At 42.6% G+C, this 144,179-nt stretch overlaps 2 protein-coding genes across 8 annotated transcripts in view; both read left to right on the top strand.

The window, feature by feature from the left end:
- gabra1 (gamma-aminobutyric acid type A receptor subunit alpha1) overlaps window positions 1-3,523 on the top strand; it is a 30,819-nt gene extending 27,296 nt beyond the window's left edge. For all 4 annotated transcript variants that reach the window (XM_041893606.2, XM_041893605.1, XM_041893604.2 and 1 more), the window contains one exon: window positions 36-3,523. In XM_041893606.2, the coding sequence (XP_041749540.1) occupies window positions 36-362 (327 nt within the window). In that variant the 3' untranslated portion in view covers window positions 363-3,523. The remainder of the gene's footprint in view (window positions 1-35) is intronic.
- Window positions 3,524-57,438: 53,915 nt separating this feature from the next.
- Window positions 57,439-118,592, top strand: gabrg2 (gamma-aminobutyric acid type A receptor subunit gamma2). 4 transcript variants are annotated; one of them, XM_041893600.2, is made up of 10 exons: window positions 57,439-57,867; window positions 64,366-64,505; window positions 66,881-66,948; window positions 77,157-77,377; window positions 77,939-78,021; window positions 86,643-86,780; window positions 102,146-102,298; window positions 112,205-112,410; window positions 113,785-113,808; window positions 117,406-118,592. In XM_041893600.2, exons 1-10 carry the CDS (start codon window positions 57,752-57,754, stop codon window positions 117,682-117,684), a joined length of 1,428 nt encoding a protein of 475 aa, XP_041749534.1. In that variant the 5' UTR covers window positions 57,439-57,751; the 3' UTR covers window positions 117,685-118,592. The 4 variants fall into 4 exon arrangements, with proteins under 4 accessions (XP_041749534.1, XP_041749533.1, XP_041749536.1 ...); XM_041893599.2 differs by having other exon boundaries at window positions 117,403-118,592; XM_041893602.2 differs by lacking the exon at window positions 113,785-113,808.
- The last annotated feature ends 25,587 nt before the right edge of the window (window positions 118,593-144,179 follow it).

Below are 144,179 nucleotides of genomic sequence, written 5' to 3'. Positions count from 1 at the left end.
CTAACCCAAGGCACGGTCTGTTTACCTCCTTGCAGCAAAAGAAGAAGAAAGAGTCCCTCCTGAAGAAGAACAACACCACAGCTTACACCGCCGCCACTGCTACAGCCTTCGCTCCAAACATTGCCAGAGATCCTGGTTTGGCCACCATTGCCAAAAGCGCCCCCCCTCCCCCCACCGAGCCCAAGGAAGAACCCAAGCCCAAGCCACCAGAGGCTAAGAAGACCTTCAACAGCGTCAGCAAGATCGACAGGATCGCCAGAATAGCCTTCCCGTTACTCTTCGGAACCTTTAACCTGGTCTACTGGGCAACCTACTTGAATAAAAAGCCCAAGTTACAGGGGATGACCCCGGGATCCCACTAATCTCAATACCCCCTTCTTTTCCCCCCCGAATGTTTATTTTCAGAAAACATGGTGTCCATGCTGGTTGAGTTCCCAGTCGCCACATTGCTTTAATGTCAAATACCTTCCAAGATAAAAAATCAATAAAACAAAAAAAGAGAAAAGGTGTTAGGATCTGAGCAATGTGGTGACCATTTAATGGGAATTGTTTTGGGGAGGGAGGGATTATGCTACTAAAGAAAATATGCTACGAATAATATATGATATACACAAGAGAATGCTATTCTACAAATGCACATAGCCCAACAATTGTTAAGGATCTATTATTTGTTTTAGTTTTCTGATATGTGTTCAGTTGTTGTTCTGCATTACATGTTTAACGCTGTAAAAGAGAATCGTGTTTTTGCATGGACTGGCCGTTTTTCTTTTCAAAGACCAATCAACATTTATTTGACCGATGGACCAGTTTGTTTGATATCAGTGACAAAATGCTACCTTCAATCTTCGTCAAATATTCTTCCATTCTCTGTAGTTGATGTTTTGGGGTTGTTCATTTCCTTTTGTTGAAATAATCAAGATAGGGTTTCAGCAATAGCAATAAAACATGTCTCAATGGAAACAATGTCATCCATTCATCGATTTTAGAAGAAGATAGATACAATTCAATCATTTATGTGCAACATTAGGAATACTATTAATTTAGTTGTTTTGTAAATATGATCAAGTGTTAGAGATGTCAACATTATGTTTAAGCTTTGCAAAGTGTAACTAAGGGTATACATATACAACTCCTGGCAAAAAAAGGTTTTCTTACTTTAACCGTTTATGAAACATTGAAAATAGTTTGTATGAAGAGAGTATTTACTGTTTCAATCCTAAGTGACTGTTTCTTACCAAGTCAGTGTTCCACTGATCGCTGGTCAACGTTGCCAGCGGTTATCACTGAAGTATAAGTTAATATCTATTCAACTAAATCCATAGCTGTGTGTATGTGCACACTAACAACAACAATGTGTCAAGGTCTGGGATAGTAATGAGTAAGAATGTAAACTGTCAAATCTAAATGTCGGAATGCATTTTATATTTAGAATTAAAAAACACTATTATTCTTTACTTTGGTTTCTGGTTTCTATGGCAGAGATGAGCCCCTAAAGGGACATTTGTACAGGGCCCAGAGGACTGTCAGCAAACATTATTTAGTTTCTAAGATGGCTGCTAGCAGTGAGCGTTGCAGCGGGCGGGCAGTGGCAAACTCATTGAGAGTGAAGAGCAGTGCCACTAAGGAAACGCTACTCCCATGACTGATGACACTAAGTTCTCCATCCTGCTGTATTCCATGACCCTGTGATTCCCATCTTCTGTTGACAATGTTTTAGACAACACTCAGAACGTACCAGCTACACTGCCTTCAGTCTCACATGCCGTTAGAGGAATGGTTATTTTTGGACTGCATCTGCTGCTGCTTGATGATGATGAGAGCGAAAGCGGAGGCACTCAACTTTATTGGCTAGTGCTGTGTCCTGCGCATAGGACATGTCTTGTAGTTCTTTGATAGTATTGAATATCTATATTTTTGTAGCATGATGCCAATCCCTCCTCAGAGAGAACCAACAGATTCTAAAATATGTTTGCTTTCTTTTTCTATTCACATTCAAACATACACAAGGAGGTGTTTTCTCAGATGTGGCAAGTTCAAGTTAATTGTCCTTCTCAAATTCTGTTAATGTAGCAATATTGATTAGCAAGGGCTTTTTGAAAATATGAATTTAAAGCATGCATTGTCCGGGGTGATATCCAAGGTAGCTTTATGGTGACCTCAGTAGTCATAGTTACAAAATCTCTTTTGATTATCGATCACGAGCGTTGGCTTTTAGTTTTTATTCTCCGTGGTTTTCAAGCCGTCAGCACCTGACCTGCTTTCAGAAATCTATGATCCAACTTGAGAGTGGGGGTATTCTATAGCATGGGTTGGGGTGTTCTTACAGTAAATGGGTTTTATAGTACTGGACATTGTGCAGTGGTGACGACATCTCTGGACCTTGTAGAAAGACTAGTGTGTATTGTATATCAGTGCACAGGGGTAAAGGGACAGTGTTTCCCAGAGGGAGAGAGTCGGTTGCATTATGACCAATAGAGAGGATCCGTTCCTGGAGACAGAGGGCTTTCAGTGTGCAGGTTCACTCTGCCGTGCACAGAGTAGTCTGTTTCAAACCGTGTGAAATGTACAAATATACATACATAGATCATTAAATTCAAACGTATTGTATGGATGTTTATTATCATGACGAAAACAGCATAAATATATATATAATATACATAACGCATATATGACTATTTCATAAAACATACTAGCTAAGATAATGATAAATATCGTTTGTACCAAGCTATTGTTATACATTAGATATATACTTGACATGTATGTAGTCAGCTTTGTGCTATGCAAGGACAGCTTTGTGCCATGCAAGGACAGCTTTGTGCCATGCAAGGACAGCTTTGTGCCATGCAAGGACAGCTTTGTGCCACGTTCATTCACTTATTTCTTTGACCGTTGTGTTTCCAATTAACAAGGTATTGTATAAAGCTTAACTCTTTAATCAACCATGCAACCTACTTAGCCTTTTAACCATTTTTTCTGCTGGGTAATCACGAAGTAGATTGTGATTGTGAATTACTCTACCATTTTTTATTGATGTACAGGTCTGAATCTAATGATGGGTGATTGGGAGATGATGGCTTTGAATGTCGATTGCATTTATTAATTTTTTGATAAGGCAATAAAGTGAATCAATTGAAAACCTCAAGCTAAAGTATATCAAGTTCACATTAATTGTTTTATTTGAGGATAAAATTAATAAGATTTGATCATATAATCAGAGACTGATGGATTGCAGAATGGATAAATTGTTTTCTTTTCCATATAGTTAGCACTTTAGTTTTAGAGATATTAAATCCCTGAAGGGCTCCTCTATAATTTAGCAAATTAAAACCTCAATACATTTTACAATGGAAAGTGGACCACCACCAGTTGTTGTTATTCTGGCATACTCATTTAGGAAGGCACTGTATTTGCTCCAGTGCACTGGCTGTGGAATCTGTGGCACATTTGCAAACATGAGCTTCCAACCCTGTACCCTTTTACATCAATCAGCTGTAACATGTAAATAAAAGCATTGCAAATCGTCGTTGCTTTTCAAAGTTGGGTCTTTGATCAATATTAGGTCCCGTGGGAGTTTTTTGTTTTCTTGTGCATTTAATTTATCAGGCATAAAAAACAAATATAAAATTGGAAATAAAACCACATATTTTGAAAGCACAAATGTTGAAGATATATAATGGACGAGGGTGAAAGGCATCCACACACGCTGATGTGTAACGTATGATGAGAAGGGGAGGGATTCTGCTGGATCGTTTGGAAAGGTGTACCTTCTGTAAATGTCTGGTTTCGTTATGAAATGGCCCTCAGTACAATCTGATTCTCAACATACGTCTTTAAATAAACCTAGTTGTGTTGAAATTTTTATCAATGTGTAATAAATTATTAAAATGCCAACACATTGTTCTTTTATGACTTTGCGTATTATGCTTTAGGTTCCTTTTTTACAACCAAAGATAATACTTGAGAAGTGACAGTTCATACATTTATGTGTCTCTTGGGCAGTGGAAAACTAAAATGCATAAGAGTGAGACCTTACTACAGCTTATTACAGATATGTAAAATACATTTGTCAGGGACTCAAAGGGACATTAAGTGAAATCGTGCAAAGGCAATGGAAGGAATAAGCACTTCATGTTTCTATGGCTGCTATGTCCCGGGGACAGAGAGAGGGAGGTAGCTCGTCTCTCAGGTGGTGGTGGGCCAACCTCTTTCTTCCCCCCATCCCTACCACCGTCACTTTCAGGTGCAGAGGAATGTGTGCTGGTTTCCTCAAAAGCATGAGAGCCCTGAGACAGTTAAGTAACGTGGGGCTTCTGCTGCTGGCTGACACGCTGTCCCTGGAAGTCCCTGCCTGCCTGTCTGTCTGCCTGCATGGTCTCCCTGCACTGCACTGGGCTCCAGAGAAGCCAGGAAGGATGAGCCATCTCTCTGTCAGCTCCAAGCCGCCTCATGCCACATTACATTCTTTGCCTCTTAATTCACTCGGCTGTAGGGGAATGTGCTGAGATTCCGATAAGTGCTCTCTCTCTCTCTCTCTCTCTCTCTCTCTCTCTCTCTCTCTCTCTCTCTCTCTCTCTCTCTCAATTCAATTTCAATTTCAATTCAATTCAATTCAATTCAATTTAAAAGGCATTATTGGCATGGGAAACATATGTTTACCTTGCCAAAGCAAGTGAAATAGATGATAAACAAAAGTGAATTAAACAATAATAAAAAATAAATAAAAACATCTCTCTCTCTCTCGTCTCTCTCTCTCTCTGACATTACCCTTTCACTCACATCACATATTACATTGGCAGGTATTTGGACCTGTGATGTGTTTTCCCCCCTCAATTTAAATGAATAAATGAATAGGTAAACATTACTGTACCTTAATGCCAACTGTTTTATAGGACAGAAATACAGACTCCCAATGCGGTAGTCCAATAGATCCTATTTCATTTATTGTATTAGGACAGTCATTTATTTATGTTCAATAGAGCTCATGGATTCTCATCTGCCATTTTGGATAGCACACAAGGAAACCAATGAATGGACTTGGAAATGTATGAAAAAGCATTAACAGGTGCTATATCCATGTAGATTTCTATCCATGTAGATTTAGGGGCATTGGACTCCCTATGGCGGGAGTTGATTATAAAGTTGAACCAAAATAGAACTCCAGGGGGGTTCTGTTTTATTTTATTTCTCATTCTCTAACAATCGAGCAGACACTATGGCAAAATCCCCCAGAGGGATAATACCGTAGTTTACACCAATGTTACCCAAGAGGAGTTGATGGTCATCATTAATAACACACATACACACAGAGACACACACACACACACACAATGACAACAATGAAAGCCTTTCAAGTCCAGTATAAATGTGTTAGCGGCCCAAATAGTAAGAAGTAGAAATGACATGCTGGACGCGGATGTGCCGGGCAGTGGAGAACAGCAACATTAACCTAAGAGCTGCTCTACAGGGGTTGTTGCATTAGAGATACTGTTAGTCATTCAATACCCCTCCCTCTAAATGGGCATCCCATTACTTGGTTGAACTTTGCAGCGCATCCCGATCAGCTAACGAGGCGAAACATTGCCAACAGCAAGACTCGTCAGCCTCGTGGAGAGGGGCGGAGAGGAGAGGAGCGGGGATTAAGCCGCCAGGCAGCAGGCCATAATGATATCATCAGCAGATTGTATGTCCTTGGTGCCTCTCATTAGAATGCACTGGTCCTCTCTCTTTCTGGGCCAGCGCTTTGTTTTTGAAGTTGTCACTCGGGTCAGCCTGACCGCGGGCAGATCGTATTGATCCTCTGCTCAAACATCGCATCTGTTTCGACTTCCGTAATTGACTTTTGTTTCTCTGGATATAGAGGGAGGTTGGAGAGGGGAGATGAAGGCCAAGAAAGCATTTTATAGAGAAGCAGGCCATAAGTAGAGAACAGGAAGGAATCTCCTGGTTTGGAACCTACTGATGACTTCACATCCTGTTCAAAGTGGACTTACTGGTGACTTTTGGTAATCCTTTTCTGTAGAAAAAAGGTTAAGAGAATGGGTGCGTTTTGTGTGTGTGTTGTTTGCGTGTGTGCATGCCTGTGTGTCTATCTAATAATACTAATTTGTTATTTTCCTATCATCATGTGTAGGAAACTCTTTTTTAGACTTATTCTAGTCTTAGCAATTTTGACTTAAATATCCTTCAGTCTTGGTCACATTTTTGTCATTTGAAAAATGATTTAGTCTAGTTATTGTCAAAATGACAAAAACTGTGGGCCATTTTAGTAAACTAAATGCCCTTTCATTTGAGTCACATCACATTTGTACCTATGGTAAACATAAATTACAGACTTACTTGTGCACAAACAAACATATCCTTGTCCTGCCAACCAGTGGCGTTCAGTGTCGTTTAAGATCAGGGAGGATTATCATTATGGTGACGGACAGTGACACATTCAATACCGCCTTGCACACTCTTGCCTGCAACTAGCTGATCTAGGGTGTATTCATTAGTCTAAACAGTTGCAAATTAGAGTTTCTATTGGACAAATTCAGGTATGTTTATCCCCGTTTTGTTCCGTTTGCTTTTGTTTAAGAAACGTTTTTCAACAGAATCAGCAGAATGAATGCGCACCTCTGATCACAATCAAACACAGTTCACTTTCATAGCAGCCACATAAAAACAACATGATCACTTTGCTCTTTGCATATATAATTTATTTTCGCAACTATCACCTCCTCTCACCTTTTTACTTCGCTTGTGGACTTCAGTGCACAACACATCAGCTGTCTGTGCACCAAATATAGCTAGCTCTCCCGCTCCATCTCTCTCTCTCTCTCTCTCTCTCTCTCTCTCTCTCTCTCTCTCTCTCTCTCTCTCTCTCTCTCTCTCTCTCTCTCTCTCTCTCTCTCTCTCTCTCTCTCTCTCTCTCTCTCTCTCTCTCTCTCTCTCTGTCATAAGTACCGAAGCTAGCTGTCCTCCAGCTACACCATGGTGCTACCGTACAGAGTGCTGTTGAGGCTACTGTATACCTTCATTGCAAAACAGTGTGTTTTAATCAATTATTTGGTGACGTGAACATATGTAGTAGGACAACTTAAAGGATAACTTTCTTTCATGTTTTACTATTTTTTTTTTTTTTTTTTTTACTGAGGAGGATGATCCTCCCCTTCCTCCTCTGAGGAGCCTCCACTGCTACCAACATATTTTGTCTGCATAACATCCTATTCTCTTCCCAACAGCAATTATCTGGTCTTGTCAATTCCTATTTCAGCCTACATAGATATTACACAAAACAGAGAGAGAGAGAGAGAGAGAGAGAGAGAGAGTTTTGAGTTTTACAAAACTTTTATTTCATACTTACAGTGGGGGAAAAAAGTATTTAGTCAGCCACCAGTTGTGCAAGTTCTCCCACTTAAAAAGATGAGAGAGGCCTGTAATTTTCATCATAGGTACACGTCAACTATGACAGACAAAATGAGGAAAAAAAATCCAGAAAATCACATTGTAGGATTTTTAATGAATGTATTTGCAAATTATGGTGGAAAATAAGTATTTGGTCAATAACAAAAGTTTCTCAATACTTTGTTATATACCATTTGTTGGCAATGACACAGGTCAAACGTTTTCTGTAAGTCTTCACAAGGTTTTCACACACTTTTGCTGGTATTTTGGCCCATTCCTCCATGCAGATCTCCTCTAGAGCAGTGATGTTTTGGGGCTGTCGCTGGGCAACACGGACTTTCAACTCCCTCCAAAGATTTTCTATGGGGTTGAGATCTGGAGACTGGCTAGGCCACTCCAGGACTTTGAAGTGCTTCTTACGAAGCAACTCCTTCGTTGCCCGGGCGGTGTGTTTGGGATCATTGTCATGCTGAAAGACCCAGCCACGTTTCATCTTCAATGCCCTTGCTGATGGAAGGAGGTTTTCACTCAAAATCTCACGATACATGGCCCCATTCATTCTTTCCTTTACACGGATCAGTCGTCCTGGTCCCTTTGCAGAAAAAACAGCCCCAAAGCATGATGTTTCCACCCCCATGCTTCACAGTAGGTATGGTGTTCTTTGGATGCAACTCAGCATTCTTTGTCCTCCAAACACGACGAGTTGAGTTTTTACCAAAAAGTTATATTTTGGTTTCATCTGACCATATGGCATTCTCCCAATCCTCTTCTGGATCATCCAAATGCACTCTAGCAAACTTCAGACGGGCCTGGACATGTACTGGCTTAAGCAGGGGGACATGTCTTGCACTGCAGGATTTGAGTCCCTGGCGGCGTAGTGTGTTACTGATGGTAGGCTTTGTTACTTTGGTCCCAGCTCTCTGCAGGTCATTCACTAGGTCCCCCCGTGTGGTTCTGGGATTTTTGCTCACCGTTCTTGTGATCATTTTGACCCCACGGGGTGAGATCTTGCGTGGAGCCCCAGATCGAGGGAGATTATCAGTGGTCTTGTATGTCTTCCATTTCCTAATAATTGCTCCCACAGTTGATTTCTTCAAACCAAGCTGCTTACCTATTGCAGATTCAGTCTTCCCAGCCTGGTGCAGGTCTACAATTTTGTTTCTGGTGTCCTTTGACAGCTCTTTGGTCTTGGCCATAGTGGAGTTTGGAGTGTGACTGTTTGAGGTTGTGGACAGGTGTCTTTTATACTGATAACAAGTTCAAACAGGTGCCATTAATACAGGTAACGAGTGGAGGACAGAGGAGCCTCTTAAAGAAGAAGTTACAGGTCTGTGAGAGCCAGAAATCTTGCTTGTTTGTAGGTGACCAAATACTTATTTTCCACCATCATTTGCAAATAAATTCATAAAAAATCCTACAATGTGATTTTCTGGATTTTTTTTCTCAATTTGTCTGTCATAGTTGACATGTACCTATGATGAAAATTACAGGCCTCTCTCATCTTTTTAAGTGGGAGAACTTGCACAATTTGTGGCTGACTAAATACTTTTTTTCCCCACTGTAATTCTTAACACAAATAATGGCACTCTATGCCTTTTCAGAAATTAAACAACAAATTAGTCATTCCTCAGTAAAAAAAATAAAGATTAGATAATATAAAAAAATCATATTTATACATTCATCTCATTTCATCAACAAAAGATGTATTTATCCTCCTCTACAAAACACAACACTCCTTCATAAGCCCACTTTTCCTCAAACAATGGGAGATCTGTTACAGCCCAAAAATCTGCTTTTATTCTTGCTTTGACTAATCCTTTAAAAACACTTCTTACTTCCCGCCCATATCCCAAATCTATTTTATGTTTCCTACTCAGAAAAAATGACATTTTAGCTTGTCCTAAAATAAAATGTAACAGTTGACATTTTCTCTTCTTTTGCTTACTATATTGAAACCCCAAAATAAAAACTGTGTTATTGAAAATCTCCCCTCCAGCTGTAAACAAAGACTCTAGTAATTCAAGGAGAGGCTTAATCCTCTCACACTCCATAAAACAATGAAAAATGGTTTCTCTTACATGTATATTACATAAAGGACATCCATCTCTAACTCTGAGTTAATAACAGAAACAAAAGCATTAACTGCAATGATGCCATGCAAAACCCTCCATTGCATGTCACCGGTGCCCTTTTGTAACGGTGGCTTGTACAGTGCTCTCCATGCTGGCTTCACCTTGTCACCAATGCCCAGTTTTACCCTCCAAGGAGTTTATTTTCTATTCTTCAATTTATCTTTCTTCAAAACGTTGACACATCCCCTATATAAATATTTCCCATTCACCTCATCCAAACCCGCCTCTTCCAACCCTCTCAAATCCAGTAATAACTCATTTATTTCTGACTCTGTGATATTGGGTGTAATCCTCATTCTTGGAAATGGGACATTTTCATCTTGTACTTTCTTCTTGTGACTATTAAGCATAATCCACTCTTCTGCTGACAAAGCCTTCTTGCAGCTTTCTGATGTCACCCCCAAATGTTCAGCCACCCTTCCTCCATCCGTTAAGGTGAGCCCAGCCATGGCCATTAACTGTCTTAGGGTGATGATTTTGCCCTTCACCAGAATCTTGGAGAAATGTGGAACATCTTCAGTTGTGCAATCCAGTCTTGCCCCATGCACCAGAGGTTCTTCTAGCAGTCAATACACTGACTCCACTGGAGTGCGTCTGGATACCTTCATTATGCTCCAAACCCTAAGAAGGCCTCTTTAAAATGGAGGTACTCTCTCTCTAGAAATCTGGCTACTGTCAACCAAAAACAAAGCCCTCTTTAAACCTAATCCCACAACCTTCTGTAATATAGGCAAAGGGTGTCATCAAGGCAAAGGGTGGCTATTTGAAGAATCTCAAATCTCAAATATATTTTGATTTGTTTAACACTTTTTTGGTTACTACATGATTCAATATGTGTTATTTCATAGTTTTGATGTTTTCACTATTATTCTACAATGTAAAAAAATTGTAAAAAATAAAGGAAAACCCTTTAAAGAATTAGAACCTTCACCACCCCTTAAATGTTTCCTCTTACTTCTTGGTACTTTGAAAACAGCTGCTTCATTTTCTATTGTTTCAGTCTGTTCTTGCACTTCCATTTCCTTTTCTAGTACCGACTCAGTGACCCCAATAGCAGTCTCACCAACTGTTTCCCCTCCGTCTTTGTTCTGATCTACCCTAATTGCCTCCAACCACATCTGCCACCTTCTCCCTTCCCTTGAACCCTTAGTATGTTCATCCCTTCGCGGTGGTGCATTAGCTGCACCAGCACTAGAACTACTACCAGGCTCTGCACTCTCGCGACAAAACCGTACCAAATGTCCCTCTCTTCCACAGCCAAAACATTTAATTGATTCTGTAGAAGCATAGAACACATAATCAAATCCATCAACCTTAAAACTGAATGCTTCATTCAGTTAGTCAATATCCTTCTTTAAAATCAGACGCACTTGTCTCCTATGTAACACGACATGTTTCAGCAAAGGAGACTTGCATGTAAAAGGAATCTTTTTTATTGTGGATACAATTTTACCATGACGAGCTAACTCTCGCTCCAACACTTCATCTCTAACAAATGGTGGCACGTTGGTAAGTATAACTTTCTTCGCCAGATTCATTAAAGAAAATACCGACACCTGCGTCTCTTTCAATACAATACCACTCTCAACTATCGTATTCACCTTTTCAATGGAATCTAAGAATATCAATACAGCGCTATTCATCCTTGAGGCTGATTTTATGCTATAATACCCAATGATAGCACCAACTGCTAAACTACATTCTTCCACCGAACACTCTGCCTCAGCAGGAATCTTTACTCCATGCCGCCGACTAAGTTTTTCCAATCCCAAACCCTCTCGAGTGGCCATTGCAACCAGAGAGAGAGAGAGAGATGAAGAGAGAGAGAGAGAGAGAGAGAGAGAGAGAGAGAGAGAGAGAGAGAGAGAGAGAGAGAGAGAGAGAGAGAGAGAGAGAGAGAGAGAGAGAGAGAGAGAGAGAGAGAGAGAGAGAGAGAGAGAGAGAGAGAGGGGAGAGAGAGGAGAGAGAGAGATAGATAGATAGAGGAGAGGAGAGGGAGAGAGAGAGAGAGAGAGAGAGAGAGAGAGAGAGAGAGAGAGAGAGAGAGAGAGAGTGAGAGAGAGAGAGAGTGAGAGAGAGCGAGAGCGAGAGCGAGAGCGAGAGCGAGGAGAGGAGAGAAGAGAAAGAGAGAGACGAACAATCACCAGATGGTGCCGCAAAGCATTGGCAAAGTAGTATGGGTTGCATCTCCGTCATTCAGTCGCGTCATTGCTATTGTTATCAACGTTCCACCACAGATGCCTCAGCCACACTGTTGTCCAAAAGTAGAATGGGGACTGATGACTTTCAACAGGAGCTAATGACTGTTTTGCCCAGAGATGTTGTCAAGTCACTAAACCTTGAGTCCAAATCAAGTCCCAAGTCCCATGTGCTCAAGTCTGAGTCCAAGTCACCAATGGTCTAGTCACGAGTCGAGTCACGAGTCCCTATGGATGAAGTCAGAGTCCTGGTCCAAGTGCTCAAGTCTGAGTCATTGTGTTCACATTAACTTAAAATAAAGTAATTTACCCATTCAAATAGTGTAGTGGCAAGAGGAATGTATTCAATAAATTGTTTGCTCTTCCTTTTACATTCTATCTGTGCCACCAAATGTTTTCATATAGGCTACTGTTAATGTTACCAGGGCCACGTTCAGTTGCAAACCGTTCTCCGACATTGCAGATATAACCAAATAGCCGGACTATCTGCATTAACAACCTTTTGCGCTAACTCTTTAGACACATCACATATGTTGCTGCTGCTGTTCATTATCTATCCTGTTGCCACGTCACTTTACCCACTGCCTGTATGTACATATTTACTTCAATGACCACGTACCCCTGCACATCGACTCAGTACTGGTACCCTGTGTATATAGCCAAGTTATCGTTCCTCATTGTGTATTTATTCCTCTTGTTATTATATCTCTATTGTTTTTCTATTTTTCTCTCTGCATTGTTGGGAAGGGCCCGTTATTAAGCGTTTCACTGTTAGTTTACGCCTGTTGTTTACGAAGCATGTGACAAGTCAAAATTGATTTGATTTGAGAAAAAAAGGGGGGGATATAGAAATCCATGAATAGAGCCGACGTTATTGCTTATTCAACATGTCAGAGAGGCATGTTTGTTCTACATAGCATATTTCTATCTGAACGTTTCAAAACGTTACATCCTGCTGAACACGCCCCAGGTTGTTAGCTATAGCTAGCTAATCAGGTAGCATGACTGAACAAGATGTAGCCTAAACAAATGGTTAATGGTCCGGTCCGCAGGCACCCTAGTTTTGGAATGGCCCGCAACATGTTTTATGAATGTGAAATCCTTCCAGTCAATACACTATAGAAAGAAAAAAAACATAGTGCCGGTATTATGGGTCATATCTTTTGAACGGTAAGGGCTAGAATCAAGCGTTTTCCCTGAGGAAAAGACGGAGACTTGGCTACACTGGCTACAGAAAGCATCTTGTGCTTCTTAACCAGGCAAAGGTAGCTAACTAGAAGGCTGGTGGTGACTGGTTAACTGACAGGAAGCAAGAGAGTCGCCTGAGCAATGTCTATAATCGGAGGCAGAGCCGGAGCGGAGCCTGTCTGCCTGTCTGCCCACACTCATCGCTTGCTCCCCTGCAGCTCACCAGCTGATGTGGGCTGTGTGTGCTGGGTGTGGCGCGTCCATCCCACTGCTGAACACAACTGCTGCACATCTGTACTGCTAATATTAATTGTGCTTATCATTGAAAAGCTCTCAATCTCTCCAAAAACTATTGTCCAGTCAATTTAGTAGTCAGATTTTAGTTACAGAGAAAATGTTGTCTCATCTCGTTTTAGTCAACTGAAATTTTTCTGGGTCTATTTAGTCAGCTATAGTTTTGTCAATTGCAACCGAAAAATAGGTTTTTGACAAATATTTTAGTGACAATTTTTGTTGATGATATTAACACTGGTGGGAAATCCCTCTGGCTCTGATGGTCAATTGACATAACCATCTATGTGGATATGAAGGAATAGGCTGGGCGCACATGATGATGACCACTCATTTGGCCGTCATGTGTACAGAAACGCCTGGAGATGGAGATTGGCGTAGGACCTTGGCATCACACCGCTTCCTGCCGCCTTTGTGTCTGCATGCAGGCTGATGTCACAGGCATCTAAACTCAGGGAATGATATGACAAATCTCAGCGGAGGTGTAACACGACAGCAGCGCTTACATGATTAAAGACGAAGGAAAATCAGTTATTCTGGCTCACCAACTCCTCCTCTCTCTCCCTCCTTTCTCTTCCCCTCTGAGTTGCTCTCTCTATTCCCCTTGTTAAAAGCAATTCTGTCATCCAGGAGATATTGTTTTTATGGGCTTCTACAGCTACAGGTGAAGTAGGAAGTTTACATACACCTTAGCCAAATACATGTAAACTTTTCACAATTCCTGACAGTTAATCCTAGTAAATATTCCCTGTCTTAGGTCAGTTTGGATCACCACTTTATTTTAAGAATGTGAAATGTCAGAATAATAGTAGAGAGAATTATTTATTTCAGCTTTTATTTCTTTCATCACATTCCCAGTGGGTCAGAAGTTTACATACACTCAATTAGTATTTGGTAGCATTGCATTTAAATTGTTTAACTTGGGCCAAACGTTTCGGGTAGCTTTCCACAAGCTTCCCACAATAAGTTGGGTGAATTTTTGCCCATTCCTCCTGACAGAGCTGGTGTAACTGAGTCAGGTTTGTAGGCCTCCTTGCTCGCACACGCTTTTTCAGTTCTGCCCACACATTTTCTATAGGATTGAGGTCAGGGCTTTCTGATGGCCACTCCAATACCTTTACTTTGTTGTCCTTAAGCCATTTTGCCACAACTTTGGAAGAATGCTTGGGGTCATTGTCCATTTGGAAGACCCATTTGCGACCAAGCTTTAACTTCCTGACTGATGTCTTGAGATGTTGCTTCAATATATCCACATAATTTTCCTTCCTCATGATGCCATCTATTTTGTGAAGTGCACCAGTCCCTCCTGCAGCAAAGCACCCCCACAGCATGATGCTGCCACCCCCATGCTTCACGGTTGGGATGGTGTTCTTTGGCTTGCAAGCACCCCCTTTTTCCTCCAAACATAACGATGGTCATTATGGCCAAACAGTTCTATTTTTGTTTCATCAGACCAGACGACATTTCTCTAGAAAGTACGATCTTTGTCCCCATGTGCAGTTGCAAACCGTAGTCTGGCTTTTTTATGGCGGTTTTGGAGCAGTGGCTTCTTCCTTGCTGAGCGGCCTTTCAGGTTATGTCGATATAGGACTCGTTTTACTGTGGATATAGATACTTTTGTTCCTGTTTCCTCCAGCATCTTCACAAGGTCCTTTGCTGTTGTTCTGGGATTGATTTGCACTTTTCGCACAAAAGTACGTTCATCTCTAGGAGACAGAACGCGTCTCCTTCCTGAGTGGTATGACGGCTGCGTGGTCCCATGGTGTTTATACTTGCGTACTATTGTTTGTACAGATGAACGTAGTACCTTCAGGCGTTTGGAAATTGCTCCCAAGGATGAACCAGACATGTGGAGGTCTACCATTTTTCTTCTGAGGTCTTGGCTGATTTCTTTTGCTTTTCCCATGATGTCAAGCAAAGAGACACTGAGGTTGAAGGTAGGCCTTGAAATACATCCACAGCTACACCTCCAATTGACTCAAATGATGTCAATTAGCCTATCAGAAGCTTCTAAAGCCATGACATCATTTTCTGGAATTTTCCAAGCTGTTTAAAGGCACAGTCAACTTAGTGTATGTAAACTTCTGACCCACTGGAATTGTGATACAGTGAATTATAAGTGAAATAATCTGTCTGTAAACAATTGTTGGAAAAATTACTTTTGTCATGCACAAAGTACATGTCCTAACCGACTTGCCAAAACTATAGTTTGTTAACAAGACATTTGTGGAGTGGTTGAAAAACTAGTTTTAATGACTCCAACCTAAGTGTATGTCAACTTCTGACTTCAACTGTACATGTTGCTACAGCTACACCAGCCTTATGTAACAGAAGTTATGTAACATAATTAGAAGTTCCTATTTTTCAATCATTGCATTGCATTCATTTGGTTTCCTTGTGCCAGCCGTTTATCCCAATTCAGATGTCTTCAGCCTTTTTCGGTGCAGAAATACATTTGTTCAGATGGTAGAGAACATTTGTTTGGCTTACATCACAAAACACCCATTTCCATTAAATTGCAAGTGAGAACTTTCATGTGGAGAAAAAAAGGAGTTACAACCGCTTGCAAAACCACCTAATTTCCACTGTAATTGGGGCACTTTGGATACTACGTCAACTGTCAAATAGGACGCAAGATAAACCTGAGATGCGGCTTCATCCATCCGTTAAAACTCATCTTGACCTTCCAGAACACAACACACACGTTTTCCACTGCCAAGGAAGCTCAAGACTTCTTTGAGAAGAACATCAAACCCAAGGGGACAAGCCGACAGATGGTACCCCATGGCTGGCTCATTGTTCAGGTATGCTATCCATGCACAATCATGCAGCCTAGCCTATGGCTATGATGCTGCCCTTCAGCATAAGACAATGATGAGGACACCCCTCATGTTTGGGTACAAAGAACAATATAACTATTGATGCTGAGCATTGAACTTGTTATAATTATTTTTGCCTGTTCCAGGACATTTACACAGTGATGACACCATGCCAATTAATGAACAATGGACCATATATGGAGGTGTCATACGTACTGGGACTTCTTTCTTGTGTGGCTACAGTACATTGAATCCATTTTGGGCTAAATATGGCAATATACACTGAGTATACAAAACATTATGACATAGACTGACCAGGTGAATCCAGGTGAAAGCTGTGATCCCTTATTGATGTCACTTGTTAAATCCACTTTTTTTCAGCCTTGAGACAATTGAGACATCGATTGTGTGCCATTCAGAGGGTAAATGGGCAAGACAAAAGATGCCTTTGAACGGGATATGGTAGTAGGTGCAAGGCATAGGGCTCTGGCGGTCACGAAATTTCGTCAGCTGATGATTGTCAAGCAAAAAACTGTCCGTCTCACGGTAATTGACCGTTAATGAACATAAACACATTTAGCATTTCCTGGCTTCCACACATAGCCTACAAGCCACTGATGCAGACCTTTGGAACATCTACATTTTAAAGAGTCAAATAAATCCATGTAATATAGCCTACACCTTCACAATAAATCCATTAAAGAAACATGATATGAAGAAAATGTAGTCTATTTCAGAAGAACAGAATAGCATACTCTGAGTTGTCCTTATGTTAGGTCCTGATCTGACTATGCCATATGGCTTTGGGCTACACTCATTTAGCAGACAATATTTGCTTAGAATTCAGTGGCATTATTTTATAGAAAGAAGAATACAATTGAACAAAGCTGAAAAAAATTGAAAGGATATTTTCTCCAAACGATTTGAGGGAGCATTCACAAAGAAACAGGTACTCCTATATGCTTAATTTACAGTTATTTATGTAACTTTAGTTGTGATACAAACGTAGGGCTATATGTTTGGATTTTTAATACATTCTAAGGCTGTATGATGCGACTCATGATGATCTGAAAAAGGTTGCATGAAAGGCATGAGTTCTGCTTTGTTTTGTGTGCAGGTTGTACACACTTCATCAGTCTCTCATTCACTCAAATTTCCCGGCGACATCCCCTTTGTGTGTCCGTAATGCCCCCTAAAATAAAGCTATGCCTTTTGCGGCCAGTGGCCGTTGTGCCCTTGGGCTGAATATAATAATTGTAATTCCCTTCTCCTTGCGTGCTGCCTGCTCCGAAGCACATCTCACTCACATGGCTCTCCATCACGAGATCAGGTCTTTCTCACAGGCTACAAGTGAAGACAGACACTTCGGGGACGCAACTGCGCGCGTCCTTATCCAATTCCGAGGTGCATATTGAAGATATTGGAAGAACATATACTTTTCGTCAGCCAACAAGATGAGTAGGCCTAACGAACAGCAAAAGCACTAGCCTATGTCAATCTACTATCCTCCATAGTACAAAAGTTGACCTATTCTATTCTGTGCGAGAAATAAATATTCCAAACATAGTCTTGGACAGTTGTGGGATGCGATAGATCCCAAATTAAGACAACCACTAGCATCAAAAAACCAGGCTGATGCAACAGATCAGAATGTTTAGCTTAAAATGTTGATAAACTATTAGGCTATTTCTTCACATTATAAGCGCAGCAATGCGCAAACCACAGTAGGCTATAAGCGCAACATTTCCATTAGCAGGAAAACACCATTATCAAAAGTGACCGAGTATGCGATTAATGCTTATATTATAAAGGTGCATTTTTATGGTGGAAATTATCTTCCCAAAACTTGAAACTCACGAGCTGCGTATGTATGCCAGTTAGGCTGTCACGCCCTGGCCGTGAGAGGTCTGTTGTCTTTAGTTGGTTTGGTCAGGGCGTGAGTTTCTATGTTATATATTCTATGTTTACGTTCTAGTTAGTCTATTTCTATGTTTCAGTTCTAGGTTGTGTGTCTATGTTTGGCCGGGTGTGATTCCCAATCAGAGACAGCTGTCGCTCGTTGTCTCTGATTGGGGATCATACTTAAGTAGCCTGGTTGCCTACCTTAGTTGTGGGATCTTGTTCCTGTTAGGCTGGTATGTGTACAGCCGGAGGACTTCATGTTACGTTTTTTCTTGTTTTGTTTATGTTTATTGAGTTTAATAAACATGTTTGCATACCACGCTGCACCTTGGTCTGACCCGTCTCTCAACGATCGTGACATAGGCTTGTAAAGCGAATTAATGTGCTTAATTTTAAGAAATTATCTGGCCACTTTAGTTGTGATACAAACCTTATCAAAACATATAGGCCTATGGGCTAGGCTACATGAGGTGTGGGACTATGATTTGAAAAAGTCACAAAAAAAGGTTATGCATCGTTTCTTGCCTTACGCTGGGCATCATTTACAAGTGATAATATATCATTTACAAGTGATAGGCTAATATTGACACCCATCAGACTATTCTTGATTTAATCTTGTCTTTACATATACTATATTAATATGTGTGAAATTTGTTTTGATTTAGAATGGACCATTATCATGCACCTGTCTCGAAACATCTATGCACTTAAATAGCAAATGGAGGATGCTTTTCCAGTAGTTCATTTTCATGCCAGCTAGATAGGCAATACTCCTGTTCTAAAGACAAGCAACGTGCTTAATATTAGGAAAGTTGAGATATAAATATAGTAGGCCTAGCCTATGGAAAGCTGATGGGATCCTCCTCTTTTTAATAGAAGCCATCACTCTGTTTTCTCACGCAATTGCATAGCCTATAGAAATGTTGTGCAACATGAACTCATGGGCTCTCATGAAGCGTTTGATTAGATTTTCGATCACATTTGTATTGATGTCAGAGTGATTAGAGCGACAATAGAGTGCTGAGTACCAGGCAGTTAGCAAGTTTGGTAGGCTACTAATGACCATCAGCAGTATCAGCGCTTGGAGAAGCCTAATTACCGTGACTAAACAGTCACGTGGAATTTGACTCCCTTCATGACTTGTGACCTCCGGTGTGGCGGTAATACAGTCAAGTAACAGCCCTAGCCAGGCGCACCAGTTTGTGTCAAGAACTGCAACGCTGCTTGGTTTTTCATGCTCAACAGTTTCCTGTGTGTATCAAGAATGGTCCACCAGCCAAAGGACATCCATCCAACTTGACACAACTGTGGGAAGCACTGGAGTCAACATGGGCCAGCATCCCTGTGGAACGCTTTCGACACCTTTTGACGAATTGAGGCTGTTCTGAGGGCAAAAAGGGGGAGGGGGGGGTGCAACTCAATATTAGAAAGGTGTTCCTGATATTTGGTATACTCAGTGTAAGTCAGTAACAATTCCCCTACTATTTTTTGTTCAATTTTGTTTTTATTTTTTGCTACTGCCAATAAAAGATGGCCAGTCCCATGTGGGCTACTAATACACAATTGCTTACTTGTTTTTGCTTGTTTTTCTCCCTGTTGATTCCTGTCCCCTTCTGTTTAGGCTACTGAATGTATCTCCCAGGGAGGACTTGAGTGTCACGCCCTGGCCTATAGAACTCTAGCTAGTTTGGTCAGGGTGTGAATATTCTAGGTTTGTATTTCTATGTTTGGCCGGGTGTGGTTCCCAATCAGAGGCAGCTGTCGCTCCTTGTCTCTGATTGGGGATCATACTTAGGCAGCCAGTTAACTGCCTGTGTTGTGGGATCTTGTTGTGTTCCTGTTTAGGCTTGTGTGTTAGCCCTGTGGACCATCACGGTTAAGTTTGTTATTTTGGTTACTGTGTCGTGTGTTTATTAGTTAAATAAACATGTACGCCTTTCACGCTGCACCTTGGTCCGACCCGTCTCTTAACGTACCTGACAGAAGATCCCACCACCAATGGACCAAGCAGCGTGCACAGGAGGAGCAGAGAGTATGGACTTGGCAGGAGATAAGAGAGGATCTGGCAAGGCAGATGGAGGCCCTGAAAGGGATCAGGGTGGAGAAGGAGAGACAGCCCCAAGAAAAAAAAATTGGGGGGCTAAATGGGTGGTCGGGGAGCGACAGAGAGGAGCCCCGAACAATGCACCCGTGGGGGCTCAAGGAGGAGTCCTCACTGGAGGAGGACGGGGCGCGGAGTGTAAAGGACGGAGACAGTCATAGACCTCCAGCGCCGGTTCCCAGTCCGGTACGCCCCGTACCTGCTCCCCACACCAAGCCAGTGGTGTGTGTTCCCAGTCCGGTCTGGACTGTTCCTGCTCCTCGCACCAAGCCAGTGGTGCATGTTCCCATTCCGGCCCGGCCTGTTCCTGCTCCTCGCACCAAGCCAGTGGTGTGTGTTCCCAGTCTGGCCCGGCCTGTTCCTGCTCCTCGCACCAAGCCAGTGGTGCGTGTTCCCAGTCTGGTCCGGACTGTTCCTGCTCCTCGCACCAAGCCAGTGGTACGTGTTCCCAGTCCGGCCCGGCCTGTTCCTGCTCCTCGCACCAAGCCGGTGGTGCGCGTCGCCAGTCCGGCCCGGCCTGTTCCTGCTCCTCGCACCAAGCCAGTGGTGCGCGTCGCCAGTCCGGCCCGGCCTGTTCCTGCTCCTCGCACCAAGCCAGTGGTGCGAGTCGCCAGTCCGTCACGGCCCGTGCCCGTTCCACCGGTGCCTGGTCTGGCACCGGTCAGCGGCTCCACTCCGGAGCCAGAGCAGTCCGCTCCACCGGTGCCTGATCCAGCTCTGGTCATCGGCTCCACTCTGGAGCCAGAGCAGTCCGCTCCACCGGTGCCTGATCCAGCTCCGGTCAGCGGCTCCACTCTGGAGCCAGAGCAGTCCGCTCCACCGGTGCCTGATCCAGCTCTGGTCGGTTGCTCCACTCCGGAGCCAGAGCGGTCTGCTCCACCGGTGCCCAGTCCAGCTCCGGTCAGCAGCTCCACTCCGGAGCCAGAGCAGTCCGCCCCACCGGTGCCCAAGCCAGCTCCGGTCAGCGGCTCCACTCCGGATCCGGAGCCGCCACCGAGGCTGGAAGCCCACCCGGACCCTCCCCTATTCAGTCAGGTTTGTGCGGCCGGAGTCCGCACCTTTGGGGTGGGGTACTGTCACGCCCTGGCCTATAGAACTCTAGCTAGTTTGGTCAGGGTGTGAATATTCTAGGTTTGTATTTCTATGTTTGGCCAGGTGTGGTTCCCAATCAGAGGCAGCTGTCACTCGTTGTGTTCTTGCATACCCCGAGAGCATCTGGTCAGCGGGGTGGTGGCACAGGAATCCTCATCTTTCCCAAGTGGACATTCTCTCTTTTTCCCCTGACCCATCTGTCTATCTCCTCATTTGAATTCCATGCTGTCACAGTCACTAGCCCATTCAAGCTTAACATCCTTGTCATTTATCGCCCTCCAGGTTCCCTTGGAGAGTTCATCAATGAGATTGACGCCTTGATAAGTTCCTTTCCTGAGGATGGCTCACCCCTCACAGTTCTGGGGGACTTCAACCTCCCTACGTCTACCTTTGACTCATTTCTCTCTGCCTCCTTCTTTCCACTCCTCTCCTCTTTTGACCTCACCCTCTCACCGTCCCCCCCCTACTCACAAGGCAGGCAATACGCTTGACCTCATCTTTACTAAATGCTGTTCTTCTACTAATCTCACTGCAACTCCCGTCCATGTCTCCGACCACTACTTTGTATCCTTTTCTCTCTCGCTCTCCTCCAACACTACTCACTCTGCCCCTACTCAGATGGTAATGCGCCGTCGCAACCTTCGCTCTCTCTCTCCCGCTACTCTCTCCTCTTCCATCCTATCATCTCTTCCCTCTGCTCAATCCTTCTCCCTCCAATCTCCTGATTCTGCCTCCTCAACCCTCCTCTCCTCCCTTTCTGCATCATTTGACTCTCTATGTCCCCTATCCTCCCGGCCGGCTCTGTCCTCCCCTCCAGCTCTGTGGCTTGATGACTCATTGCGAGCTCACAGAACAGGGCTCCGGGCAGCCGAGCGGAAATGGAGGAAAACTAGACTCCCTGCGGACCTGGCATCTTTTCACTCCCTCCTCTCTACATTTTCTTCATCTGTTTCTGCTGCTAAAGCCACTTTCTACCACTCTAAATTCGAAGCATCTGCCTCTAACCCTAGGAAGCTCTTTGCCACCTTCTCCTCCCTGCTGAATACTCCCCTCCCTCCCCCCTCGCTCTCTGTGGATGACTTTGTCAACCATTTTGAAAAGAAGGTTGACGACATCCGATCCTCGTTTGTTAAGTCAAATGACACTGCTGGTCCTGCTCACACTGCCCTACCCGATGCTTTGACTTCTTTCTCCCCTCTCTCTCCAGATAAAATCTTGCGACTTGTGACGGCCGGCCGCCCAACAACCTGCCCGCTTGACCCTATCCCCTCCTCTCTTCTCCAGACCATCTCCGGTGACCTTCTACCTTACCTCACCTCGCTCATCAACTCATCCTTGACTGGCTATGTCCCTTCCGTCTTCAAGAGAGCGAGAGTTGCACCCCTTCTCAAAAAACCAACACTCGATCCCTCAACGAATACAGACCAGTAGCCCTTCTTTCTTTTCTCTCCAAAACTCTTGAGCGTGCCATCTTTAGCCAACTCTCTTGCTATCTCTCTCAGAATGACCTTCTTGATCCAAAACAGTCAGGTTTCAAGACTGGTCATTCAACTGAGACTGCTCTTCTCTGTGTCACGGAGGCTCTCCGCACTGCTAAAGCTAACTTTCTCTCCTCTGCTCTTGTCCTTCTAGACCTGTCTGCTGCCTTTGATACTGTGAACCATCAGATCCTCCTCTCCACCCTCTCCGAGCTGGGCATCTCCGGCGCGGCTCACTCTTGGATTGCGTCCTACCTGACCGGTCGCTCCTACCAAGTGGCGTGGCGAGAAGCTGTCTCCGCACCATGTGCTCTCACCACTGGTGTCCCCCAGGGCTCAGTTCTAGGCCCTCTCCTATTCTCGCTATACACCAAGTCACTTGGCTCTGTCATATCCTCACATGGCCTCTCCTATCATTGCTACGCAGACGACACACAACTAATCTTCTCCTTTCCCCCTTCTGATAACCAGGTGGCGAATCGCATCTCTGCATGTCTGGCAGACATATCAGTGTGGATGACGGATCACCACCTCAAGCTGAACCTTGGCAAGACGGAGCTGCTCTTCCTCCCGGGGAAGGACTGCCCGTTCCATGATCTCGCCATCACGGTTGACAACTCCGTTGTGTCCTCCTCCCAGAGTGCGAAGAGCCTTGGCGTGACCCTGGACAACACCCTGTCGTTCTCCGCTAACATCAAGGCAGTGACCCGATCCTGTAGGTTCATGCTCTACAACATTCGGAGAGTACGACTCTGCCTTACACAGGAAGCGGCACAGGTCCTAATCCAGGCACTTGTCATCTCCCGTCTGGATTACTGCAACTCGCGGTTGGCTGGGCTCCCTGCCTGTGCCATTAAACCCCTACAACTCATCCAGAATGCCGCAGCCCGTCTGGTGTTCAACCTTCCCAAGTTCTCTCACGTCACCCCGCTCCTCTGCACACTCCACTGGCTTCCAGTTGAAGCTCGCATCTGCTACAAGACCATGGTGCTTGCCTACGGAGCTGTGAGGGGAACGGCACCTCCATACCTTCAGGCTCTGATCAGTCTCGACACCCAAACGAGGGCATTGCGTTCATCCACCTCTGGCCTGCTGGCCCCCCTACCTCTGCGGAAGCACAGTTCCCGCTCAGCCCAGTCAAAACTGTTCGCTGCTCTGGCACCCCAATGGTGGAACAAGCTCCCTCACGACGCCAGGACAGCAGAGTCACTCACCACCTTCCGGAGACAGTTGAAACCCCACTTCTTTAAGGAATACCTGGGATAGGATAAAATAATCATTCTACCCCCCCCCTTACCCCCCCCCCAAAAAATAAATAAATAAATAAATAAACATTGTAAAGTGGTTATCCCCATGGCTATAAGGTGAATGCACCAATTTGTAAGTCACTCTGAATAAGAGCGTCTGCTAAATTACGTAAATGTAAAAATGTAAATGTTGTCTCTGATTGGGGATCATACTTAGGCAGCCAGTTTTCCTGCCTGTGTTGTGGGATCTTGTTGTGTTCCTGTTTAGGCTTGTGTGTTAGCCCTTTGGACCGTCACGGTTAAGTTTGTTATTTTGGTTACTGTGTCGTGTGTTTATTAGTTAAATAAATATGTACGCCTTTCACGCTGCACCTTGGTCCGACCCGTCTCTTAACGTACGTGACATTGAGCTACAGGCAATGATTAATTATTAAGATCTAGAGTATAGACTTTACTTTTTGCACAATACGCTCTTATTTACTATATAGAACTTCAAGGAGGGAGAATTTAGGTTTAAGGTAATTTAAAGCATATTGCTAATAATAAATGAAGATAATGGATTAAGTGCTATTGCTCCTACAGCTGTCCTATTTTTGACTGTTTAGGCATTAGGCTTGAATATATTTAATATCTTCTTCTTTTTATTTATTTTCTCTCTATTTTCTTCATTACCCACCCTTACTCATCAAGTCTGCTAACTTAACTGTAAAGGTCTGAATTGGTTACTTATTTAGTTTTACTTTAATATTATTATTTATTATGTATGAAAATGTATGCACTCACTAACTGTAAGTCGCTCTGGATATTATTATTTATTATGTATGAAAATGTATGCACTCACTAACTGTAAGTCGCTCTGGATAAGAGTGTCTGCTAAAGTACTAAAATGTAAATGTAAATTAGTGTTATTATTATTTTCATTATTATTATTATTACCATTATTATTATGATTTTGATTATTATCATTAGGGAGGAGGGAGGCTGGGGAAGGGGGGGCAAGGAAGGGGGGAACAGAGAAGGGGGGGGCAGTTTATAGAGAGGGTCTTCTGGGTGGGGAGCGACCAATGGGTGCGTTTCCCTGTGGGTCCTGTATTTACTTTACATCCATGGGCTTATCAACACTAAGGATAACGTTTACATTTTAGAAAAACAATGGCAACACTAGCTTTTCTCATGGAATTTGAAAGGGCTTTATAGTCCCATCAAAACGTTCCAGCTGTCTTGATATTCTAGCAATAAACCATGTTGATATAGCAATGCTCCAAGAAATCCATCTGCTCCAAAAGGACTCACATAGAATAGAGAAGCATTTGTACAAACTGGCTGCTTTTTCATCAGCCCCAAACAAAACTAAAAGGTGTAATCATAATGATACATCAGAAACTCAAAATCAGCATCCTTGGTAAATGTGAAGACCAGAAAGGCAGAATCACTTCCTTAAATGTATCCATAACAGAAGGAAAATTGCCTCTATTAATGTGTATGCTCCAAATTCATATGCTCATACGTTTTTTTTATTCTCTGAACAGCATATTGTTAGAATTAACTGAATTCCAACTGGTTGTTGGGACAGACATGAATGCCATTCTGGACATGCTGGACAAATCTAACAAGACCAACTACAATCCACAGGCAACCAAGGCTCTCCAACATATACTCTCTGATTACAATCTCATTGATGCCTGGCAAGCTCACAACCCTAAAGCAAAAGAGTACACTTTCTATTCATACAGGCACAAAACATTATCCCCAATCATTTTAGTACTATTATGTACTCCTCTATTTTCTTTAATCAAGAAAATAGAAATTCAACATATGAGCCTATCTGATCATCATACTTACTACTACCAGATACACATTTCAGAATCTCCTAAAAGAGCCACAAGTGGTGCTTTATTGTTTCCTTATGACAAAATCCTACTTTCTGGAGAGCAATTTGAAACTGAATTGAATTAATTCATAATGATTAACAAACATTTAGTCGATGATCCTCAAAGGTTTTATTAAAAAAGAATGCAACTGCATTTGCATTTGGGCAGAATAAATCACAATTAAAGAAGATATCAGAATTGGAAAAGTTGTTCACATTGTTAGAGTGTTCTCAAAAAACAGTCCGTCGAGTTAGACTCAACCATTACTTCCATGGTAATCGACCCAGTCGTCTACTGGCTAACAAGCTTGGCAGTAATGATCAATTAACGGATATTGCAACTATTGAATTTGAATCAGGTGAATTACTATCAGAACCCAAATTAATCAACCAAAGATTCTTCAGTTTCTATAAAGAATTGTACACCTCTGATTGTAAATCCACACCAAGCCAGATTGAGTCCTTTTTAAAATATGTAAGAACTCCTCTTCTCTCAACTGATTCCTATTCCCATGGGACGTCCCACACTCAGGGCGATACACCTGACTCTGCTGGTGGGCAGTCAACAGTGGTGTCTCCTGAGCCCAGAGCATTTGTCCAGCCTGGATCTCTAGCATGACGAACATGGCTTCACCTTGGACGGTTCAAAGTAGCAGCGCTAGCTACCCCCAGCCTGAGGGTGTGTATCTATCTCCGGCCCATAAATCACAGTGTAAGGCAACAGCCACAGCAGTCAGGCCCCTAACATCACCTGGTAGTGGAAAAGGAGTCCCCCTCTGTTCACACTGTTCCTACAAACAATACATTACGCTCTCCAGAGATTTACAGGGTCATTCATGCTAAGTCTTCTGAAGCTTTCCGGATGTTCTTTGTCAAAGCCAATTGTTGCAGTGTACATCTCTAACAAGCAGCTCGGTTCAAAAGGGTATAACGCTCACTTCATTCTGCTCAGTCACACATTTTCATTCAATAATATCCTATTATAAAGAGGTTCCCTTTGAAGTTCTCTATTTTGCGGGAAAGCTGCTCATAGTGTTCAAACTAGAAATTCAATCAGAGCATAAAAAGTTTTTCTATTCCGTATTGCAGATAATTGCACCAGTGACATTGTGTTTCAGGGAGCATTACCCTTTTTGTGTGTGTGAGGATAATCCAAAGGTAGCAAGCAACATTCCCACTTTATTCCCTCTGCTATTTTTGCACCAAAAAAGGCACATTCCCAGGAAGAACACAAATCTCAGGAATAAAAATCAAGAAAGTGTGTAAAGAATAGGACTGATCCAGGAAAACATGTCATGAACAAGGGGACCTGCCATGAAAGATTCACATGGTGTGTCAGGGAAGAAACTGTCAGTCACCACTAGATGTAGGTAAGGGATATGAGCCTCTGTCTAAATGTGATTATATGCTTTTCCCTAAGTATGTTTTCCAGGGAGATGTCAAATGGCTATACCCCAGCCACTCAATCTGGCATTTGTATGTCAGACAGACCTGATCCCCAGCCAATATACTCTGAACATATGGGAGCATGGGGTAAGAAGAGCCAAAGGGATGGTTGAGCCACCACTTTTTAGTCATTTAGCAGACGCTCTTATCCAGAGCAACTTACAGTTAGTGAGTGCTTACATTTTCATACTTGCCCCCCGTGGGAAACAAACCCACAACCCTGGCGTTGCAAGCGCCATGCTCTACCAACTGAGCTACAGGGAAGCTGTTTTTCTAGGAAACCATACACAAAATGTATAATGTGACCAAATATTTAGAAAGAGGTTGTCATTTTATGGAGTCTGTGATGAAAGAAACCCCATGGAAAAGTGTTAAGCAAGTTAGGTAAAAAAAACAACAGACTTTCACAAAGTCAAATGGATGTATTGTGTTAAAGGTTTCCTGATGCTTGTATCTAAAGAAAAGTTGTTTTAAGATTGTTTTATGCATCAGTTGGGGTCTCTGAAAGCTACAATATGAGGTCCTAAACCTAGTATGAAAGTGAATCCTTGTAGCTGTGTGGGCTAATAGTAAAATAATTTGCCTTGGGGTAAGTTGAGCCAATGGCCATGGGGTAAGTTGAGGTTATGGCCACCATACCCCATACAAATGATGATTACATTTTGTCCGTTTTATGCATAGTGTTTTTGCAATCTGTCATGCATATGAACTCTAGATAGTGCATTTGTATTGTTACAGAGCAGACATCATCATGCCTCGTGTATTAAACATAAAACAAGCAGGGGTCTAGCCCCCCTTGAGGTTCTTGAGAGAGCCGCCAAGGAAGTGAGAGAAGGGAAGAAGTCCATTGGAGCAGCAGCAAGGGATGAAAAAATAGACTGAATGACACTGAAGAGGTTCATGAACAAAACATGGAGTCTGAGCTTGCTAAATGTGACAGGTTAAAGGACATATTCATAGCCTGTTATATACTAAAAAGTATTAGTAAGTTCATGGTATGTAAGGATCTTAAAATATCTAAGGTTAAAAAGATCATGCATCCAGTACTAGTTCATAGAGATTGATAAAATTCATAAATGTGTTAAAATCCGTCAAGTGTAAAAGGGTAAATATTGTAAGAGGAATGTGTAAACGTTATATTGACTACTTTATTTTGTGGTGCCTAATTTAAGGGTAAAAGTGTTAATCTGTGATCTACTAAATGCTCTTAATCTATGAGCCTGAGATCGATTGCTCTGGTCTCCACCCAACTTTCTGGGGAAATCGCGGTCTTTTTCTCATTACACTAAAGTTTTCAGTGAGGAAATATAACTGCGTCACTTTCGTGATTATTTCTCCCCTTTTTCAGGTACGTTATTGATATAAAACGAGTTAATTTGAATGTTATTTTTTTATTTTTTTTATTTCACCTTTATTTAACCAGGTAAGCCAGTTGAGAACAGGTTCTCATTTACAACTGCGACCTGGCCAAGATAAAGCAAAGTAGTGCAATAAAAACAACACAGAGTTACATATGGGGTAAAAAAAACAAAGTCAGAAATACAACAGAAAATATATATACAGTGTGTGCAAATGTAGCAAGTTATGGAGGTAAGGCAATAAATAGGCTATAGTGCAGAATAATTACAATAGTATTAACACTGGAATGCTAGATGTGCAAGAGATGATGTGCAAATAGAGATACTGGGGTGCAAAAGAGCAAAATAAATAACAATATAGGGATGAGGTAGTTGGGTGGGCTAATTTCAGATGGGCTGTGTACAGGTGCAGTGATCGGTAAGGTGCTCTGACAACTGATGCTTAAAGTTATTGAGGGAGATAAGAGTCTCCAGCTTCAGAGATTTTTGCAATTCGTTCCAGTCATTGGCAGCAGAGAACTGGAAGGAATGGCGGCCAAAGGAGGTGTTGGCTTTGGGAATGACCAGTGAGATATACCTGCTGGAGCGCAGACTACGGGTGGGTGCTGCTATGGTGACCAATGAGCTAAGATAAGGCGGGGATTTGCCTAGCAGTGATTTATAGATGGCCTGGAGCCAGTGGGTTTGACGACGGACATGTAGTGAGGACCAGCCAACAAGAGCGTACAGGTCACAGTGGTGGGTAGTGTATGGGGCTTTGGAGACAAAACGGATGGCACTGTGATAGACTACATCCAATTTGCTGAGTAGAGTGTTGGAGGCTATTTTGTAAATGACATCGCCGAAGTCAAGGATCGGTAGGATAGTCAGTTTTACGAGGGCATGTTTGGCAGCATGAGTGAAGGAGGCTTTGTTGCGAAATAGGAAGCCGATTCTAGATTTAACTTTGGATTGGAGATTCTTTATGTGAGTCTGGAAGTTGAGTTTACAGTCTAACCAGACACCTAGATATTTGTAGTTGTCCACATACTCTAGGTCAGACCCGTCGAGAGTGGTGATTCTAGTCGGGTGGGCGGGTGCTAGCAGCGTTCGATTGAAAAGCATGCATTTAGTTTTACTAGTGTTTAAGAGCAGTTGAAGGCTACTGAAGGATTGTTGTATGGCATTGAAGCTCGTTTGGAGGTTTGTTAACACAGTGTCCAATGAAGGGCCAGATGTATACAAAATGGTGTCGTCTGCGTAGAGGTGGATCTGAGAGTCACCAGCAGCAAGAGCGACATCATTGATATACACGGAGAAAAGTGTCGGCCCAAGAATTGAACCCTGTGGCACCCCCATAGAGACTGCCATAGGTCCAGACAACAGGCCCTCCGATTTGACACACTGAACTCTATCTGAGAAGTAGTTGGTGAACCAGGCGAGGCAGTCATTTGAGAAACCAAGGCTATTTAGTCTGCCAATAAGAATGCGGTGGTTGACAGAGTCGAAAGCCTTGGCCAGGTCGATGAAGACGGCTGCACAGTACAGTCTATTATCAATCGTGGTTATAATATCGTTTAGGACCTTGAGCGTGGCTGAAGTGCACCCGTGACCAGCTCGGAAACCGGATTGCATAGCGGAGAAGGTACGGTGGTATTCGAAATGGTCGATGATCTGTTTGTTAACTTGGCTTTCGAATACTTTCGAAAGGCAGGGCAGGATGGATATAGGTCTGTAGCAGTTTGGATCTAGAGTGTCACCCCCTTTGAAGAGGGGGATGACCGCGGCAGCTTTCCAATCTCTGGGGATCTCAGACGTTATGAAAGAGAGGTTGAACAGACTAGTAATAGGGGTTGCGACAATTTCGGCGGCTAGTTTTAGAAAGAAAGGGTCCAGATTGTCTAGCCCAGCTGATTTGTAGGGGGTCTAGATTTTGCAGCGCTTTCAAAACATCAGCTGTCTGAATTTGTGTGAAGGAGAAGCGGGGGGGCATGGGCAAGTTGCAGCAGAGGGTGCAGAGTTGGTGGCCGGGTTAGTGGTAGCCAGATGGAAAGCATGGCCAGCTGTAGCAAAATGCTTGTTGAAATTCTCGATTATTGTAGATTTATCGGTGGTGATAGTGTTTCCTAGCCTCAGTGCAGTGGGCAGCTGGGAGGAAGTGCTCTTATTCTCCATGGACTTTACAGTGTCCCAAAACTTTTTGGAGTTAGTGCTACAGGATGCAAATTTCTGTTTGAAAAAGTTAGCCTTTGCTTTCCTGACTGCTTGTGTATATTGGTTCCTAACTTCCCTGAAAAGTTGCATATCGCGGGGGCTATTTGATGCTAATGCTGTACGCCACAGGATGTTTTTGTGCTGGTCAAGGGCAGTCAAGTCTGAGGAGAACCAGGGGCTATATCGGTTCTTAGTTCTGTATTTTTGAATGGGGCATGTTTATTTAAGATTGAGAGGAAATTACTTTTAAGGAACAACCAGGCATCCTCTACTGACGGAATGAGATCTATATCCATCCAGGATACCTGGGCCAGGTCAATTAGGAAGGCCTCCTCGCTAAAGTGTTTTAGGGAGCGTTTGACAGTGATGAGGGGTGGTCGTTTGACCGCGGACCCGTTACGGACGCAGGCAATAAGGCAGTGATCGCTGAGATCCTGGTTGAAGACAGCTGAGGTGTATTTAGAGGGTATGTTAGTCAGGATGATATCTATGAGGGTACCCATGTTTAAGGATTTAGGGTTGTACCTGGTAGGTTCGTTGATAATTTGCGTGAGGTTGAGGGCATCTAGCTTGGATTGTAGGATGGCTGGGGTATTAAGCATATCCCAATTTAGGTCACCAAGCAGTACAAACTCAGAGGATAAATGGGGGGCAATCAATTCACATATGGTGTCCAGGGCACAGCTGGGGGCTGAGGGGGGTCTGTAGCAAGCGGCAACAGTGAGAGACTTATTTCTGGAAAGGTGGATTTTTAGAAGTAGAAGCTCAAACTGTTTGGGCACAGACCTGGATAGTATGATAGAGCTCTGCAGGCTATCTCTACAGTAGATTGCAACTCCACCCCCCTTTGGCAGTTCTATCTAGACGGAAAATGTTATAGTTGGGAATGGAAATTTCAGAATTTTTGGTGGCCTTCCTGAGCCAGGATTCAGACACTGCTAGAACATCAGGGTTGGCAGAGTGTGCTAACGCAGTGAATAACTCAAACTTAGGAAGTAGACTTCTGATATTTATGTGCAAGAAACCAAGACTTTTGCGATTACAGAAGTCATCAAATGATAGCTCCTGGGGAGTAGGAGTGATACTGGGGGCTACAGGGCCTGGGTTAGCCTCTACATCACCAGAGGAACAGAGGAGGACTAGAATAAGGATACGGCTAAAGGCTTTAAGAACTGGTCTTCTAGTGCGTTGGGTACATAGAATAAAGGGGGCAGATTTCCGGGTGTTATAGAAAAGATTCAGGGCATTATGTACAGACAAGGATATGGAAGGATATGAGTAAAGTGGAGGTAAACCTAAGCGTTGGGTAACAATGAAAGAGATAGTATCTCTAGAGGCATCAATTGAGTCGGTCTCTGAGTGTATGGGGGAGGGACAAAGGAGCTAACTAAGGCAGGTTTAGCTAGGCTGGGGGTCTACAGTGATATAGTACAATTAGAAATAACCGAAACAACAATAAACTAACCATGTTTGGGCTGAGGCTAAACATAAACAGGATGTAGTACCGTAAAAGGAACAGTCCAGCAGATATCAGCTGTATAGCTGAGTTATCATAAGGTCCGGTGGTGAAGCGCTAGTGAGTAAGAGGCCACGGCTAGCGTGTGCTACGTCCGTTTTGTTGTAGCCAGCTGGTAGCGATGAATCCGGAGTTAAAGGTCCAGTGATTCAGTGATTCCTGCGGAAAAACTGATATGTTCTGGGTCGATAACGCGCTGTGCAGACTGGCCGAATATCCGGTGATCAATGTCCAGTGATTAAAAATTAATCCCGCGGGAAAAAAATCCAATATTCTGGGTGAAACACCGCTAGCTGTGGCTAATAGCAAGTAGCTAGTTCAGTAGCTAGTTCAGTTTAGTGAGTAAGAGGCCACGGATAACGTGTGCTAACGGGCCAGGGCTAGCAGATGGATGGAATCTTCGTGGTTAACGTCGTAACCACATCAGACGATTTCGTCGGCAGACCAGTCATGTAGGATCGGCGGGGCTCCGTGTCAACACTAGGTGGTCCCGTCCGGTTGATAGAGAGGTAGATAGCCGGGAGATGGGCCTAGCTCGGGATGATTAGCCAGACCACAGCGTCCGTTTTGTTGTAGCCAGCTGGTAGCGATGAATCCGGAGTTAAAGGTCCAGTGAATCAGTGATTCCGGCGGAAAAACTGATATGTTCTGGGTCGATAACGCGCTGTGCAGACTGGCCGAATATCCGGTGATCAATGTACAGTGATTAAAATTAATCCCGCGGAAAAAATCCAATGATCTGGGTGAAACACCGCTAGCTGTGGCTAATAGCAAGTAGCTAGTTAGCTGGCTAGCTAGTTTCAACTGGAGATTCTAGATTCTAGATAAAAGGTAAGTCAATAATAGAATCCGTTCCACATTGAGTGAGGCGGGTTGCAGGAAAGTATATTTTGTAGAAGGATGAAAAGTCTGATAGGGAAATATGTACGAAAAATACAAAAAAACAGGGTATTTACAGGCTATTTACAGACACACGACAGAAACAGGACTGCACTACTTCGCCATCTAATAACTTGCTAACTTCGCCATCTAATAACTTGCTAACATGTCAAGAGAGTTTAAGGTATGTGTTAGTAACATCTTGAGTAAGTTAGAGTTAAGTTGAAGGGAGTACTAGGTGCGTGTGTGAGTGAAACCTGCTTGGTTGCAGCGAAATAGCTTCGTACTGAGAGTAGCTGCCATTTTATGCTAATTGTGAATGAACATGTGCGTTGTTAATAATATATTTTGGGGTTATTTTGTATAATGTGTTTCGAATACTTTGTTGACATGGTTGATAAATGTAGTTATGGGTTACTGAGCTAAAGCTACTTTGTGTTTGACAGTTATATTGAAACATTTGTATATGTTTTAGTGAATTACAGTTTATGCTGTTGTGACTTGAATAAGCTTTGTACCCTACAAAACTCTGGTTCCTGTAGATCTGTTGTTCTGTAAAATGTGGTATTTTTGTAAAAAGATTACACTAAAGTTTTCAGTGAGGAAATATAACTGCGTCACTTTCGTGATTATTTCTCCCCTTTTTCAGGGGCGTAACATAAACATATCAAACATTTTGCGGACCAGTTTCATGGGCATAGTAGCCTCAAATGCAGAAAACTTGCCTACGAATTGGCACATCGAAACAACATCCCGGTCCCAGACAACTGGTCAAGAAATGGAAGGGTAAGTGATATTGGACAGATAAATCTATATCTGAATGTAGGCGTACATTTAAGATATACAATATACCCCACCCCCATTCCATAAATTAAACTTTGATCTACCAGCACCATCACCACTGTCACCGGACACCATCACCCACTGTCACTGGACACCATCACCCACTGTCACCGGACACCATCACCCACTTACCCCAAGGATGCTCAACTTACCCTGTCCCTATGCTCAGTTTACCCCAAAACCAGAGTAAGTTGTGCCAAGAGACCAGTTATATTTTCAAACTGTTATGTTTACTTGAATTCTGATTATTTCCAGGGATGCACAACATCCTGAAATATACAGTATGTAGATATCGTTGTTAGAAAGAATACTATATTTTCCTTGACGTAGTGACGCTGAATGTAACAAAAAATGGCTCAATTTACCCCAACGTATCCCCTACTGTGCACCTCACATCAGCTCCCTGTGGAGCAAGTGGCCTCTTTACCATCCAGACACACTGACAATGGATCCTTAATGCACCATAACATCATGCAACCGGCCGCATATAGCTTACATGCTTGTACATGGACGTGAAAACATCCAACCAACTCTTTTCTTTACCAACCTCGTTTTATCTCCTTGTTGTTCAGCGATCCAGAAGAACCGGAACCAGCAGATAAAAGGAGAAGAATGGAATACATAGAATACATTGAAGGACAAATGAATAGGAGCTCATGTGACTGCAGCAGACAAACATGGAACAACCACCGGGAGTGAAGGGAAAGCCTTCTCCCTGCATGAAGTCAACTGATTCGCTTATCTGCATTTTTATTAAATCACTTCTCTTCTCCTGTTTGGCGAGCTCCCTCCTGTCCACCGACCTGCACTGCCTGCTGTTGTCAATTCCATCGTGTCTGATTAATGAAACTGAGAATTACTAAGGTCCAAAATGAAGATAGAAGCCTTTTATCACGAAAAGGGTGTCTTCCAATCTCTGACAAGGTTGATGTGGTCCTCAACGGGGAGAGACCAAGAACGTTCCAGCCTTTGATTCCACCAAAGGACTATAGAGGTCATGCAGTGGAAGGTCATGCAGTGGACAATGTACAGGACCACTCAAGAAAAGAGGGTCTTAAACAGAAGCTGTATTATTATTCTGGTCTCAAACCTAGAAGGCTGTTGTGGTCAGCTGCTTTAACAGGGGCCTTAGACCATCTTAATATGGCATTCCGCCTGGGGACTCAGGGCATGAAAGCCTTGCTTATTTTCTCAAGCACTTAAGCTCCGGTTGATTCAGAAAACTCAGCTTTTGTCCCTCATCTTTTGAAGACACTAACGGTTTCTAAGGAAGGAACTTGGCTGGGTTTTTTCCCCCTTCTATACTCAAGGTCGCCTTGATATGGAGTAATGAAATGTCCTCCATCATGTCGTTGTCCTGTGTTCTCTGCCTCCCGGCTAACCTTTACACACTGCTTGTTTATGTTGATGTTACTGGGGGTTTTTCCCGGCAGACCCTTTTTTCCTCTAGTGGATTCACATTGTTTCATCTGGCTCACTGCTCCCGCACCGCTGGCATATTGACAGCCGCTTAAGTCTTTATCATGAGACAAAAAACGCATTTCGTTTGGTTGTTCTTTGACTTTTTGTGTGACACGTTGTGTGAATACTGATGGTTGACTTTGAGAGGGACGCCAGAAAAAAGGCAAGTGAATGTAAAAGCAAAATGAATAGAGAGAGAGAAGGAGAAAGAGAAAAACAAAGGAGGGCAGAGAAAGAGACAGAACGAAAGAGAGAGAGATTTAAAGAGTGTGAATGCAAGCGAGCGAGAAAAAGAGAGGAAAGAGAGAGAGAGACAGAAATAGAGGGAGAGTGGAATACAGAGCGAGAGAGAGAGAGAGAGAGAGAGGAGAGGAGAGCTCATCTCACTGCAGCATTTCCAGCAGGGGGAGTTGTTGCAGTATTTGGTGGTGTGTTCAGCGTGGCGTCAGGCAAGCAGCCACCTACATCCAGAGACAGCCTAACTCTATCACTCCAGTTAATCTCACCAAGTGCAGTGAGGGACAGCCAACTCAGAGGAGTCCTGTGACAATAAATGAACCAGGCCTCTGTCACCGACCGTCGTAGCTCACTGTAGGTTTGCAGCCCGACCGGCACAGATAGAGCCAGCCACACAGTCCCTGCACTTAGGAGGCACTGACATCTTTCCTGCTATAGTTCTCTGGTCTAACGGGGACCGGCTGAGACAGTCTGAGCTGAACTGTCTTTTATTCAGAGCTGTGGTATGCGATAGCATGGGTAGTATGGATATCTGTTTGTTCGGGTTGCAGGGATGAGTTTGCCTCTGAGCGGTTAGGATGTGTAATTTCTTTCTGTGTACTATACCTGAATTTGGAAAACACGAAAAGGAAGTCAACCATCGTTTTAGAGGAAATTGATGACATATTAATACTGCATAACGTAATGAATAACATATGTTTGTGTTGTTGAGTCATAAAAACAGATTATTCCCTGGGGTGGTGACTGTGCGGTGATATGAAGTCTTATTTTCGATTACATTATTAACACATGCCCAGTTGCAACGTATCCAGGGACTCTGCTGCTATTACTCAATGTTTCCACTAGATTCTATACCCACCAAGTCCGATTCCACAGCCACAAAGTCAGAATTGACTACAAAAATGAGTTTCTTGATCTTTTAATTTAAGGTTAGGATTAAGCATATTATTAGCAGTGTGGTTAGGGTTAATGTTAGGGTATAGAAGTTAGTGATGACCATTACTCACTGAGACTGCAGTGGGAGAAGTTGATTTTACAGCACTGAATAAATCATGCCACGTCCCAAAACCATGCTGAACTCTACCGTTGCTGCTTTCAGCTGGACTCATTTTCATATCTTATATAACTTGCTTTTCTTCATTGAGAACCATTCTTCTTGCTCAGCACATCCAGACTAATTACACTAATTAGAGCCATGTCATAGGGTTTATATTGGTAACATTTTAGCTATAAATGTTTCATTATCACTATCAAACCTGCGAACAGGAGACACAAATAGCAGCGTTGTGTGACGGTGAGATAACAATCTGTAAAATGCATGTGTCAGAGCGGAAGTGGAGCACCAGGCAAAGTCTTCCCAACACAGGCTAGGCAGCAGAGTGTATGCTCAGAATGTGGGTCCGCTGGGTCCGGGCTGTGGCGGGTTAGCTTCTGATTGACGGGGGATCAGATATCAGATACGCCGCTGATAGGGGCACCGCTATCTCATGGCCCCCCTCCGCTGACACGATGCCTGCACCCGTCCGGCCCGTGACGCTGTAGATGTTCCATGCTGCACTCACTGTGGGAGGAAGAGGTGGAGGTAGCGGAGGGGAGGCAGGAGGCGCAAAAAAATCCAATCCAGATTGAAACGCTCCACAGAAAATACATTAAAAGTTCTTACTTAAATCTATTATGCTCGAGTAAGAGAGTTAACCAACTTACCCTTCCACTTAACTGAATCACAGGGCCAAGTAATTGTTTTCATGTTAGAAAAACAGGGCCCCTGTCCTAGACAGTAGACGGCTGAGAGGTAGGCTAAGGTGTGGATCAATTCACAGAAGTGCATCTAATGCAGAGGGAACAGCTGCATTTCTCAGACAGAGCACTTCTCAGCCAGACAGAGATATTGTAAATTAGACTTAATGCATATTTGATCAACTCATAAATAACCCAATAAGGCACAAATCAGAAGTTAATACACATTGCAGCCAGGGTGCATTATTTTTCATTCGTTCTGGAAAAATGGGTGTGTATCTCCAGATGTATAACTCAAACCTTGTGAAGCTGAAATTGACCTTTACATGTGGGTGTAAAATGGGTGGTGTGTAAATGAAAATCTTTAAAATCTAAATGTAGGCCTTCTCAAAGTGTTATCTGTTAGAATTGTGCAAATTATCAGATCTGATTCTGACAAATGGAGTCTGCCATTTATTTCCGATAAAGGGGTAATTATTCTGTATCATGAATTGAGCATTATTAATAGAACAGTGTTCGGTCACATTGTAAAACATTAAACACATATGTAACACCAATGCCCTATGCCTCAAAATCCTTAACATGGGCTATGCAGTTACTCCGGTATGCTCCACCTGTTAGGTGGACGGAGTCTAAATCTGAACACATGCATCACACGCTGCCCAAGGCACTTCTCCCAAATTAGAGCCAAAATTCTCTCGGTTTGCCAGGTGATACATGATGGCCTGGGGTAAGGCGGCAGGCATGAAGACACTCCTAGTGACTAAAATATATCTATCTTCAACAAAGTCAAGTTTGAGATGTGTCACAGAATTAAAGGACAAACCAGTTTGTGACACCTGGCCTTGTTCTCAAGAGCAGAACACAAGGCCTAACCTTTCCCCACCTCCTGCTGCACCCCCAGGTTACACACAGCCTAGCCATGCTCTACCAACTGAGCTACACGGGACCACTGGATTTAGCACTAACCCTTTCCATAATTGTTCATCCTGTGTGTTCTGTAAAAATTGTTATCTGTGATATTCTGATGTTAGTGTTCAGTGTCATGGTGATGGGCAAGTAAAACAATATTTTTTCAAAAACTGATAATTACCTCAGCTCAAAACCCAAATCTCTCCAATGTGTTGTAAAATATGCTACTATAAATCCATCCTTGCAATACATTAATTGTCCTCAAGGCTGTCTATATTGCACTGATGAGAAATTCACATGAAAGAGACTTATTAGAAAATTCTGTAATATTAAATTGTGCAGTTTCTGACCATCAGATGCTAATCCATATACATCCATTTCATCTTTTGAGTTGACACACTTTTCAGTAAATGCTTTGTCAAGTGCTTTTTTTGCCATAACAGCTAAACTTAAGTTTACAGCTCTGTATGCAACAGTAAAGGTTATTTGTTGTCTCTTTCCACTGGTGATGCCAAGTGCACTTGCCTTCATCTTCTTAGTCAGGGAAAAAATGGTGAACACTCTCATAAATGCTGGATGAATTAACAATTGTTGGCTGGGTAACTATTGCTGTCTGTATTCACAGTGAGATAAATCTATGGTCTTGGGTTGAACAACAGTTATATAACAGCCTGATGAGAATGCAGAAAAGGCAGTGCTTTTCGATACAGCTCATGGGCAAAATTCTGCAGCGTTGAAAACTACTGAACACAGCACACAAGTGTGAGATATGTGACATTCTGTTTTTACAACAATAACATGAATGTGTCCTAAATGTAACATAGGGGTGACTGGAGCTAGCTGCCATACAGATCATATATATACACTACCAGTCAAAAGTTTGGACACACCTACTCATTCCAGGTTTTTCTTTATTTTACTGTTTTCTACATTGTAGAATAATAGTGAAGACATCAAAATTATGAAATGAAACATATGGAATCATGCAGTAACCAAAAAGTGTTCAACAAATCAAAACATTATATATTTGAGGTTCTTCAAAGTAGCCACCCTTTGCCTCGATGACAGCTTTGCACACTATTGGCATTCTCTCAACCAGCTTCATGAAGTAGTCACCTGGAATGCATTTCAATTAACAGGTGTACCTTCTTAAAAGTTACTTTGTGGAATTTCTTTCCTTCTTAATGCGTTTAAGCCAATCAGTTGTGTTGTCACAAGGTAGGGGTGGTATACAGAAGATAGGCCTATTTGGTAAAAGACCAAGTCCATATTATGGCAAGAACAGCTCTAATAATCAAAGCGAAACGACAGTCCATCATTACTTTAAGACATGAAGGTCAGTCAATCCGGAAAATTTCAAGAACTTTGAAAGTTTCTTCAAGTGCAGTATCAAAAACCATCAAGCGCTATGATGAAACTGGCTCTCATGAGGACCACCACAGGAAAGGAAGGCCCAGAGTTACCTCTGCTGCAGAGGATAAGTTCATTAGAGTTAACTGCACCTCAGATTGCAGACATAATAAATGCTTCACAGAGTTCAAGTAACAGACACATCTCAACATCAACTGTTCAGAGGAGACTGTGTGAATCAGGCCTTCATGGTCAAATTGCTGCAAAGAAACCACTACCAAAGGACACCAACAATAAGATGAGACTTGTTTGGGCCAAGAAACACGAGCAATGGACATTAGACCGGTGAAAATCTGTCCTTTGGTCTTATGAGTCCATATTGGAGATTGTTGGTTCCAACAATAAATAACGGAAAAGTGGTGCGTGCATATGTATTCACCCCCTTTGCTATGAAGCCCCTAAATAAGATCTGGTGCAACCAATTACCTTCATAAGTCACATAATTAGTTAAATAAAGTCCACCTGTGTGCAATCTAAGTGTCACATGATCTCAGGTATATATATACACCTGTTCTGAAAGGCCCCAGAGTCTGCAACACCACTAAGCAAGGGGCACCACCAAGCAAGTGGCACCATGAAGACCAAGGAGCTCTCCAAACAGGTCAGGGACAAAGTTGTGGAGAAGTACAGATCAGGGTTGGGTTATAAAAAAATATCAGAAACTTTGAACATCCCACGGAGCACCATTAAATCCATTATTAAAAAATTGAAAGAATATGGCACCACAATAAACCTGCCAAGAGAGGGCCACCCACCAAAACTCATGGACCAGGCAAGGAGGGCATTAATCAGAGAGGCAACAAAGAGACCAAAGATCACCCTGAAGGAGCTGCAAAGCTCCACATCGGAGATTGAAGTATCTGTCCATAGGACCACTTTAAGCCATACACTCCACAGAGCTAGGCTTTACGTAAGAGTGGCCAGAAAAAAAGCCATTGCTTAAAGAGAAAAATAAGCAAACACGTTTGGTGTTCGCCAAAAGGCATGTGGGAGACTCCCCAAACATATGGAAGAAGGTACTCTGGTCAGATGAGACTAAAATTGAGCTTTTTGGCCATCAAGGAAAACCCTATGTCTGGCGCAAACCCAACACCTTTCATCACCCCGAGAACACCATCCCCACAGTGAAGGATGGTGGTGGCAGCATCATGCTGTGGGGATGTTTTTCATCGGCAGGGACTGGGAAACTGGTCACAATTGAAGGAATGATGGATGGCGCTAAATGCAGGGACATTTTTGAGGGAAACCTGTTTCAGTCTTCCAGAGATTTGAGACTGGGATGGAGGTTCACCTTCCAGCAGGACAATGACCCCTAAGCATACTGCTAAAGCAACACTTGAGTGGTTTAAGGGGAAACATTTAAATGTCTTGGAATGGCCTAGTCAAAGCCCAGACCTCAATCCAATTGAGAATTTGTGGTATGACTTAAAGATTGCTGTACACCAGCGGAACCCATCCAACTTGAAGGAGCTGGAGCAGTTTTGCCTTGAAGAATGGACAAAAATCCCAGTGGCTAGATGTGCCAAGCTTATAGAGACTTGTAGCTGTAATTGCTGCAAAAGTTGGCTCTACAAAGTATTGCCTTTGGGGGGGGGGTGAATAGTTATGCATGCTCAAGTTTTCAGTTGATTTGTCTTATTTCTTGTTTGTTTCACGATAAAAAAAATGTGGATCTTCAAAGTGGTAGGCATGTTGTGTAAATCAAATGATTCAAACCCACAAAAAATCCATTTGAATTCCAGGTTTTAAGGCAACAAAATAGGAAAAATGCCAAGGGGGTTGAATACTTTTCCACTGTATGTCTTCACTATTACTCTACAATGTAAAAAAAATAAAGAAATAAAGAAAAACCCTTGAATGAGTAGGTGTGTCCAAACTTTTGACTGGTAGTGTATATATATATACTATATATATTATATTATGTATTATACTCTTATATATTACACTCTTATATATTAGGTTGGTTGTCACAGTGCTCATAACTGAAAGTAATTGTCCAGTGAAAATCTCACTTTAAAAAAAGTAAATATTCTGTTAACTCATACCCAGATCATGCTGTTGACTCATCCTATACTCGTATTCGTGGCCAAAGTATCAATTGGAAGACAAAAACACTTCAAAAACCCCACCTCATACTTGTATCTCAAACCATCCATTTAAAAATTGCTTGCTATTTCCTCATGGAACATTATGTGTTTTTGTTTTCCAATTTATACTTTGGCCACGAATACGAGTATAGGACGAGTCAACAACATGAGCTGGCCAATCAGTGGTCTACTCACATTAATATTTTTTATGACTTGTACAGTGGGGGAAAAAAGTATTTAGTCAGCCACCAATTGTGAAAGTTCTCCCACTTAAAAAGACGAGAGAGGCCTGTAATTTTCATCTTAGGTACACGTCAACTATGACAGACAAAATGAGGAAAAAAAATCCAGAAAATCACATTGTAGGATTTTTAATGAATTTATTTGCAAATTATGGTGGAAAATAAGTATTTGGTCAATAACAAAAGTTTCTCAATACTTTGTTATATACCCTTTGTTGGCAATGACACAGGTCAAACGTTTTCTGTAAGTCTTCACAAGGTTTTCACACACTGTTGCTGGTATTTTGGCCCATTCCTCCATGCAGATCTCCTCTAGAGCAGTGATGTTTTGGGGCTGTCGCTGGGCAACACGGACTTTCAACTCCATCCAAAGATTTTCTATGGGGTTGAGATCTGGAGACTGGCTAGGCCACTCCAGGACCTTGAAATGCTTCTTACGAAGCCACTCCTTCGTTGCCCGGGTGGTGTGTTTGGGATCATTGTCATGCTGAAAGACCCAGCCACGTTTCATCTTCAATGCCCTTGCTGATGGAAGGAGGTTTTCACTCAAAATCTCACGATACATGGCCCCATTCATTCTTTCCTTTACACGGATCAGTCGTCCTGGTCCCTTTCCAGAAAAAAAGCCCCAAAGCATTATGTTTCCACCCCCATGCTTCACAGTAGGTATGGTGTTCTTTGGATGCAACTCAGCATTCTTTGTCCTCCAAAGACGACGAGTTGAGTTTTTACCAAAAAGTTATATTTTGGTTTCATCTGACCATATGACATTCTCCCAATCCTCTTCTGGATCATCCAAATGCACTCTAGCAAACTTCAGACGGGCCTGGACATGTACTGGCTTAAGCAGGGGGACACGTCTGGCACTGCAGGATTTGAGTCCCTGGCGGCGTAGTGTGTTACTGATGGTAGGCTTTGTTACTTTGGTCCCAGCTCTCTGCAGGTCATTCACTAGGTCCCCCCGTGTGGTTCTGGGATTTTTGCTCACCGTTCTTGTGATCATTTTGACCCCACGGGGTGAGATCTTGCGTGGAGCCCCAGATCGAGGGAGATTATCAGTGGTCTTGTATGTCTTCCATTTCCTAATAATTTCTCCCACAGTTGATTTCTTCAAAACAAAACAACTTTTTCCACCATAATTTGCAAATAAATTCATAAAAAATCCTACAATGTGATTTTCTGGGGTTTTTTTCCTCTATTTGTCTGTCATAGTTGACGTGTACCTATGATGAAAATTACAGGCCTCTCTCATCTTTTTAAGTGGGAGAACTTGCACAATTGGTGGCAGACTAAATACTTTTTTCCCCCACTGTACATGCCCACACCATTCCAACACAGAAAAGCAGATTTTTAACATACTTAATAAAAACAAATTGGAAGGAAAATTATTTCACTCACATTGTAAGTAATAGGTAATATTTCATAGAAATCTTGAAACACTGGACAGTTACTTAAAAATGTGGAGGGGGCTGTGAATTGTGTGTCTACAGATCAGCCATGTTGTTCGTACATGTCAGTTTTGATGAATGTTGATATATGAACAACACCCTACCCTTCAGATAGTTGTGAGTACAGTGACCCCTGTCTTCTCTATGTTATTAATCCCACCTATCTTGATTTACGGTGTACAGCATGAACTCTGTTGTAAGGGTCAGCTTTATAGCCTACTCTTCCTTAAATACATGCTGTGCTGATGCCCTGTTGCATTAGCTCAATCCATGGACAGTAGTGATCTGCTGACCATTCTGCACTGTTCTGACTGATACAAAGGACATGTTTTATTGTTATTAAATGAGACGCAAACAATTTCAGGCTCTGCCATTTGAATTCCCCACTGTTATCTTAATGGCTTTGATTGCGCATTCTGTCTTTGTACTGAATGTGGTAACATTTCAGGGCTAAATGCCTTTATGATAGTCCCTCATGCATGCTTCTCCAGGCATTGTGTTTCATTTGTCATTAAAATCCAAAGCAGTTGATAGTAGATGTGGCTAAATGTCACCTGGCTATAAGAACACAGTTACTGGCATGGGAACTATTCATCCTCACTATGACATAAACATTAGGAAAGACCAGGGAGTCATTATTTCAAGTAGAAATGTCCTTCATTTTGGCGTCATCCTACAGAATGGGCCGAAGGGTTGGATCATGGATTCACAAACCAAGGGAAGTCTAACTTTTCAAGGATTTTGATGACAGAATGCGATGCGACTAAACCTCAGGCTTGCTTGAGCGAGGAAAACTGTAATACTTTCCAGGAGATAAGAAGGGTCATTGCTAAGAGCGTTCAATAACAATCATATCCCACTGTCAGAGGGAGCCAAGAGGTTAGTGGAGGCATGGGAGAAGAGTGGCAAAAACTAAATAATTCACCACAACTTGGCGGAGCAATACCATCTCTGAGTTTGCTGCTCCAAGAAACCTGGAATAAGTAATGTTGCTCCCGAGCACCACTCTGCTGTTTGTCCAGAATAACAACTTAACCATACATATATGGACAACTCATGTTCACCTCAAGTCACTCATGAAACAGAATGATTTGGCTTTAGTTTGATTTAGTTTGTTGATTGGAGACTTGGAGGGAGAAAGGACCCTAGACACCCCTAGAGCATGGCAAATGTTCTTCAATAGTACAGAAGCTGCATTTAGAATTGGGGTATATAAATTATTTTGGCCTCTAACATCTAAAATGAGACATTGCATTGTACTGCTAATCTAAATAGTCAATGTTTGGTTTTGGTCTGCCAGGGTAGAACTCCAATGAATTGGGATCTGTTGAGGGCAGGGTCTCTATTTACCTCTGTTTGTTTTCTCTATTAGGTCTAATTGGCCCAGTCTCAGTACTTGAATAATAGTAATTAAGTTATATCTTGTATTTGCTTAATTGCTAATGGAATGTTGATCTTAGCAATAATTACTTTTTATTGGCAGGGGAAGTCATTTGTCAAATATCTTATGGGTGAGTAGTAACTCTATTTTGTACTATTTGATTTGTTACTCTTCTCATTTATGCGAGTGGCGCAGTGGTCTATGGCACTGCATCGCAGTGCTAGCTGTGCCACTAGAGATCCTGGTTCGAGTCCAGGCTCATGGGAGACCCATGGGCGGCGCACAATTGGTACAGCGTCGTCCAAGGTAGGTGAGGGTTTGGCCGGCAGGGATGTGGGTTCGTTTCCCACGGGGGGCCAGTATAAAAAAAATAAAAAAATAAAAAACGTATACATTCACTAACTGTAAGTCGCACTGGATAAGAGCGTCTGCTAAATGACTAAAGTGTAAATGTATGCATTTACCCAAATCAAACATGTCTAGTTGCATGACATGATATGGCACTTAGTCCAGAGGATTATGTAGTTCTATTTATGGAGGAGGATATGTTTTTGGAAGACAGTTCAAATAGGATACTGGCATCTTACAAAAAAAATAGATTTGAGTTTAATAAAGCAAACCTGTTAGAATCAAAGGATGAAAATTAAAGTTTCATAACTTGAGAGAGTGTGTGGTAAAAACAGGTACATGAGGAGTTGAGGATTTAGACTCGTAATCAGATAAATCCACAGGGTGTCGAAGAGTTTGCCTGAGGAGGTGTTCATCTTGATTATACAAATCCTGAATGATCGCGCTTAGACAACATCTTAAACCAGCTGAATATTTTGTCAACAGAATTACATACTGTATGTGTCTTTGCATTTCATTTACATTGACATTTTAGTCATTTAGCAGATGCGCTTATCAAATGATGTATTTGATGAAGGGTTAGTGTAGGAATGAAGAGACAGGCTATATGCACAGATGGAATTAGAACAGTCAATTTTTTTTGTTTACAATACTCTACACTCTTAGAAAAAAGTGTTCCTAAAGAGTTCTTCCGCTGTCCTCGTAGAACCCTTTTAGATTCCAGGTAGAAACCTTTCTAGTTCCGTGTGAATCCCTCTTTGGAAAGTGTTTTAAATGGAACCAAAAGGGTTCTACCTGAAACCAAAAAGCGTTCTTCATAGGGGTTCTCCTATGGGGACAGCTGAAGAACCCTTTTAGGGTCTAGATATAGTGGCTTGCAAAAGTATTCCCTTGGCATTTTTCCTATTTTGATGCCTTACAACCTGGAATTAAAATTGTTTTTTTGGGGGTTTGTATCATTCGATTTACACAACATGCCTACCACTTGAAGATCAAAATCTTTTTTTTGTGAAACAAACAAGAAATAAGACAAAAAAACGGAAAACTTGAGCGCGCATAACTATTCACCCCCCCAAAGTCAATACTTTGTAGAGCCACCTTTTGCAGCAATTACAGCAGCAAGTCTCTTGGGGTATGTCTCTATAAGCTTGGCACATCTAGCCACTGGGATGTCTGTCCATTCTACAAGGCAAAACTGCTCCAGCTCCTTCAAGTTGGATGGGTTCTGCTGGTGTACAGCAATCTTTAAGTCATAACACAGATTCTCAATTGGATTGAGGTCTGGGCTTTGACTAGGCCATTCCAAGACATTTAAATGTTTCCCCTTAAACCACTCGAGTGTTGCTTTAGCAGTATGCTTAGGGGTCATTGTCCTGCTGGAAGGTGAACCTCCGTCCCAGTCTCAAATCTCTGGAAGACTGAAACAGGTTTCCCTCAAGAATTTCCCTGTATTTAGCGCCATCCATCATTCCTTCAATTCTGACCAGTTTCCCAGTCCCTTCCGATGAAAAACATCCCCACAGCATGATGCTGCCACCACCATCCTTCACTGTGGGGATGGTGTTCTCGGGGTGATGAAAGGTGTTGGGTTTGCGCCAGACATAGGGTTTTCCTTGATGGCCAAAAAGCTCAATTTTAGTCTCATCTGACCAGAGTACCTTCTTCCATATGTTTGGGGAGTCTCCCACATGCCTTTTGGCGAACACCAAACGTGTTTGCTTATTTTTCTCTTTTAGCAATGGCTTTTTTCTGGCCACTCTTCCATAAAGCCTAGCTCTGTGGAGTGTATGGCTTAAAGTGGTCATATGGACAGATACTCCAATCTCCGATGTGGAGCTTTGCATCTCCTTCAGGGTGATCTTTGGTCTCTTTGTTGCCTCTCTGATTAATGCCCTCCTTTCCTGGTCCGTGAGTTTTGGTGGGCGGTCCTCTCTTGGCAGGTTTATTGTGGTGCCATATCCTTTCAATTTTTTAATAATGGATTTAATGGTGCTCTGTGGGATGTTCAAAGTTTCTGATATTTGTTTATTACATTTGCGTCATTTAGCAGACGCTCTTATCCAGAGCGACTTACAAATTGGTGCATTCACCTTATGATAGCCAGTGGGACAACCACTTAAAAAAATTTTTTAAAGTGGTTTTATTATTATATTTTTCAAATTCTTTAAGTATTTTTTCTTGAGTATATTTTTCATTTTCATTTGTTTTATATACAGTGAGGGAAAAAGTATTTGATCCCCTGCTTATTTTGTACGTTTGCCCATTAAAAAAAGACATGATCAGTCTATAATTTTAATGGTAGGTTTATTTAAACAGTGAGAGACAGAATAACAACAAAAAAATCCAGAAAAAAAAGGGTTTTGCCACCAAGTACTAAGTCATGTTTTGCAGAGGGGTCAAATACTTATTTCCCTCATTAAAATGCAAATCAATTTATAACATTTTTGAAATGCGTTTTTCTGGATTTTTTTGTTGTTATTCTGTCTCTCACTGTTCAAATAAACCTACCATTAAAATTATAGACTGATAATTTCTTTGTCAGTGGGCAAACGTACAAAATCAGCAGGGGATCAAATACTTTTTTCCCTCACTGTACATATATATATTTATTTATTTATTGTGGGGGTGGGATGGGGGGGTAGAAGGATTACTTTTATACTATCCCAGGTATTCCTTAAAGAGGTAGGGTTTCAAGTATCTCCGCTGTCCTGGCGTCGTGAGGGAGCTTGTTCCACTATTGGGGTGCCAGAGCAGCGAACAGTTTTGACTGGGCTGAGCGGGAACTGTGCTTCCGCAGAGGTAGGGGACCAGCAGGCCAAAGGTGGAAGAACGCAATGCCCTCGTTTGGGTGTAGGGACTGATCAGAGCCTGAAGGTGCCGTTCCCCTCACAGCTCCGTAGGCAAGCACCATGGTCTTGTAGCAGATGTGAGCTTCAACTGGAAGCAAGTGGAGTGTGCGGAGGAGCGGGGTGATGTGAGAGAACTTGGGAAGGTAGAACACCAGATGGGCTGCAGCATTCTGGATGAGTTGTAGGGGTTTAATGGCACAGGCAGGGAGCCCAGCCAACAGCGAGTTGCAGTAATCCAGACGGGAGATGACAAGTGCCTGGATTAGGACCTGTGCCGCTTCCTGTGTAAGGTAGGGTCGTACTCTGCGAATGTTGTAGAGCATGAATCTACAGGATCCACATTAGATTAATAGACTTTAGTTAGTGTCTGGTCTGTTAGCGATGTTACCAAACAGACTAGTTCTGTCTCTTGCGTCTAGTTAGTGTCTGGTCAGTTAGCGATGTTACCAAACAGACTAGTTCTGTCTCTTACCTCTAGTTAGTGTCTGGTCTATTAGCGATGTTACCAAACAGACTAGTTTGGTAACATAACCCAACCCTGATCTGTACTTCTCTACAACTTTGTCCCTGACCTGTTTGGAGAGCTCCTTGGTCTTCATGGTGCCGCTTACTTGGTGGTGCCCCTTGCTTAGTGGTGTTGCAGACTCTGGGGCCTTTCAGAACAGGTGTATATATACTGAGATCATGTGACACTTAGATTGCACACAGGTGGACTTTATTTAACTAATTATGTGACTTCTGAAGGTAATTGGCACACACCACTTTTCCGTTATTTATTTTTTATATATTTTTTAAACAAGTTATTTTTTTCATTTCACTTCACCAATTTGGACTATTTGGTGTATGTCCATTACATGAAATCCAAATAAAAATCAATTTAAATTACAAGTTGTAATGCAACAAAATAGGAAAAACTCAAAGGGGAATGATTACTTTTGCAAGGCACTGTAACTCTGTAACTCCCGAGTGGCGCAGTGGTGTAAGGCACTGCATCGCAGTGCTAGCTGTGCCACTAGAGATCCTGGTTTGAATCCAGGCTCTGTCGTAGCCGGCTGCGAACGAGAGACCCATGGGGCGGCGCACAATTGGTCCAGGGTAGGGGATGGAATGGCTGGCAGGGATGTAGCTCAGTTGGTAGAGCATGGTTTTTGCAATGCCAGGGTTGTGGGTTTGATTCCCACTGGGGGCCAGTATGAAAAAATAAAATAATGTATGCACACACTCACTAAGTTGCTCTGGATAAGAGCGTTAGCTAAATTACTCAAAAAACTGAATCATGTTTTTTTCTAAGAATGTAGTCTAAAATACTTTATTATTTCCTTGAATTTATTTTGTTTGGATAGGTTTAGAATACAGTGCCTTCAGAAAGTATTCATACCCCTTGACTTATTCCACATTTTGTGTTACAGCCTGAATTCAAAATGGATTAAAATACCCATCTAAACACAATACCCCATAATGACAAAGTGAAACATGATTTTAGAGGTTTTAGCAAATGTAATGAAAATGAAATACCTAAGTATCTCATTTACATAAACATTCACACCCCTTTGCTATGACACTCCAAACTGAGCTCAGGCGCATGCAATTTCCTTTGACCATCCTTGAGATGTCACTAATTAGGAAAAATGTCTAAAACCATAATTTCACTGTCATTTTTTGTATTTGTATTTGTATTTATTATGGATCCCCATTAGCTACTGCCAAGGCAGTAGCGCACTCTTCCTTGGGTACAGCAAAATTAAGGCAGTTATACCATTTAAAAAACATCACAATACTTTCACAGATTTCACAAAACCTTGTGTGCCCTCAGGCCCCTACTCCACCACTACCACATATCTACAATACAATGTCCATGTGTAGGTGTGTGTATAGTGCATATGTTATCGTGTGTGTGTATGCATGTGTCTGTGCCTATGTATGTGTTGCTTCACCGTCCCCGCTGTTCAATAAGGTGCATTCTTATCTGTTTTTTACATCTAATTTTACTGCTTGCATTAGTTACTTGATGTGGAATAGAGTTCCATGTAGTCATGGCTATATGTAGTACTGTGTGCCTCCCACAGTCTGTTCTGGACTTAGGGACTGTGAAGAGACCTCTTGTGGCATGTCTTGTGGGGTATGCATGGGTGTCCGAGCTGTGTGCCAGTAGTTCAAACAGACAGCTCGGTGCATTCAACATGTCAATACCTCTCATAAATACAAGTAGTGATGAAGTCAATCTCTCCTCCACTTTGAGCCAGGAGAGATTGACATGCATATTATTAATGTTAGCTCTCTGGGTACATCCAAGGGCCAGCCATGCTGCCCTGTTCTGAGCCAATTGCAATTTTCCTAAGTCCCTTTTTGTGGCACCTGACCACACGACTGAACAGTAGTCCAGGTGCGACAAAACTAGGGCCTGTAGGACCTGCCTTGTTGATAGTGCTGTTAAGAAGGTAGAGTAGCGCTTTAATATGGACAGACTTCTCCCCATCTTAGCTACTGTTGTATCAATATGTTTTGACCATGACAGTTTACAATCCAGGGTAACTCCAAGCAGTTTAGTCACCTCAACTTGCTCAATATCCACATTATTTATTACAAGATTTTGTTGAGGTTTAGGGTTTAGTGAATGATTTGTCCCAAATACAATGCTTTTAGTTATATAAATATTTAGCACTAACTTATTCCTTGCCACCCACTCTGAAACTAACTGCAGCGCTTTGTTAAGTGTTGCAGTCATTTCAGTCGCTGTAGTAGCTGACGTGTATAGTGTTGAGTCATCCGCATACATAGAAACACTGGCTTTACGCAAAGCCAGTGGCATGTCATTAGTAAAGATTGAAAAAAGTAAGGGGCCTAGACAGCTGCCCTGGGGAATTCCTGATTTTACCTGGATTATGTTGGAGAGGCTTCCATTTAAGAACACCCTCTGGGTTCTGTTAGACAGGTAAATCTTTATCCACAATATAGCAGGGGGTGTAAAGCCATAACACATACGTTTTTCCAGCAGCAGATTATGATCGATAATGTCAAAAGCCGCACTGAAGTCTAACAAAACAGCCCCCACAATCTTTTTTATCATCAATTTCTCTCAGCCAATCATCAGTCATTTGTGTAAGTGCTGTGCTTGTTGAATGTCATTCCCTATAAGTGTGCTGAAAGTCTGTTGTCAACTTGTTTACTGTAAAAAAGCATTGTATCTGGTCAAACACAATCTTTTCCAAAAGTTGACTAAGGGTTGGTAACAGGCTGATTGGTCGGCTACTTGAGCCAGTAAAGGGGGCTTTACAATGCTTATTGTATTGTGTGTAGATGGGTGAGAATTTTCTTTTTTTATCCATTTTTAATTAAGGCTGTTAAACATCAAAATGTGAAATAAGTCAAGAGGTGTGAATACTTTCTAAAGGCACTGTAGATAGTTAACAGACCAGACAATACATCAGCCATAGACACACTGTATAGATAGACGTCCTGGGTACCGTGATATGGCTTAACAGTCTTGGAAGCAGGTTTGTTTGTGTTGTCATTGCCAAACTTTTAATGAAAGTCATCAACTAGGAGCTGTCTGTGTCCTAGATCTATACAGGCAGACCTCGGTGACAGAAAATCAAGAGGAATATGTCCCCTGAGGGTTAGGAGATGTGTAAATATTATTTGTGATTTTATCTTGATTTTTATCTGTGTGTGCAGAAATAGTTTTTCAGAAACAGAATTCAAATTGATATATCTAGTTGGTACGCACAGTGATTAGAGTTTTCGTTACCCGGACCGCTCAGAGGTTTTGAGGTGAACTCTGCCTGGCAGACAATGCATCGTCTAGTATCTGTAAAGGCCCATAAGCCCATGTCCATACTGTATGGAAGCAAATATGTCTGCTCCGCTCTTCACGTAGCCTATGTTTGACCAACGGTAATGCGGAGCTTAAGCTACTTCTTAAAACAATGCTCTGACTGGAAACTTAATTGTGTATATTTTGACATATTTGAAGTATTTACACTCATGGGGTCCAACTGTTCTTTATGTGTATAATGCTTTATTTGGTGTTCATTTGCTGAACAAATGCTGAACAGTAATCCATTAAAACAATAGCCATCCATAATGCATACTATCAACTTGCTGTTGATGCTATTAAACACCACATATAGCCAATCAGCATACTAATGATATGTCTGTAGTGGAGTGATGGTGTGACAACATATGTGGCAGTTGTAAATCCACAATGACTCCCGTTGGCTGGGCATATGGACCAAAAGGATGACGTAACTGTGGAAGGGCAAACCTACCCAGTCCTCCCTCCTGTTGCTGAAGAGGACATCACTTACTATCCAACCCCATTACTTACCAGCAACCCAGCCTCTATGTCACGATCCCTTATTATGTCAACAGAGTAAATTATTCAGAACCGATTGCGCTCATTACAATGTAATAAGTATATCCACAAGTATATGCCCCATCTTCCGAAATGTCAGCCTATCAACGATGCATAAGATTCCCTTTAAAAGGATGCCCTTAAAAATACATGACACAAAATCATTTTGAAATATTGGTTATACAATCAGTGCTATGATGGAGTTCAAAGATACACATTGAACAGGAACCACACTTTAACACACAAGAATTTACCAATGACTTCAGTTAATCTAGTCAGTGTGAAGGGGTAGTGTATCTAAGAGGAGGCTTACATGTAAAGTGGTTGTCGCTGAGGTGCATATTGCAGGTGAGTATTAGGGAGAGAGAGGCACTCTCTGGAGAGAGTCCAGGGAGAGAGTCCAGGGAGGCAGTACAAATCAAATCAAATCAAATCAAATCAAATTTGATTGGTCACATGCGCCGAATACAACAGGTGCAGACATCACAGTGAAATGCTTACTTACAGCCCTTAACCAACAGTGCATTTATTTTTAACAAAAAATAAAAAATAAAACAACAACAAAAAATGTGTTGAGAAAAAAAAGAGCAGAAGTAAAATAAAATAACAGTAGGGTGGGTTACTTACAACACATGTGCTTGCGTGCTAAGGGAGCGTTCCCCAACTCAGCCTCGTGCTGTGACCGCTGAACCAACCTGCCTCTCTCAAAATCCCCTATAACCTGTGCTAGACTTGACTGAATGCCCAGGCAGTGCCATAAGGACATTCCTATGTTGGTCCATCTCCAATGGTTATTGTGTATTGTGTAGCAACTGCAGTTTGACTGAATAAAGTAACTACAAGCATTCGTGTTCATTAAAAGGACATAGTTATAGTTTTCTGCATTGACTATCCTACACAAATACATAAATGCAGTGCTGCATCAAAGGTAGCATCAGAAGTACATCAGAGGTTACTTTATCTGAAACATTGAATGAATTAAACAGAGCAGCAATGACCGCTGGAAAATCAGCATCTAATCCAACCAAATCAATACGATATCTCTATGACAGTACCAATGACATGGAGGCCTGCCTGGGAGTGTGATGCTGATGCATCAGTCCCTGGGGTAAGTGTTATTATGGATGGTCTAAGCTGAACAACAGGCTATAGAGTCTCGGTCCATGTGAGTAGTCAGCCAGAGTCACATTAGCACACTGGTGCCTGTTTATCCTATGGGTAATGATGACACACAGAGAGGAATCTGACGATTGCAGAACATGGAGGCTGGGTATGGGAAGGAGTGGGTGACTGGCCTAATACAGATGTTGGATCTTAATTTGAGGTTTAAAAAGGCTTCTGAAGTTTTTAATTTCCACTTTGAAATATCAGACTTGATTTTCCCTTATGAACAATGTATCAACCACTACAAAAACGTCCATTAATTATAATCGACATAATAATTCACATTTCCTGTTGCTGCAGGATTATTTTCCTGCTGTAGCAAACTGGCTCAAATGAAGATCCTGCATCTGTACATGGTAGACAAAAAGCACAGTATAAGTGAGTTATGCTGTGGCTGATTCTAATGAAGCTGATCAAGAATCAAGTCTATCAGTGATCTATAAACAAAGGATGTTTCCCCCCACCATGCAAATTACATTTATTTATATTTATACAGTTATGTTTGTTGTCTTCATATCAGCATATAGGGCCCATGTAGATAAGTAATGAATCCCTATGATAACTGATAATTCAGCAATATATGTGAGCAATTATTGGTATTAATCTGTATGATACAGAGATTAGCTGAAAGAAAAGGCCTAGAATGTGTATATAAAATCTCCAGTGAAACACTTCCAGCAATCATTCCATGCTGTTGTAAAGCCATTTGTTTATCGTGTTAATCTGTCTGAGGCGACCTGGAGAGCTGGGTCATTTATATAACACTGAATTAAACAAGAAGAATCTCATTAATCAGCAGACAACGATTGATAAAACCCTCAACCTGGGTCGTGTACTCAGGCATTGTAATCTTCCTCCTCTCAACTTGTTATAATAATACACAGGCTCAGATCTGTAGTATGTGGTTCACGCTGTTGTTCCAGCTGACATTAAATGCTTAAGTATAGACGTTATACCCACTGGATGTAAAGGTATGATTATCTGAAATCAGCCTCCACCTACACAGGCTCAAAGCTCAGTGTAGACTACTTCACTACCCAGTGGATGTCAGGGTACCATGTGGTGGCTAAGGGTTAAAGGGGTCACTGTGAGAATGTAAAGTAACAACAACAGTAGGAGATGAATAATAATGCCGTCCTCTGTCTTCTTTGCACTTGTGTATCAAACCCCAACATCCCCTCTGCTCAACACATCTCCAAGCTGTTTCACTGTACCACATATGATCTACAAAGGACTTTAAAAAAAGATGTAACTATGTATTTTGTCCTCAAACAATGGAACAATGAACCATGGTTTTACACTGGTAACCGACAACTGTATTTATTTGGGGTTATGATGAGTAATGGATTCAGAATCCCTTTTTGAAAGTCACTGATGGGAAACACAATTTTGATTCAATTTATCAGGATCCCCATTACCCAACGCCAATGGCAACAGCTAGACTTACTGGGGTCCGACACATAACGAAAAAGACTTTACAGACAAAATACTTTGCAATTTACATGAATTAAAAAATGTACATTAACAATGGAATGTTTAGGAACAAAGCAGATACTTTAGTGAGTGTAATGTACTGTAGGTGGCATGGCTGGAGAACACCAGGCTTGCCTGTGTCTAGCTTCTGTATTTAATTATACTCAAATTCCAATCATTTTCCAGGTCAGTGAAAAAAGCACAAGTTGCTGGGTTATATAAACATGGGAGTGTGGTGATTTGTTGTGATCGCTCTAAATGTAGTTCCTCATCAGTGTAGATATATGGCTGATGATGAAAAATGACCTAAAACTGTTAGCATTTCCACATGTACATTGTTTGTGAATCTGACATTTGAAGAAAAGCTTCAAGCAAGGTGGAGAAATTGTGTTTAAAACCGTTGCTAGGGTGATACAACATATTTCAACCAATTCTCTTCTTTTTTAATCAAGGTGGTTGTTGAATATATTTTTTTTCAAGGTGTTCTATTGTAAAGCTGGTGAACCAGAATTCGATTTTCTTGAGATAATTATACCACTCCAAGCTTAAATTGTTACAAATGAGTACATGGTTTTGTTTATTAAACCAAGGAACCTCACCATCCATGCATGGCAGAGGCAGCTGGTAAGGCTAGCCATTCAATTGTTTTCAGTCAAAACAAATAGTAAACCTTAACTGAACTGTCATTGCTGATTTGCAGGAGGGGTCGATGCAAGGACACTGGATCCTCATGTGTTTCTGAATGAAACAGTTTTTACCATGCAACATTGAATTGATACAGGCAAAGAGTTCATCACCGCTATCCTCATAGGACCCTCATTTAAAGAGTGGTGTGTTCAGAGGGATTTGACAGGCATCCCATTAAAAGATGTAGAATACTGGATACATCTGGTTCCATTGACTTCTGTTGAGTGAGGTTTTCTGATACCGTTTGTTTTTAATTCGGCATATTTTCTTTGTTGGAAAAAGCAAGAACACATTTAGCTTTCATACAACATTGAGCCTCTTAAATTTGAATGGTTGGTTTGTGAAGGGGGAAATAAGACAAACCCTACAGGACAGCACAGACATCAGGGTCAAATGTAACGTGTCCCATAGTGTAGGGCAGGCTATGCATTTGATGGATTTCAATTTAAGCAATTTCCTGTGGAATGCATTACAGAAATTTAAGCTACTGTACGAAATATAGGCTACAGTATGACATATAGGCTACTGTACGAAATATAGGCTACTGTATGAAATATAGGCTACTGTACTGTCGGCTTTGTTGCTTAGATGTGCCAGTGTTCAACAAATTAATGCATGTAGACAGTGTACTGTACATAGGCTTCCAGGGAGCATCATGCTGCTTTAGATCAGAGACAAAGTGGCAAACCTCAAATGACTGCTGCTAATGTCCCCCTACTATGGCTTACTCAGAAGTGAAGCAATGCTAAGCACACGTGACGCCTTTGATGACCTCACGAACATAATTATGTACACAAATTATACTGATAAAAAAACAAATAATTAAAAAGTTCATCCCCTAGGCAAAGGTAAACTGGGACTGACCATTTGGGTTTTACTGTCTCCCATGTTTGAAATTACCCAGACTCCATCAGATAATTTGTCAAACAAAGGATAGCCTATTACCCAAACGAGACCTCAGAATGAATTACAGCAAATAGGAACATAAATATGGACATTTACATTTACGTGTTGAACAAATTTGGAGACTCTCCAAAAGAGACCATTGAACGCCACAGTGTTCGTACATCACAGTTAACAACAAGACAGGGTGGGTTATTAAAATAGCCTTGAACTACAAACCTCCCAAGACCAAGACAAAATAGCCTGCATCAAGCACTTTGACAACTAAAAAGTATTAAACATTTTATTTCCTATGGAAATCTACACCATTTGTTTAAAATAGAACATTAATGATTGTTCTGTTATAATCAATCAATAAATCAATGAATCAATCAACTCATTAATTTGCTTCCAGGGAAAGCCAGACACAGTCTGGTTTGTATTTTGGAAAGCAGAACCGTAGGGGATCTGTCCATGGTGCTGACGAGCATAGCCTACGCTAGATCACATCTTTCAGCGCAGTGAAATACATATTGTTCCCATAATTGTTTAACATGTGCAAGATTGACCTATAACCTAATATTTACTGCCATATCAGCTGTTTGCTGGCTCGATTTAGTCGCACACAATTCAATACCGTCCCATGTTCAACCGTAGCAAACCAACAACCCCCTCTAAACATCTAATGCGGCATTTGTATTTTGGGAAATAACACATAAAACACGATTTAGGGTGCATTTTTAAGTATAGTAGCAAGCTAAGGTTAATTTTCCTAGCTCCACAGCTCTGCTTCCGCGCAATGAAACCACGCATGTGTTCATCTGTGCTGCAGCAACGTGCATCAATTCGTTTTGACCCCAGAGTTAATCTGCATTCAGATTGACGCTCCCATATATTTATCAGTTGCTGGATTTTAGGCTATTCCGTTGCCGCTGTATTTATGTAGTTGTTACTATTATTTCTTAAAATCGGGGAAGCTTGCTTCGATTCAAACGGTTTTGTGGTCGTTTTCCTCAACACCGCAGAGGGTCTACATTTTCCGAACCGAACGCTAACACGAGCCGCTTAGCCTATGCTATGTGCGTAATGTACCACAGTGAGGATAGACAGTAGTCCATCTGCAATAAAGAGGAAAAGGAGATGGTGATCATTGCTCCTCCAAATTTAGAATCTAAATGCTCGACAGCGATGGCGAAGCCTTCCTTCTCTCTAAAGCTATTTCTTTGGGTGTTTGTACTCGCTAATCTTCCTACAAGGTAAGGGGAAAACATATGAGGCTTTTGTTCAAATGTCGTCGCCACATAAATGTATGGCCGGGCAAATATTTTGTTTTTGCATACTAGAATAAGAGCCCAGCCCAGTTATTTCAATAATGTGTTTACCTCGAATCTTCCTCTTATGCTTTCTCTCAGACAGGATTAAACCCTGCCGCTTATTAGGGTGGCTTGTTACAGAACCAGGGCTCGTTTAGTTACATGTCAAGGAATGTATTTCACACATTGTATTAATGGTCTGTTGCCACTTTGGATGGGTGGTATTGGCTCCATCATGGGAATTACTGTTATGCTTAATGTGATTCCATAGATATAGTCGTGTTTTTGGGAGGTTAGAATAGAAAACAGTGGTCGGCTAAGGATGTCCATTATTTCCACGGGTTTATTCGATGTAGAAGGAATTTATAATATTACAATTATAATGGTGCTACTTGGCAAAGCTATTCAGATGTGAACAATATTTAAAGCTAATGTCATGAAAATATATGTATACCATACCATATCAATCTATTGAAGTGTTGCCAACATAAATTACTATTTTTATGTACTGTATAATGGCATGTGTGAAGACGTAACCTATTGATGTAGGAACCTTATATATTCCAAGATCCAAAGCGTCCTCATTCCCAGAATGTTTTTAAAGTGATGGATGTAGAACGTCAATGAAAACCCACTGGTCTCATATGTCCCGCCCCCTTAGACATTATAATCATGATTCAAAAGTAATTGTTGATTCTTGTATCTAAATCATGACATTTCAAAATGGCAGACTTTTATATTTACATAGAAGCAGTGCAATAAAGGCAACAATAGAGGGACACATATGGACTATCTCTGGTTCACTGCTAACTCCAGAATCTGTAGAAAGAAAATGCTCAATTGACTTGTCACGAAAAGGCACCCATTGCACCAAGAAAATATGAACACTTGAGAAGGAAGCAGATGGTTTAAGGGCTCACATCGCTTCTGTCTTGTGTGCTGCCTGAGGGTGAAAAATGGAGGGTGATAGATCAGTCTTCATTCAGTCACCATCGTAGAAAATGTGGCCATGGAGTCTCTGGCCTAGATCAAAATGTCTGCACTGTGTGTGCTATTGCATTCAAACATATACCAGCCTTTAATGTGATTCAAACCTAATTTAAAAGGATTCTGTGCTTAAGAATTCAGTAGGCAAGGCTTTTCATATGCATCTGGGACCACGTAAATGAGACGCATGAAATGTAATGAGTTCACCTTGACTGCAGCTCATGTTTATCAAAGAAAGGCAACATAAGGGTGCATCCTAGGTAGTCATAACACATAGGCACCTGTGAAAGAGCAACACTGTATAGGCTGTCATGGCTAGGTACAACGTAAGGTTTGGACCGTCCTATCAAACGGCATAGGGATTTTATGTTGACACATTTTGAGGGATGTATTTGTTTCTACAATTTGATTACTATCTATTTGAACTTTTATCGATTTTTAAAAATGAGTATGAACTATATAACCACTGTTAGTGACTTCGTATGTACCTCAGTATCGCTGGAATTAATTGTATAATAATAACATACTCATCCAACTTCCACTCCAACTATTTGGTTTACAGTACACTGGGCCATGCTCCACGACCACCCATAGGGAACTGTTGGTGGCACCGGCACCCAGGGGAAACACATGCCTTCTGATGTAGCTAATCCCCAAGGAGTATCTGTAAACCCAGGAAGTGCCAAAGCCTTGCCAGCAGGAAGCAGTGCAACAATGAGATATTACCTGTAGCCTGGCGGCCCTGCTTTGGTCCCCAACCCACTCGGGCAGCTTGTGTTGTGATGTCTCTGCTTCCAAAAGGTCAATAGAGCATCACAGGTCAGGTTATCTGTGTTGAGTGGATAATCACAATATGAATAGCTAATAATCCATGTACAGAGAGTGCTGGATTAAGGTAGACCCTAGGCCGGGGTCATACAAAACAATGGGCATAGGTGTATTAAGCTTTATCATGTTGGTGTGCCTAATCAAAGGTTATGTGTAGTGTTTGATCCATATTGCAACCATTTCAGGCAATCATACTTACAACATGTAGTAGATGGTCAAGTCAGCACTTCGCAAGTCAGAGCTCCATTATAATTTCTGACAGCATTGCATGCAACTCAGTATAGGTGGATGATGCTACTGTCAAACAGTTTACCTATAGCAGACCTGTTAATTTGTCCCTCTCAATGTGTCCTCTCTTTCTTCTCACTTGATATACTCAACAACTGTTGTCAAAGACGCAACCATACACAACTACAGTATAGCATATGGAGGACAATCATCAATGGCCTATGCTCACTGTTTAGCATGCCAGAAGCAAGGCCCATGTTGCCCATTGGGTTAAACTGGCCTTGACTATAGAATCTGTTGTGATTACCCAAGCAATACAGTACATGGCCAAAAGTATGTGGAAACCCCTTCAAATGAGTGGAATGAGATGTCAGACAAACTGCATCCACAGTATGACCCCTCAGAATGTCTGTTACTATGACGTGCTGGTGCCTCGTGTGTCTACCGTACTTCAATGAATGGAAAGCATTTTGGATACGCGCTGCTGGGCCTATTCTTAATCCTAAACAGCAAGTCTATTCCAAAGGGCACAGGGCATAAGCCTACTGTAGTGGCTGAACTGGGGATATTACAACTCTTTCAAAAAGGATTTATATTACCCGCTTCACTTCAATTCCTACCTGCATGCCACTCAGTGTGTCTAGAATTTCAGTAGGCCTATGTAGTCCCATTTGACAATTGAACTGCTCTGTTTTAATAATGGATTTCGGATTTTGACTGGTATCAATTGTCATTCCATGCTAGTTGTAAAGAAACAGTACACCCTCTTTCCCTCACAAACCTCTGTGTAGGCCTACAGGAGAGGACGGCTCATAATAATGTCTGGAACGGCTCGAATGGAATGGCATATTTGATACCATTCCACTGATTCCGCTCCAGTCATTACCATGAGCCCGTCCTCCCCAATTAAGGTGCCACCAACCTCCTGTGGTTGATACAAATGAAATCAACAGTCTTGTGCCTCTCAAATTAGCCTCATCTGTCCTAAGTTTTATTTAATAATTGATGGAAAACAATGTATTGCGCCTCTTAAAGAGATACTTTGAGATTTTGGTAATGAGGCCCTTTAAGAGGAAGGCCCTACAAATTGTCAAAGACTCTAGCCACCCTGTTTTTTCTGCTACCGCACGGCAAGCGGTACTGGAGCGCCAAGTCTAGGTCCAAGAGGCTTCTAAACAGCTTCTACCCCCAAGCCATAAGACTCCTGAACATCTAATCAAATGGCTACCCAGACTATTTGCAATACAATTTGATTTGATTTGACTTGATTATCTACTTCCCAAGATTCAGATGAACTTGTGGATACCATTTTTATGTCTGCTTGCAGTTTGATAGCGGTTGCTAACCAGCGCTAGCGCAATTGCTAACTAGCATGCTAGCAGATACCCATAGACTTCCAGTCATTGCACTAACGCTAGTTAACATTGGCTCACAAAACTACATCTAACTTCCTTCATACTAGACACAGATACATAACAATGGTATCTACGAGTTCATCTGACTCCGGGAAAATCCCAAAGTATCCCTTTAAACAATCCTAATGTTTCTAATCTGTCTGATCCCATTTAGTTAGGCTTAACTGAGTCCACAAATAGAGCTGCTGCCAGAGGTGAACTAATTAGGGAGTACCAGGCCACCACAGGTCAGGTGATCTGTCACTAATAGCTCTGTGTCCTCAGGACAGAGCACCGGGAGGCAATTTTATAAAATGTCAGCTAAACTGCAATCTCACCCTCCAAGAAATGAACAAACAGAGGCATTTTCATCTTGTTCCACCAGGGATAGATCCTAGTACCGTCTCTATGGCGATAACAAGCAAAATGGTGCGAGGACTACATTAAGGCAGTCAGTGTTATTGTCTTTCATTAAGATTGTGCTAGCTACTGTAATGAGCCTTCATTTGGTGTAGTGATTGTAAGAATGGTGCTTAGTGATGTGTTTTTTGTGTGGCTGGATAGGAGGAGAGTTCGGACGAGGCAAATGATAGCTTATGGAAACGTGACATGATTACTATCAACAGACAAGCAGTGATTTTCCCACCTGATAATATTATGCTCAAATTTAAACATTTTAAGTAAACATCAAATAATTACAGACGTTTTTGTAGTATTTGAAATTATACTACAAACAGTACGCATTAAGCAACTGATTTGGGGGTCTTACATGTACAGTATATTGGTATTTGATTAATTATTGGTGTTGATGATAAGAATTGAATTAGAGAGCATATTTAACAGAACTCCTTTAAGGAGTGTTTTCAAATACATCCTAATTGGTTTCCTGATACGTGAGGAAAATGTGGATCAAAAATACATCTGATAGCATTTTTCACATGATGCAACTACAGTAAAGGCCATCTTAACCCTTTCAGTATAGGAAACAGTCCTATAGGCTCTCCAGCTGTGGCATGTTCTCAATGGGGGTAGCTACAATAACATTACTGCACTCCAGTGGACTCCAGCATCACACTCTAACTTGGACATTTTTATGGGCCTCCAGTTACCAAATTAGCCACTGATACTTTAGATCTGTCTGGGGGACATACACAGTTTTCTCTTTCATCCAGCCATCTCTGGAGGATTTCCATTGACAACTGGGTTCTGCTGAAACGTGGGAACAGCACCTGAATGCTATTCCCTCCTTAGTTTTTACACTGCTGCTACCCGCTGTTTATTATCTATGCATAGTCACTTTACCCCTAATGTACAAATTACCTCGACTGACCTGTACCCCCGCACAATGACTCGGTACCGGTACCCCCTGTATATAGCCTTGGTATTGTTATTTTATTGTGTGACTTTTTTTTAACACCGTTTATTGACTAAGTAACTATATTTTCTTAAAACTGCATTGTTGGTTGAGGGCTTATAAGTAAGCATTTCACGGTAAGGTCTACACCTGTTGTATTCGGCGCATGTGACAAATACAATTTAAGTTAATTTAATCTATTTACAATGTCGAAGATAGCCCAAAAAGATCCAAGCTGTCCTGAATCCGTCTATAAAGTCTTAATGTGTTGGTGGTGTCGCCATATGAAATAGAGAGCACGTAATGCTGCCTGAGGAAGCCTGGTAGTCAAAACACAATGTCCTGCACCATGCCTAAGTGCATGAAAACAATTCTAACTCTGAAGCCTCTCTCTGCTCAAAGGGCTTCCGGTAGCTGGCTGTTGTCAAGGTTTTTCTATTATATATAGTATCCCTCAGATTCCATGGTTACTGAGTTGGGTACAGCTCTAGCGCTGTGATTGGTACAGTAAGTTCTGACACAATGGAAATCCTTCATATTCAATCTTATCGTGCCATTGGCAGGAACAACTTCACAGAGCCCCAAATCTGTGTTTGTTAGTCTGATCACACACTTCATGACAGTGTGTTGCCGTTAGCACTTCTAGATAAGACTCGTCTGTGGTGCGCTCCAATGCACCATTATTAGTGTATTCACGCCTCCAGCCTCAGTATCCCAGCCCCATTGCAAAACACTTTTATTCAATGTGTAATTCAGTTAACTGGCTCTTGGCTGAGTGAAGAAAATATTAATTAGGATTGTTGAGACATTGTAATGCATTGAGACGTTTTACAGAGGTGAGCCAACTCACAAGACTAACCCTTCTGCTTGAGCACTGAAAAAACAGCAGAGAACCAAGGAATCTCAAAGAAGAAATCTCACAAATGGAACAACAGATCCACTGTTTGTACCTTGCATTCCTTCATTGTTTTATGAAAGGGCCTGGGTAACCAGAACGTTCTCTCCCCATGTTTCTCTCCTAACTGGGTCTTTGGGGACTATGGAACTCTTGGTTGAGACATTTTACAGAGGTGAGCCAACTCACAAGACTGACCCTTCTGTTTGAGCACTGAAAAGTGCTCAGAGAACCAAATAATTATATTACAAAATCTCACACAAAGGAACAATGTCAGGTCCACTGTTCGCACCTTGCATTTCTTCAGTGTTATGAAAGGGCCTGGGTAACCAGAACGTTCTCACCCCATCTTTATCTCCTAACTGTTTTTTTTTTTTTTTTGAAGACTATGGCACTATTCATTGCCGTTATCCTCTCATCCAGCTGCACTGTGGGGCTGGTGTCAGTTTGTGAGGACTTTCATGTAGGGTATCACATAGAGAACAGCAGGAGTTCTGCCCTTTTATCCTGTTTCTGGCTTGTCCTTTGATTTCAACCAGCGGGCAGTGCACATTTGAAAGAATGGAGCCTGAACGCATAGCATGCTTAGCCTAGTATGATGTAGTGGTCTTTTCTGTGCTGTTGTTGTGGATAGTTGCTTTACATATTTATAGCATGACAAGGTTTTTCTCTCATTTTATTTTACCTCACTGTTTATAGTGCTGATGGAAAAATGATTGCTTGATATTTCCTCTCTTCCCCTTTCCTCTCCCCAGCTCCCTGCAGACTGAAAATGACGATGATGTGACAAACAAAACGTGGGTGTTGACTCCCAAAGTGTACGAGAGCGATGTCACCAACATCCTAAACAGCCTACTAGATGGCTACGATAACAAACTGCGACCAGATATAGGAGGTAGGTGTCATACCACTGATTGGCTTCTGCTGCTATGGCCGCCCTCCCCATTACCGATCTCCAGCCGCATCAACATCGTCATCACTGTCGATCTACATCAGTATCACAAGCCGTGAGTGATGAGCAGATGCCAATCATCACTGATTGCATCATCAGAGACAGCCCTCTCATTTCAGTGAGCCCATTCAGTCTACAGGGCCATAGGCCCGCCCCAGTAGGACTCGTGTAAAGGATGGTGCAACAGAAACAGCATGCTAGCATTATTATGCAGAAGCAGTGTGAGCTGTGAAACCTGGACGGGCTGGTTATCCATCATGGGCCTATTAGCCTTGTCTGTCACTGCACTGCTGTGGGCCAAGTATAGAGCCAGTGAAGTAGCTATCTCTCCCTTCACTTGGGCTGGCAGCTGGGCTCAGCCCCCATGTTCAGACAGAAAATGCACACAGCTACAATAGATCTACTGAGGCAGCCACCACCATCTTACCATCAAACATGATCTGATGTTGCACCCAGTCATCTTCTCCCAGACTGCCAGAGTTACACAGTGGGTATAATTAGCTAACAACAACCAAGAGTGCTACGGTTTTTTCTCCTCCATGCACTGAAAACTGGGATTTGGATTCATTGCAGATTGTGCACAGTTCTTTTGAAGTCCATTGTGCAGCTCATCCCATTGTAATGCTGATGCAGTCTATGTACAGCAAAAGAGCTAACAAGAAAGATAGGTGGGGAATGACATTTTCATTTCCTCGCATTATGACATCACAAGGACGCAGGCTGGAATGTCGTTATCTGCTAAAAAGGAAATGGTGTGCTTCATGGCATGCAGGTATAGAATATAAGTATAAGACATAATATAAAGCCAACCTGGAGCGAAATGAAATGAGGACGTCCAAATGGTAGTTTGGTTTTTACACATTATTGCATCTTTGATGAGTATTCCAATGATGAATGTAGCAGTTTGTTGATATGACTGCATGAATGTTATCATCCTCAAACATGGTCTGGGAATTCAGAAAGCCAAGCTATGTTTTTATTAAATTTTGTATACGCCCATATTTGTTGTATTTTTCAAATAAATCAATTTACCAGCTGGGCAATTGGAACTAAATCTGGCTTTAAGTTCTGGTTTTTGTCATGCTATGTGTTTTACTCTGATCATGCAGTCCATGTCCCACATATTTATGTAAAGTACTCTCAGTAACATCTTTTTAAGTCTATTCTTTAGGAATTAATGTTGGGAGTTGGAAACTCACTAAATGAGGTGAGTTTATGTCCACTCACTATATTATCTCTAGTAACATGCCTTTTATGGTGAGAGAGTTTGTGACTGGAGATAAACTAGAAGCCATGTATGTGTTGTGTCAAAGCCTTTACCACATCCATATCTTGGAAAAGCAGAGATCGTCTCAGCCTCAGGACAGATGTAGGATCCTAATATGATCCTGTTGCAGGATATCTTTCCTTGCGATGCAGGACATTTAAAACTTGTAGTGTATTTTAGGTTTAAAAAGGTTTCTGAAGTTTGTAATTTCCACTTTGAAATTTCAGACTTGATTTTCTCTTACAAAAAATATATCAACCCCTACAAAAATGTCCATTAATTATAATCCACATAATAATTCACATTTCCTGTTAATGCAGGATTATTTTCCTGCTGTAGCAAACTGGCTCAAATTAAGATCCTGCATCTGTACTGTGATGTACTGTATCATGCAGTATGCTCCAGTACCATGGTGAACTTTGGACTTTGACGTTGAGTAGGGATGACTCGGAGGACGTGACAGAAGACCATTCTCATACTGACACCAAGCTGTCCAGTTCTTCTACCTGTATTTCCTCTGACATCCTCCCTGCAGTCACAACCATGTTCTACAAGGCCCGGGCTAATGTGGGGATGGAGATGAAGAGCTGAAAGAAACTACGTTTCCCAAAAGAATAGCTGCCCAAAACTATGTTTCCCATAAGCACCCACACCCATGAGCACCCACTTCGAGAGAGAGAGAGAGAGAGAGAGAGAGAGAGAGAGAGAGAGAGAGAGAGAGAGAGAGAGAGAGAGAGAGAGAGAGAGAAGAGAGAGAGAGGGGAAGATGAGAGAGAGAGAGAGAAAGGGGGGGAGAGAGAGAGAGAGAGAGAGAGAGAGAGAGAGAGAGAGAGAGAGAGAGAGAGAGGGAGGGGGAGAGAGAGAGAACATTTAGTACAGGGTATGGCAAAGTCTGGACAGCTCCACCGTGCCATCATTTTACACTTGGACACACTAACTGCTACAGTACTACAAGCTGTTTTTCCCTGACATAAGATAGACATAGACATGAATAATACCTAAACACAGAATATCGAATGTGCATCATAACACTTGTTCTTTCTTCTTTCAGTCAAACCAACCGTGATCCACACGGACATGTTTGTCAACAGTATCGGCCCAGTGAATGCTATCAATATGGTGAGTATATAGAGAGAGTCTCCTCCCAAAATACAATCTGTTGCTACTGCTTATTATCTATCCTGTTGCCTAGTCACTTTATCCCTACCTACAGTTGAAGTCGGAAGTTTACATACACTTAGGTTGGAGTCATAAAACTCGTTTTTCAACCACTCCACAAATTTCTTGTTAACAAACTATAGTTTTGGCAAGTCGGTTAGGACATCTACTTTGTGCATGACACAAGTAATTTTTCCAACAATTGTTTACAGACAGATTATTTCACTTATAATTCACTGTATCACAATTCCAGTGAGTCAGAAGTTTACATACACTAAGTTGACTGTGCCTTTAAACAGCTTAGAAATTTCCAGAAAATGATGTCATGGCTTTTGAAGCTTCTGATAGGCTAATTGACATAATTTGAGTCAATTGGAGGTGTACCTGTGGATGTATTTCAAGGCCTACCTTCAAACTCAGTGCCTCTTTGCTTGACATCATGGGAAAATCAAAAGAAATCAGCCAAGACCTCTGAAAAAAAATTGTAGACCTCCACAAGTCTGGTTCATCATTGGGAGCAATTTCCAAACGCCTGAATGTACCACGTTCATCTGTACAAACAATAGTACGCAAGTATAAACACCATGGGACCACAAAGCCATCATACCACTCAGGAAGGAGACACGTTCGGTCTCCTAGAGATGAATGTACTTTGGTGCAAGAAGTGCAAATCAATCTCAGAACAACAGCAAAGGACCTTGTGAAGATGCTGGAGGAAACAGGTACCATAGTAAAACGAGTCCTATATCGACATAACCTGAAAGGCCGCTCATCAAGGAAGAAGCCACTGCTCCAAAACCGCCATAAAAAAGCCAGACTACAGTTTGCAACTGCACATGGGGAAAAATATCGTACTTTTTGGAGAAATGTCCTCTGGTCTGATGAAACAAAAATAGAACTCTTTGGCCATAATGACCATCGTTATGTTTGGAGGAAAAAGGGGATAGCTTGCAAGCCGAAGAACACCATCCCAACCGTGAAGCACGGGGGTGGCAGCATCATGCTGTGGGGGTGCTTTGCTGCAGGAGGGACTGGTGCACTTCACAAAATACATGACATCATGAGGAAGGAAATTATGTGGATATATTGAAGCAATATCTCAAGACATCAGTCAGGAAGTTAAAGCTTGGTCGCAAATGGGTCTTCCAAATGGACAATGACCCCAAGCATACTTCCAAAGTTGTGGCAAAATGGCTTAAGGACAACAAAGTCAAGGTATTGGAGTGGCCATCACAAAGCCCTGACTTCAATCCTATAGAAAATGTGTGTTCAGAACTGAAAAAGCGTGTGCGAGCAAGGAGGCCTACAAACCTGACTCAGATACACCAGATCTGTCAGGAGGAATGGGCCAAAATTCACCCAACTTATTGTGGGAAGCTTGTGGAAGGCTACCCGAAATGTTTGATTAAATACTAGTTGAGTGTATGTAAACTTCTGACCCACTGGGAATGTGATGAAAGAAATAAAAGCTGAAATAAATCATTCTCTCTAGTATTATTCTGACATTTCACATACTTAAAATAAAGTGGTGATCTTAACTGACCTAAGACAGGGATTTTTTACTAGGATTAAATGTAAGGAATTGTGAAAAACTGAGTTTTAATATATTTGGCTAAGGTATTTGTAAACTTACGACTACAACTGTATATGTACATATCTACCTCAATGACTTCTTACCCCTGAACATCGACTCAGTACTGGTAACCCGTGTATATAGCCAAGTTATCGTTACTCATTGTGTATTTATTCCTCATGTTATTATTTTTCTATTATTTCTCTATTTACTTTTAATTGTTTAATTTTTTTGAATTGTTCAGAAGGGCCCGTAAGTAAGCGTTCCACTGTTAGTCTACACCTGTTGTTTACGAAGCATGTGACAAATACAATTTGATTTGATTTGATTGATATGATCTCTTTCAGTAGCCGTCGATCATTGCACTTTTTCAGACATATTTTATTCACGTCATGGTCTGTTCATGTACACGCCAAGGTTGATTTAAAAATAGATACATACAGTGCCTTCGGAATGTATTCAGACTTTTTCCACATTTTCTGACGTTACAGCCTTATTCTAAAATTGATTAAAAATAAAATGTTCATCAGCGATCTACACACAACACCCCATAATGACAAAGCGATAAAAGGTTTTTAGAAATGTTTGCAAATGTATTAAAAATAAAAAACAGAAATACCTTATTTACATAAGTATTCAGACCCTTTGCTATGAGACTCTAAATTGAGCTCAGATGCATCCTGTTTCCATTGATCATCCTTGAGATGTTTCTACAACTTTATTGGAGTCCACCTGTGGTAAATTCAATTGACTGGACATGATTTGGAAAGGCACACACCTGTCTATATAATGTCCCACTGTTGAAAGTGCATGTAAGAGCAAAAACCAAGCCATGAGGTCGAAGGAATTGTCCGTAGAGCTCCGAGACAGAATTGTGTCGAGACACAGATCTGGGGAAGGGTACCAAAACAATTCTGCAGCATTAAAGGTCCCCAAGAACACAGTGGCCTCCATCATTCTTAAATGGAAGAAGTTTGGAACCACCAAGACTCTTCCTAGAAGCTGGCCGCCCGGCCAAACTGAGCAATTGGGGAAGAAGGGCCTTGGTCAGGAGGTGACCAAGAACCCGATGGTCACTCTGACAGAGCTCTAGAGTTCCTCTGTGGAGATGGGAGAACCTTCCAGAAGGACAACCATCTCTGCAGCACTCCACCAATCAGGCCTTTATGGTAGAGTGGCCAAACGGAAGCCATTCCTCAGTAAAAGGCACATGACAGCCTGCTTGGAGTTTGCCAAAAGGCACCTAAAGACTCTCAGACCATGAGAAACAAGATTCTCTGGTCTGATGAAACCAAGATTGAACTATTTGGCATGAATGCCAAGCGTCACGTCTGGAGGAAACCTGGCACCATCCCTACGGTGAAGCATGGTGGTGGCAGCAAGACAATGCAGGAGTGGCTTCAGGACAAGTCTCTGAATGTCCTTGAGTGGCCCAGCCAGAGCCCGGACACTGATCTAACATCTCTGTAGAGACCAGAAAATAGCTATGAAGCAACTCTCCCCATCCAACCTGACAGATCTTGAGAGGATCTTTAGAGAGGAATGGGAGAAACTCCCCAAATACAGGTGTGCCAAGCTTGTAGCCTCATACCCAAGAAGACTAGAGGCTGTAATTGCTGCCAAAGGTGCTTCAACAAAGCATTGAGTAAAGGTTCTGAATACTTAGGTAAATGTGATATTTCATTATTATTTTTTGCTTTGTCATTATGGGGTATTATGTGTAAATTGATGAGGAAAAAAACAATTTAATCAATTTTAGAATAAGGCTGTAACGTAACAAAATGTGGAAAAAGTCAAGGGGTCTGAATACTCTCCGAATGTACTCTACATTGGAAGCTGTAATGTTGATGAATTACATTATATAATGAATGGCATAATCGTGTTATGATTGTGTTGCGTTTATGTCATGCCATGGATTGTTGCATAAATCAAACTTTAGATACCTTGCTCAAGGTAACATCAAAGCTTTTGTTTCATTGCCTTGGCTATGGTTGTCAGAAAGACATCCAGAATTCAGTGGAGTAGGCCTATATAAACTTGATGGAATAATTTACTCCAAGATGGTTGTTGCTATTTTAGACAGAGTACAGGAGTTACTGTAAGCTGGGCTGTAAAAGACGGCAGGGTGTGTGTATGGTGAGATAAGTGGACTGCATTGCTTAGAGAGCCTGCAACCACTGTGTCCCATTGTACTACAGTTAAAATCCCTGCTGAGGTTCCAATTCCATTGTAATTCAGCACAACAATCTCATCTCCACCATGGGTAAGTGCCAAGCCACAGAGAGAGTCTTAACACAAGCGTGGCTCTGTTACTGTCACCGCGGGGTTAAAAGACAGTCACTCTTTTGATCTTCTTGTTGTTAATCACCTTGAGCCTCCATAGCAACCAGCTCACATTTCTTGTGTGCGTGTGCATGTGTGCGTTGTGTGTCTGTTTGTGTGTGAGTGTGCCTTTGTGTGTGCGTGCGCGTGCATGTGTGAAGACCATATTGATTGCTGTACATTCAGATGTATTCAGTGCTGGGTACGTTCACATTAAATCACATCATGGCTGTTGTTGAGGAAATTGTGGTGAGGATACAAAATTTTCTAAAGAGAAGAGGATTATGGGTCGACTGATGATGCAGGGGTGTGTATCGAAGCATAAACAGTATGTTGTGGACCTCTGTAGCTCAATTGGTAGAGCATGGTGCTTGTAACGCTAGGGTAGAGGGTTCGATCCCCGGGACCACCCATACGTAAAAATGTATGCACACGTGACTGTAAGTCGCTTTGGATAAAAGCGTCTGCTAAATGGCATATTAAAACTATTCACTTTGCCACAGCTTTTAGCAGCATCCATTTGGTGCAGGGCCTGCTTGGGTCGTAAGTTGAATGCCCTATAGAGATAGTAACATCCTGCTTTCTGGTCTGTAGTCATGGCGTTGGAATTTAACCGGAAGCCGTTGCTACAAATGTTTACCTGTGCATGCACACTTCCTATTCCGAACAGGAAGGAATCTAGCCACCATTATAATGGGAATATACCTGGTAGCAGTAGGCTTACAGTATAGGATCCTCCAAACTGGTTTCAGTAGAATATGGCTATGGAGGTAAAAGAGATAGGTACTAGATAAGTAGTAGTCTACGGGATGTTTGCAAATTTGGCCAAAACTGCATGTTTTAAACTTCCAGTTTTGGGCTTGATGTGTCAATTTACAGTATAGTTCATGTACACAAAAAATCGATTAATTTAATGATTGTTTTACCTTATTTAACCACGGAATCCCTAGTTGGACATAGGTTTTAGACCACCAGAGTTATGAAGCTTTAGGCAGCCTTTTTTTCCAACATACGGGAATCTGGTGACATACTGTTGGCTTGTGTTCCTGTGACATGGGCAAGCCCCTGGCCATTTGATTGACAGCCAGCAATAAGCACCTGAAACTGTGCAATGTGCATTCTCTCATTCCTACAAGACAGACAGTCTACAGTAGTTGACCCACTAGTTAGTAGTAAACACAAATCTTTTGAAGAACCAAACATGTCAGAATAGGTAACGTAGCTACAGTGAGGGAAAAAAGTATTTGATCCCCTGCTGATTTTGTACATTTGCCCACTGACAAAGAAATGATCAGTCTATAATTTTAATGGTAGGTTTATTTGAACAGTGAGAGACAGAATAAATAAAACAAATCCAGAAAAAGGCATGTCAAAATGTTATAAATTGATTTGCATTTTAATGAGGGAAATAAGTATTTGACCCCCTCTCAATCAGAAAGATTTCTGGCTCCCAGGTGTCTTTTATACAGGTAACGTGCTGAGATTAGGAGCACACTCTTAAAGGGAGTGCTCCTAATCTCAGTTTGTTACCTGTATAAAAGACACCTGTCCACAGAAGCAATCAATCAATCAGATTCCAAATTCTCCACCATGGCCAAGACCAAAGAGCTCTCCAAGGATGTCAGGGACAAGATTGTAGACCTACACAAGGCTGGAATGGGCTACAAGACCATCGCCAAGCAGCTTGGTGAGAAGGTGACAACAGTTGGTGCGATTATTCGCAAATGGAAGAAACACAAAATAACTGTCAATCGTCCTCGGCCTGGGGCTCCATGCAAGATCTCACCTCGTGGAGTTGCAATGATCATGAGAACGGTGAGGAATCAGCCCAGAACTACACGGGAGGATCTTGTCAATGATCTCAAGGCAGCTGGGACCATAGTCACCAAGAAAACAATTGGTAACACACTACGCCGTGAAGGACTGAAATCCTGCAGCGCCCGCAAGGTCCCCCTGCTCAAGAAAGCACATATACATGCCCGTCTGAAGTTTGCCAATGAACATCTGAATGATTCAGAGGAGAACTGGGTGAAAGTGTTGTGGTCAGATGAGACCAAAATCGAGCACTTTGGCATCAACTCAACTCGCCGTGTTTGGAGTAGGAGGAATGCTGCCTATGACCCCAAGAACACCATCCCCACCGTCAAACATGGAGGTGGATACATTATGCTTTGGGGGTGTTTTTCTGCTAAGGGGACAGGACAACTTCACCGCATCAAAGGGCCGATGGACGGGGGCCATGTACCGTCAAATCTTGGGTGAGAACCTCCTTCCATCAGCCAGGGCATTGAAAATGGGTTGTGGATGGGTAATCCAGCATGACAATGACCCAAAACACACGGCCAAGGAAACAAAGGAGTGGCTCAAGAAGAAGCACATTAAGGTCCTGGAGTGGCCTAGCCAGTCTCCAGACCTTAATCCCATAGAAAATCTGTGGAGGGAGCTGAAGGTTCGAGTTGCCAAACGTCAGCCTCGAAACCTTAATGACTTGGAGAAGATCTGCAAAGACGAGTGGGACAAAATCCCTACTGAGATGTGTGCAAACCTGGTGGCCAACTACAAGAAACGTCTGACCTCTGTGATTGCCAACAAGGGTTTTGCCACCAAGTACTAAGTAATGTTTTGCAGAGGGGTCAAATACTTATTTCCTTCATTAAAATGCAAATCAATTTCTAACATTTTTGACATGTGTTTTTCTGGATTCTTTTGTTGTTATTCTGTCTCTCACTGTTCAAATAAACCTACCATTAAAATTATAGACTGATTATTTATTTGTCAGTGGGCAAACGTACAAAATCAGCAGGGGATCAAATAGTTTTTTCCCTCACTGTATATATGCTATGCATAATACGTCTTTATTAAAGGTTGCTGGTTCGAATCCTGAGCCGACTAGGTAAAAAATCTGCCATTGTGCCCTTGAGCAAGGCACTTAACCGTAATTGCTCCTGTAAGTCGCTCTGGCTAAGCGCGTCTGCTAAATGACTTAAATGTTAAATGTAAATTATTATACTTGTTGTTTTTACTGTGAAAGCTGATTAGCTCAGAGACAGCTCAGACTGGGTGGAATGGAATGGACCCCTCTACTGTGTTGAGAAACAGAGGTGGGATAGGCAGTACATTTCAGCTCCCTCTTGGCCAGGCCAAAATAAAAAGGCCAAGAGAGCCATGTCATTGGCTTTGGGCTGTCCGGTAAAAAATTACAATAATAGCCCATTGAATTTGCATAAATGTGTGCCGGGTAACAGAGTTGCTTTTTATCTTGTTTATGACTCTTTGTTGTGGATTTGGGCTTTATTGTTAGGCTTTGTGCAAAAGTTATTGCCCCTATGTCCTCTCACACACACATTTTCCTCTGCCTGCACTTCAGTTTTTCTCTACCCGCACTGCAGGAAGGATTTTGTCGGAGTGAGAGCAAAGTGCTTCTCAGGGAGGTTATGAGGTTAAACAATGCTTCTGCTAAACAAGGGAAGCCATTAATTGCCCCGTTAAACGTTTAATTTTCAGGTTGAGGGGCCCAAGATGGCCCAGTTCAGCTGCATTCTTTGATAGGGACAAAGGATTCATGGCCTGAAAGGAAGCCATTTTGCTTTGAGAAAGTGCTCTGCCAATGTATCCCAGACAGCAGTTTTACCATGTAGAATGTAAAACTGCCCTCAGTATAAACGGTTTCGGTGGAACCTGGAGAGTTTATTCAATGTTCTGGAGGACACTCGTTCCTGTTAAGGGTCTCAGGGCATTCCGATCCAGTTAAGGATCTTAGAGTGTTCTACAGTAGTGTTTTTATTCATTGTTAAATTTCAACACAGAATTTTAACGTGTATATAAATGAAGAGTTTTGTTCCAAAACGCTATATCCACAAATGTTCAAATTTACACACGTGTATAAAATATTACTGATCTCAGATTTTTTATTAATAGAGTTTAGATATGTATGAATTTTTTTTTTTGCGCAAAACTCTATATATCCATTGTTTAGCTGGAATGCAATGTTCGTATCCTGTATATTTGACTGTAATATGTGGTCGTCTCACCTAGCTATCTTAAGATGAATGCACTTACTGCAAGGCGCTCTGGATAAGAGCATTTGCTAAATTACATTGACATTTTAGTAGACGCTCTTATCCAGAGCGACTTACAGTTAGTGAGTGCATACATTTTCATACTGGCCCCCCGTGGGAATCGAACCCACAACCCTGGCGTTGCAAACGCCATGCTCTACCAACTAAGCTACACGGGACCACCATATGACACTTAGATTGCACACAGGTGGACTTTATTTAACTAATTATGTAACTTCTGAAGGTAATTGGTTGCACCAGATCTAATTTAGAGGCTTCATAGCAAAGGGGGTGAATACATACAGTTGAAGTCGGAAGTTTACAGTGAGGGGAAAAAAATATTTGATCCCCTGCTGATTTTCTACGTTTGCCCACTGACAAATAAATGATCAGTCTATCATTTTAATGGTAGGTTTATTTGAACAGTGAGAGACAGAATAACAACAAAAAAATCCAGAAAAACGCATGTCAAAAATGTTACTAAATTGATTTGCATTTTAATGAGGGAAATAAGTATTTGACCCCCTCTCAATCAGAAAGATGTCTGGCTTCCAGGTGTCTTTTATACAGGTAACGAGCTGAGATTATGAGCACACTCTTAAAGGGAGTGCTCCTAATCTCAGCGTGTTACCTGTATAAAAGACACCTGTCCACAGAAGCAATCAATCAATCAGATTCCAAACTCTCCACCATGGCCAAGACCTCTCCAAGGATGTCAGGGACAAGATTGTAGACCTACACAAGGCTTGAATGGGCTACAAGACCATCGCCAAGCAGTTTGGTGAGAAGGTGACAACAGTTGGTGCGATTATTCGCAAATGGAAGAAACACAAAATAACTGTCAATCTCCCTCGGCCTGGGGCTCCATGCAAGATCTCACCTCGTGGAGTTGCAATGATCATGAGATCGGTAAGGAATCAGCCCAGAACTACACGGGAGGATCTTGTCAATGATCTCAAGGCAGCTGGGACCATAGTCACCAAGAAAACAATTGGTAACACACTACGCCGTGAAGGACTGAAATCCTGCAGCGCCCGCAAGGTCCCCCTGCTCAAGAAAGCACATATACATGCCCGTCTGAAGTTTGCCAATGAACATCTGAATGATTCAGAGGAGAATGACTAAAATGTCAAATGTAAATGTTTTACGTACAGATCTCATATGTAGCATTTGTACATTTCTTTATTAAAATGTAGTTATGTGTTACATTTGACTGTGTAAAACATAGTAGTACTACTTATTCCTCTGTGAGTGAGGCGGATATAGCATTTTACACACAAAAACATGATTATTTGTCTCTTTGAAATGAAACCATCAAGTGATTTTAAACAAATACATGGCTGTCATTGAACAACCCCATGCCATGATTAGATAGGGGAAAAACACACCAATCTCTTTCATAATTTCTTTAAACAATAAAACCTAATTTACCAACATTTCTGAAAACATACAGTACCTGTAAAAGTTTGGACACACCTACTCATTCAAGGGTTTTTCTTTATTTTTTTTTACTATTTTCTACATTTTTACTATTTTCTACATTTGGTATTTTACCAAATAGGGATATCTTCTGTATACCACCCCTACCTTGTCACAACACAACTGATTGGCTCAAACACATTAAGAAGGAAAGAAATTCCACAAATTAACTTTTAACAAGTTAATTGAAATGCATTCCAGGTGACTACTTCATGAAGCTTGTTGAGAGAATGCCAATAGTGTGCAAAGCTGTCATCAAGGCAAAGGGTGGCTACTTTGAAGAATCTGAAATATAAAATATATTTTGATTTGTTTAACACTTTTTTGGTTACTACATGATTCCATATGTGTTATTTCATAGTTTGGATGTCTTTACTATTATTCTACAATGTAGAAAATAGTAAAAATAAAGAAAAACCCTGGAATGAGTAGGTGTGTCCAAACTTTTGACTGGTACTGTATACATAGCATTTTGGAATGAAACTCTTCAAATGATGACTATGGATGGAATCCACTCAACTGTCATAGGGATGGGTAATTAGGAAGTGTCTATATACTACTGCTTGTGTACATACTTCTTATTCTGAAAACGGGATGCATATACCTGTGAGTGGGGTCTACCTAGTAATATTAGGTTCCTACAGTAGTAAAAAACATTCTCTGATCTCATTTGACCTTGTATAATACCGCACTGCGGGTTTAATTGAATCGAGCCTGTGTTTTTTTTCCCTCCGCAGGAGTACACCATCGACATATTTTTTGCCCAGACATGGTACGACCGGAGGTTAAAGTTCAACAGTACCATGAAGGTATTGCGTCTCAACAGCAACATGGTGGGCAAGATCTGGATCCCTGACACCTTCTTCCGCAACTCCAAAAAGGCCGACGCCCACTGGATCACCACACCCAATCGTATGCTCCGGATCTGGAACGACGGACGGATACTTTACACACTGCGGTGAGATGTTGTCCAATGAAGAAGCACCGCTGGGTGACTCTGACACAAATGAGGAAACAGAGACGGTTTCCAGTTGACTGTATTTGACAGGCAGTAGTTGATTGAGCTTGACGGATTGCGCTTCGGACCACATGAATCATCCTAATTTGGTGCCTCTGGTTAAGAAAGAAGAGTAGCTTCAGCCTGGCTAGCTAGCTAACTCTCCCTCACACTGTCTATTGAGAAGATTAACTTTGGTGGACTGGACTCCTCAACCCAGCAGTGATTGATGTTCTCCCAGAATGCAACCACAGTTCATTAATTCATTAGGGAACTCCAACCTCACCAATGGCTAATTATAATGTCCTAATGCTGAATAGAATGACACATAAGAAAAGGAAGCGCATGGATGGGTAATGCCAGTATTGCCCATTTTGTCAATAGGAAGGTTTAATGAGTTTCACTTTTAAGTCCACTGAACAGTAGAAATCAGACAGGAGAGTTACATAACATAATATGTTAGATGTTTTGTTGACAACCTGACCAGCACAGCAGATGTAAACTGTGTTTTTATGTTTGAAGGTTGACTATTGATGCCGAGTGCCAGCTTAAACTGAACAACTTCCCAATGGATGAGCACTCCTGTCCGCTGGAGTTTTCGAGCTGTAAGTCTGCTCTCTGCTACACCACCGTCGCTCTCACTCTTGTCTCTCTCGCTCACACACACACTCTCTCTCTCTCTCTCTCTCTCTCTCCATGGCCTCCACATGCCTGCTTCCAACAGCAGCGGCAGCCAAGAACAAGCACTATACTATGAAGACATCAGCACAGTGCACAACATGCTGCTGTGTTTTTAGCCCTTTTCTATTGTGAGAGAGGGAAAAGGGAGAGAGAAAGCAGTAAGAGACGGGAGAAGCAATACAATGAAAGGGGGAGAATAACATTAACCTCCAAACCGTAGCAGTTGAGATCAGGTACTGTAACCAGGCAGACGGGGTTGGTGAGAGAGACCAATACAGTAACTAGGCAGACAGGGTTGGTGAGAGAGACCAGTACAGTAACCAGACAGACAGGGTTGGTGAGAGAGACCAGGACAGTAACCAGACAGGGTTGGTGAGAGAGACCAGTACAGTAACCAGGCAGGGTTGGTGAGAGAGACCAGTACAGTAACCAGACAGGGTTGGTGAGAGAGACCAGTACAGTAACCAGGCAGGGTTGGTGAGAGAGACCAGTACAGTAACCAGGCAGGGTTGGTGAGAGAGACCAGTACAGTAACCAGACAGGGTTGGTGAGAGAGACCAGTACAGTAACCAGGCAGGGTTGGTGAGAGAGACCAGTACAGTAACCAGGCAGGGTTGGTGAGAGAGACCAGGACAGTAACCAGACAGGGTTGGTGAGAGAGACCAGTACAGTAACCAGGCAGGGTTGGTGAGAGAGACCAGTACAGTAACCAGGCAGGGTTGGTGAGAGAGACCAGTACAGTAACCAGACAGGGTTGGTGAGAGAGACCAGTACAGTAACCAGGCAGGGTTGGTGAGAGAGACCAGTACAGTAACCAGGCAGGGTTGGTGAGAGAGACCAGGACAGTAACCAGACAGGGTTGGTGAGAGAGACCAGTACAGTAACCAGGCAGGGTTGGTGAGAGAGACTAGTACAGAGAGACCACAGCCCACAGCCAGAGAAATCAGTGTTCCGCATGGGGAGCTGATGGGGAGGGGTTTATGGTAATGATCCTGTTAGGGAGCTACGATGACCATGTGACGGAGAGAGAGAGAGAGGTTCCTAAATAGGTCTAGAGCAACAACAAAATAAAAATGGGAGATGTAGCCCTAAAATCAGAACAGAAAAAACATTTTAAATTCATGAAAGCCAGCGGCTGAAATTAGTTTGAAGTGCATGAGCTTCCCTCAGTTGCAGCACACGTTGCAGCATATTTTTTCACCACACGCTGAGAAAGAGTACCACACGACAGTTTCAGTGCAACCATTTTGTATGGTTCTAATTGCTTCACACCCTCCCTGACAAAAGAGATTTGAGCCAGTAATGTTTCCTGAAAGCACAGCCATGGAAGGATCTCTGGAAGGAATGGCCTTAACACTAGAAACCCTGGGCCTCCATTGACCCCCCTTCAAGCTACATTTACATTTACGTCATTTAGCAGATGCTCTTATCCAGAGCGACTTACAAATTGGTGCATTCTTTTTTTTTCTTTTTCTTTTTTTGGGGGGGTGGGGTGGGGTAAGGGGGGGATTACTTTATCCTATCCCAGGTGTTCCTTAAAGAGGTGGGGTTTCAAATGTTTCCGGAAGGTGGTGAGTGACTCCGCTGTCCTGGCGTTGTGAGGGAGCTTGTTCCACCATTGGGGTGCCAGAGCAGCAAACAGTTTTGACTGGGCTGAGCGGGAACTGTGCTTCAGCAGAGGTAGGGGAGCCAGCAGGCCAGAGGTGGATGAACGCAATGCCCTCGTTTGGGTGTAGGGACTGATCAGAGCCTGAAGGTACGGAGGTGCCGTTCCCCTCACAGCTCCGTAGGCAAGCACCATGGTCTTGTAACATAAGAAAGCTAAAGAGAAGTCATTCTGACTGCAACATTCTAACAGTGTAATTAATTTATTTCATATATGCTAATCGCAAAAATAATAATTTGGTTGTGTTTATGAAGGCCTTGGGTAACATAAGAATACAATTTGTATTTTAGAAAAAATATATATATAGCATTTTCATTAGTTTATGTTACTGTAGGCTACAGTGGCTTGTGAAAGTATTCACCCCCCTTGGCATTTTTCCTATTTTGTTGCTTTACAACCTGGAATTAAAATATATTTTTTTGGTGTTTGTATCATTTGATTTATACAACATGCCTACCACTTTGAAGATGCTAAATATTTTTTATTGTGAAACAAACATGAACTAAGACAAAAAACAGAAAACTTGAGCGTTCATAACTATCCCCCCAAAGTCAATACTATGTACCGCAACCTTTTGCAGCAATTACAGCTTCAAGTCTCTTGGGGTATGTCTCTAGAAGCTTGGCACATCTAGCCACTGGGATTTTTGCCCATTCTTCAAGGCAAAACTGCTCCAGCTCCTTCAAGTTGGATGGGTTCCACTGGTGTACAGCAATCTTTAAGTCATACCACAGATTCTCAATTGGATTGAGGTCTGGGCTTTGACTAGGCCATTCCAAGACATTTAAATATTTCCCCTTAAACCACTTGAGTGTTGCTTTAGCAGTATGCTTAGGGTCATTGTCCTGCTGGAAGGTGAACCTCTGTCCCAGTCTCAAATCTCTGGAAGACTGAAACAGGTTTCCCTTAAGAATTTCACTGTATTTAGCGCCATCCATCATTCCTTCAATTCTGACCAGTTTCCCAGTCCCTGCTGATGAAAAACATCCCCACAGCATGATGCTGCCACCACCATGCTTCACTGTGGGGATGGTGTTCTCGGGGTGATGAGAGGTGTTGGGTTTGCGCCAGACATAGCGTTTTCCTTGATGGCCAAAAAGCTCAATTGTAGTCTCATCTGACCAGAGTACCTTCTACCATATGTTTGGGGAGTCTCCCACATGCCTTTTGGCGAACACCAAACGTGTTTGCTTATTTTTTTCTTTAAGCAATGGCTTTTTTCTGGCCACTCTTCTGTAAAGCCCAGCTCTGTGGCGTTTACGGCTTAAAGTGGTCCTATGGACAGATACTCCAATCTCCGATGTGGAACTTTGCAGCTCCTTCAGGGTGATCTTTGGTCTCTTTGTTGCCTCTCTGATTAATGCCCTCCTTGCCTGGTCCGTGAGTTTTGATGGGCGGCCCTCTCTTGGCAGGTTTGTTGTGGTGCCATATTCTTTCCATTTTTTTGTAATGGATTTAATGGTGCTCCGTGGGATGTTCAAAGTTTGTGATATTTTTTTTATAACCCAACCCTGATCTGTACTTCTCTACAACTTTGTCCCTGACCTGTTTGGAGAGCTCCTTGGTCTTCACGGTGCCGCTTGTTTGGTGGTGCCTCTTGCTTAGTTGAGTTGCAGACTCTGGGGCCTTTCAGAACATGTGTATATATACTGAGATCATGTGACACTTAGATTGCACAGAAGTGGACTTTATTTAACTAATTATGTGACTTCTGAAGGTAATTGGTTGACCAGGTCTTATTTAGGGGCTTCATAGCAAAGGGGGTGAATACATATGCACGCACCACTTTTCCGTAATTTTTTTTCCATTATTAAAAGTTATTCTTTTAATTTCACTTCACCAATTTGGACTGTTTTCTGTATGTCCATTACATGAAATCCAAATAAAAATCCATTTAAATTACAGGTTGTAATAAAACAAAAAAATGAAAAACGCCAAGGGGGATGAATACTTTTTCAAGGCACTTGAAGTCAGAAGTTTACATACACTTAGGTTGGAGTCATTAAAACTCGTTTTTCAACCACTCCACAAATTTCTTGTTAACAAACCATAGTTTTGGCATGTCGGTTAGGACATCTACTTTGTGCATGACACAAGTAATTTTTCCAACAATTGTTACAGACAGATTATTTCACTTATAATTCACTGTATCACAATTCCACTGGGTCAGAAGTTTACATACTAAGTTGACTTTGCCTTTAAACAGCTTGGAAAATTCCAGAAAATGATGTCAAGGCTTTAGAAGCTTCTGATAGGCTAATTGACATCATTTGAGTCAATTGGAGGTGTACCTGTGGATGTAATTCAAGGCCTACCTTCAAACTCAGTGCTTATTTGCTTAACATCATGGGAAAATCAAAAGAAATCAGCCAAGACCTCAGAAAAAAAAATGTAGACCTCCACAACTCTGGTTCATCCTTGGGAGCAATTTCCAAACGCCTGAAGGTACCACGTTCATCTGTACAAACAATAGTACGCAAGTATAAACACCATGGGACCACGCAGCCATCATACCGCTCAGGAAGGAGACGAGTTCTGTCTCCTAGAGATGAACGTACTTTGGTGCGAAAAGTGCAAATCAATCCCAGAACAACAGCAAAGGACCTTGTGAAGATGCTGGAGGAAAACAGGTACAAAAGTATCTATATCCACAGTAAAAACGAGTCCTAGATCGACATAACCTGAAAGGCCGCTCAGCAAGGAAGAAGCCACTGCTCCAAAACCGCCATAAAAAAGCCAGACTACGGTTTGCAACTGCACATGGGGACAAAGATCGTACTTTTTGGAGAAATGTCCTCTGGTCTGATGCAACAAAAATAGAAATGTTTGGCCATAATGACCATGGTTATGTTTGGAGGAAAAGGGGAAGGCTTGCAAGCCGACGAATACCATCCCAACCATGAAGCACAGGGGTGGCAGCATCATGCTGTGTGGGTGCTTTGCTGCAGGAGGGACTGGTGCACTTCACAAAATAGATGGCATCATGAGGAAGGAAAATTATGTGGATATATTGAAGCAACATCTCAAGACATCAGTCAGGAAGTTAAAGCTTGGTCGCAAATGGGTCTTCCAAATGGACAATGACCCCAAGCATACTTCCAAAGTTGTGGCAAAATGGCTAAAGGACAACAAAGTAAAGGTATTGGAGTGGCCATCACAAATCCCTGACCTCAATCCTATAGAAAATGTGTGGGCAGAACTGAAAAGGCGTGTGCGAGCAAGGAGGCCTACAAACCTGACTCAGTTATACCAGCTCTGTCAGGAGGAATGGGCCAAAATTCACCCAACTTATTGTGGGAAGCTTGTGGAAGGCTACTCGAAACGCTTGACCCAAGTTAAACAATTTAAAGGCAATGCTACCAAATACTAATTGAGTGTATGTAAACTTCTGACCCACTGAGAATGTGATGAAAGAAATAAAAGCTGAACTAAATAATTCTCTCTGCTATTATTCTGACATTTCACATTCTTAAAATATAGTGGTGATCCTAACTGACCTAAAACAGGGCATTTTTTACTGGGATTAAATGTCAGGAATTGTGAAAAACTGAGTTTAAATGTATTTGGCTAAGGTGTATGTAAACTTCCGACTTCAACTGTATATGTAAAAACTAAAAAACTAAACTTCCGGTGTTCAATAAATATTATTTGTGGAATGCCTTTGTTACAACTATCAAACAGAAAATATATGCGTATGAACATGGTAACAGCTTCTTTTTATAACTGCAAAATAAAATATAAAATACCCCAACCTCCAAGACACACAGTCAAAAGACACGTGGTCAAGTGATGAAAACACAGTAGCCTTAACATCATTATAAGCCCCAAGTGGCCTTGATAAATAGTGAAACTCGGCACAAAATTAATAAAGGCATTTCGAATGAATGTGCCTTCGGAAAGTATTCAGTATTTTTTTTTTTATGTCCCTCGTCAATCTACACACAATTCTCATAATGACAAAGCCAAAACAGGTTTATAGAAATTTTAGCAAATGGATTAAAAATAAAGAATTGAAATATCACATTTACATAAGTATTCAGACCCTTTACTTAGTACTGTCAGGTTGGATGGGGAGCTTCGCTGCACAGCTATTGTCAGGTCTCTCCAGAGATGTTAGATTGGGTTCAAGTCTGGGCTCTGGCTGGGCCATTCAAGGACATTCAGAGACTTGTCCCGAAGCCACTCCTGCGTAGTAGGCTGTGTGCTTAGGGTCGTTGTCCTGTTGGAAGGTGAACCTTCACCCCAGTCTGAGGTCCTGAGCGCTCTGGAGCAGGTTTTCATCAAGGATCTCTCTGTACTTTTCTCAGTTTATCTTTTCCTCGATCCTGACTAGTCTCTCAGTCGCTGCCGCTGAAAACATCGCCACAGCATGATGCTGCCACCACCATGCTTCACCGCAGGGATAGTGCCAGGTTTCCTCCAGACGTGACGCTTGGCTTTCAGGCCAAAGAGTTCAATCTTGGTTTAATCAGACCAGAGAATCTTGTTTTTCATGGTCTGAGAATCTTTAGGTGCCTTTTGGCAAACTCCAAGCGGGCTGTCATGTGCCTTTTACTGAGGAGTGGCTTCCGTCTGGCCACTCTACCATAAAGGCCTGATTGGTGGAGTGCTGCAGAGATGGTTGTCCTTTTGGAAGGTTCTCCCATCTCCACAGAGGAACTCTAGAGCTCTGTCAGAGTGACCATTGGGTTCTTGGTCACCTCCCTGACCAAGGCCCTTCTCCCCCGATTGCTCAGTTTGACCAGGCGGCCAGCTCTAGGAAGAGTCTTGGTGGATCCAAACTTCTTCCATTTAAGAATGATGGAGGCCACTGTGTTATTGGGGACCTTCAATGCTGCAGAAATGTATTGGTACCCTTCCCCAGATCTGTACCTCGACACAATCCTGTCTCTGAGCTCTACGGACAATTCCTTCGACCTCATGGCTTGGTTTTTGCTCTGACATGCACTGTCAACTGTGGGACCTTATATAGACAGGTGTGTGCCTTTCCAAATCATGTCCAATCAATTGAATATACCACAGGTGGACTCCAATCAAGTTGTAGAAACATCTCAAGGATGATCAATGGAAACAGGATGCACCTGAGCTCAGTTTCAAGTCTCATAGCAAAGGGTATGTAAATAAGGTATTTCTGTTTTTTATTTTTTATAAATTAGCAAAAATTCCTAAAAACCTGTTTTCGCTTCGTCATTTTGGGGTATTGTTTGTAGATTGCTGATTTTTATTTTTATTTAATCCATTTTAGAATAAGGCTGTAACGTAATTTTTTTTTGAAAAAGTCAAGGGGTCTGAATACTTTCTGAAGGCACTGTATGTGTAGATATGACAGCAGTCAAACATTTTCAATTATATCGTGCTTTTGTGCATCTTCACGCAATGGCATCAGTTGGATATCATTTAGCTGTTATCCCTTGTCCTAACAGTTGGCACAAATCTTTGTAACTTTCACTTGCTTGACTCACCTTGACACACCTTGACACACCTTGACACACCTTGACACACCTTTGTCTGGTTGTAGTGCGTAATAGTCTCTGGTTTTCTCTTTGTTGTGTCCCGTTGTCTTGTCATTCTTCAGCACCATGGTGGAATACAACGGCTGGGTTGGTGCCTTATTTTGCGCAGAGGGAGGGAGCTCCCGACTCACTTTGTTCATGGTGCCGGCCAGACTTGTTTTCTTTGCAAGCAACTTGTTCTCTATTGACAGTGAAGTAAATAAATTGTCCATAGTGATATTTCTCCCCTTGCCAACGTAAGGTTCCACAAGCCTTATCACCACATTCTCCGACACTCGCTCACCTGCTGCACGATGTGGACCTTTTCCCAGATATTAAAAGCCTTTCAGCATTACTCTCGCTGTGTAGCCTACTCCAAGTAGGCCAGAGTAGACTGATAAGACTGCTTTGATTCAGTGAACTGATATAGGGTACATACCATTTTGATATTAGGCCTATAATTAATAATAATAATAATATAATAATAATAATAATAATCTGATTATTATTATAATTAGACTGGATCAATACTATAGAATGTCCCGCCCTGTTCTTCATTCACATTATTTCATCTGTAGTTAAATGTGTGAAATTAGTTTCGGTATAGGTTAGGTTCAGTTTCGAGGCAAATCTCAGGGTGATTATCAGCTGGGCACTGCACTTTCAACTGTCTGAAGAAGGAGCGGAGCAGGCCCTACTGTTGGGAGAAGGAGGGGAAACGGGGGAGAAACCATTCAAATAATGACATGCCCTCTTAAAACTGGTTATAACTCCAGTTCTGTTTGCGATATTACGATTCTGACAACGGCAGTGTGTTATAGAGACTTATTTAGGCATGACTTTCAAAATGGCAGAGTAATAACATAAAATAAATCATAAGCAGTCAAAATGACTGCCTTAGCGGTTCTAGTTTTAATGTGGGCATCAAATAAAGACTACAACCGTCCATCCTAAGTATCTCAGAGGTTTACTGTTACAGGATATCTGTTACAGGATATATGTGGGCTATTCAACTAAAAGGCCCATTACAGCTTGCACTTGGGAAAGCTAATGTGCATTAAACCACCCCATTTAGCATGATGTAGGCCTATACATTGTAGTGTTCTTCTCTGGACAGAAATCAACAGAGACTTGACTCAAGGTCAGTTGTTATCAGATGTTATTAGTGTCCAGTCACTATTTAGGATTGCACCTTACGATGTTCCTGAATATTCGCTATGTCCACATTAAAGTCACCTTATACCTAATTACCGTTGGAGTGGTATAGAAGTACATAGCGTTACACATGACTTGTTTAACACGTTTTAATATTGGATGGATTCAGACATAGACCACCACAGGTAGTAATGTCCAGAGCTAACTGTCTCTCCCCCCTCCCTCTGTCCAGATGGCTACCCCAGAGAGGAGATAGTGTACAAGTGGAAGAGGAGCTCCGTGGAGGTGGGAGACATCCGCTCCTGGAGGCTCTACCAGTTCTCCTTCGTTGGCCTGAGGAACACCAGCGAGATCGTCAGGACCGTGTCGGGTAACAGTCTTTCTCTTTCTCTCTCTCTCTCTCTCTCTCTCTCTCTCTCTCTCTCTCTCTCTCTCTCTCTCAGCTTCCCTGTTCTGAATGTGGTTTACTCAAGGAGGCCCATCCCCCTTTTCCATATCCCCCCCTCTTCTGATTTCTGACACATGCAGCGTGCACACACCCTGGTGAATTAAAATACTATGTGCCTAATCCATAACAGAGGGAAACATATGCATTATGCATGCACACATTGTTTGTTGGTTGGATTCCAAAGCAGGAAATGAATTTGGCTCCTGAGGAAAATGGCTCCTCTACAGTGAAGCTAGTACCAGAGGCTTGTTAGAAGCAGTTTGGAGTTGAATGTTTATAACGTGTGGTGGTGTGTCAGGAGGCTTGTATGGAAATGCATGAATTCGTTGGGAAGTTACTGTGATATTCTCTGGCCTACAGCCTGACAGGGAGCTTTACCTTTGGCCTGCACAAAATGTATGGTCATTCAAACGTCTGTGTTTGCAAGGGAAATGGCTGACAAGTCTCCTCTAGGGGAAATTAATGTATGTAAAACTAAAGGCCAATCCATAAATCACAATGTTTAATCAGTCAAGAAGATATACTGGCATTTAAGCAGTTATTTCCCCTAAATGGCAGCTACAGAAGAAGAAGTGCTAACCAGAGGAAACATTATCAGTTACCATTGTCAGAAATGTGGCAAGAGTCTTTTTGGCTTCTGGAGGGAGAGAGTGCAAATTAAGAAAGATCTTAAAAAGATACTACATTTATTTAGGTTATTCGTTTTAAATGGATATTGATCGCGCAGAATGGATCTTTCTTGGCTACATTCCATCTGTTTAGGACAATCACCCTGGCCTAAAGAAACGAAAAATGATTGTATCAGATGTGCTTTAGTAGAGCAATTATGTCTGGTATTTTCTTTAGAATACGACTCAATATTTTTAAGGCAATGTTGTTGTCCTGAAAGGTACACCTTGTTTTTAATCCATTTAACTGAGAAGGGAACATAATGTATGATGCATTTATTATTACAACTCCTTTTGATCATTGCTTTTAATAATGGTGTCATTACACGTATGATGGTTAGGTTACAGATGGCAGACATGATGGTTACAGATAGCATATCATTTTTTTCAAAAACAGTATAGTGATCCAAACTACATTTTACATTTACATTTTAGTCATTTAGCAGACGCTCTTATCCAGAGCGACTTACAGTTAGTGAGTGCATACATTATTTTTTTTTGAATTATTTTTTATACTGGCCCCCCGTGGGAATCGAACCCATAACCCTGGCGTTGCAAACGCCATGCTCTACCAACTGAGCTACATCCCTGCCGGCCATTCCCTCCCCTACACTGGACGACGCTGGGCCAATTGTGCGTCGCACCATGGGTCTCCCGGTCGCGGCCGGCTACGACAGAGCCTGGATGCCGAAAGGAGCAATGTGGAAGATGTACATAAAGTCTTGGATGACAACGGAACCAACTCCTTTCGGCATTTAGCCCTTATCCAGGGGTTATGTTTGAGATACTATTTTAAGTAGCCTATTTATCATGTAAACTATTGCATTTGTAGATAGTGAAATGTAACCTGACCTGTTGAAAGTGTAAAGCTGTGTATGGAGAAGATAAACTGAATGGAGCCACACAGTCTGTGTCTTTCTGACCTGATGAAACCTGGCACACTTCATCTTCATAGCTATTTCATCAGACGTGAGTTCTCGTCCTGAAACCCAATCAGGGACAGAATGGTCTGTTTATTTTTGGAGGCAGTTCACAAAGCAGCACTTTATCTGTCTGCCGTGCGCGGCTGCTCCGACAGCTGTTGTCTTTTATATTCACACAGTAGCTTCAGATCCCAGGGATAATACCAGCTCTGAAGTCAGTCAGTGAAACAGCTAAGATAAAACACAAGGTCTTGGAATAACACTCACTGTCTATACGACTGAGAGGGAATTACATTGATTGGAGAAGGTAGACTACAGTTAGACTCCTTTAGCTTGCAATAGATGCAGGACTAAATGGGTTTCTTTCTGTTCTTTTGACTTATTGGTTAGATAAACAAACAGCTGTTCTGTTACATGACAAGGGAAAGTGGAGCCGCTATGGTAATGGTGCAGTCCATTGTGGTGCTTGCCTCGGTTTAAGATTCTGATACACACCATCTGGTGAAAATGTATTCCAAGGGGGAGGAGGAGGGATCATGCCATTGCCCTCTGTATTTTAACTACCGTTCCATCCGTGCTGATATGGAACATTTTGACTACTTGCTCTCAGAGCACATAGCTTGAGTTATATTTAAAGTTTGGCCAAAAGCACATAAAGACTTTAGAGTCACTTGATTGAGTGATTCATTGAGTTCCGTTCCTGTTGTAAAATAGGTCCGTTAGGGCAGCACAAGGACACAGAGAAACAAGATGTCTGTTTGTGGCTGAGGTTTATTCACATTGAGGGAGAACAGAGTACGCTCAGTGGCCAGGGGAACAGATTGTCTCACCATATCTGAACAGCCATTTTCGGACATATAATTTTTCTAATGTATTTTACATGATGTGCTCTCAGTGACATGTTGAAATTGGAGTGAATTGTGATGAAATGTGATGCTCTTAGTGGAAAAAATAGAATAAAATACCACCGCTGTGGTTGTTTGCTTTATAAGGAGGCTGTGTCTGCTTTGATTTGGTGTTCCTTCTCTGGCAACGTCAACAAGCTTAGTCCTTCACTGTGTCGCACTACATCATCAATGCCCCTCGAGGGCCACAAGTCTACCTGCTGAGCCCTATGTGTCCTGATCCAGCTCCCTGCAGCTGCTGATGACAAACCAAGATACTAGCTTCTCAGCTTTTCAAGGGCAAGCAGTCTGAGAGTGAGAAACAAACGACCCACCAGAGAGGGGGGAACATGAGAGAGAGAGAGCATAGAGAGAGAGAGAGAGAGAGAGAGAGAGAGAGAGAGAGAGAGAGAGAGAGAGAGAGAGAGAGAGAGCATGAGAGAGAGAGAGCAGAGAGAGAGAGAGAGAGAGCATGAGAGAGAGCAGAGAGAGAGCATGAGAGAGAGAGAGAGGGAGAGAGAGAGAGAGAGAGAGCGCATGAGAGAGAGAGAGAGCATGAGAGAGAGAGAGAGAGCAGAGAGAGAGCATGAGAGAGAGAGCATGAGAGAGAGAGAGAGAGAGCATGAGAGAGAGAGCAGAGCGAGAAAGACGGATACTAAGACGGCGAAAGCAAATTACTTGAGGGTTTGAGAGTTAGTTGTGAGTCAGACATTGTTGTTTTCTTCCATGTGATTTGTTCACCACCAAATACAGACATTAGTTTGTGGGCATTTGAGTTAATCATCAGCATTATTGCAAAAGGATCTCCCCACATTCATTAGTCTCCTTCTGAGCGCATTAACAGAATAAAGGAACTGAAAACAGAGCACGGTTTAACACTATCCTCTCAAGCGTAAAAAGAGCCAATCACATTCTCCATGTTTCAATTTCCATTTTCCACATTGCCCCACTATCTTTTTAAGATGAATCATAGTATTGATTTTAAGCAGAGTAGCTGATGGTTAATTTGTTATTTATTTGTGTTGTTGTGTTTTTGGGGCTAGTGCTATTCTTAGAGTGACCTTCTAGCTGCTGTGGCGTGCAGCTCTCTTGTCTGTGTTATTTAGCTGGAGTCAAGAAAGCCTCGGGACACATCAGTGTCCTCCTCCGATTACGGAGCCCCACAGATGAGCCATTGACAGGGGAAATCTGGAGGCATTGTGGATGACAGGAAGTGGCCGGGGTGAGAGACTAGCACAGCACGCAGGACACGCGCCAGCCCGCCTGCCTGCCTGCACACCCGCTGAACCGCTGACCCGCCCGCCAGCCCACCATCCTCACACAGCGGTGCTTGTGTCATTGTACTCATTGTACTCTCTGTAGCCCTTCAGTGTTGAAACAAACAAAACCATCCACAGCTTCTCTGAGATGCCGCTACACTGAGCACTGACAGAAAATTCAATTTTATATGGTCTACCTTCATTCAACTCTAATGAATGGGAGGCATTATAGGGGGGTGTTATGGGGTTTCTTCTCTTAATCTCAGAGTTCTTGGATGTTTTTTGTTGTTATATTATTGCTGGACATCCTCTACACAATCTCCTAATAGATGGATGGACGGAAGGCTTTGGTTCCATCAACGTAATTTAGTAGTACTGTACTGTAATACCAACACAGGATATTTTCTGAGGGAATCCACTCAGGGTGAAGAGACAAACCCTGAGGCAATATAGTGACTGTGGTGGAGAGAGGTTTGGGAAACATCCAAGGGGCACCTTGGTAATGGCCTTGCAACAGGTTCGATAGAAGTCATCAAAACCAGATTAAGGAGAGACGGTGTCGGACTGTTTTAGAAGATGACCAAGAAGACACATTCACAGGGCAGTGGATTGAAAAAAAAAAAAAGTAGAAAGAAAAACTGAACAATGTTCATACAGTCTTGTATTACTGCTTACAGATATTCAATGTGTAACACAAGTGAATAGACTTGTGTAGATTCTACACTATTAGGTGTTCGTCTGTCCAGATAGAAACAGTGATTCAGTAATAATGTGTTTATCACGTTTATCAAGTGCTTTTCATCTAATCTCCACGTACCTCGCAGTTTGTGTGAAGAGGGTTAGAAAGGCTACACAATATATAATCACTTTACCACGGTGGAGCGGCTGTGTTCCCATAATAGGAGCTGGTCTCTGAACCCCTGACTTCCTCCTGGGTGATGCCAGTGATGCCAGTGACTTCCTCCTGGGTGATGCCAGTGATGAGCAGAGCAGAAGGGTGGGAGTGGAGGCTGTGAGTCAGGCACAATCCCCTGTGCTGAGTTTAAAAGACCAAGACCCTGTGTTTTCTCCCTCTCCATCCAGCCTGAGACAGTCTAATAAAGCCCATAATTATCACCTGGACACGGACGCTCCTGATGAGCCAAAGAAAATATATTGCTTTGGGAAAATAACCGCTTGTTTTCCTCCCCATTGACTACCACCTGCATATTAAGAGCTCCTGTGGACGCCAGATAGAGGGGTAGAGAGAAACAGAGAGAGAGGGGTAGAGAGAAACAGGGGGAGAGAGGGGTAGAGAGAAACAGGGAGAGAGGGGTAGAGAGAAACAGAGGGAGAGAGGGGTAGAGAGAAACAGAGAGAGAGGGGTAGAGAGAAACAGAGGGAGAGAGGGGTAGAGAGAAACAGAGGGATAGGGGGGTAGAGAGAAACAGGGAGAGTGGTAGAGAGAAACAGAGGGAGAGGGGGGTAGAGAGAAACAGGGGGAGAGAGGGGTAGAGAGAAACAGGGGGAGAGAGGGGTAGAGAGAAACAGGGAGAGAGGGGTAGAGAGAAACAGGGGGAGAGAGGGGGAGAGAGAAACAGGGAGAGAGGGGTAGAGAGAAACAGAGGGAGAGAGGGGTAGAGAGAAACAGAGAGAGAGGGGTAGAGAGAAACAGGGGGAGAGAGGGGTAGAGAGAAACAGGGAGAGAGGGGTAGAGAGAAACAGAGGGAGAGAGGGGTAGAGAGAAACAGAGAGAGAGGGGTAGAGAGAAACAGAGGGAGAGAGGGGTAGAGAGAAACAGAGGGATAGGGGGGTAGAGAGAAACAGGGAGAGTGGTAGAGAGAAACAGAGGGAGAGGGGGTAGAGAGAAACAGAGGGAGAGAGGGGTAGAGAGAAACAGAGGGAGAGAGGGGTAGAGAGAAACAGAGGGAGAGAGGGGTAGAGAGAAACAGAGGGAGAGTGGGGTAGAGAGAAACAGGGAGAGTGGTAGAGAGAAACGGAGGGAGAGGGGGGTAGAGAGAAACAGAGGGAGAGAGGGGTAGAGAGAAACAGAGGGAGAGAGGGGTAGAGAGAAACAGGGAGGGGGGGTATATAACAGAGAGGGGGGATAGAAAAACAGAGAGTGAAACAGGGAGAGGTGGGATAGAGAGAAACAGGCAAATAGATGGCAAGATCGACAAACAGAAAAAGAGAGATGAAAATAGACAACAGCATCCCAAAGTATCACAACAGCTCCTAAACCAGAGGCAGAGAACATGAAGCCGACTGTACAATCACAGTAACGGGTAAAATTCTAAACAGGGATTCAAATTTGCTCAGAATTCTCTCCCTCATTTGATGGAGTGTAACCGCAGCATCCTGCCTCGGTGCTCGTCAGATAAATTAAACTAGGACACAGGAATACATTGAGCAGAAATGAAATCAACCCATTTGTGAGTGTGGGATGTTGTAAGGCTGCGTGACAGTTGTTATTTCTTGGCACAGGATGGAGGCAGCGAGGCGAGGTATAGTGTATAAACAGGCTGGGCTGTCAGGGAGCCGCCGGTTGGCCCGCTCCCCGGTGTCTGCTGGTGCACCCGGCAAGGGAAGGCCGCCACGCTGACACATTCTGGTATATCATTATCTGAGCTGGGAGAGCTGCGCAGGGGACCGTCAGGGGGCTAGACCAGCCCAGCCGGCACACACTTAAATATCAGTTAGCCTTCCCTCTACTCTCAACACCACACTGTTGAGACAGCACAGCAGCCAGCCCAATATCGGTACATTGACTTTTCAGCTGCAGGAAGCAGTGCAGAGTCAATGCCACTCTGAGGAGCAGTAGGTGGGAGGAGAGGAGAGTGGTAGAGATCATGATCAAATTATCCAGCCATGTAAAGTCTTCCCTGAGAGCTCAGTAAATAGTAAATGGGTATCGTGTTCCCGAGTCCATGGCTCACTTCTCCAGCCATAACTGCTCTCAGCCACCATTGGACTGTACTGGACAGTCTCCAAGCTAATAACCAAGGAAACGAGGAGGAAGGAGACTTACAGTAGTTTATGACATCATTTTTTATTGTTTACTACAACAGGAAGTGTTATAGTGTGTAATCTCTTCATGGAAACCTGAGCTAGTCATCATATTTCTGTGACTTTACATTAGATGTCAGATCACTGCAGGCAATAAGACGATCACCTTGCTTCCACACAAATGGTAAATGGTACACTATCCATGAATCTCTGTGATATAATGCCGCTGCTACATCTGAGCTGTCGTGTAAGCAATTTTGCACCTTTCTCATGTCCAAATTAAATGTGAAATATTCTCAGCTTGTAGTAACCCCTCACAAAACCACTCTTGAGCTTATTACTTTGCAAGTAAAATGGATCCCTGCCTAGAGAAAAGATTGCTATGACAACCCGACCATTGACTGAGGCCTTTCTCCTCCTAGAGAATCACATTTGTTATCATTTTTCCTCTCTCTCTCTCTCTCTCTCTCTCTCTCTCTCTCTCTCTCTCTCTCTCTCTCTCTCTCTCTCTCTCTCTCTCTCTCTCTCTCTCTCTCTCTCTCTCTCTCTCTCTCTCTCTCTCTCTCTCTCTCAATTCAATTCAATTTCAATTGAAGGGCTTTATTGGCATGAGAAACATATGTTAACATTGCCAAAGCAAGTGAAGTAGATAGTAAACAAAAGTGAAATAAACAATAAATATTAACAGTAATCATTACACTCAGAAGTTCCAAAAGAATAAAGACATTTAAAATGTCATATTATGTATATATACAGTGTTGTAACAATGTGCAAATAGTTAAAGTACAAATGGGAAATGGTCTCTCTCTCTCTCTCTCTCTCTCTCTCTCTCTCTCTCTCTCTCTCTCTCTCTCTCTCTCTCTCTCTCTCTCTCTCTCTCTCTCTCTCTCTCTCTCTCTCTCTCTCTCTCTCTCTCTCTCTCTCTCTCTCTCTCTCTCTCTCTCTCTCTCTCTCTCTCTCTCTCTCTCTCTCTCTCTCTCTCTCTCTCTCTCTCTCTCTCTCTGCCTATGCATGTCCAGTACAGTATGAGTATGATTGAACTGACCCCCTGCCTTCTGTTTTAATTGAAAGCCTACCCTAATTGCACTGTGCGTTGCATACCTCTGAGCTACGGTAATGGTGCATCTCCTTACTGCCGCCAACCACAGCATTGGCTTGCCTTCATTAATTAGATCTTGTCTTTTTGAATTGCAGATTATCATATTTTTCCCAGCACATCCGGGATTAGAGTTTGCTCATCAGCACTATTTTTGTTCTGTGAGAAGGATTAGTCTCCCCCTAAACCAGTTCAAATGGGTAGCGAGATAAGAAAATAAATATATTAGATGTGGGGACTGACTGGACTAGGAGTAAAACAATTCTGATCTGGGTGAGTACGTAAGAGGTGTGAATTTCATCTCAGGATGTGCATAACCCAAAAGGGTTCTACCTGGAACCAAAAGGGTTCTACCTGGAACCAAAAGTGTTCTAGCTGGAACCAAAAAGGGTTCTCTTATGGGAACAGCTGAAGAACCCTTTTGGAACCCTTCTTTCTAGGAGGGTATTACCCTTTTAGGTTCTAGATAGCACCTTTTTATTCTAAGAGTGTGGCCAAATTCTTTGAGTAACCTGGAACATGTAACTGTAGAGGGAGACTGAATGTCTCTGAATGCAAGTTACATTTGCTGTGTTGATGTGAACATCAAAACTACAATATAACTTGTTCTCACAATTATTAGAAAATGTAGTTTTCTGTTTCATTCATGAGAAAGGGGAGATCCTTTATGCAGCTCTACAGTAAACTGTGTGTAAACATGATGTAATCCCAACCTGCCGTATTCTAAAATCATCTACTGTGCCAATTTGCTTTTTGAAAAATTGCACTGTCGAAATATCACCCACTGGCTGTCTTCCACAAATAGTTTAATACAATTTTTGAAAATTGTTCTGAGACTATTTTCTGTTACGGCAGTGTTCCACAACTGGCGACCCGGGGGTCGAATTTGGCCCGCGAGTAGTTCTATTTGGCCCCACAAGTTTTCTGAGTAAGAAAAATATATACACTACCGGTCAAAAGTTTTAGAACACCTACTCATTCCAGGGTTTTTCTTTTTTTAAACTATTTTCTACATTGTAAAATAATAGTGAAGACATCAAAACTATGAAATAACATATATGGAATCATGTAGTAAGCAAAAAAGTGTAAAAACAAATATATTTTATATTTGAGATTCTTCAAATAGCCACCCTTTGCGTTGATGACAGCTTTGCACACTCTTGGCATTATCTCAACCAGCTTCATGAGGTAGTCACCTGGAATGCATTTCAATTAACAGGTGTGCTTTCTTAAAAGTTAATTTGAGGAATTTATTTCCTTCTTAATGCGTTTGAGCCAATCAGTTGTGTTGTGACAAGGTACGGGGGATATACAGAAGATAGCCCATTTTTGGTAAAAGACCAAGTCCATATTATGGCAAGAACAGCTCAAATAAGCAAAGAGAAATGACAGTCCATCATTACTTTAAGACATGAAGGTCAGTCAATATGGAACATTTCAAGAACTTTGAAAGTTTCTTCAAGTGCAGTCGCAAAAAACATCAAGAGCTATGATGAAACTGGCTCTCATGAGGACCGCCACAGGAATGGAAGACCCAGAGTTACCTCTGCTGCAGAGGATAAGTTCATTAGAGTTACCAGCCTCAGAAATTGCAGCCCAAATAAATGCTTCACGGAGTTCAAGTAACAGACATATCTCAACATCAACTCTTCAGAGGAGACAGTGTGAGTCAGGCCTTCATGGTCGAACTGCTGCAAAGAAACCACTACTAAAGGACACCAATAATAAGAAGAGACATGCTTGGGCCAAGAAACACGAGCAATGGACTTTAGACCGGTGGAAATCTGTCCTTTGGTCTGATGAGTCCAAATGTGAGATTTTTGGTTCCAACCGCCGTGTCTTTGTGAGACGCGGTGTGGGTGAACGGATGATCTCCCCATGTGTATTTCCCACCATGAAGTATGGAGGAGGAGGTGTTATGGTGTGGGGGTGCTTTGCTGGTGACACTGTCACTGTGATTTATTTAGAATTCAAGGCACACTTAACCAGCATGGCTACCACAGCATTCTGCAGCGATACGCCATCCCATTTGATTTGGGCTTAATGGGACTATAATTTGTTTTTCAACAGGACAATGACCCAACACACCTCCAGGCTGTGTAAGGGCTATTTTACCAAGAAGGAGTGTGATGGAGTGCTGCATCAGATGACCTGGCCTCCATAATCCCCGGACCTCAACCTAATTTAGATGGTTTGGGATGAAGGAAAAGCAACCAACAAGTGCTCAGCATATGTGGGAACTCCTTCAAGACTGTTGGAAAAGCATTCCAGGTGAAGCTGGTTGAGAGAATGTCAAGAGTGTGCAAAGCTGTCATCAAGGCAAAGGGTGGCTATTTGAAGAATCTCAAATATAAGATATATTTGTTTAACACTTTTCTGGTTACTACATGATTCCTTATGTGTTATTTCATAGTTTTGATGTATTCACTATTATTATGCAATGTAGAAAATAGTACAAATAAATAAAACCCCTTGAATGAGTATGTGTTCTAAAACTTTTGACCGGTAGTGTATATATTTCTTTAATTTTCATTGTTGGACATAAAAGACCGTAAAAACACCAGGAAATCAGCTCCAAGTGATTTTAATTTAAGAAATCTTTTGCCAAGTTTCCCACACATAATAGAGAGACGTGATAGTATATAAATGTAAGCAAGGTTTGAAATTATTCTGTTTTAGTCAAACATTATATCTGTTTAGGCTTCTTGCGGTCAATTTGCCATCTAGAAATTATTTGTAATTATGTTCCGGCCTCAAGAAAAAATTGGCCTGCGGCTGAATCTAGTTGATGATCCCTGTGTTACAGTATGTTTATACCTGAGACCAGATTGGGGAACCCACCCCCTCCTATAGCTGGCCCCACAGCGATAGTGCTCACCAGCCACACTTATAGCTGGCCCCACAGTAATAGTGCTCACCACCCCTTCTTATAGCTGGCCCCACAGTGATATTGCTCACCACCCCTTCTTATAGCTGGCCCCACAGGGATAGTGCTCACCAATTTATAGCTGGCCCCACAGTGATAGTGCTCACCACCCCCTCTTATAGCTGGCCCCACAGTGAGTGTTCACCACCCCCTCTTATAGCTGGCCCACAGTGATAGTGCTCACCACCCCCTCTTATAGCTGGCCCCCACAGTGAGTGCTCACCACCCCCTCTTATAGCTGGCCCACAGTGATAGTGCTCACCACCCCCTCTTACAGCTGGCCCACAATGATAGTGCTCACAACCCCCTCTTACAGCTGGCCCACAGTGATAGTGCTCACCAGCCACACTTATAGCTGGCCCCACAGTGAAAGTGCTCACCACCCCCTCTCATAGCTGGCCCCACAGTGATATTGCTCACCACCCCTTCTTATAGCTGGCCCCACAGTGATATTGCTCACCACCCCTTCTTATAGCTGGCCCCACAGTGATAGTGCTCACCAATTTATAGCTGGCCCCACGGTGATAGTGCTCACCACCCCCTCTTATAGCTGGCCCACAGTGATAGTGCTCACCACCCCCTCTTATAGCTGGCCCACAGTGATAGTGCTCACAACCCCCTCTTACAGCTGGCCCACAGCGATTGTGCTCACCACCCCCTCTTACAGCTGGCCCACAGTGATTGTGCTCACCACCCCCTCTTACAGCTGGCCCACAGTGATAGTGCTCACCACCCCCTCTTATAGCTGGCCCACAGTGATATTGCTCACCACCCCTTCTTATAGCTGGCCCCACAGTGATAGTGCTCACCAATTTATAGCTGGCCCCACAGTGAGTGCTCACCACCTACTCTTATAGCTGGCCCACAGTGATAGTGCTCACCATCCCCTCTTACAGCTGGCCCACAGTGATTGTGCTCACCACCCCCTCTTACAGCTGGTCCACAGTGATAGTGCTCACCACCTCCTCTTATAGCTGGCTCCACAGTGATAGTGCTCACCACCCCCTCTTATAGCTGGCCCCACAGTGATAGTGCTCACCACCCCCTCTTACAGCTGGCCCACAGTGATAGTGCTCACCACCCCCTCTTATAGCTGGCCCACAGTGATATTGCTCACCACCCCTTCTTATAGCTGGCCCCACAGTGATAGTGCTCACCAATTTATAGCTGGCCCCACAGTGAGTGCTCACCACCCCCTCTTATAGCTGGCCCACAGTGATAGTGCTCACCATCCCCTCTTACAGCTGGCCCACAGTGATTGTGCTCACCACCCCCTCTTACAGCTGGCCCACAGTGATTGTGCTCACCATCTCCTCTTATAGCTGGTCCACAGTGATAGTGCTCACCACCCCCTCTTATAGCTGGCCCCACAGTGATAGTGCTCACCACCCCCTCTTATAGCTGGCCCACAGTGATAGTGCTCACCACCCCCTCTTATAGCTGGTCCACGGTGATAGTGCTCACCACCCCCTCTTACAGCTGGCCCACAGTGGTAGTGCTTACCATCCCTTCTTATAGACTGCTCTGTGGTTGTGCATAACGTCTTCTCTGCCATCCTGTCTGCAAATGCCTCTGACCATAGGATGGCCAACATGTGCCGCAGGTCCAAGCCTGCCTGTCTCCATCATGCCAATTTACAGATGTCTGTCTCAATCCCAGGGGATGAGAGATATATTCTCCTGTGGCAGCAGCTCTTCTCCTGATCTGCAACCCAACCTGGGATTACCAAATACCCTCTCATGAAAGTAGTCGCCCCCGGCAAAATGCAGCCAGCAACATTACTGGGAGTGATGTTTCAGCATTTCCTCCGCCCATCCAAAGAAAACAAAAATCATCTAAAATGGAAAATGTAACTGCTTATTTACTGTAGTCTTGTTGCACTGGGATCTGGGATGGTAGGAGCATAGGCAGTGCGAGACCTGTGTTGTGCGTATAATTCTATTTGGCAGTCCCAGAGGTTTTAACAGTGTGCTCTGATGAATGATCTTCCCTGCCAAGTTATTATTGCATTCCATAACTCTTTACAGGAGAATATTACATCTGTGAGGTTTCTTACTAAACTGCTTAATAAAATGAAAATACAGAAAACAATATCTCAATATGAACAATGAGTTGGATTTTGAGTCGTTGTCTAGGCTACGGGGTGGATTTGTCACAGCATTAGAATTTTTTCAGCTTTTCAAAAAACAACAGAACACAGCAGAAAATCTCAAACCAATAGCCTACCAGTTAGGCTAACCATTAGATGAGGGAGAAATTGTTTAACCCATATAGGCTAATTGAATCCAAGATCTAGCTCAACCTGAATATGGAAGATGGTCCATCTTCATTGGTATGACCCAACCAAACCCATTGAGCCCATTTCCAACCATCTTTAATGTTCCTGATAAGAGCTTTGTATTCTCTCATGTCAAAGAGAAGTAAAATAAATGTATACATATATTAGGTATAGGCCCCACTAGAGGAGTTTCCTGGTTGTGAGAAGGAAGCGTTGCTTCATGCATTTCCACGGTGTGAAGATTAAAGCAGGACTTTCTACACCTACATCATTTGTTCCATTATCTTGTGGGTTGACAGATGAGATCTCCTGGCAGAGAGAGGAGCTTTGAGGTGTACATGTGTGTGTGTGTGTGTGTGTGTGTGTGTGTGTGTGTGTGTGTGTGTGTGTTTGCGCGCGTGTGTGCACATGCGCTGGGCTCTCATTAGGGAGAAGCAGGCAGGGCCCTTTGATGTCCTGGAGCGCACAGAGAAATCCGTTGGGACAAGCCGGCTACTTCACTCACTGAAGCGCTGTAGATTCTGGGGAAGGAGAGACAGATAGGGAGACGTATGTAGCACATGCCAAGGACCCGATATTACATTTCACTAAATCATTTGCGAGGGATATTTTTTTGGTATTTTTCTGAAACACACAAAAAAAGAAAATAGCAGAGCCAGAAATGGTGACTCGTGGACTATGTTAATATGTGATGTGTCACTGCTGCCGTGCCGTGCCGTGCGTAGCCCAGCGGAAAATGATTGGGTTGTGTCTATCAAAGGTACAGCCTATGCTCTTTCTTCATCATACTGCACTCACACTGTAATGTGGAAGTGGGATTAACCAGCTATATGCAGCTATCCTATCGCCATCCATTTCACCTCATACTCATTTGCTCGCTCCAACTCTTGTGTTGTCCAATGAAGGAATAATACAGTTTGTCTTGGTGAGAGATAATGGGGTTCTGAGCTAAACAAATGAACAAGAAAGCCAAGTGTTTCAGGATAACAGGAAGGCATTATTGCATTGATACTGATACATTAGTCTTGATCCCTAATGGAGGAGGTTGTCGATATCCTCACCCCAAGTCTCAGTCATGACAGTAGGAAGCACTCTGCTAGAGCTGTGCTGTTGTAATAAGCCCAGCATTATTATTGTGGAGGGTAATGCAATGTGGCTGTGCCACTGCTGACCAAGCTCAATAGCTATATTAATGTAATGTTAATAAAAACAAATAGTGGATCACAGACCCCTGAGAATATTATTCATGTCTCTCTCTCCTCCTACCAAATGCCTCATCAGCAGAAAACGCACATGGAGATATCAGCGGTATCATGCTCTCTCTCTCTCTCTCTCTCTCTCTCTCTCTCTCTCTCTCTCTCTCTCTCTCTCTCTCTCTCTCTCTCTCTCTCTCTCTCTCTCTCTCTCTCTCTCTCTCTCTCTCTCTCTCTCTCTCTCTCTCTCTCTCTCTCTGCTGTTGTACTCAGCTATTTAATAATGTAATCAGTGTGGAGGTGAGGAGAGGTGTAACCTGGGATTGATCACGTAAACCTGCTGTGCACACACAGATGTTGGTGTTTTGCAGAAATGGCAGACAACATGTGTTTATTTTTTTGCACGAGAGGTAAATTACCAGGTTGCCAAATTGCTTGGTGCTTTATTAACAAAGCCAGCTGTTCTCGTCCCCGCTGAGAAGCAGCGCGGCCCCAGAAAAGGGCTAGGAGATGCCCCCCAGGCTTACAAGCACGAGAACTATAGTAGGGGGCAGGAGGTTTTCTGACACAGCTTACATTGTGGTGTTAATCAATTAGTGTACAACATACAGAAGAACTGCTGGTCAGCGGTGAGCTCTCTATAAACCTACACAGGTAGGGTGAGCTGCTGGCACTGTTCCCATCTTAGTAACTCCATGGCAGACATTGTAGGAAGCAGGGATGACCACCCTGTATACCAGTCTAACATCTGGATAAGTCAGGGGTTGAGAGAGGATACTACACCTAGTTTGTAGAAGCTCTATTTAATCCTGTGATGAGGGGGTGGGGGGGGTGGGGGGGGGGGTTGTGATGTTATGTGCAAATCAGATTTCCAGTATAGGCAATACTAAATCCCACATCTTTACCTACCTCTGACAACTGTTTATTCGTTGTCTGTATGGCAAGTATGCTTGTTATATTTCTCTATGGGGATTCAATTGTGTTGACTGCATTGCCTTCCTGCATATTATATACAGTAATTTCCATATTATGGTGATTCAATGTTTTTCTTTTTCTCATCTTCCCTCTCTCGTAGGAGATTACGTTGTGCTGACAGTCTTCTTCGACTTGAGCAGAAGGATGGGTTACTTCACCATTCAGACCTACATCCCCTGCACTCTCATCGTTGTCCTCTCCTGGGTCTCCTTCTGGATCAACAAGGATGCTGTGCCTGCTAGAACATCCTTAGGTAACAACAAAGCAAGGAAAATCGTATTCATAATTCATAGATTTCAATTGAATTCAATATAAATAAACAGAGAATAAAAGATAGTGAGAATTCTGCCCTGTATTTAACCTCTTCAGGTTCACCCCAAAGCATTCATTTTCATAATCAGCCAACCTAGCCTCAACACAAACAGACATTGCAGCATAATCAGTGAAGTTCATTAGCAGTGTCATCCCTAATTAGTCTCTGCTTCTCATAACACAGGACTTGTTGTGGTCAGGACCAACCCTCAGCGACCCAGAGAGGCTTCAGTAACTAGTCCATCTTGATTATATAAGCCACATATTTTTTTATACATATCTTAATTAGACATTCATTATGCAACACAGCAGGGGAGATGCAGCCTCAGCGTGAAAATACAGGTGCCCAACTTTGCTTAGGGTAAAAGGGGGATTTTTATGCAGAATATGTGAACTTTTGAACCTGCCCTTGTCTCCGAAGGGCGGACACCTTCAGAGTATGTCCTCTTGTAGCTACATATTCTTTAGTCAACTCCTTGCCTCTCCAAGCCTCTCGACCCTGAACCCAAGCCCTCACCAGGACCATTAGACGCATTGCTGAATCAATCCAGGATACGGACATCCACTTCCAATCAGAGAAGAGCTGTTTGACCTTTAGAAACAATGTTATACCCTATTACTGTTAGAGGTTAACTTATTATTTTATTTATTGCAGGTGTCTATATCTTATTATTATTATCTTATAATCCTCATAAAATGTTAAATATTAGGACAAAATGAATTGCCTGGCAACATGTAAATGGAGTCAAATGGCTTAATTTCATGTAAATGGAGTCAAATTGTATTTGTCACATGCGCCGAATACAACAGGTGTACACCTTACAGTGAAATGCTTACTTACAAGCCCTTAACCAACAATGCAGTTTTAAGAAAAATAAGTGTTAAGTAAACAATAGATAAGTAAAAAATAAAATCAGTAAAATAACAGTAAAAATAACAGTAGCAAGGCTATATACAGGGGGTACCGGTACAGAGTCAATGTGCGGGGGCACCGGTTAGTCGAGGTAATTGAGGTAATATGTACATGTAGGTATAGTTAAAGTGACTATGCATAGGTAATAAACAGAGTAGCAGCAGCATAAAAGAAGAGGGGGTGGACAATGCAAATAGTCTGGGTAGCCATTTGATTAGCTGTTCAGGAGTCTTTTGACTTGGCGGTAGAAGCTGTTAAGAAGCCTTTTGGACCTAGACTTGGTGCTACGGTACTGCTTGCCGTGTGGTAGCAGAGAGAACAGTCTATGACTAGGGTGGCTGGAGTCTTTGACAATTTTTAGGGCCTTCCTCTGACACCGCCTGGTATAGAAATCCTGGATGGCAGGAAGCTTGGCGCCAGTGGAGTGCTGGGCCGTACGTACTATCCCCTTTAGTGCCTTGTGAACGGAGGCCAAGCAGTTGCCATACCAGGCAGTGATGCAACCAGTCAGGATGCTCTCGATGGTGCAGCTGTATAACTTTTTGAGGATCTGAGGACCCATGCCAAATCTTTTCAGTCTCCTGAGGGGGAATAGGCTTTGTCGTGCCCTCTTCACGACTGTCTTGGTGTGTTTGGACCATGATAGTTTGTTGGTGATGTGGACACCAATGAACTTGAAGCTCTCAACCTGCTCCACTACAGCCCCGTCGATGAGAATGGGGGCGTGCTCAATCCTCTTTTTTTTCCTGTAGTCCACAATCATCTCCTTTGTCTTGATCACGTTGAGGGAGAGGTTGTTATCCTGGCACCACACGGCCAGGTCTCTGACCTCCTCCTCCCTCTCATCGTTGTCGGTGATCAGGCCTACCACTGTTGTGTCGTCGGCAAACTTAATGATGGTGTTGGAGTCGTGCCTGGCCATGCAGTCATGGGTGAACAAGGAGTACAGGAGGGGACTGAGCGTGCACCCCTGAAGGGCCCCTGTGTTGAGGATCAATGTGGCAGGTCTGTTGTTACCTACCCTTACCACCTGGGGGCGGCCCTTCAGGAAGTCGAGGATCCAGTTGCAGAGGGAGGTGTTTAGTCCCAGGGTCCTTAGCTTAGTGATGAGCTTTGAGGGCAGTATGGTGTTGAACACTGAGCTGTAGTCAATGAATAGCATTCTCACATAGGTGTTCTGTTGGGGCGATATACAAATTGGAGTGGGTCTAAGGTTTCTGGGATAATTGTGTTGATGTGAGCCATGACCAGCCTTTCAAAGCACTTCATGGCTACAGACATGAGTGCTACGGGTCTGTAGTCATTTAGGCAGGTTACCTTAGTGTTCTTGGGCACAGGGACTATGGTGGTCTGTTTGAAACATGTTGGTATTACAGACTCAGTCAGGGACAGGTTGAAAATGTCGTTGAAGACACTTGCCAGTTGGTCAGCGCATGCTCGGAGTACACGTCCTGGTAATCCATCTGGCCCTGCGGCCTTGTGAATGTTGACCTGTTTAAAGGTCTTACTCACATTGGCTACGGAGAGCGTGATCACACAGTTGTCCGGAACAGCTGATGCTCTCATGCATGCTTCAGTGTTGCTTGCCTCGAAGCAAGCATAGAAGTGATTTGGCTTGTCTGGTAGGCTCGTGTCACTGGGCAGCTCGCGGCTGTGCTTCCCTTTGTAGTCTATAATAGTTTGCAACACCCTGCCACATCCGACGAGCGTCAGAGACGGTGAAGTATAATTCAATCTTAGTCCTGTATTGACGCTTTGCCTGTTTGATGGTTCGTCGGAGGGCATAGCGGGATTTCTTATAAGCATCCGGGTTAGAGTCCCGTTCCTTAAAAGCGGCAGCTCTACCCTTTAGCTCAGTGCAGATGTTGCCTGTAATCCATGGCTTCTGGTTGGGGTACATACGGTCACTGTGGGGACGACATCATCGATGCACTTATTGATGAAGCCAGTGACTGATGTGGTGGTGTACTCGTCAATGCCATCGGAAGAATCCCGGAACATATTGCAGTCTATGCTAGCAAAACAGTAATGTAGCTTAGCATCTGCGTCATCTGACCACTTCTTTATTGACCGAGTCACTAGTGCTTCCTGCTTTAGTTTTTGCTTGTAAGCAGGAATAAAGAGGATATAATTATGGTCAGATTTACCAAATGGAGGGCGTGAGAGAGCTTTGTACGCATCTCTGTGTGTGGAGTAAAGATGGTCTCTTTTTTCCTTTGGTTGCACATTTAACATGCTGTTAGAAATTAGGTAAAACGGATTTAAGTTTCTCTGCATTAAAGTCCCCGGCCACTAGGAGTGCCGCCTCTGGATGAGTGTTTTCCTGTTTGCTTATGGCCTTATACAGCTCATTGAGTGTGGTCTTAGTGCCAGCATCGGTTTGTGGTGGTAAATAGACAGCTACGAAAAATATAGATGAAAACTCTCTTGGTAAATAGTGTGGTCTACAGCTTATCTGTCACACTCTGGCTCCAAGGACTGTGTGTTAGAGCCAGGGTGTATTTCATTTGGTGGTGTTGGGTTGGGTGAGTTTCATTTGTTTGTGTTTTTGGTGATTGGTTAATGACTCCCAATCGGAGGTAACGAGTGTCAGCTGTCGGCTCGTTATCTCTGATTGGGAGCCATATATATTCTGTGTGTTTTCTCCTGTGTTTTGTGGGTTATTGTTCCATGTTCCGTGTTCAGTCGTGTCACTGAGGACTTCATTATCGTCATTTGTTGTTTTGTCGTGGTTGCTTTATAAATAAAGTCATCATGTTCACTCCACGCGCTGCGTATTGGTCCGCTCCTTTCGACGATCGTGACAGAATAACCCACCAAAAAGGACCAAGCAGCGCGTCCAGGAGCAAAGGGTCTGGACACAGGAGTTATGGACGCCTCCTAAGGATTTTTGGACATGGGAGGAGATTCGGGCTGGAAAGGGTCCTTGGGCACAACCGGAGGAATATCACCGCCCTCGTGAAGAGCTGGAGGCAGCCAAAGCCGAGAGGAGGTGGTACGAGGAGGCAGCGCGAAGGCGAGGCTGGAAGCCCGTGGAAGAGAGGCAACCCCAAGAAATTTTTGGGGGGGGGGCACATGGCTTGGGCGACGGAGCAGCAGGAGGCTGCCACAAGGCAGAGTCAGAGGGCTGCCAGGTTAAGGGGGCTGACGGAGGCAGAGAAGGGACGGATTCAGTGGGCTACCAGGTCAAGGGGGCTACTGGGTAAAGCAGGGAAGGAAGGTGTTGAGGCACGGCGTGAGGTACTGGGGTGTGTAACCAGTTCGGTCCGGCCCGTTCCTAGTCCCGAGGTGCAGCCAGTAGTGTGTGTTCCCCGTACGGTACGGCCTGTTCCGGTCCCTCGCACTAAGTGTAAGGTGCGCGTCGCCAGCCCGGTTCGGCCTGTTCCTGCCATACGCACCAAGTGTACGGTGCGCGTCGCCAGCTCAGCCCGGCCTGTTCCTACTCCACGCACCAGGGATACGGTGCGCTTCGCCAGCCCAGCCCGGCCTGTTCCTACTCACGCACCAGGGATACGGTGCGCTTCGCCAGCCCAGCCCGGCCTGTTCCTACTCCACGCACCAGGGATACGGTGCGCTTCGCCAGCCCGGCCCGGCCTGTTCCGGCCACTCGCACCAGGGATACGGTGCGCGTCGCCAGCCCCGCCCGGCCTGTCCCTGCTCTCCGCACTAGGCGTGAGGTGAGTCCCCAGGGTCCAACATGCCCTGTTCCGGCTCCCCGCACTAGGAGTTATGGGAGTCCCCAGGGTCCAGCATGCCCTGTTCCGACTCCCCGCACTAGCCCTGAGATGCGTGTCCTCAGCCCGGTACCTCCAGTTCCGGCACCACGCATCAGGCCTACGGTGCGTCCCCAGGGCCAAGCATGCCCTGTTGCTGCTTCCCGCACTAGCCCTGAGATGCGTGTCCTCAGCCCGGTACCTCCAGTTCCGGCACCACGCATCAGGCCTACGGTGCGTCCCCAGGGTCCAGCATGCCCTGTTGCTTCTCCCCGCACTAGCCCTGAGATGCGTGTCCTCAGCCCGGTACCTCCTGTTCCGGCACCACGCACCAGGCCTACGATGCGCCTCAGACGGCCAGAGTCTGCCGTCTGCCCAACGGGGCCTGAACTGTCCGTCTGCCCAACGCCGTCTGAACTGCCCGTCTGCCCAACGCCGTCAGAGCCTTCCGCCAGACAGGATCAGCCAGAGCCGTCTGCCAGACAGGATCAGCCAGAGCCTTCCGCCAGACAGGATCAGCCAGAGCCTTCCGCCAGACAGGATCAGCCAGAGCCTTCTGCCAGACAGGATCAGCCAGAGCCTTCTGCCAGACAGGATCAGCCAGAGCCTTCTGCCAGACAGGATCAGCCAGAGCCTTCTGCCAGACAGGATCAGCCAGATCCGTCAGTCGGCCATGAGCAGCCAGATCCGTCAGCCAGCCATGAGCAGCCAGATCCGTCAGCCAGCCATGAGCAGCCAGATCCGTCAGCCAGCCATGAGCCAGCCAGCCAGGATCCGCCATTTAGTCAGGTGCTGCCCCTTAGCTCGGTGTTGCTCCTTATCCTGGTGCTGTCCCTTATCATGGTGCTGTCCCTTAGCCTGGTACTGCCCCTTAGTCCGGTACTGCCCCTTAGTCCGGTACTGCCCCGTAGTCCGGTACTGCCCCTTAGTCCGATGCTACCCCTTAGTCCGGTGTTGCCCCTTAGTCCAGGTGGGGTTAGTTGGAGGGTGGTCATTGGGAGGAGGCTACCGAAGCAGGTTGTGACTGCGGTGGGGTGGGGATCACGACCGGGGCCAGAGCCGCCACCGGGGACAGACGCCCACCCAGACCCTCCCCTAGACTGTATGCTGGTGCGCCCGGAGTGCGCACCTTTAGGGGGGGGTACTGTCACACTCTGGCTCCAAGGACTGTGTGTTAGAGCCAGGGTGTATTTCATTTGGTGGTGTTGGGTTGGGTGAGTTTCATTTGTTTGTGTTTTTGGTGATTGGTTAATGACTCCCAATCGGAGGTAACGAGTGTCAGCTGTCGGCTCGTTATCTCTGATTGGGAGCCATATATATTCTGTGTGTTTTCTCCTGTGTTTTGTGGGTTATTGTTCCATGTTCCGTGTTCAGTCGTGTCACTGAGGACTTCATTATCGTCATTTGTTGTTTTGTCGTGGTTGCTTTATAAATAAAGTCATCATGTTCACTCCACGCGCTGCGTATTGGTCCGCTCCTTTCGACGATCGTGACATTATCATGAGATACTCTACCTCAGGTGAGCAAAACCTTGAGACTTCCTTAATATTAGATTTCGTGCACCAGCTGTTGTTTACAAATATACACAGACCGCCACCCCTTGTCTTACCGGAGGCCGTTGTTCTATCTTGCCGATGCAGCGTAAACCCCGCCAGCTGTATGTTATCCATGTCGTCATTCAGCCACGACTCGGTGAAACATAAGATATTACAGTTTTTAATGTCCCGTTGTAGGATATTCGTGATCGTAGCGTGTCAATTTTGTTATCCAATGATTGTACGTTGGCTAATAGGACTGATGGAAGAGGCAGATTACCCACTCACCGTCAGATCCTTACAAGGCACCCCGACCTACGTCCCCGATATCTCAGTCTCTTTCTCCTGCGAATGACAGGGATTTGGGCCTTGTCGGGTGTCTGAAGTAAATCCTTTGCGTCCGACTCGTTGAAGAAAAGATCTTCGTCCAGTACGAGGTGAGTAATCGCTGTCCTGATATCCAGAAGCTCTTTTCGGTCGTAAGAGACGGTGGCAGAAACATTATGTACAAAATAAGTTACAAATAACGCAAAACCCCCCACAAAATAGCACAATTGGTTAGGAGCCCGTAAAACGGCAGCCATCTCCTCTGGCGCCATTAAGTGGATAACAGGGAGTTTAATGTTGGTTAGCTAGCTCGAAGGATTAATGGCTGTGACATTATTCTTAATCCTTCAGTGCCATCCAATCAAATATGACAATCACTCCAGGCACCTCCATGTATATTGCAGCATTAATCTTGAGACATGATGATGTCTCTCGTTTTGCATGAAAAATAGATACAAATAAAAACAATATTAGCCGCAAAGCCCTCGTGATCTATTAGAGTGATTTGTTGAAGAGCTGGGGTTTGTATGCACTCACTAACTGTAAGTCGCTCTAGATAAGAGCGTCTGCTAAATGACAATGTTGTTGGCAGCTGTAGTATTACATTTGAGTCATTCTTATCCAGAGCGACTTACAGGAGCAATTAGAGTTAAGCGCCTTGCTCAAGGGCACATGAACATATTTTTCACCTAGTGGGCTCGGGGATTAGAACCAGCGACCTTTCGGTTACTGGCACAACGCTCTTAACCACTAAGCTACCTGCCGCCCCGTATTTGTGTGCTACGTTAAAGGGTTTCCCCTGGTGTGTCCCTCCACATCATCATGTCTCTAACACGATGACAAAGATCCCATGCAGTGTTAATTTCGTCAACAATAACTATGACGAAAAATATTACTCAACTTCCAATTTTTCCTGATGAAATCTAATGCTGGAAATGAGACGAGTTGCCATAAAAAAAACTATAATTGTCACAAATTAGTTTTCATTTTTAGTTGAGGAAAAGACTCATGGACATTAAATTTGACATGAAGCTGCTTTTCATCTGTATTGTCCAATCATAAGCATGCATGGCTTTGCAGAATACGGAATGCGATCCTCTCATTGGCAGAATTAATGTCTTTCAGTTGCCGGTCTGATTGAGCTGATCTGCCAGGACACTCAACTAGAAACAATCATGTTTACTCTTTCTTACTTTCATGTAGGTTATTTTTGCTCTATTTTCCCATGTGCACTGTTCATCTGTGTTGCCACTCCTGCGGTCAGCAAATGTGAGTGCAGTTGATTTTTTCGGATTTGAAATATTAATTTGCTGAATATTAGGAGAACATGAATAATTCTTTTGGTAAGGCATGGTATGGCTGAACTTAAAAGAAGAGATACACTACATGACCAAAAGTATGTGGACACCTGCTTGTCGAACATCTCATTCTAAAATCATGGGCATTAATATGGAGTTGGTCCCCCCTTTGCTGCTATAACAGCCTCCACTCTTCTAGGAACGCTTTCCACTAGATGTTGGAACATTGCTGCGGGGACTTGCTTCCATTCAGCCACAAGAGCATTAGTGAGGTCGGGCACTGATGTTGGGCGATTAGGCCTGGCTCGCAGTCGGCGTTCCAATTAATTCCAAAGGTGTTCGATGGGGTTGAAGTCAGGGCTCTGTGCAGGCCAGTCAAGTTTTTCCACACCGATCTCGAACAAACCATTTCTGTATGGACCTTGCTTTGTGCATGGGGGCATTGTCATGCTAAAACAGTAAAGGGCCTTCCCCAAACTGTTGCCACAAAGTTGGAAGCACAGAATCGTCTACAATGTCATTGTATGCTGTAGCGTTAAGATTTCCCTTCACTGGAACTAAGGGGCCAAGCCCAAACCATGAAAAACAGCCCCAGACCATTATTCCTCCTCCACCAAACTTTACAGTTGGCACTATGCATTGGGGAAGGTAGTGTTCTCCTGGCATCCGCCAAACCCAGACTTGTCCGTTGGACTGCCAGATGGTGAAGTGTTATTCATCACTCCAGAGAACGCGTTTCCAGTGTTCCATAGTCCAATGGTGGAGAGCTTTACACCACTCCAGCCGACGCTTGGCATTGCGCATGGTGATCTTAAGCTTGTGTGCGGCTGCTCGGCCATGGAAACCCATTTCATGAAGCTCCCGACGAACAGTTCTTGTGCTGACGCTGCTTCCAGAGGCAGTTTGGAACTCGGTAGTGAGTATTGCAACCGAGGACAGACGATTTTTACGCGCTACCCGCTTCAGCACTCGCCGGTCCCGTTCTGTGAGCTTGTGTGGCCTACCACTTCGCAGCTGAGCCGTTGTTGCTCCTAGACGTTTCCACTTCACAATAACAGCACTTACAGTTGACCGGGGCAGCTATAGCAGGGCGGAAATTTAACGAACTGACTTATTGGAAAAGTGGCTTCCTATGACGGTGCCACGTTGAAAGTAACTGAGCTCTTCAGTAAGGCCATTCTACTGCCAATGTTTGTCTATGGAGATTGCATAGCTGTGTGCTCGATTTTATACACCTGTCAGCAATGGGTGTGGCTGAAACAGCTGAATCCACTAATTTGAAGGGGTGTCCTTCAAGTGCGGATCAAGGGACCACAACAGTTGGTTGCTATGCCGTCCATTATGGGGAAACTGTACGTCATAATGTGTCAATGTTTGCAATAAAATACTCAGCATTTCATAATCCTTTAGTTTCATGTAATCCAGTACTCAAATGCTCCGCCTTGATTTCTAATCACTATACTTAATGATACCGTTTCCTCGGGTTCCTTTCATTTATTGGAGAAGTATTATAGATAATATACTGTAAATGTTAGATATGTTACATGACCAGAGAAAACAATTTGGTATAACCCAGCTCACACACGTTTTTGCCTGCATAAAGTATGTAATTCATTTAAAACCCATAAGAATCAAATAGCAAGCTCTCTTCAAAATAGATGTGCGCAGCATGCTAAAATAGTTCAACCATCCCCACTGTGTATCGTACATATTTAATTTTGTTCAACCAGTCTGTGATTGCTCCATTCTAATAATCTCTGAGAATACATTTTTGTACAGAAAGTTTCTTTTGAGTTTTGGTCAGTTTTTTCTCACATCTCTGAGACCAGGGAAGTCAATTAAAGAGATATATATATATATATATATATATATATTCTGAACCACTTTCACAACTCTATTTTGTTAGTCTCCTACATATCTAACATTTTTGATTGCCTCCACTGCACCAACTCCCCAAGTCCTAAAATCAAACCCCCCTAAGAATGGCATACTGTTATCTTTTGTTGCTATACCCATTCTATACCCTCGTCTGACCTTCTTGGCCATCTGGTCCATTGACAGGCATCACCACTGTGCTGACCATGACTACGCTGAGTACCATAGCCAGGAAGTCGCTGCCTAAGGTGTCCTACGTGACGGCCATGGACCTCTTTGTGTCCGTATGCTTCATCTTCGTCTTTGCCGCGCTGATAGAATACGGAACACTGCACTACTTTGTAAGCAACAGGAAGCCAAGCACAAAAAAGGACAAGAAGAAGAAAAACCCGGTGAGTCGTTTATCCTAAACAAAGTGGGCACACAATGACTCTACTCGAGTAGTGAAGACAACATAGTCCAAATAACTGAGACAAATTTCAGACACATTTTGAGCTTAGTGTGTTTGCAATGAGTTTTGACCTTACCTATGAGAATGTGTATATATTAGGAAGAGGCCAGGTCAGGGGGTGGGGATTACAACATTCTCCAAACACTGAGTTATTTCCAGTCTCTGAAAGCCTCACCAATCACTGTATTACTGTGTTGCTGTAATGCATAGCCTACTACTACTAGGTTCCCTTAAGGGAGCAGTCATTGTGAGGCCACCTCGTGCCATGCAGTCTACGAGAGAGATAGAACCTGTCCTTAATCCATACCACAGCTGTGCAGTAGTATTTTAAAACCTTGTCACATGACCAGAAGATGTCGGGGCTTCAAATCCCCACAATGTCATGGTGGCTAAAGTGAAAGCACCAGAGTTAGCTAGCTAGGTACTTAACAGGCTGTGGAATGCTCCAGTTTCAGCTTCTCTGTAAGAAAGATTTGCTTTTGGATATAAATGTGTGCAGGGTGAATGAGTAATGATGATCTGGAGGTGTAATGCCAGTTTGCTTTCTCTAAGGGGATGTTCTCAATGAGGTTCTGCACATGGTCTGCCAAGATGTGATGTGGAAGCCTTTGACTGAGATCCTTTTGGTCTTCATGAATAAAAAAGGAAATTGAGGAAATAACATCCTTTCATTTCTCATAGGTTTTGGGTGTAAGGGTCTAACCATTTTCTGAAAATTAACAAATTAATAAGTAAATAATTATGTCCTATTTCAATGTTATGATGGTAATTGTTCCAATAATTGTATTATGCATGAAGACAACAACAGTTTATTTATAATAAATCTGTTAAATTTAATGCATACTGGAACTATTGAGGTATTCCATTAGGACTAATTGTTTGATAAACAGGAAATAAAATCAGTAAAAAAGCATTTTTGATGATACAGTAGATTCAGAGTATAAAGTACTACAAATCCACATTCAATGTGTTTTTCAGATAAAAATGCAATTTTCTTGTCTTGGTGTAACGGGTCAGCTTTGAGCCCTACTAGGATCAATATCACCCCTAAATCGTTGATGTCAAGTTTGTATCATGGATATAGCACATCTCTAAAGGTAGAATTGACTGGGGATCAACCTGGTCTCCAGTGTGATGTATCCAGTCATGCATCTTCCTCTTCCTGTATGTGTGTCTCTACAGTATGTTGTTCCCTTCGTACTACTACAGTGTTATTTTCTTTAGACATTCTCTCTGTTTGTCTTTTTACATTTGTTCTTTTTTGTGTTGTTCTCTTTTAATTCCACGTATTCTTTGTTTCCTGTTGGGACAAAAGCTCCTCCGGCTCTTTTCCTCAAAGGTATATTGCCTGTGTCTGAGTTTCATCAATTGACTGCATGTGTCTGCTGCATTTTGCCTGTCTCTGGACCCAGCTAGTGTACCTCACTGCTACATGTCTGTTTTAGAGACCTTTTCTTTATCTTCACCTCAGAATGTCTTCCGCAATACCACCAAACAATGTGCTCACTGTGCAGAGGCAGCCAGACGTACTTGTGTAGTGACAACATTCTGCTCTCTCATATAACCAGCCCACACATGTCCACAGCTAGTAAAAAGATGGCGCAAAATGGTTTCATTCTGTCATTTATTTTATTTTATTTTTTATACTATGCCATTTTAACAGTAAAGCAGTGGCAACTCTATTTCCCCTGTCAAGCTAAGCTACCCGTGTGTTTGTGGAGCTTTTAACCTGACGCTTCCTATAGAATCAGCAGAGCCTTAATAGACTGAAATAGACAACCCCTACACTGTGTTAAGCCTAATTAGTAGTGATCATCTTAATGGCTCAACACGCAGCAGAGTAGATTTAGCCCCAGTAATCTTTAAACAGTCACAGTGCACAGGGTGCTACTGAAGAGCTACAGGTAACTGCCAAAATAATGGAAACACTTGAGTAAGTGAGGTATACAAAGTATATTGAAAGCAGGTGCTTCCACACAGGTGTGGTTCCTGAGTTAATTAAGCAATTAACATCCTATCATGCTTAGGGTCATGTATAAAATGCTAGGCCATGCTGCTACCATGACTATGCCCCCATAGGATGACAATGCCCCCATCCATAGGGCACGAGAGGTCACTGAATGTTTTGATGAGCATGAAAACGATGTAAACCATATGCCATGGCTGTCTCAGTCACCAGATCTCAACCCAATTGAACACTTATGGGAGATTCAGGAGCGGCGCCTGAGACAGCGTTTTCCACCACCATCAACCAAATAATGGAATTTCTCATGGAAGAATGGTGTGAATCCCTCCAATAGAGTTCAAGACACTTGTAAATCTATGCCAAGGTGCATTGAAGCTGTTCTGGCTTGTGGTGGCCCAACACCCTAGGAAGACGCTTCATGTAGGTGTTTCCTTTATTTTGGCAGTTACATGTATATTTAACACTCAAGTATAATAATAATAATATGCCATTTAGCAGACACATTTTTCCAAAGCAACTTACAGTCATGCGTGCATAAATTTTTTGTGTATGGGTGGTCCCGGGGATCGAACCCACTACCCTGGCGTTACAAGCGCCGTGCTCTACCAGCTGAGCTACAGAATATAGAATACAGTGTGCTTTAAAAAACTGAATCACCCTGAATCTATTGTATGGAAGTAGAACATTTCTGAATGTAAATACCATTAGTCAGAGGATACTGTAAGTATGGTAAACATTTGAACCAGCCATTTATAGGGAGGCCATTTTCTATAGCTATTTTAAATTAACAAATAATCAACTAAAAATTAACTACAGCTGACACTAAACTTTGATTATAGTGGTAGGGATCCAGAGTAGGAGCCTAAGGGCTCTATTCAATCTGTAAAACGGAACTTCCGCGATGCGGATTGAATAGAGCCCTAAGTGTTTCAGTCAGTTATTAATTTTGAGAGGTTGTCTACTTCATCTGGTTAAAGCTGGAATGCCACTCTTTTGTTTTGCAAACTCCAGCCACACTGCAGGATCTGGGTTTGTTATTCTGCTTGAGCTAGCTTCCACCACATGCTTCCTTCTCCCGTGCAACCCCCCTTTGAAAACCGAGTCACATGACCTGATGCTGCTTCCTGCTGCAAATCTAGGTTGAAGATAAAAGGTTAAGACAATGTAATAATTCCATGTGGAAGTGTTGAAAAGTAAACAAATTAATTGGACCAGCGCCGTTGCTGATTCTACAGGATTAATGAGCGAAAGTGACTGGAAGCAAATGTTAGCAGTACAAAAAGTTTCCCATCAAAGTGAGAAATTATCACAATCGTAGTGAATTTTAGCTAACTACTCACCAAACACATAGCATAACTGTTTTAATGTCATTCTATTCTTAAAGGAAATATATATCTACAGCCACTTTATTACTTGATTTCTCGACCATTGGTCACATTTTCACTGCTAATCCTGTAGAATCAGCCACAGCGCTGGTCCAATTAATGTGTTTATTTTCGAACGTGCCACATGGAATTATTAGGTTGTATTAACTTGTATATTTTCGACCTAGCTGCAAATCCCCTGGTTGTCAATCAATCAGAAAATAATGTGGAACCAACCAATCATGCTTTACATGTGGTTATGCATAATTTTCAAAGGGACTACACACATCCTTGTATTCTAGTGCTGGGCAAATTTGAGCTGCAGGGAAGGAGCTACAGTCAAATCAGTGTTTTGATATTTTATGATGATACATGCCTTTAAACAATTTAACCCCAATGCTTATGGCATTTGATGGTACTTGACACACATATGATTCATTTTATAAGGACAGGACATTAGGAAAGCAGTATGATTACCTAAACATAGCACTGACATGACATCCATTGTAAATATAGCTACAATAAAGCCTAATGAAGAGGAAAAAAACTTCCCAAAGAGGCTAAAGGCTAGGGGATAGGGGATAGAGATTAGGGGCTAGGGGTTAGAGGCTAGGGGTTAGGGGTTAGAGACTAGGGGTTACAGGCTAGGAGTTAGAGGCTAGAGGCTTTGGGTTCTGTTCAGTTAGTAGCGATTCCATTCAGTTTATTTGAAGTGGGACAATACAATACTGTATGTAACTGCGTCATTATATTTCTAAATGAATCATACACAAAATATTATGCTGGGTCAGCAAAAACTCAGTCTTAAAGTTAATCACGAGAGAAGACATTTGTGCAAAGGTGGCTTGCCATTATGAGATAAAAGCCCATGAAAATGCTAATTGTGCCTCCTTTGACTGATGGAGCAAAGGACTCGCTGATGTCACTGGCCTATTTTAGGAATCATCAGAAATGAAAGGCTGTGCCCTCAAGTCGTGAGCAGGCTTTAAAAGAGGTTGATTTAACCCATTTAGGGACAGGAAATGGAGGAACAGTGAGTCCCTGCTCAAGAGTCTTTCTTATCATACGGCTTACATCATAATCCATTTAGAATAAATTCAAATGTTCCCCCTGTGAAATCCACACAATGGCATCCACATACAGAACAAGAATTATGTAATTTGAGTGAATCATTATGCAAAAAGGGACTGTGTTTATCTTTGGGACTAATGATAACCACGATACTCCTCGTGTTTTCCCATGATGTGCAGCAGCAGAGCTTAAAATAGGTTGCCCAGCACTAGCATCATCTTTCTACTAAATAAAGCCCAACTACACAATGTATCCTACAGAAGACAGATACTTTGTACTTTTGGCTTTACCCACAGTTGTAATTTGCATCGTGTGTTCCAAAGGGAATAGTCCATTGTCAGCTTTAAGCCACTCTAATTAAATACAGGTACCACTGATGGGCTTATTTGTGTTTTACTGAAATGCTTAAAAATATTAAATTTCCAAGTGAAGGTGCAAATTACATTTTGTGTACTAAGATAGAGACTAAATTAGGTCCCCCATGTTTCGCCTCTTAGACTCTAGTCGCTAACTGTGCTCTCTCTGTTAAAAGCAGACCCCTACGGTGGACATACGGCCTCGCTCAGCCACCGCCATCCAGATGAACAACGCCACCCACATGCAGGAGCGAGATGAGGAGTATGGCTACGAGTGCCTGGACGGCAAGGACTGCACCAGCTTCTTCTGCTGTTTCGAGGACTGCCGCTCCGGGGCCTGGCGGCATGGGCGGTTGCACATCCGTGTCGCCAAGATAGACTCGTACGCTCGCATCGGTTTCCCCACCGCTTTCGGTCTCTTTAACCTTGTTTACTGGATCTCCTATCTCTATCTCTAGATCCAGCGTGTAGCCAGACTTATAATATACGTTCTGCTCCAACGAGACCATTTTTAAGAAGGGACCCACTGAAATGTTTTCCTTTTATTTTTGTTTCTGTTTGATTTCATTGTTTGTTTATTAGTATTTTTTTTTAAGCAAAAGTTGTAGCAGACCCAATAGGCATGCAGGGATCTGGAGTCCGATAGTGGAACTACGACTGTGCTTTGGGTAAGCAAGAACCTAAGCTCACCGTAGTGATTCTGCATGACTACGTTTCCCAGATTCCCCTTGGTCAGGTATTGGTTTATGTAGAAGTTATACACTGTCAGGGCCGCTTCAATGTTTTATGTGTATCTGCCCTTAGTCAGCATACATAGATCACAGTAAAACTTTTCATGGTAAACATACTTCATTCAAACTGAAAAAGGCAGTTTCCTGTTTTTTTGTATTAACAAGTCACGCATGTGCTACAGAAGACAAATGTCAGATTTGACATCAGCTTATTTTCCCATGTTTTTTTTATTGCTGTAGTCATCAGTCCAAAATACAAAATAAGCTAAATCTAAAGCACTTTAATAGTTATATAGGTTGAACAGTAAGTATGATTTTACATTTTACTTTGATGTTTCGTTCAGCTAACTGTTAAACATTACTTTAGCAGTGTTAAACATTGCTTTAGCAGTGTTAAACATTGCTTTAGCAGTGTTAAACATTACTTTAGCACTGTTAAACATTACTTTTCTTCATGTGTGGTCAGAGCGCTAGAAAATACTGTTTATGGTCGACTGTACAGACACTGTGTATATATATATTATTATGTAGTGGTTTACATTTATTGCATGCACCTTTCAGGCCAAAATTCAACACGTTTTAAGGTCTTCTATTGTTGGCTATGGATGCAAAAAAAGAACACGGCTTATTATTAATCTGGATTTCGTCTTACTTTTTTTATAGAAAAAGTAGAAAATAAGACAAAAATACTTTCAGATGTTGTCTTCTAAGTTGACGTTCATCTCCACCAATATGTATTACAACAGAATCAATCCAGACCGTACAGGCAAAACATTGTTATATCAACTTGTATGAACTTGTAGTGTTCTGAGGACCTAATCTTCCTTTTCAAACACTTTGCTATTGCTGGCAATCTTCTTCAATGGACACAGGTGTGGCTGTGCTGGCTCCTATGGGAAGTGTGTAGATAAGAAATAGGCATCAAAAACAGACTCATGGTTTTCTTACATTAAAAAAATGTTCTGCTCCTTTCTTTCCCCGACAACCACTTAGTGGATGTGAGTATCACACAAACACAGCAAGCAGTGTTTTACTTCATTCGTCTGGCACGTTGAGTGTCTACACTGGAAGCGGCTGTAGTTCTGAATGCCTACACCCATCAAAATGCCCAAACTCTCAGTGACAGAAAACACACTCCCATTTGTCATAAGACTGCATTGCTTAGTCACTGCATTAAAACAGATCCATCTGTCTCAATGGGTGGTTTAGGGGGACTTAAGGCAAAAACAAACAATTTAACTGGAGGAATATTGCTGAACTTGACAGCTCCGTGAAGAAGAAAGCATCTGCTTGTGACCAGACCAGATGCATAAGCCTTACTCTCTTTGAAGAGACACACTGTGGAAATTACAATGATCTGACGCTGAAAACGTATTGAAAGATCTGGGAGAAGTTCAGGATATTATTATTATTTTTTTTTTTTTTTTTGTGTTTATAATGCATCATTAAATCATTGTGTCAATACAACATTACTCATTTATAGTGTAGCACATTGTGAAAGTCAACATAAGTACTCAAACTGCTTTGAGTGCTTATGTGCTTCACATCATACGGTAACAGAAGTCTTACAATGCGACTTGAGGGATATTTATATACCCAAATCATATCCAACCTGTTCCAAACAAGTACCTTAGCTAAAGGCAGCCAGAGGATGTTAAAGAGCAGTGCTTGAATCAAAATGAATAAGTCATTATGCATATTGTAAATCACATGATATTATGTACATAGTAGATCACAAAAGGAAACCAACACATATCAAACCCTTACATTTTTGAATGGGGCACTTATTGGTTTGTTGTCTTTCCTTCATTTAACCCCTTTCATTTATATCATTATTATCATTATATTATGCTTGACCCTGTGGGATTTGTGGGGTATTTTTCAAGGAAATTGTATTTCCATATTTAGATGGCCCTTAACGAAACAGAGATGGAGAATGTCATTTGTCAACAATGAGACACACTTTCGTTCTATGTAGAAATGAATTTATTGTGTTGTAGTTGTATTATTTTCTATGTTGTGGTCTACATAGGCTTTAAAGACCAGTTATAGTATGTTCATTGAATAGTATGGCTAAAAAGGTAGGTGGCAAAGTTACTTATTAACCAGCCTCAATTGAAAATATATTTTCAGACATTTTACTGTGATGTTAGCTACTTTCTGAGGGACTGAACAGATGTGCTACTCTAGAGTTTCTGTATTAAATTGTGAGGTTTCTTAACGACTATACATTTAAGTCATTTAGCAGACGCTCTTATCCAGAGCAACTTACAGTTAGTGAGTGCATACATTTTCATACTGGCCCCCCGTGGGAAACGAACCCACAACCCTGGCGTTGTAAGCGCCATGCTCTACCAATTGAGCTACACGGCTATACTACCAATAGTTAGTTGAATTAATTGGAAACTGAAACACTTTCATTCACTAGTGGTCCTATATATTGTACCTGTTGCGAAGCTATCACTCAGTGCCAGGTTGTGTCTTAAGCGTGTATTTAAAAAAAAATCACTTCTTGAACAGAAAAGAATGGATTTTTTTGGCCACTTGATAGTTTACTTAAAGGTCCAATGCAGCCTTTTTTTTCATTCTCAATTTCAAATCATTTCTGGGGAACAATTAAGTACCTTACTGTGATAGTTTTTTCAAAAATAAACAAAAATAGCTTCTTGGCGAAGAGCAATTTCTCAAGCAAGAATTTTGCTAGAACTTTATGTGAGTGGTCTGAAAACTAGCTGTGATTGGCAGAGAAGTTTGGAACTCTCTTATTTACATTTTAGTCAATACTCTTATCCAGAGCAACTTACAGGAGCAATTAGAGTTAATTGCCTTGCTCAAGGGCACATCAACAGATTTTTCACTTAGTCAGCTCAGGGATTCAAACCAGCAAGCTTTTGGTTGCTGGCACAATGCTCTTAACTGCTAGGCTACCTGATGTCACCAGGCAGGCCAAAAGTGAAATTTCAGGTGGTCTTTTCAAACAGCTCTTACACTAAAAGGGCATTATCATAATTGTCTCAATTTCACAGTATTATTCCAACCTCATAGTCTGGAAATATATATATTTTTTAAATATATAAAACACAGGAAAAGCACGTTTTAGGCTGCACTGGGCCTTTAACATGTAGTGTTTACTTCATTTAAAATGTAGAGGAATGGAAGGTTATGGAAGAACAACTTCAAGTGCCAAACTTTGACACAAATGTGATATATCCTTTCAGAAACCCATAGTATTCAATGATCTCTAAATCGAAATGAACTGTTTTGCTGCACTGGAGTTTATGGAAATAATGTGTGAACGAGAGAAACGCATTTTGTGTTCTTAGAGAAAATATATTTAAATATAATTATTTATTTAAAATAATAATTTACTATTAACACATACAGCATGAAAATATGAAAAAAATTTGACATTTATTTGCATATCTTTAACATTATCTCATGGTCTATTGCATATGAACATATATCAAGGCACAAGGACTAAACCGTGAGTTAACTTTATCTAAATGTCTCCGTCTTTGAGACACACTTTAATTAATTCAAGTATCACCTAAGAAAAAAAAGAATGAGATAGCATACGGCATCATGTTTTGTTTGTTTATAAGAAAGACTGAGTGCAGTCAGAAAGTAGAGATGTTTTAAACTGAGGAAGTAGTTCCTGAGGTATCAAGCCAGAGTGGAAGAACTGAATAGGGTTTATAAATACCCAAGACCGACCAGTCATTCGAGCTTGAGAGGTCATGTTATTGAACGGTCCTGGCATACAAAATCTGATTATTTATATCAACTATTTAAATGTTACTTTACTATAACCACAAAAACATGATATTGTATTTTTGTGATTTCTTTATTTTCTTGTGCTAGTTTACAGTATGCTACATACAGTTGTATAAACTGTTGAAGGTTTTGGAAGTCTGCTGGTACTCAGAAAGATATATAATAAAATATACATTATGTGCATAAGATATATAGGTCAATTACAAAGATGAATATATTTGACATTTAAGTAATTAGCCTTGGCTCCATCTATTCGACCATCACATTTATGTTAGATGAAGACTGAGCATTCAAAGATCACGGAAGAAAATAGTTGTTTTATTTTGGGCAAACTACAAATAAGACCCATGTGAAGATCACATGTAAATAATTTATATTGTTATATATTTTGTCAGACTGGGAAAAACAAATGATATACACTACCGTTCAAAAGTTTGGGGTCACTTAGAAATGTCCTTGTTTTCCATGAAAACATACATGAAATGAGTTTGAATAGGAAATATAGCAAAATGAATAGGAAATGTAGTCATTGACAAGGTTAGAAATAATGAGTTTTAATTGAAATAATAATTGTGTCCTTCAAACTTTGCTTTCGTCAAAGAATCCTCCATTTGCAGCAATTACAGCCTTGCAGACCTTTGGCATTCTAGTTGTCAATTTGTTGAGGTAATCACCCCATGCTTCCTGAAGCACCTCACACAAGTTGGATTGGCTTGATGGGCACTTCTTACGTACCATACGGTCAAGCTGCTCCCACAACAGTTCAATAGGGTTGAGATCCGGTGACTGTGCTGGCCACTCCATTACAGGCAGAATACCAGCTGACTGCTTCTTCCCTAAATAGTTATTGCATAGTTTGGAGCTGTGCTTTGGGTCATTGTCCTGTTGTAGGAGGAAATTGGCTCCAATCAAGCGCTATCCACAGGGTATGGCATGGCGTTGTAAAATGGAGTGAAAGCCTTCCTTCTTCAAGATCCCTTTTACCCTGTACAAATCTCCCACTTTACCACCACCAAAGCACCCCCAGACCATCACATTGCCTCCACCATGCTTGACAGATGGCATCAAGCACTCCTCCAGCATCTTTTCATTTGGTCTGCGTCTCACAAATGTTCATCTTTGTGATCCGAACACCTCAAACTTCGATTTGTCTGTCCATAACACTTTTTTCAAATCTTCCTCTGTCCAGTGTCTGTGTTCTTTTGCCCATTTTAATCTTTTTTTTTTTTTTAGTGGCCAGTCTGAGATATGGCTTTTTCTTTGCAACTCTGCCTAGAAGGTCAGCATCCAGGAGTCGCCTCTTCACTGTTGACGTTGAGCCTGGTGTTTTGCGGGTACTATTTAATGACGCTGCCAGTTGAGGACCTAGACATTCTAATGTCTTTGTCCTCTTGCTCAGTTGTGCACCGGGGCCTCCCACTGCTCTTTCTATTCTGGTTAGAGCCTGTTTGCGCTGTTCTGTGAAGGGAGTAGTACACAGCGTTGTACGAGATCTTCAGTTTCTTGGCAATTTCTCGCATGGAATAGCCTTCATTTCTCAGAACAAGAATAGACTGATGAGTTTCAGAAGAAAGTTATTTGTTTCTGGCCATTTTGAGCCTGTAATCGAACCCACAATTGCTGATGCTGCAGAAACTCAACTAGTCTCAAGAAGGCCAGTTTTATTGCTTCTTTAATCAGCACAACAGTTTTCAGCTGTGCTAACATAATTGCAAAATGGTTTTCTAATGACCAATTAGCCTTTTAAAATGATAAACTTGGATTAGCAAACAGAACGTGCCATTGGAACACAGGACTGATGGTTGCTGATAATGGGCCTCTGTACGCCTATGTAGATATTCCATAAAAAATCTGCTGTTTCCAGCTACAATAGCCATCTACAACATTAACAATGTCTGCACTGTATTTCTGATCAATTTGATGTTATTTTAATGGACAAAGAAATTGCTTTTCTTTCCAAAACAAGGACATTTCTAAGTGACCCCAAACTTTTGAACGGTAGTGTATATACCACACCATCATTGCAGTATTCAGTACCTTGGTTCCAAAAACAAAATAAATGTATTATAAATTCCATTGATATGTTAGTTGTTTGCCATCTCTGTATATTTCTTGAGTATTGTACAGAAGGGACACTGATTAATTATTCTTAGGGTCTGCATAATATACTAAATGTATTGAAAAAATCCTTTTCATAAGGGAATTGCACACAGCTGTGGAATTTTATAATAAAATGATTGCATTTATCAATGTGTCTTGTTTATCAAATCAACACCTTGTGTACATAGCATTACAATACATATATTTAATATACATCCCTGTTATTCTGGGAATGGCATGGTATAACACAAACAAATGCGACCATGCATCAAAACATGACACACTGGAACATTTGATGCTGATTTCTCACGCTGTATAGACCAGAGGTATTCAACTCTTACCCTGTGAGGTCCGGAGCCTGCTGGTTTTCTGTTCTACATCATAATTAATTTCACACACCTGGTGTCCCAGGTCTAAATGAGTCTCTGATTAGAGGGGAACAATGACAAAAATACAGTGGAACTGGTTTAGAGGTCCAGAGTTGACTTTTGGGGTTATAGACTATATAATACTTGAAGTCCATCATGATAATCACCGGGGAGAAGAGATTAAAATCCGTATTAAGCTACAATAAAGCTCTTGGTGCCTGGACAAAAAAAAAGATAAAACAACAGATGACAGCATATTTGGAGGCATGTGAAGCAGTTTTTAATTGGCAAGTTGAGGTGTGGTCGACTGTGATGTGATGGGAACATTGGCCGCAGCCCAGTGTTTGATGTGTTTCAGGGCAGCAGTGTGCTGGGCTGGCTGGCTGGCTGACTGGCTGACTGGCTGGCTGGCTGACTGGCGCAGGCAGGCAGGCAGGCAGATTCTGACTTGGCATCTCCTCATCCCCTGGGTTGAGTGGCAGCTGCTGGGGCAGAGATGACAGCAAATCCCCCTGGTTATTACACAACACATTATCAAAAGTAGCCTTTCATCCACAGACGTGCAAGCCCTTCTGAGGAAAAACTGGAACTACAAGGATCCTCCATTATTAATGCAGCACAGCCGTTCACATCTTCAACGTTATTATTTATTATGCAACTGGAGTTACAGTCGACACCTATATTATTGAGGTTGGTTGTTCCTAGCCATGTGTTTCTGACAATACTTTGAAAGGAATCATAAAGTTTGGTGTAGGAGATCCCCCCCTTGATGAAATTAATGCCTGAGAGAACTTGTTTTTTGTAAGCCTCATCTCCACAACATTTTGAATTGTCAGAAGTAACTGACAACTGGATTATCGGATGTGCATATCCCTGGAATTTTGGCATGAACAGCCATTCCATAGGACTTACTTTTCGGCGGGATTATAGCTTGCCATAAGATTGGCAGGCAAAGATAGAGATGTACTAACCCACATAGGCTAGGTGGTTGGAGAGAAAAGTAATTTCAGGGACTTAAAAAAAAATAGGGATTCGTGTAAGGCAAATTCCAAGACGTGGTGAACTTTAAAGGGAGAGTTCATCCAAATAACAAATGTCTCTCATCGTAAAGTAATTCAGGCTACCTAAAAAATACTCCATGGACCTGGAGATTCAATAACCCCAACATTTGGATTTATGAATTAAGCGTGGTTGGGCGATCCATTGAGCATGTTTTTTAGTCCAAGACATTGCTTAATCTACAGTATGTTGGGGAAACAGCCCCCTAGAGTTTTGCAATCAGCAATGCTAAAGAACAACAATGGAAATAAGCTTTTGAGCTTTATTGTGTTATCCTTGCTGATTTTCTTTTTGTATGTGGCGGCGTCTCCGGCTGGAGCTCTGTTATGTTTTTTGAAATTGTCTAAATTAAATCAATCAATCAAAGCTTAGCTGCTGCTACGTAAACAAATACAAATCTTTACTGACTCTTTTGGTCCATAGACTACATTTTAGGTACCATTAATAGTGTGAAGTGGATCCCTTTAAGTGGAAACTTTGAATATATTTTATTAAATCAGCAAAGAGTCTCACTGACATGTTTATACTGTTTGAAAAGCTATTTAGATATTAAAGATATCACCTTACTGCATCAATAGGCACCAAACTTAATTAGTAGTGACATTAAATGACTTTTGAACTACTCAACCCGTGATGCACATTTCAAAATGTCAGCCATGAAATATGTGCTTTTACCCATATTTAAACTTAAACCGAAACCACAATTCAATCTCTTTGAGATTTGCACCCTGTGTGTGTGATCATACAGTGTCTTCAGAAAGTATTCATACCCCTTGACTTATTCTACATGTTGTGTTACAGCCTGAATTCAAAATGGATCAAATACATGTTTTTCTCAGCCATCTACACACAATACCCCATAATGACAAAGTGAACATATGTTTTTAGAAATGTTTGCAGATTTATTGAAAATGAAATACAGAAATATCTCATTTACTTAAGTATTCACACCCCTGAGTCGATACATGCGATTACAGCTGTGAGTCTCTAAGAGCTTTGCACACCTGGATTGTACAACATTTGCACATTATTCATTTTTAAATTCTTCAAGCTCTGTCAAGTTGGTTGTTCAATTGTATTTATTAAGGATCCCAATTAGCCAAGGCAGCAGCTACTCTTCCTTGGGTCCAGCAACATTAAGGCAGTTAGTTGATCATTGCTAGACAGCCATTCTCAAGTCTTGCCATAGATTGTCATGCCAATTTAAGTCAAACCCGTAACTAGGCCACTCAGGAACATTCAATGTCAGTGTATATTTGGCCTTGTGCTTTAGGTTACTGTCCTGCTGAAAGGTGAATTTGTCTCCCAGTGGAAAGCAGACTGAACCAGGTTTTCCTCTAGGATTATGCCTGTGCTTAGCTCTGTTCTGTTTCTTTTTATCCTAAAAAACTCACAGCCATTAAACTGTTTTAAAGTCACCGTTAGCCTCATGATGAAATCACTGAGTGATTTCCTTCCTCTCCAGCAACTAAGTTAGGAAGGACACCTGTATCTTTGTAGTAACTGGGTGTATTGATACACCATCCAAAGTGTAATTAATAACTTCACCATGCTCAAAGGGAAATTCAATGTCTGTTATTTTATATTTTACCCATCTACCAATAGGTGCCCTTCTTTCCGAGGCTTTGGAAAATTTCCCTAGTCTTTGTGGTTGAATCTGTGTTTGAAATACATTGCTCGACTGAGGAACCTTACAGATAATTGTATGTCTGGGGTACAGAGATGAGATAGTCATTCAAAAATAATGTTAAACACTATTATTGGACACAGACTGAGTCCATGCAACTTATTATGTGACTAGTTAAGCACTTTTTTACTCTTGAACTTATTTAGACTTGCCATAATAAAGGGGTTGAATACTTATTGACTCAAGACATTTCAGCTTTTCATTTTTAAATAATTTTCTAAAATGTCTAAAACATAATTCCACTTTGACATTGTGGGGTATTGTGTGTAGACCCGTGACACAAAATCTCTATTTAATCAATTTTAAATTCAGGCTGTAACACAACAAAATGTGGAAAAAGTCAAGGGGTGTGAATACTTTCTGAAAGCACTGTACATATCTAAGTGAACCCACCACGGCCTCATTGCTCCCCAGACTATTATACGTGTAACGCATGCTTATCTACTCTCTGTGGTTATGGAGGGATATCTTGATAATAAGCTTGGGTAATTAATCCCTGTTTACACAGATTGACTTGGCTAAAGAAAGAGGTTAAGCAGCAAGAGCCCTCTGTCTCTCCACTCTCAGTGTAACTGAACCCAAGCAGCTTACATTTGAGCCGGGAGCTAGGGGTATAAAACCGAGCAGAAAATGTCTAAAGAACACACTTCCTTAATCCTAAAATAAGTAAAGAAGTAATTTGGTGTGGAAGTCAAAAATGCATTTTATATTGGAGGCAGACACAATGGCACATGCTTAGAATGAACAGAAAGAGCCCTTTTCACAGTGCATCTCCCCTTGTCAATAGGGTGGATACAGGCTGTTTAAATGGCAACTTACAGGAGCAATAAGGGTTAAGAGCCTTGCTCAAGGGCACATCGACAGATTTTCACCTAGTCAGCTCAGGGATTCAATCCAGTGACCTTCCGATTACTGGCCCAACACTCTTAACCGCTAAGCTATCTGCCACCCGAATTTATGCATTGCAGGTAACACATAGGCTACATCATTTCTGTTGGGTTTCCAAAATGTACACCTACTTCAGCGTTATCTTTCCCCCACCACAACCACCCTCATTATGAAGTGAAATATCACAGACTTCAAAAGGCAGACTGGAGCAAATAGAGGGAGTGAAAAGATGGACAATTGAGGAGAGATTTGAGCTTCAGACTCTAGTCATGAGTTGAGACTATAGAGAAGGTTTTATCTCAAGTCTGGAAGCTTGTGTCAAAGTGCATAATGAGTTCAACTTGATAATTCAGTAATAATTACTGTTGATTTGACTCTCCTGACTCTGAGCGGATGTGGAAGGTGTGCTTGATCTGAGCGTTGCAAATTAAATAACTGTCTTCTAGAGCTGATACAATATATGATTACCTTTTAAAGAGAAGCCTGTCTATTCTACATAATACACTATATACAGTTGAAGTTGGAAGTTTACATACACTTAGGTTGGAATCATTAAAACTATTTTTTCAACCACTCCACACATTTCTTGTTAACAAACTATAGTTTTGGCAAGTCGGTTAGGACATCTACTTTGTGCATGACACAAGTAATTTTTCCAACAATTGTTTACAGACAGATTATTTCACTTATTCACTGTATCACAATTCCAGTGGGTCAGAAGTTTACATACACTAAGTTGACGGTGCCTTTAAACAGCTTGAAAAATTCCAGAAAATGATGTCATGGCTTTAGAAGCTTCTGATAGGCTAATTGACTTCATTTGAGTCAATTGGAGGTATACCTGTGGATGTATTTCAAGGCCTACCTTCAAATGCAGTACCTCTTTGCTTGACATCATCGGAAAATCAAAAGAAATCAGCCAAGACATCAGAAAAAAAATTGAAGACCTCCACAAGTCTGGTTCATCCTTGGGAGCAATTTCCAAACTCATGAAGGTACCACGCTCATCTGTACAAACAATAGTATGCAAGTATAAACACCATGGGACCACGCAGCCGTCATACCGCTCAGGAAGGAGACGCGTTCTGTCTCCTAGAGATGAACGTACTTTGGTGGGAAAAGTGCAAATCAATCCCAGAACAACAGTAAAGGACCTTGTGAAGATGCTGGAGGAAACAGGTACAAAAGTATCTATATCCACAGTAAAACGAGTCCTATATCGGCTTAACCTGAAAGGCCGCTGAGCAAGGAAGAAGCCACTGCTCCAAAACCGCCATAAAAAAGCCAGACTACGGTTTGCAACTGTACGTGGAGACAAAGATTGTACTTTTTGGAGAAATGTCCTCTGGTCTGATGAAACAAAAATAGAACTGTTTGGCCATAAAGACCATCGTAATGTTTGGAGGAAAAAGGGGGTTGCTTGCAAGCCGAAGAACACCATCCCAACCGTGAAGCACAGGGGTGGCAGCATCATGCTGTGGGGGTGCTTTGCTGCAGGAGGGACTGGTGGCATCATGAGGAAGGAAAATTATGTGGATATATTGAAGCAACATCTCAAGACATCAGTCAGGAAGTTAAAGCTTGGTCGCAAATGGGTCTTCCAAATAGACAATGACCCCAAGCATACTTCCAAAGTTGTGGCAAAATGGCTTAAGGACAACAAAGTCAAGGTATTGGAGTGGCCATCACAAAGCCCTGACCTCAATCCTATAGAAAACTTGTGGGCAGAACTGAAAAAGCATGTGCGAGCAAGGAGGCCTACAAACCTGACTCAGTTACACGAGCTCTGTCAGGAAGAATGGGCCAAAATTCACCCAACTTATTGTGGGAAGCTAGTGGAAGGCTACCTGAAATGTTTGACCCAAGTTAAACAATTTAAAGGCAATGCTACCAAATACTAATTGAGTGTATGTAAACTTCTGACCCACTGGGAATGTGATGAAAGAAATAAAAGCTTAAATAAATCATTTTCTCTACTATTATTCTAACATTTCACATTCTTAAAATAAAGTGGTGATCCTAACTGACCTAAAACAGGGAATTTGTAATAGGATTAAATGTCAGGAATTGTGAAAAACTGAGTTTAAATGTATTTGGCTAAGGTGTATGTAAACTTCCGACTTCAACTGTATATACAATACCAGTCAAAAGTTTGGACACACCTACTCATTCAAGTTTTTTTTCTTAATTTTTTACTATTTTCTACATTGTAGAATAATAGTTAAGACATCAAAACTTTGAAATAACACATATGGAATCATATAGTAACCAAAAAAGTGTTAAACAAATCAAAATATATTTTATATTTGAGACTCTTCAAAGTAGCCAACCTTTGCCTTGATGACATTTTTTCACACACTTGGCATTCTCTCAACCAGCTTCACTTGGAATGCTTTTCCAACAGTCTTGAAGGAGTTCCCACATATGCTGAGCACTTGTTGGCTGCTTTTCCTTCACTCTGCGGTCCAACTCATCCCAAACCATCTCAATTGAGTTGATGTCGGGTGATTGTGGAGGCCAGGTCATCTGATGCAGCACTCCATCACTCTCATTCTTGGTAAAATAGCCCTTACACAGCCTGGAGGTGTGTTGGGTCATTGTCCTGTTGAAAAACTAATGATAGTCCCACTGAGCGCAAACCAGATTGGATGGCATATCGCTGCAGAATGTTGTGGTAGCCATGCTGGTTAAGCGTGCCTTGAATTCTAAATAAATCACAGACAGTGTCACTAGCAAAGCACCCCCACACCATCACACATCCTCCTCCATGCTTCACGGTGGGAACCACACATGTGGAGATCATCCGTTCACCTACTCTGCGTCTCACAAAGACACAGCGGTTGGAACCAGAAATCTCAAATTTGGACTCATCAGACCAAAGGACAGATTTCCACCAGTCGAATGTCCATTGCTCGTGTTTCTTGGCCCAAGCAAGTCTCTTCTTCTTATCGGTGTCTTTAGTAGTGGTTTCTTTGCAGCAATTCGACCATGAAGGCCTGATTCACACAGTCTCCTCTGAACAGTTGATGTTGAGATGTGTCTGTTACTTGAACTCTATGAAGCATTTATTTTGGCTGTAATTTCTGAGGCTGGTAACTCTAATGAACTTATCCTCGGCAGCAGAGGTAACTCTGGGTCTTCCTTTCCTGTGGTGGTCCTCATGAGAGCCAGTTTCATCATAGGGCTTGATGGTTTTTGCGACCGCACTTGAAGAAACTTTCAAAGTTCTGGAAATGTTCTGTATTGACTGACCTTCATGTCTTAAAGTAATGATGGACTGTCATTTCTCTTTGCTTATTTGAGCTGTTCTTGCCATAATATGGACTTGGTCATTTACCAAATAGGGCTATCTTCTGTATACCACCCCTACGTTGTCACAACACAACTGATTGGCTCAAATGCATTAAGAAGGAAAGAAATTCCACAAATTAACTTTTAAGAAGGCACACCTGTTAATTGAAATGCATTCCAGGTGGACCTCATGAAGCTGGTTGAGAGGATGCCAAGAGTGTGCAAAGCTGTCATCAAGGCAAAGGGTGGCTACTTTGAAGAATCTCAAATAGAAAATACATTTTTGATTTGTTTAACACTTTTTTGGTTACTACATGATTCCATATGTGTTATTTCATAGTTTTGATGTCTTCACAATTATTTTTCAATGTAGAAAATAGTACAAATAAAGACAAACCCTGGAATGAGTAGGTGTGTCCAAACTTTTGACTGGTACTGTATGAATATATATATATATATATATATATATATATATATATATATATATATATATATATATATATATATACACTACATGGCAAAAAGTATGTGGACACCCCTTCAAATTCGTGGATTCAATTATTTCAGCCACACCTGTTGCTGACAGGTGTATAAAATCGAGCACACAGCCATGTAATCTCCATAGACAAACATTGGCAGTAAATTGGCCCGTACTGAAGAGCTCAGTGACTTTCAACGTGGCACCAACATAGGATGCCACCTTTCCAGCAAGTCAGTTCGTCAAATTTCTGCCCTGCTATAGCTGCCCCGGTCAACTGTAAGTGCTGTTATTGTGAATTGGAAATGTCTAGGAGCAACAATGGCTCAGCCGCGAAGTGGTATGCCACACAAGCTCACAGAACGGGACCGCTGAGTGCTGAAGCGCGTAGCATGTAAAAATCGTCTGTCCTCGGTTGCAACACTCACTACTGATTTCCAAACTGCCTCTGGAAGCAACTTCATCACAATAACTGTTTGTCACGCTTCACCATCTGGCAGTCCGACAGAGGAATCTGGGTTTGGCGGATGCCAGCAGAACGCTTCCTGCGCCAATGCATAGTGCCAACTGTAAAGTTTGATGGAGGAGGAATAATAGTCTGGGGCTGTTTTTCATGGTTCAGTGTAGGCCCCTTAGTTCCAGTGAAGAAAAATCTTAACGCTACAGCATACAATGACATTCTAGACGATTCTGTGCTTCCAACTTTGTGGCAACAGTTTGGGGAAGGCCCTCTCTTGTTTCAGCATGACAATGCCCCCATGCACAAAGCGAAATCCATACAGAAATTATTTGTTGAGATTGGTGTGGAAGAACTTGACTGGCCTGCACATAGCCCTGACCTCAACCCCATCAAACGCCTTTGGGATGAATTGGAACGCCGACTGCAAGCCAGGCCTGATCGCCCAACATCAGTGCCCAACCTCACTAATGCTCTTGTGGCTGAATGTATATATATATATATATATATATATATATATATATATATATATATATATATATATATATACAGTGGGGGAAAAAAGTATTTAGTCAGCCACCAATTGTGCAAGTTCTCCCACTTAAAAAGATGAGAGAGGTCTGTAATTTTCATCATAGGTACACGTCAACTATGACAGACAAAATGAGAAAAACAAGTCCAGAAAATCACATTGTAGGATTTTTAATGAATTTATTTGCAAATTATGGTGGAAAATAAGTATTTGGTCAATAACAAAAGTTTCTCAATACTTTGTTATATACCCTTTGTTGGCAATGACACAGGTCAAACGTTTTCTGTAAGTCTTCACAAGGTTTTCACACACTGTTGCTGGTATTTTGGCCCATTCCTCCATGCAGATCTCCTCTAGAGCAGTGATGTTTTGGGGCTGTCACTGGGCAACACAGACGTTTAACTCCCTCCAAATATTTTCTATGGGGTTGAGATCTGGAGACTGGCTAGGCCACTCCAGGACCTTGAAATGCTTCTTACGAAGCCACTCCTTCGTTGCCCGGGCGGTGTGTTTGGGATCATTGTCATGCTGAAAGACCCAGCCACGTTTCATCTTCAATGCCCTTGCTAATGGAAGGAGGTTTTCACTCAAAATCTCACGATACATGGCCCCATTCATTCTTTCCTTTACACAGATCAGTCGTCCTGGTCCCTTTGCAGAAAAACAGCCCCAAAGCATGATGTTTCCACCCCCATGCTTCACAGTAGGTATGGTGTTCTTTGGATGCAACTCAGCATTCTTTGTCCTCCAAACACGACGAGTTGAGTTTTTACCAAAAAGTTATATTTTGGTTTCACCTGACCATATGACATTCTCCCAATCCTCTTCTGGATAATCCAATTGCACTCTAGCAAACTTCAGACGGGCCTGGACATGTACTGGCTTAAGCAGGGGGACACGTCTTACACTGCAGGATTTGAGTCCCTGGCGGCGTAGTGTGTTACTGATGGTAGGCTTTGTTACTTTGGTCCCAGCTCTCTGCAGGTCATTCACTAGGTCCCCCCGTGTGGTTCTGGGATTTTTGCTCACCGTTCTTGTGATCATTTTGACCCCACGGGGTGAGATCTTGCGTGGAGCCCCAGATCGAGGGAGATTATCAGTGGTCTTGTATGTCTTCCATTTCCTAATAATTGCTCCCACAGTTGATTTCTTCAAACCAAGCTGCTTGCCTATTGCAGATTCAGTCTTCCCAGCCTGGTGTAGGTCTACAATTTTGTTTCTGGTGTCCTTTGACAGCTCTTTGGTCTTGGCCATAGTGGAGTTTGGAGTGTGACTGTTTGAGGTTGTGGACAGGTGTCTTTTATACTGATAACAAGTTCAAACAGGTGCCATTAATACAGGTAACGAGTGGAGGACAGAGGAGCCTCTTAAAGAAGAAGTTACAGGTCTGTGAGAGCCAGAAATCTTGCTTGTTTGTAGGTGACCAAATACTTATTTTCCACCATAATTTGCAAATAAATTCATTAAAAATCCTACAATGTGATTTTCTGGAATTGTTTTTCTCAATTTGTCTGTCATAGTTGACGTATACCTATGATGAAAATTACAGGCCTCTGTCATCTTTTTAAGTGGGAGAACTTGCACAATTGGTGGCTGACTAAATACTTTTTTTCCCCACTGTATATGACATTTCTGAAGAAGTGCCTTATTCAAACACAATTCTAAGACAAAGCAATAGCTTTCAGAAAACATTTGACACACTGTGAGATGCCTGGTGGCAATCACCCTGGTTAAATCAAATGCTCATATATTCTCAAACTGGGGAAAAGTGACAATCACGTGGGAAAATTCTCCCTCTGTCCCTAACTTAAACCTGTGCTCTGACTGAATCTTGTTAATTCAGATGGGCTTCATTTATTCCAACAGAGATTCAACTGATAAACTGCTTAATCATCAATCAACGTATCACACAATTTATGTTTAGTGATGATATGTATACTTATTCCGTTAACGTGATGTAATACATCATTATTAGCTAAATACTGTATGTCACTCTAAAGTATGGAGGACGTTCAGTATCGTATGGTGACACCATTGTAATTAGAGCCTCTCTGCTATAGTATGAAAGCATGTGACTGCCTGAGAACACATTTAGGCATTAGATCAAAGTCCACAAGATACTTTCTGAGTACTTTTCATGTTGATGTATTTATGGACCCGCCTGACCCAAATCCAGATGGTAGTCTTCTGCTCATCCACCGTGAGAGCCAGGCATGATGCTTTCACCTGTGAACAGAAGTTTCCCAATCTCCTAAAGCACTCAATGTGCCACAAAAGTTAAATGAACCTTAACTGAACCTAAACTAACTTTTCCACAATTATTGCAGTTTCCAAATAATTTCCAAAATTGTTTGATTGTTTGCTGGCTGCAATGACTCTACGCACACTCACTAGACTATATATACACACTAAATACACACTCACTAGACCATATTTACACATTATATACACACTTAATAGACTATACAGTGAGGGAAAAAAGTATTTGATCCCCTGCTGAATTTGTACGTTTGCCCACTGACAGACAAAGAAATGATCAGTCTATAATTTTAATGGCAGGTTTATTTGAACAGTTAGTGGCAGAATAACAAAAATAAATCCAGAAAAACGCATGTCAAAAATGTTATAAATTGATTTGCATTTTAATGAGGGAAATAAGTATTTGACCCCATCTCAATCAGAAAGATTTCTGGCTCCCAGGTGTCTTTTATACAGGTAACGAGCTGAGATTAGGAGCACACTCTTAAAGGGAGTGCTCCTAATCTCAGTTTGTTACCTGTATAAAAGACACCTGTCCACAGAAGCAATCAATCAATCAGATTCCAAATTCTCCACCATGGCCAAGACCAAAGAGCTCTCCAAGGATGTCAGGGACAAGATTGTAGACCTACACAAGGCTGGAATGGGCAACAAGACCATCGCCAAGCAGCTTGGTGAGAAGGTGACAACAGTTGGTGCGATTATTCGCAAATGGAAGAAACACAAAATAACTGTCAATCTCCCTCGGCCTGGGGCTCCATGCAAGATCTCACCTCGTAGAGTTGCAATGATCATGAGAACGGTGAGGAATCAGCCCAGAACTACACGGGAGGATCTTGTCAATGATCTCAAGGCAGCTGGGACCATAGTCACCAAGAAAACAATCAGTAACACACTACGCCGTGAAGGACTGAAATCCTGCAGCGCCCGCAAGGTCCCCCTGCTCAAGAAAGCACATATACAGGGCCGTCTGAAGTTTGCCAATGAACATCTGAATGATTCAGAGGAGAACTGGGTGAAAGTGTTGTGGTCAGATGAGACCAAAATCGAGCTTTTTGGCATCAACTCAATTCGCCGTGTTTGGAGGAGGAGGAATGTTGCCTATGACCCCAAGAACACCATCCCCACCGTCAAACATGGAGGTGGAAACATTATGCTTTGGGGGTGTTTTCTGCTAAGGGGACAGGACAACTTCACCGCATCAAAGCGACGATGAACGGGGCCATGTACTGTCAAATCTTGGGTGAGAACCTCCTTCCCTCAGCCAGGGCATTGAAAATGGGTCGTGGATGGGTATTCCAGCATGACAATGACCCAAACACACGGTCAAGGCAACAAAGGAGTGACTCAAGAAGAAGCACATTAATACAATCTATATACACACTATATACACACTCACTAGACTATATATTCACACTATATACACACTCACTAGACTATATATACACATTTTATACACACTATATACACACTCACTAGACTATATATACACACTATTTGCACACTATATACACACTATATACACACTCACTTGAATATACACACTATATACAAACTCACTATACTATATATACACACTATATACACACTCACTAGACTATATATACACACTCACTAGACTATATATACAAACAATATGCACACTATATACACACTCACTAGACTATATATAGACACTATATACACACTCACCCTCATGCTGCACTGACACAAATACACAAAACCCACACACATATACACATTCACTACATACGCATGCACACACACACACATAACATACACACATACCGACAACACAAACACACATAATGATTCTGGTTGGTACCCTACTGCATGTGTTGATCAAGTTAATATTGATGACATCAGCTGGTGTTTTTGAATGTTTATGCTTAGGGTGATAGTCAGAAAACAGTTGACGCTGCTCTCCCTTGCTGAATGACTTACTGAATGACTTACTGAATGACTTACTGAATGACTTACTGAATGACTTACTGAATGACTTACTGAATGACTTACTGAATGACTTGATAAATGACTTACTGAATGACTTAATGAATCACTTACTAAATAACTTGCTGAATGACTTAATGAATTACTTGCTGAATGACCTACATAAGGGACCAAAACAGCGGCGGCCGTATGATCGGTGGGACTTTTCATATGGCAAATGGACGGCCCCTAACTAGACGTCCGCGGGTGAGCTAAAAATAGGGCGACGGCCACGGGTCGACCTCCCGGGCCCCGCCCCGCGAGAAGTCGCAAAATAAAGTTTCCAGGACTTTCGGTTTCCGAGATATAGATTTTTCTTTTTTTGTGCTTTGACTTGCTGAATAACTTACTGAATAACTTACTGAATTACCTGTGGAATGACTTGCTGAATGACTCGCTGAATTACTTTCTGGATGACTTGCTGAATAACTTGGCCGATCCATAGTTTGTCATGAGGAGCTAAAGAAGAAAAATACGATCCCAATACACAGTTAGCACTTCGGAGTGAAATATGCGACGTGAACTTCATGGCCGATGGGTAGCTGTCAACAGCATCTACAGTACATCTCTTTATATACAACCACTTCAAACATATGTGATTCCATCTTGTTTTCGGGGAAATTCATCATTTACCCAGTTGAATATTTCATGAAAAATGTGTCCTCAAAAAGAGCATGAAAGGTGGGCCATGGAAGGGGCTGAAAACGCTGCCTAGCAAGCATCAGCTGCTGCTTATTATGGACAGACACTGGGGAGAGGCAGAGGCCGAATTGCTGTTTGGATGCCAAACATGCACATTTTGATGATTATATAATTCAAGGTCAAATAGCTGTGATAAACTTTTAATAGGATTTCATGGTGGCTTGGTCTTGTGTTTATTTAAATCATGGCGCTATGGCGACAGCTGACTGACAAGTACACTACCCCGTCCAAATGCCTGACGTCCAAGTCTCATCATGTACTGATCCAAACTACAGTCGTGGTCAAACATTTTGAGAATGTGCAAAGTTCGCTGCTTAAGTGTTATGAGATATTTTTGTCAGATACTATGGTATACTGAAGTATAATTACAAGCATTCCATAAGTGTCAAAGGCTTTTATTGACAATTACATTAAGTTTATACAAAGAGTCAATATTTACAGTGTTGACCCTTCTTTTTCAAGACCTCTGCAATCCGCCCTGGCATGCTGTCAATTAACTTCTGGGCCACATCCTGACTGATGGAAGCCCATTCTTGCATAATCAATGCTTGGAGTTTATCAGAATTTGTGGGGTTTTGTTTGTCCATCCGCCTCTTGAGGATCGACCACAAGTTCTCAATGGGATTAAGGTCTGGGGAGTTTCCTGGCCATGGACCCAAAATGTCGATGTTTTGTTCCCCGAGCCACTTAGTTATCACTTTTGCCTTATGGCAAGGTGCTCCATCATGCTGGACAAGGCATTGGTCATCACCAAACTGTTCTTGGATGGTTGGGAGAAGTTGCTCTCGGAGGACGTGTTGGTACCATTCTTTATTCATGGCTGTATTCTTAGGCAAAATTGTGAGTGAGCCCACTCCCTTGGCTGAGAAGCAATCCCACACATGAATGGTCTCATGATGCTTTACTGTTGGCATGACACAGGACTGATGGTAGCGCTCACCTTGTCTTCTCCGGACAAGGTGTTTTCCGGATGCCCCAAACAATCGGAAAGGGGATTCATCAGAGAAAATGACTTTACCCCAGTCCTCAGCAGTCCAATCCCTGTACCTTTTGCAGAATATCAGTCTGTCCCTGATATTTTTCCTGGCGAGAAGTGGCTTCTTTGCTGCCCTTCTTGACACCAGGCCATCCTCCAAAAGTCTTCGCCTCACTGTGCATGCTGATGCACTCACATCTGCCTGCTGCCATTCCTGAGCAAGCTCTGTACTGGTGGTGCCCCGATCCCGCAGCTGAATCAACTTTAGGAGACGGTCCTGGCGCTTGCTGGACTTTCTTGGGCGCCCTGACGCCTTCTTCACAACAATTGAACCTCTCTCCTTGAAGTTCTTGATGATCCGATAAATGGTTGATTTAGGTGCAATCTTACTAGCAGCAATATCCTTGCCTGGAAGCCCTTTTTGTGCAAAGCAATGATGACGGCATGTGTTTCCTTGCAGGAAACCATGGTTAACAGAGGAAGAACAATGATTTCAAGCACCACCCTCATTTTAAAGCTTCCAGTCTGTTATTCTAACTCAATCAGCATGACAGAGTGATCTCCAGCCTTGTCCTCGTCAACACTCTCACCTGTGTTAACGAGAGAATCACTGACATGATGGCAGCTGGTCCTTTTGTGGCAGGGCTGAAATGCAGTAGAAATGTTTTTTGGGGATTAAGTTCATTTTCATGGCAAAGAGGGATTTTGCAATTAATTGCAATTCATCTGATCACTCTTCATGACATTCTGGAGTATATGCAAATTGCCACCATCAAAACTGAGGCAGACTTTGTGAAAATTAGTATTTGTGTCATTCTCAAAACTTTTGACCACGACAGTACAGGCCAGATTCTTTCAAAGCACCGATTGCAAGGTTTATGCAATATTGTTGTTTAGATGACTACAGTTAATGGACATCTTATTCTTAAAATGAGAAGCATCTTCCTGTGCAAAAAAAACAACACAATTTTATGTGACATCGGGGGGGTTGAGTGAAAGGTGTTGAACAGGCAACATCAGAGTCAGTTCACACGTCGAAAATAACTGTCAAAACAAATGGCAAATACATGTGACATGTCTATTCTGCTACAGCACAAGTTTACAGTTCTTTTGTAACTTAAAAGGTTATGAGCTTTGGGTTTTACCTTGAAACTTTGTGAAAGCTAACTCCCTGGGAATAAATAAAATATGTTTTATTTTCTTCAGACCTGAAGTTCCCCTCATGCATATGATATGCTGCTTATTAGTATGGTCCCCTGCTGGGCTGGCCCCAGGTATTAAGAATGTTTTAATCCATTATCTGCAAGACTGCCAGTGGTGGCTTCCTCGCTATGACTGAGAAGTTACAAGTTACAAAACACAAGCTCTGGGTCACTCAATGTTACAGAGTTATCGTTATTACACTCCTACAGTCAGGTTCGTGTTCATTAATGCACACCGTAGCAAAACGTTTTGCAACAAAAACTACAGTTTTTTAAGGGAACAAATTCATATAGTCCCTGTATCGGTTCTGGTTCTAGTGAATACGAGCCAGGTGGGAATATCCCTGCACTGTTTCTATCTTCCTTCCTGTGAGAGAAAGCACTTTACTGTTGTCTGTCTTATTGCTGTTTATGACTAATGAAATAAGACTCTCCAAACCTGCTCTGGGCCCCACATCATTTCATGCTCAGCGTAGGGTGACTATTAAAGATAATCAAAGTTTGATAAGGCAGCATTACCAACCGTTTCACAGTTTGGGTTCCAGATGAACTATGACAATGAGCTTTGGCAGGATTGATGGTGCGTGAGGCCAGGAGTGACAGAGCGCTTTACACCTCTGTAGCACCCACCTACGCCCAGGCTCCATGGCAAGGGGGAAATCAAATCTGCAGCGCGGTGAGACGGCAAAGGCCTGCGCTTATTACCCAGGGGTGGAGAGTAGACCTAGTTACTGGCACCACGGTGACGTCAGACAGGCTGGCCTTGTTTACCTACTGTAGGTTCTAATCTATGCAGTCTGGATCCTCTAAGCAGCCAAATCACACTGTCTAAGGAGCTCCGCGAATGTATTCATACACACATTACATTTCGTAACACTTCTCCTGAGGTTACAGAGGCTGTAGATGTTGCAATTGATTAGCATACCAACAAAAGGCTTAAGTCGTCATATAGGCCCAACTGAGTCTATGTGACCTCAGCAGGTTGTTAGCATGTAGTTTGTTTGACATTTAACAGCTAGAGTAAAGTGTAAAGATTATTCTAGACTATGTCCTCCAAGATAAATCTACTGTCATATTTCACTCACATCACTGTTCTGATGTACAAACATAATGTGTTGTATCTTCGATTTCCAAGCTGGGTGAAGATATACTGTCTCTGCTCAGACCTTACCAATACATGTCTAATTATGAGAAAAAATAATAATAATGTATGCACTCACAAACTGTAAGTCGCTCTGGATAAGAGCATCTGCTAAATGACTAAAATGTAAAAATGTAATTGAGGAGTATAATCAGCTTGTACAGCGGTTCTCAAACCTGGTCCTGGGGACCCAAATGGGCGCACATTGTAGTTTTTGCCTTAGCACTACACAGCTGATTCAAATTATCAACTCATCATCAAGCTTTGGTTATCTGAATCAGGTGTGTAATACTAGGACAAAAACTGAAATGTGTCCCCCTTTGGGTCCCCAGGACCAGGACTGAGAACCACTGAGCTAGTAGTAAAGCCTTGTTACTTTGCTAAAACTACAACTGAGAGGTGAAATTCATGAAAGTTGTAAACAACATCATCATCCCAAATCTTCAAACAATTTGCCATTTGAAGTGTCAAAACCTGCATGAAATGGGAAAGTGCAGATGTTTATTTTATTCAATGTGAAAAAGAGATGAAAGCTGTGTGATCCCGTTCTTTGATCATATATCTGAAAGTGTGACAGCAATTGTCTTCCGTTTGTTTTGGGCTGAGAGACATGTGTTAAAGGCTATGACTCACAACCTCACAACACATAGCAAAGAAATAGTCCTTGATTAGCTAAGCCAATAACGTAAACTATGCATGAAGTCAGTTAACAGCATGTTAAATGAAACAAAAATATGTCCTTATAAACCTGGGCCAAGTTTAAAGATGTATTTGAGGTGAATTGATTTTCCCCAATGTGTTCACAATCCCCTTCAAGTTATCCTATCAATATTGCAATAGTTTTAAGCATAAATGAAGCATAGTTGGCTCCCGAGTGGCGCAGCAGTCTAAGTGTCACGGATTCAGCCGAGGCTGCTCCTTCGGCGTTCATCGTCACCGGAGGGTCCTCAGGGAGTCGAGGCAGCAGCACTGGTGGACCGTCCCAGGTGAGTAGGCACCTGACTCACCCAGAGCTCCCTGTTGCGCACATGTGTATTGACATCGAATATCCGGAGTTTTCCCCCTCATTCCCAGCATAAGGCGCTCGTAGATTCAGGCGCAGCTGGGAACTTTATTGATCGTAAATTTTCCCGTAGTTTAGGGATTCCTTGTGTTCCTGTTGATGTGCCCTTCCCTGTACATGCCTTAGATAGTTGCCCTTTAGGGTCAGGCCTGATTAGGGAGGTCACAGCTCCACTCTGGATGAAAATGCAGGAGGGTCATGAGGAGAGAATTAGTCTCTTTCTGATTGATTCTCCTGCATTTCCAGTGGTGTTGGGGCTTCCCTGGTTAACCTCTCATGACCCCACGATTTCATGGCTACAGAGGGCTCTCAAGGGATGGTCACGTCAGTGCTCGGGGAGGTGTGTAGGTGTTTCCATAGGTGCAACTACGGTGGAAAGTCCAAACCAGGTCTCCACTATGCACATTCCCCCCGAATATGCTGATTTGGCTCTCGCCTTCTGTAAAAAGAAGGCGACTCAATTACCACCCCATCGACAGGGGGATTGTGCAATAAATCTCCAGGTAGGTGCTGCACTTCCCCGGAGTCACGTGTATCCTCTGTCACAGGAAGAAACGGCTGCTATGGAAACATATGTCTCCGAATCTCTGGGACAGGGATACATTCGGCATTCCACTTCACCTGTCTCCTCAAGTTTCTTTTTTGTGAAGAAGAAGGATGGAGGTTTACGCCCGTGCATTGACTACCGTGGTCTCAATCAGATCACTGTTAAGTACAGTTATCCACTACCTCTCATTGCTAGTATGACGGAGTCATTGCACGGGGCGCGCTTCTTCACTAAATTGGATCTCAGGAGCGCGTACAACCTGGTGCGTATCCGGGAGGGAGATGAGTGGAAGACGGCATTTAGTACCACATCTGGGCACTATGAGTACCTCGTCATGCCGTACGGGTTGATGAATGCTCCATCAGTCTTCCAATCCTTTGTTGATGAGATTTGCAGGGACCTGCACGGACAGGGTGTAGTGGTGTATATAGATGACATTCTCATATAGTCCGCTACACGAGCCGAGCATGTGTCCCTGGTGCGTAAGGTGCTTGGTCGACTGTTGGAACATGACCTGTACGTCAAGGCGGAGAAATGTATGTTCTTTCAAAAGTCTGTCTCCTTCCTAGGGCACCACATGTCCGCGTCAGGGGTGGAGATGGAGATCGACCGCATTTCAGCCGTGCGTAATTGGCCGACTCCAACCACGGTTAAGGAGGTGCAGCGATTCTTAGGGTTTGCCAACTACTACCTGAGGGTTTTCCGGGGCTTTGGTCAGGTAGCGGCTCCCATTACCTCCTTGCTGAAGGGGGGACCGGTGCGACTGCAGTGGTCAGCTGAGGGGGACAGGGCTTTTGGTCACCTGAAGGACATGTTGACCTCGGCTCCAGTGCTGGCTCATCCGGATCCCTCCTTGGCATTCATAGTAGAGGTGGACGCGTCTGAGGCTGGGATAGGAGCTGTACTGTCTCAGCGCTCGGGTACGCCACCAAAGCTCCGCCCCTGTGCTTTCTTTTCGAAAAAGCTCAGCCTGGCGGAGCGCAACTATGATGTGGGGGACCGGAGCTGTTAGCTGTAGTTAAGGCTCTGAAAGCGTGGAGGCATTGGCTTGAGGGGGCTAAACACCCTTTCCTCATTTTGACTGACCACCGCAATCTGGAGTACATCCGGGTGGCAAGGAGACTGAACCCTCGCCAGGCAAGGTGGGCCATGTTTTTCACCCGATTTGTGTTCACCCTTTCTTACAGACCAGGTTCCCAGAACTCTAAGGCAGACGCTCTGTCCCGACTGTATGGCACCGGTGGTGTAGGAGGTTGACACGGACATCGAGCGGGTCTGGCACTCGACTCGAAACCTGCCCCTTCGCCTGCTCTGCCGGAAGCTGGGTCGGCTGTTTGTGGGCCATTTAAAGTCCTGAGGAGATTGAACAAGGTTTGTTATAGGTTACAGCTTCCTCCTGAGTATCGTATTAACCCCTCGTTCCATGTGTCTCTCCTCAGGCTGGTGGTAGCTGGTCCACTCCAGGAGTCTGAGGTACGGGAGGTTCCTCCGCCCCCACTGGACATCGAGGGGGCACCGGCGTACTCGGTCCGTTCCATCCTGGATTCGAGGCGTCGGGTGGGGGGCCTGCAGTATCTCGTGGAGTGGGAGGGGTACGGTCCGGAGGAACGGTGCTGGGTCCCTAGGAGGGACATCCTCGATCCCTCTATGTTGAGGGATTTCCACCGTCGTCCGACTGTCGTCGCCCTGCGCCGTGTCCTCCTGGCCGT

This window comes from Coregonus clupeaformis, chromosome 13 (genome assembly GCF_020615455.1).
Source record: "Coregonus clupeaformis isolate EN_2021a chromosome 13, ASM2061545v1, whole genome shotgun sequence".
In the NCBI taxonomy this organism is placed as follows: Eukaryota; Metazoa; Chordata; class Actinopteri; order Salmoniformes; family Salmonidae; genus Coregonus; species Coregonus clupeaformis.
Note: the sequence above shows the minus strand (reverse complement) of the source record. Positions and strands in the feature narration are given on the sequence as shown.

Coding starts and splice junctions, on each gene's coding strand:
- gabrg2 (XM_041893599.2), top strand. CDS start 57,752: ATGGTGATCATTGCTCCTCCAAATTTAGAATCTAAATGCTCGACAGCG. Junction 57,868..64,365: donor CTCGCTAATCTTCCTACAAG/GTAAGGGGAAAA, acceptor TCCTCTCCCCAG/CTCCCTGCAGACTGAAAATG. Junction 77,378..77,938: donor CGGATACTTTACACACTGCG/GTGAGATGTTGT, acceptor TTATGTTTGAAG/GTTGACTATTGATGCCGAGT.